Consider the following 144,179-nt stretch of genomic DNA (forward strand, 5'->3'; position numbering starts at 1 on the left):
AAAGTGCAAAGGTCCCAAGAGAAGGAATAAAACAAAGCTGAGATGTCCAAAACTGTAATTCAAAGATTTCCTATATGAAAAACTGAAAATTTTTAGAAGGTGCCTGAATCTGTTGGGTCATAATTCAAAAGATCTTCTTCAATTTCAGAGTTCTAGTGATTTCTAGATCTTCTAGGGGTCTTTGCAAATCATTGTTCACTTTCTTGCAAAGCCCAGTAGAGATATAGGAACTAAGCAACTCTCTAACATATACCCTTAGGTGGATTTAGCTACTGTTAGTTACTGTTAGCAGCCTCTGTTAGTAACTATTAGTTTAATGGTGGTTGCTATTATATTGTATAACAGCTCAAGGAGCTACAGAAGTGGCCAATAAGTGCAAAATCAAATTCCAGAGCTCTTTAGACTGAAGAGTTTGCATACACATCTCTACCTTAAAAACTTACTAATCACAAGAAAAACTTGAAAATTCCCAACCCTTCTCAAACACTGTATCATTAAAGATTCACTGAACTAGAGATAGAAAAATGTAACTTGCTGTTTAAGGTCAAGTGGAAAAAGAACATTCAGTGTTCTGGTCTTTGTTTCTAATGTTGCTATTTTCTTGTATTTAACTACTGTATGATGTAAAATACAAAAATAGGAATAGGTAAAAAAAAGCACGCCTGATACTTTCCTGGTGAATGACATGAGCACAAGAGTACTCAGTTTTACAACTTCTTTTCTCTTTTTCTTTTTTTTTTTTTTTTTTTTCATTAGCAAAAGGGAATCTTGTGAATTGACAGGTCAAAATGAAAAAGAAAATTTAAAACAGAAGTTATGAAAGATTGATCAAATCAATAATAAAAAATTAAAGAAACATATCAGATAAGTTCAACAGATGACATCACATAAGTTAAACTAATAACAAAGATCTAAAAGGGGTATTTGTGGGTTAGAAGACTACAGCATATGAATTCTTAGTGAATTCTATGCTCTCACTGTATAATATGTTGGGGATATTCTGACAGCTTTTGGATGCTTTCCAGAAGACAGGACAGAGGAACTAGAAAAATTAAATTATATTTTAAAAAAAGAAAAAAGAATAACCATAGGGAATAATAAATTAAATATAGAAGTTAGGAGCTAGTAAGTCATCGAGGTTAAACAGTATTCACCTAGGAGATCTGACAGACTTTGGACATGAAATTCTACTACAGATGATGGAATCATACAAACATAGAATGTTTGGGTTGGAAGGGACCTTTAAAGGTCACCTAGTCCAACTCCCCCTTCAATGAGTAGGGGCATCTTCAACTAAATCAGGTTGCTCAGAATCCCATCCAACCTGACCTTGAATGTTTTGTGGGATGGGGTATCTACCACCTCTCTGAACAACCTGTTCCAGTGTTTTACCACTCTCATTATAAAAAAATTTCTGCCTTATATCTGATCTGTATCTACCCTCTTTCAGTTTAAAACCATTACCTCTTGTCCTGTTGCAACAGGTACTACTAAAAAGTCTGTCCCCATCTTTCTTTTAAGCCCCCTTTAAGTATTGAAATACCACAGTAAGGTGTTCCTGGAGCATTCTCTTCTCTAGGCTAAACAATCCCAACTCTCAGCCTGTCCTCATAGGAGAAGTGTTCCATCTCTCTGATAATTTTCATGGCCCTCCTCTGACCCACTCCAACAGGTCCATATCTTTCCTGTGATGAGGACTCCAGAACTGGATGCAGTACTGTCACATCCCAGTTTCTTGGGACGATGACTCAGATTTGCCAATTCTTAGGTCAGGATTAAGGTGAAATGACACCAAGGATTCTTCAATTCAGAAAACTTAATTTTTATTTGCTCTCAACAGATATTGGCATGAATCTTTGTCAGTAAGCCTTGCAACCTCTTCAACAAGTGATAAACTTCATAACATACACCAACAAACCTTATAACATACACCGACTCGCAGCAGATCTTATAACATGCTCTGACAAGCCTTAAGTCTTGCCCTATAGGCAGGGATACAGGGATAGAGAATGAGAGATTAAAGGAGACAAAGAGAGAAAAAGTGAATGAGACAGGCACAAAGAAATATTTCACCAGTCCTGGTTGCAGCATTGTTCCAGCCAATTTAGGGGTCCAGTTCCATAGGGGTGCAGCCACTCAGGGCTTTGACTCATATCCTTTTATAATTCCTTGCTCCTCCTCCAGGCAGGCACTTGGACTCATTAGGCTAATTAGGCATCATGCACAGTTTATGTTTCTTGTATTCTCCTTGCTTTGGTGCATGCGTAGTTTGTATCTTCAGAGTCTTCTGGAAATGGGTCAGGGGCTTAGGGGACTGTTGTGGAGTTACTCCCTCCTTCCTTCAGGTATGACCATTGTCTGACCTTTTTTCTTGGTGCATGCATCCTGAAAATGGCTTTTATATCATCTCTTTATGGAGTTGCTTAAGATAGGGAAGTTCAGCCCCAGAGAACTGCGATCCCATCTCTGTGGGACCCTCTCCTCTCGCCACATCTTCCTATTACCTGTACAGCCCCCATGTTTCCATAGAAACCACTTCCTTTAGCAAAGTTCTTTATCGGATGTTTGAGACATTAACTCTGATTTCATTGAACTGCCACAAGTACTCCTGGTGGGGCCTCATAAGAGCAGAAAAGAGAGGGAGAATCACTTCCCTTCACCTACTGGCCACTCTTGATGCAGCCCAGGATACAGTTCTCTTTCTGGGCTGCAAGCGCACATTGTCAGTTCATGTCCAGCTTTTCATCCACCAGTATCCCTATGTCCTTCTCTGCAGGGCTGCTCTCAATCCCTTCATCCCCCAGCCTGTATTGATACCAGGACTTGCCCCAGCCCATGTGCAGAACATTAAACTCGGCTTTGTCAGACCTCATGAGTTTCACATTGACCTACTTCCCCAGCTTATCCAGATTACTTTGAATGGAATTCTGTTCCTTAGGCATGTCAGTTCCAACACTCAGCTTGGTGTCATTTGTAAATTTGCTGAGGGTGCACTTGATCCCACTGTCTATCTCATTGGGGAAGATATTAAACTGTACTGGTCCCAATACAGAACCCTGAGGAACACCACTCATCACTGATCTCCATCTGGACATTAGGCCATTGATAACTACCCTCTGGATGCAACCATACAACCAGTTCCCCATCCACCAAACAGTCCATCCATCAAATCCATATCTCCCCAATTTAGAGATAAGGATGTTGTGGGGAACCATGTCAAAGGCTTTACAGAAGTCCAGGTAGACAACATCTGTGGCTCTTCCCTTGTCCAATGATGTAGTCACACCATCATAGAGGACCAGTAGGTTGGTCAGTGAAGACTTGCCCTTGGTGAAGCCATGTTGGCTGTCTTGACTCTATCACTAAAAAAAACTAGTGCAAGAAGGGTGCAGTGTTTTATAGAATTTACTGGAGTTTGGTTTTCTGTCTTGTTTACATCAGTTCTGTATTCAGTTTGGAGTTTTTTCCATGATTTAATGTCTTCAGGTGCTTTAGTACAAGGACAGGATTCCCTTTGTTCACTCTAAGGAGAATGTTGATGCCTAACTCTTCTCTTTTAATTCCTTTTCATGAACCAAGCTCCTAAAAAAAAAAAAAAAATAAATGCAGGAGTCATTTGAATTCAACTATCTAAACATATCTGAGACTATTAAGTTTAAAAAAGATTAGTCACCTTCAGCTTTTCAGATACCTAATACGGAAAAAGACACAGCCATCTACAATTTGAATGGCTTTCTAGTATTGCCTGTATCCATTGGATCCAAGCATGACTACGCCTCTATTTTGCTGATATGCCTCTATCTTGTTCATACATACAGGGGGGTCTAATGTTAGAGTGAATCCTGAGATTATTCATTTATTTCTTTATCTATATCTATATAGGCAAGGCAAGGCAAGGCAAGGCAAGAAACAGTAATAAACTGTATTATACTTTTCAGAGTATATGATGCTCAGTGTGAAACATTACTTTCATGATGATCAATGGATTTTTTTAATCCTAATTCAACAGTATTTTCCCTACGTTATCCAGGAGAATGAGAAGAGCAGGAGAAACTGGCACAAAGAGCAGGAAATATTTTTTGTTTCAAAATCTGCATCTTCACATTCTGACATAAATTCTTAGGCAAATGTTTGGGGACTGTTTAATCTTATTTGGCCAATCTGTGTCCCATCGTATACAACATGCTCCATACTGGGAAACAATATTCAATGGTATTGAATCAGATTTTCCAGACAGGCAAAGAGGAAAGCAGCTCCTACTTAACCTCACCTAATAAAGTAAATGCCCACTTACTTCATGTGATAGAATACACCTTCATTGTCTTTGCTCCTTCACCAGGTTGAGCCTGAATCCACCTGTTCTATTTTATGTGTGTTTTCCTTAACCGTTTCTACCAATATATGTTTGAATAAACTTATATTACCATTACCTTGAATATTAATTGAAGGCAAACACCAGAAGTATTCTAATATAATCACGGTAGGCTGTTTTAGGGAAAAGTGCAGAACTATTTTTTTTTCTTTACATTTGCATTACGTGGTTTAAATTTATCTTGGTACAGACCTGCATCTAAATTACAGCCAACGTTGCTCACAGTCTCCACTAGTTGTGACATCCAGTGTGGCTGGCAAGTCTGAGGAGGTAACCAAACCGAGAACCATCAACAAATCCTTTGACCACATACAAACAATTCCCTTACCTGTCCGTATGACAATACCAACATTAGTAACAGAATGATGCAGGGTATCAGATTTGCCAATTATGCATAACAGTTCTGAAGAAAAAGGGGACTTGTACAACTCAGTGGTGTTTGCTTCAGTCTTGTAAATCCAATCTAGGCAGGACTCGATCTATGTTATTATTTATAGGTCACTTGAAGTTGCGATCTCTGTATAAAGATAATTGATTTTCCTATAGGGGGATTGTCTTCAATTTGGTCCATCAATGTATATTTTTTAGATGGTCTAGTCATCAGTGAACCATTAATCAGGGTTTTTATTTCTTTAGATGCAATTAACACTTTTAGGATATGGTTCTTTCTGAGTGATAAAGTATGATTCTCAAGTTTTCCTTGTGATGGTCTTGATCATGCATGCATTCTTATTTCATCGTCCCAGATTTCAGAAATTCAGGTTAGATAACAAAATCAAAAGTGCACACATACCCACAGCCACACCCAGACATAGATTTAGATACATATAATTATCCTCCAACTTCTGGTTAGTGACATCTTAACATCTATCTAACTTTGACATAATTGATAGCAACTATCAAACTTCTTTACTTAAATTTGTTATACATCTGTATTTTCCCTTATCCAATAATAATATATGATATTGAAAATGCAGGCGATCATTTCCACAAGATAAAGAAAAAATACATTAAAAATTAAATAATGTATATACAGTTTGATTTCTGTCACCTTTCATCACAACATATATGTTAAATCATGCTTGAATTTCTAATAGTAATCAGTAGCTGATTTCATAGAAACATACAAAAGAAAACAACACTGACTTTGTACACCTTATTAACATTACCATCCACTTAATTTTTAGAAATGGCACAGTACTTTCTTGTTAAACTGAACTTGAGTAAAAAAGTTTGGGATTTTACCTTTGTTTTTCCTTATATAAAATTATTACTATCAAATCAGAATAGTGATGTATTTTAAACACTTTGTACAGCAGTAGTACTTCCTTATCCCTGGAGCACCACAAGTATGACATCTGTAAGTAACTGAGTGTTTTGCTGATTAAGGATACCAATTAAACTCGGACACCAGAATGAAAAGAGTAGACGTATTTTACTGGTGATAACCAAATAATGTAACAGCGTAATACAGAAAACATGCAGTAAGAAGAAGCAGAATAGTGCACCTAAAGCAACAAACAGGAAAATACAGGGTAATGCATCAAATCATTACTACATGAGAGAACAGTGATTAAGAAAGATACATCACCACTTGCATATGTTACCATCATCCAGATCCGCAGTCGCTGGGGAGCCCCGGTTACAGCGAGGATTTGGAGAGCCTGTCCCGGCAAGTGGGAAATCCTACACGGTGCGTCCACCCATAGGTGAGGCATCCAAAGTCACTGCAAACGGGCCCAGCCTTATATATCAGAGATCGACAAGCCAGAAAATCTGACACCTTTGTTTTGAGTGGAAAAATTCTGGTTTCATTCTCCTGTTGGATTCCATCCAAAGCCTGGCCAGGGCTTGGGGTGGGAGACCAAGGGTGTTTCTAACAAGGCCAAATACGTGGGTTCGCAGCCTTGAACAAGGCTAAACAAGGGAAGTTGGATACATTCTCTCAGCATTTTGTCCTCACTACTGATTATATTCTAAGCTGCAGCTTTCACTAGTGAGCTTACATACTTTCTTAATGATTTCATTCTAAGTTAGCAGCTTTGGCTTGGGGCCTGTCGTTCAGGCTTCAGTATTTCCATGCTTTAGCACTTTTTACACCAGCATAAGTGGGTTGTTATAACTTAGTACAATACCTACTAGCACAATGGTTATCAGTTATAAAATATACAGGATTCATCTATACGTCAACTCTGGCTTGGGCCTGTTGTCCAAGCCTTAACACTTCACTGAGACAGGTGCAGTGGTAGTCCTGATTATAAAAGTAAATGGATCTAACCTCGTAACTGATTTCACAGAATTGATGGCAGTGGTGGCCACTGAATAAAAATCCTGCTGTCACAACTATTGAATTTTAAAAGATTGAGGTCACAATGCACAAACAGAAGTCACAGCATGTGACAGTTTTTTTACAAATGGTGAAACTCATTCAAGAAAGTTGCATTAGTTATGAAGAGTAGTTTTACAAATTACTGTGCTGTATTATCATAAATCTAATCCCTGGGGTGACAACCAACATGACTTTCATTTAAATAGTCCCAAGTAAAAACTGAGGCTAAGTGAGTCTGATTTAATCATACTTATCTTTGAAAAATAATAGATTAAATGTGCCTTCTTTTGCCTTGTGTTTGTACATCGGTTCATCTGAATATTTCAGAACGGAAAGAAGTCATGCAAAGGACAGTACTACAGTATTTTTGGCCCATGTTTCAAGGAATAAAAGAAATGAAAGGGTGTCACTTGCCATCAAGACCTGTACTTTTCTCCATTCATGTTCCTTACCAAAGTCAAAGGCCAAAGAGTGAAAATATATTTTTAATTGAATTTTAAAACTATACAGCCTCATAAAGTCAGTGAAGTGCATACAAATCACATTATCCAATGCTTCTAGAAGCTTTAACTCATTTTGCTTTACAGTTAAAGAAAAATGTGTGCTCATCGTAGGAGTAATAAACATGGGTAATTATACATAATTATAGAGATTAAGTTCCAATTAAGGTTCAATTTCTGTAATAGTCCTATCCAAAAGTCTTTTAAGGTTTTTGGTGGCACTAATGAAGACCAAGGTAACTCAAGGTAGTAGGATTCTTATGATTATAGGCAAAAAATTACTGTGGATCTGGGTGGTTTGAATGTATTGACGTGTTTTAACAGCATTAAGTTTTAAAGTGCATATTTCCTTTTGCTTCAGAACTTTTAATGTTTCCCTATAGCATAATCATAGATCAGAAGAATATTTTTTATCTTGTATGGAAACACTGTGCTAGCCATATTGAAAGAAGGTTTGGGTTTTTTTCTACATTTGATAGAAGAAAATTATGCATGTTTGCATCAGTCATTTGTACATTTGCCAATTCTACTATACAAAAAACAAAATTTCAAATCTTGTTCTACCTGAATTCCTTTATGTTCTTGCATATTTAGTACTTTAATGAGATTGAAATATTTTATATTTTATTTGATTAATAAGGAAAATAAGCTTAAATTACAAAAATACAGATTAATACTATTCACATTTCCATGTGATTTTCTGCAAATTGTTCCACAGTAATATGAATCTATGGAGAATATAAATACCACTCAACTCTTTGTTGTATAATTTCAGTTACATTCAACATTTTCTTAATTTTATTTGATTAAAAATAAACCTGATATAGTATTATATGAAATGCTTTAGATTAATAGTCTTGTGCAAGAATAAGTAACTGTACAACTCCAAGTGAAATCTTGTGCTAATTTTTACTTCCCGAATTCCTGAAGACAGTATCATCTCAACTACAGAAGACCCAGGCTTCAAAGGTTTCTTGGGAGATAGGCAGTGCCAGATGAAGTGATATGACTGAAAATGATGTGGGCAAAAAAATGTGCATTCAGGGCACCTGGAGACAGTAGGTTTACAGTGTATTAAAAATAAAGAACAGGGATTGACATGCATCAACATATTAAAATAAGTTCAAAAATAACCAGAAAAAAAATATACAGTATGTTTCTTGATAAGAAGAAGTTTTAATATTTATGTAAGTATGACTAACTTGTTAGACCATGCTCCTTAAGGCTGCATACCTATAAATCAAAAGGAACCTGCAGCCCTACTAAAGGAGAATTCACTCACCACCATCAAAAAAAAAGAAAAAAAAGAAAAAAAAAAAAAGAGTGGGAACCCAATACTCTTTTTTTAATCTAGCTAATTGAAACTTAAAATGTTGATATTTATCAGATATTATGGAAGAAAAAGAAGAAGGAAAAAAGGTTGTATCACAGTTTTCAGTTATATACACAATTCTTTCCATTTTGAGTTAAAATAAAACATTAATTTTCATATAAAATGGAAATTTCAGGGAAAAAATGTTCAGCACATGTCAAAATATGTTCAGGTTTACATGATTTAATGTTTTAAATTTATATCTGTGCATAACAAAGTACATAACTATGTATATTTTTTAAAATTTTTATGAATTTGTTTATATGCATATTTGTAATTTCATACATAACTTATAAGTATTTTATACATAATTATATATATTAATTGGGGCTCTTTAATTGTAAGGTTTTAATAACATAAGACATGATACTTTTCTTGTGGAATATTTAGATTGGACCATGATAAAAAATTAATTATAAAATTTTTATTTATCTGTCTTTTCTGATTTAGATTTGTCGAGCAGTGTTAGTAGAGTTTCTTACAGTTATATGACACAGATACAGTCAATATCATGCAGGGTTGTATGGCACAGATGAGATTAAAATGTTTTACACATACGGTTACAGCTATAGGAGGGTATTCTGGTTTTACATCTCCGGGTATTATTTAAATTTAGCAGTAAGATGTGACCTTCTATGTTTGAAGCTAAACCCAAAAGGAACTACAGACATGAACACTTTTGTCACTACAGAACATCAGTGCCATAAAATATGTGATAAAATAAATAAAACCATTATTGATACCAATATTCACAATGGAACATAATTAACAAGAGACATAGAATCAATATATTCACATCTGAATTTACTCATTCTAGGTCATTAAAGATCTGAACTGCAAAACTTTGAGAGTGATTTCTTTTCATACAAGCAAGTATATATAATTTATCCTTTACTAATATAATCACTAGTATAATGAAGTTTAGAAACAAAGCATATTGCTTGCTTATTTACCAGTAATATTGAGGTTGAAATAAATATTTTTTTTTCCTACCTTATTGCCTTACTATTTTCTCCTGATGTCACATCTATTTTAAAAGATCATCACCAGGAGATTACAGCTTCTCCCTAAACACTGAAAATGGATAATTTAAAAAGGGTCCCAGGTGGGATGTTGGTGCTCATCTTGAGTACAAGTCAGCCATTGTATGTTTCAGCAGATATGTCCGTGTGCAATGAATCATGAAATTTCCACTGTGGGTTTTTTTGCTGCTCCTTCTCCAGAAACAGGTCAAACTGTATAAGATACAGCAGTCAACCAGTCTAGTTACTTACAATAAGAATGATAATGGTTATGACTGATTGAAATAAATTCCTTGAATTCAAAGCAGTTATTGTTTGACCTTGTCCTTCAGGAATTATTTTTCTATCTATTGGTGTAACTCTGTTAATATTTTCATGTGTTTACATGTAAATATGTAATATATAATAACTTGAAAAATCATAAATTTACTGAATTATATTCTGAATGTTAGCCAGGTGTAATTACCATCAGATGAATTATTTTTCATTTTGGAAGTAAGTATGCGAATTACATAAGGGATAGTCATAAAGAGGAATATTAGATAAACATTGCTTTGCACCAGCAATAAAAAATAATGATGTGGTTTGAGGTTTTTCATTTAGCCAAGTTGTGTCTAGAACCAGTGTTTTAATACTGTGTGAAAATGAGTCTCTGTACTCATTCTCCCTTTTCTTGCTTAATTAAAAGATAATTGAGATACTTACTACTTTTACTTTTTCCAGTTTTAACAATCTCATTGTTTGAAATTATGGTACAAATTTAAGGATGAGAAAAAGCTTCTGACACATTACTATTGGAAAAATGAAACTAGAAACCCCCACCCCACACTATCAGTCGAACACTGTAAACAATATGTCTTGAAAGAGTGAAACATGTAGAAGACATTTATGAAACAGAGACATGCCAACTAAACTGAATATAAATTCACTGTTAAACTTGAGGTATGATACTGAATTTGCATATTTCCTTTAGCCACTAATTCATAGTGTACTGGCACAAAGAAAAAAGAAATTAATTGACGAGAAAGACCACAAATAGAGGAAAGTAGAAAAGAGTATTGAGATTACCTTAATTTATTCATAGTCGATATTACGTATTGGATAAATCTGTTAGGATTCAATGTTTTGTTAAGGGAAAACTTTACTTCTTTATAGAAGTGGCAGACATTTTTTATATATATGACAGAAATTTTTGTCACCATTATGAGCTCCTCATGACAGAACATGGTTGTGCCATAGTGACACTCAGTGATAAAACAAAGAACGTGTGAAAAGGACATCAAAAGTCTAAGTACTTTCAGCAATTTTTTCTGAAACACTATGTAATCCTATGCAGGAAATGACCTGGTCTGGTCCTATTGTTTCTGGTGTATCATCCTGCACATTTTTCAATAAAAGCTGGGGGGCATTCTGTTTCTGCTCAAAAGGTCCTAGGACTTTTTATCACCTTGGCATTCCATTGCTGCCTGTTTGCAGCTAAGAGCTCAAAAGAGTTGGTTGGTAAATTATACTCAATCATGCATGCCCTTAGGGTGCCCTTGAAGCACTTTCTTGAGTCATCATGGCTCTTTATACACTCCAGTTAAAAAGTACAGGACATTTTTTTAAAGAGTGTGTTCATCATCCATCCAAACCATCATTTCTATTAGTCACAATGATAGTCTTGAGGAATGATGAGTATAAAAAATGTTTGCACTGTGCCCTGAAATATAATCATCCAGCTATTTTAGATCAGTAACAGATTCATGATCCCCAGGCTAGAGTTCTGTGTGAGAATCCACGGGCTACTGATAGCCAGCTGTTACAGATAGCAATATATGATTTAGAACAGGCTGTGATAGTGCTAAAAGGGAACTAAAAAGCAGAGTGAAGATGAAGGAAAGTTCTGCCTCTTCAGCCTGTAATACAGAAGACTCCTGGTGAAATCAGACTGTAAAGCAGTAAAAGTGAGGCCATAATGACTACAGATATTTTTTAGAATTTGTTTATAATTTCCTGGTAAACGTATTCTGACTCAGTGACTCAGTCAACTCTGTACATCTTACCTATGCTGATTATTTCAGCTTTTTGCCCAGTCACATCACAGTAGGCTTTTTTAAATACATATGACATCTTTATAGGTTCATTACAAGCTTCTTGTAACTGAGTCAAATTACTATGTTTAGAATCAACAATGTGGAAAGTCTGTAATAAATTATTAATGTGCAGCAATGATGAGTTAACAGCTCACTTTTTGCTGTGAAGGAACACATGGTTAAGTTATGCTCTAGCTTGTGGTACAATGACTTTTAATTGTGTCCAAAGAAAACTAGCCTGCTTGTACTATTAGACACTACCAAATAGTTCCTCTACATATCATACACAGTTTTTAAAAGTAGGTATAAAATATTGTGAGTAGAGGGAGAGACAGGCTGATGAATATTGCACGAATAAATCCAGCACGGATATTGCTTCCTGCAGTATCTCTTGCAGGATAGTCTCTGAGATCTGAAAGATTCTCTAGCATATTAATCTTTCAAATTTGGCGATGTTGGAGCCAGTGCTTGGAAATGATCAGATTGCAAATTCTCATGCTCTGAAATTGATGCAAATATAATTATTGTCCTTGAATAAAAAATGTACTGAAAAGCAAGGTTAGATCTCTTTCATGTGTGATTACTAAATAAGAGTAATCTTATTGTACAGAGTATACTAGAGGTGCCATTCTGATATTCTGAGCAGAAATGTTCATTAAACTGCAGTGTTTCATTCCCACAGGTGAAATCTGGTGTTAAGAACTTTGGAGACATTCCTTTTATACATTTATCTCACAGTTATGCATTCAGTTCACTTCTGACAAACTCAAAAGCTATCTGCTTAGCATTCAGAAGGACTTGAATATCTCCAGGCCAGGTAAGATTGGACAGACAGACAGATTTGATTCATCTTTTTCTTTTTGCCACATATCCCTGCTTACTTGATATTTGTGGGTATATGGAGCAAGCTCAAGCATTGTAATGTTGATGATCTGTACAGCTTAACTGATGTCTTAATTATCTCCCTCTGTTTTGGACCAATCCAACTGGCTGTCTTGAAGAGAAATGTGTTCTAGAAAGACTAAATGTAATCAATGTGAATGCAAGCCAGTTGGTATAAAGTGGCCAGGGTTTGGTCCAAGGTAATATTTTATTCAAAAGTATAGAAGTAGGCTATATGTTCCAGTAAAGAATATTTATTCAGGGAGACTGTCACGACCTGAAGGGTTACCTGGCCTGTGGGTGTATAGGTTGTAACTGTAGGCTCTAAAGATTCTGTAATACACAAGGAGATGGAGGCTTTATCCTCTAAATTTCTCTATTTTATTACAGATTACCACAAACAGAACACAAAACACCATTAGCAAATATGTCACAAAAATCACCACATACCTATGACTAATGAAACAAATATATAAATATCTGAAGCTATTCTAAATTACTATCAGCAATCAATAATATAGCATCAATCATTATTCTAGCAACAACCAATAACAACAACAACCAAGTAGGTATATACTTTTACAAACTACTACAAACTTATCATTAGTGAAACAAATTAAACTATATAATAGCAGATATATTTATGAATGATCACTTATATGGGTATATCATATCAGCATCAAGGGAATTAGACAGATTTCAGAAGGCACTAAACCATCCCAGTGGGAAGTACAAACCAATCCCAGATGGGGACTCAACTATCCCAAAGGTGGGAGGACAAACCAAACCGACTCCAGAAATGGTCCCAGAGGGGGACCAGTAAAGTAAACAGATAGAGTCTCACTTCAAAAATCATCCATGTCACAGAGTATGAAGTCAGCCCACCAACCCCAGTGAGAGTCTAAGATTGCATAGAAAGTTTGTGCAGAGAAGTCAACCTTTTTTTAGGAAAAGGAAAAGTACATGCAGCATGATAAGATCTCAGAGAGAGACTAGTGGTAGTGCTACCTCTGATGCCCTTATGGGAGTGGACTATATTGTAGGTCATATATGTAGTACGTTTTTTTCTGGAATGTTAACTGGAAGGAAAACAGGATATCCCATGAACCCTAAAATTATATAAGATGCCTGTGCTTAAGAACTGAATCTTGCTGTAGTAACTCAGCAAAAAAGATTGGGTTATAATTTTAGATTAAGAACTTTGAGGTAATATTTATAAAGAGATGTATATATGTGAGGTAGATTTCTAAGCCTCCATTATATTCAAATGAGCTCTAGGACTTGATTTGGTTATACACTAATAGTTATCTACTGTAATTTCAAGTGCCACAGTGTAATCAGGACATATGTGAAAGGTTGATACACATGATTCTGGACTTAGAGATCTAAGGACCAAATCGTCCTAGAACAGGTGTTAGAGGCTTCACAGGGACTAATGATACTAAGCACAAATAATTAGGCAATTGAATCTTGCCTTTTATATCTATTTGAGGCTGAGATGAATAGGTCTTCAGGCTTTTTGGGCTACTCCTCGTTTAAGATCCTTCTTCTGAACCTTCCTGTATCTTATCTGATAACTATTAAAACTGTACATTTCAAAACAGTTACTAGAGTAAGATCACAGCCCAGACTTACCCCTAGCTAGATGGCTGTCTTAGTCATAAGGCCAAGTTCCTTTTGTGTTATCATCTAATGTAAGATCAATGACTTCTTTCCTTCTCCTGAGATACTATTTTTCTCCACTTTCCCTCCAGAGGGAAGTAATGACTTTTAAAAACATTTTCACAAAGCACTTTTGAATGTAGTTCTGCATTCATTGTGCTTAAAGTCAATGAATTATTTGTGAATCTCAAGTAGTTGATGGAATGGCTTGTTTGGCAATTAACTGTTGTGTACATTGAAGGATGTTTAAACTACATTTTATTCATCTGGAAAAGATAGCCAGAAAGACCAACTGGGATTTACATTGTCAAACTTTCAGTCTGGAAATATGAATTTTATAGAAATAACATCACAAGATTGGGAAAAACAGAGTGGGTGACAATTCTTCAGTGATGTAACCAGTTCATTCCGAAAAGCAGAAAATGAATAGACTTTGAAACAAAATCTAATTAGAGTTTTCATAACCCCTAGAAAACATAATATAGTAAGAGAAACTGAAAAACATAGAAACATCAAAGAAAAACATGCAAACTTCAACAGAGTGAATTTTTTATACAGAAGTGATATTATTCTTAACCTTCTACAGAGACGTGTCAATAAAAATAGAGTTTTGTCTTAAACCTAAGACAAGAAGTTCCTTTAAAAATATACAAATCAAATGGTTATTTTTAGATCAAAAAAATCCCATTTATATCATTACAGAGAAATCTAGTTAGAGTGTGTGAAATACGATAGAAGTTTTAAATAGTTGTAGTATTTTAAAAAGAAACAGAGTTGTTAGACATATAAAGCTTTCCTAACAATTGTTATTTATGTTTTACCTACAGCTCTCTATTTTGGAGTTGATTGAATACTTCTAATTTGATGTGAGTGCATTTTAATATATAAAAATTATTTTTAAAATCTACTGTGATTAATGGGGCACCATTATCTATAGGTAAGCATCTAGAAGTCTTGAAGAAAAGAATAATGAAAACTTTATAATTTCCTTCATGAGTTTTTTTTTCCTTTTAGTATTTAATGTAGGTCATCAGGGATTAAAAGTCATGCAGTACTGGCTAAATGACCAGCCAACACACTCATAAATGTCATGAGGTTTTTTCAGTGTCAGAAAACCAAATTTCCTCAGTTCCTCTGTAGTGTTCTCTGCAATGGATTACAATTATTGGTTACATTAAAAATACCATAAAATGTCCTAGGTTGAAACAAATAAGATTTTAAACTATTGCATTCCTCTACCAACTGCAGTGATACTAGGCAAATATACAAACCCAAACTATGTTTAGTTTATTTATGAGATTTGTGCCAAAGATGCTTCAGACTTCAAACCAAACCAAAACCAAACCAAACCAAACCAAACCAAACCATAACTGCTTGTGTCAGGTTTGTGTGTGGAGGGGTTTCGGCAGTGTGGGAGGGGCTACAGAGGTGGCTTCTCTAAGAAAGTCCTAGAAGCTCCCCTGGCTACAGGTCGGACACATCTCTGGCCAAGGATGAGCCAATGAGCAACAGTGACTGTGCCTCTGTGATAACGTATTTAAGAAGGGGAATCTGAGAGGAGGGGGGTTGTGAGGGAAATACCTCTGTAAACACCAAGGTCAGTAGAAGAAAGGAGGAGGAAGGGGGAGGTGCGCCAGAGCAGAGATTCCCCTGCAGCCCATAATTAGAGGGCAGGCTGTGCCCCTGCAGCACATGGAGATCCATGGTGGAGCAGATGCCCACCTGCAGCCTGTGGAGGACCCCACACCACAGAAGGTGGCTGCACTCGAAGAAGGCTGGAGCTCTGAGGGAAGCCCGCGTTGGGGCAGTCTGTTGCTGGGAGGACTGCAGTCTATGACAGGGACACATGAGCTGTTTGTGAAGAGCTGCAGCTCTGTGGGAAGGACTCATATTGGAGCAGTTCATGGAGGACTGTCTCCTATAAGAGAGACCCCATGCTGGAGCAGAGGAAGAGTGTGAGTCCTCCCCCTGAGGAGGAAGAAGCAGCAGAAACAACGGATGATGAATGGAGTGCAACCCCCATCCCCTTCCCCCTTGCATCACTGGTGGGGAGGCAGGAGAGAAATTGGGATCAAAGCTGAACCCAGGAAGAAGGCAGGGGTGGGGGAAAGGCGATTTTAAAATGTGGTTGTTTTTCTCATTGTGTTACTCTGTTTAATTGGAAAATTAATGTTGTTGGTGGTGTTCAAATTAAATTGATGTTCTTTCTCCTCCCCCATGGAGTTTGTCTTTTGCTCATGACCACAGTTGGTGAGTCATCCCTCCCTGTCCTTGTCTCGATTCCTGAGCCTTTGGCTGTATTTCTGCTCCTGATCCCTGAGGGGGAAGGAGTGAGTCAGTGGCTCTGTGGTACTCAGTTGCCCTCTAGATTCAAACCATGACTCTGCTGAATTGCATCAAACTCCATTTTGGTGTCTACTTGCCCTGAATAAAATTTCAGCAGAGCCAGACCAAATTAAACCATAATTACAAAACTGCAATGGAATGGACAGCTTCGAATCCTAATAAAAATCTATTAAATGTGAATTTCCTTATGTATAATTACATCTGTGAACTATGAATTATTGTTGAGCTAAGTGTACTACAAAAAACATCATGATTCCCATCATGTGTTACACATTCAGCCATCTAGTTCTAGGTCTTTCCATCCTTCAACATCAAGCTATCAGTTATCTGCCACTGAATATTTGCTATGAACATTGGATTCTAAATTATTATTTAATTTCTATTAAAGGAAACAGCCTGGGACAAATAATTGAAAATGCATTTTTAACTCCTAGTACGCTCTACAGACATAAAGGGTAGACTGGAAAAGACATTATTAGGAATTGACAATTTCTTATTAAGATTAAATTACAGCAAATCTGTTTGTCTCCTTTACTCTGTCTTGTTCTTCTTTGGTTTCACTTACAAAGTCCCAAATATTGATGGATCTGCCTGAGAAAAGGAGATTACAGTTACTATTCTTGTATCATGCAAATTAATGAAGTTGAAAATCTTGATGAAATGAAGATTTAGCCACATTAATTCTGTGTGTAAATGATACCACTATGACTAGGGTTATAATGAGCCCTGGCAAAGACAGTACTAAATTCCACTTTCTTTCATATTAAGTGTTATTTCAATTAAAAAAAACCCAAGTACATATAATGTACACTCAATGTAGAGAATAAAATCAATGTAGAGAATAAAATCAATCTTTTCCATCAAAAAGCAGTTCAAACATTCTGAAACTAGTCCAAATACAAATCGCTAAATCTATTAATGAAGTTAAAAAATGCACAAGCATGAATTCCTGAAAACCTTAACAACTTTTTAAAGTATATCTGGCTCTAAAGGTATTTTCTGGAGATGTATGTGTAATATGTTTTATTTTGTCATGTTACTTCTGTAAGAAGAGCAAGACACTCATGCCTATATTTGCACCTTATATTCATAAAATCACTACTTATATTAGTAATGCTATTCTGATTTACGTATGTTAAGAATCTACTCTTTGAGTTTCAAATTCCATCCTAGCTCATAATGGGCAAAAAATCAATAGTTTACGCTAAATATGGAATGTATTTTAAAGTATTTATATTATTCATCATTCACCAGCAAACAGTGCAAACAACATGAAGTGTGAAGTTGCTGATACTAAAAATGGAAAGTATAATACTAGAGATCCTTTTGGAAAGAGAAAAAAGAAAAAAAAGGGGCGGGGGGGGGAGTGAGAAAGGAAAAGAGTAACAGGAAAAAAAGAAGGAAGATAACTGAATGTATCCTCCAATCAGTTTATGCATTAACAATCATGCAGCATTAACCTAGACCTATTACCTCCAATTTCTGCACATGCTAGCATGTACTAGTCCGTAACTGGTATGGATAATCTGGCCTGTGCTTGTTCTGCTTCCCTTCACAGAACTTGAGCTCTGGTGGTTAATTTATAAACTACTTTAGATGCTGTTTTTACAAATATGAGAATTTAACCAAGTTTAAAATTTCTTCAAAGAAAATATGAGAGTTTGTAATTGTGTATGTTTATATTTTGTCATCAATAACTAAAAAGTGAAAGGAATAGATGGGATCCCAGTAAGCAACAAAAGCCCACAGTTGCATGAATGTACAGTTCTTGTTCTAGTAATCAAACATTTTCTCTACTCTGCTTTAGTAGAGCAGCTTTGTAGTTCTTCACAGATATGTGTTCCAGCTAATTTTAGACAAGTGAAATGTCAGGAAATTTAACAGAAATCATTCTTCCTCCTCCCTTCAAAAAAACCCCCACCCCACAAAACATACAAAAAGAGAACAAGAAACTTATAAGTAGCAAAGATTTCAATAGCGTGATTTGTCAACTTTTTTCAGTGCATCAGTGAATTACAAGTATCATATGATGATTTGTATTATTATCTTGCACTCTGATGCAAACTTGTCTGCAAGATCTCTTTGATCCCAGACTTCTTTATAATTATCCCTAATTCTTTTCCGATTTTCTGAAGAAGCTTTCTTCACTCAACCTTTTTCTCTTTTCTGATTTTATTTCTGTTGACATTGCATTACTGAGACTGGGAGGCTTTTCTGGGTTAATTGGTCCAGGTGGATTAATTTGGCATCTAATTACACAACTGTTTTTGATACTGCTGTGAGTTTTCAGGGTCACACGAAGTGAACTGCATTTGGATACTTTTAGAAAAAAAATCAGGAATATTTTTTCATTATTTATTTTCTTAATCTGAAGCTGAGCCTAGTCCAAATCTCTTTGAAAATAGTGGCCAAATTCTCATTGACTTGATGGGGTGTAGAATCAGGCCTGAACCACATACCTAGATATATGTTAACTGGTACATTTTAAACAGTGCATTAAAAAGCATATGCTGCCTTTGGGCTGTTTGAAATACTTGCAGACCAGTCACACTCCTTAGCCTCCCTCTTTTTAAAGCATACATAGGCAGATAATTGCTGCACCCTCAGCAAATTTGCAGACACCAAGCTGTGTGGTGTGGTCCACACGTTGGAGGGAAGGGATACCATCCAGAGGGACCCTGACAGGCTTGAGACATGGGCCCATACAAACCTCATGAAGTTCAACAAGAGAAGAGAAGGCTCTGGGGAGACCTTATAGCAGCTTTCCAGTACTTAAAGGGGACCTAGAGGAAGAATGGGGAGGGACTATTTCTCAGGAAGCGTAGTAATAGGACAAGGGGTAATGGCTTTTAATTGAAAGACAGTAGATTTAGTTTAGATATAAGGAAGAAATTCTTCATTGTGAGGATGATGAGACACTGGAACAGGTTGCTCAGAGAAGTTGTGGATGCCCCCTCCCTGGAAGGAGTCTCTTCCAACCCAAACCATTCTATGATTCTATGACTCTATATCAACACAAATACACACATAATACAAACATACACATTTTGTTTCTACAATTTCAGTGAGGTACTACTCTTCAAATACATATAAAATCACTTATTCTAACCATTATGAGAAATATTTATGGTCCTACACATGACATTTGCAGATTTTGTGAACTAATAAAGGACAGCTTTTGTCCTTAACCTATATGCATAAAGGTTAAGTATATGCATTGGCTGAATGTGTTTCATCAGTGATGGATGTCAAGCGTTTTATCTGCTAATATGTCATCCTTGATTTTGTTGCATCATTACACACAATGCAACACTCAGAAAGGTAGGAATGAAATGCACAATTCATTCTTAAATCTGTACATGATACTACAAAACAGATTTAAAATATCTAAAACACCACAACAAGAAATCAGGTCAGGATAACAAGCAGTCACAGTTTATTATTATTATTACCACTTTCCTCTCATAACCACATTATTTTGTACATACTTTTGACAGCTAGAAACTATAAGAACAAGCTATGTATTGTAATGTTGGTATAACAACATTGGTATTGTAATGCACTAATTCTCTAATTATAAAGATAATGCCTTAAACAGAGCCATACAAGTCAAAGCAGGATAAACAAATATTGTAACAGGAGAATGACAAAAACAGGAAGAGGAATTATACTAGTGCTAAGGAAGAGGGCAGAGAAAAAATGAGCATACAGAAAAGGACTAAAGGGGAAAAAAAAAGACTACTGAAACATGCTTCTGGGTTACCATTAAGCCAAATGAATTTTAGCAGCAACCATTCTAAAAAGACTAATAAAATCTAGGTGTTAGTGATATAGATTAATTTATACAAGACTCAGGGAAGATTTAGATCTTCTAAAGGAGGTGTCTAAATGCTTGGGGTTTGTTTCTTGGGTTGGGGTTTTTTCATATTTGGAAATTTCTTAATGACACAAAAGTTTTTGAAACAGAACCATTTCTGTAGATTTCATTTTTGCCTGTACATCTGCCACATAAAATAAAAAGGAGAAAAAACAACTTGTAAGCTAACATTAAAAATAGCTTTGTCTACAAATGCTAGAATTCTCAGACCTGAGAATTTTGTGAATGTTTGCAAAAAAAGACAAAGTTCTACAAAATGTAGCACAACAGTTCATGTGATACACTGACTATTTTTAGAGAAGTCTGACTCTTTTATCAAAATTGGTGCTTTGTATACTGTATAACTAGCAGTGCGTTCAACTGCAGTATGATGCTCTCCTCACTGACTTGACCATGTTTAACATATATTCTCTTCTACATCATTGGATAGAGAAATTAGAAGCATTTTTGCTCACATCAATAAAACATGCTCATTACAACATGAGAGACCACTTCCCTGTGTAGAATGTCAACTTTAGTTTGTATGTTGACAGATGTGGTTAATGTACTTAATGTATCTATAGATTTTAAAGCATCTGTAAAGATCTTAATATTATACTGAAGTAATAATTTATTGTAGGATGCTTGTCAAGTATCATGGCTTCTAAGGTGAAAACTGCAATGTCTCTGTCTATAGAGGCACTCCTCTTTGTTTTTTATTGCCTGTGTGGTGAAATTAAGTCTTTCTTTTAAGATGATTGACTTACTAAGCATCTTTAGAATAGAATAAGAATTAGGTGACTACATTAAGATGGGCAGGAGTCACCCTTAATAAAAAATGTGCAAAATGACACTGAAGAAAGTTTGATATCTATGTACAGAATATGCTTTCTAGAATAACTACATAACTATGCAAATATACACAGTTATATATGTATATATGTATAACTGTGTAAATATACATATATACCTATGTAAGTGTGTATATATATAAAACACCTATTTTGCCGTAGCTATGTAGCTCCTATAACTATCTAGAAAGCAGGTTTACAGTAAAGGAGTTGGGGTTCTGGTGGACATCAAGTTGAACTGAAACCAGCAATGGGCACTTGCCGCAAAGTATAATGCTATTCAGAGCTGCACTAGGAGGACTGTTACCAGAAGGTCAAAGGAGGTGACCTATGCCCCCTACTCAGAACTGATAAAGCCACATCTAGACTACTGTGCCCAGTTCTGTGCTCCCCAGCACAGGTATAGACTTACTGTAGCTAATCCAACACAAGGCCACTACAATGATTAAGGCGATGAGGTGTCTGACATATGAGGGGAGGCTGAGAGAGCTGGGACTGTTCAGCCTGAAGAAGAGGAGGCTCAAGGGGGATCTCATCAATGTGTGCAAATACCTGATGGGAGGGAATGAAGAAGTGACAGCTAGACTCACCTCAGTAGTATTCACTGACAGGACAAGAGGCAATGGGCACAAATTAGAAAGCATGAGCTTCCATCTGAACATAGGAAAAATCTTTTTTACTGTGAAGGTGGTCAACTGTAATAGGTGGCTCAGAGAGGTTGTGGGGTCTCCATCTGTAAAGATATTCAAAATGCAACAGGACATGGTCCTGAGAAACCTGGTCCACTTGACCCTGCTTGAACTTCCAAGGTCAAGCATTCTGTAATTCTCTGATTTTCTGATTCTGTGATTCTTTGACTGCCCCAAAAAAATTAAATTACCTGAGGCAGAAGGCAGAAGGGGAAGGGAGATATGTTTCATGCATCCTGAAAGAATGCTTTGATCACTGATGTGTTCAGATGATCTCTTGTTCTTGCTGTGTCTAAAACTGCTTAATAATAAAGGCCCTATCTCTACTAGCATATACTTTGCAGATGATGTAACAATGATTTCAAAATGCCTGACCATTGGATCTTGTCTGATTGACTGTGAGATAAATCCAACAGAATTAAAATTAAGATATACTGGGCCACGAACTTCAGGTGTCAGGGTAACTGAATATACTGAATTGATATACCAATACAGCTGCTATCCAAAATTTGGTTGCCAAAATAACCAGTAGGTTAAGTAGCAACTGTATAAGACTTTTCAGAATATTAGTTTGGATTTATATTCTTAAATTACACCTGTGGACTTTGTGGAATCACAGTTAATACAGTGATTTTTCATTTTATGCATCAAATTTCCTACATTGTCAATAATTACAGTCCATGTCTTCTAAATATTCAAGAGCTATATGAATTTTGTGCAATACGGGTCTGAGTGAGTATGAAGGTTAATATGAGTCTCTGACTCAAAGCTAGAGACATATCAAGTTGCTTTATTTATCACATTACATTTCTGATTCTTTGCAAGATTTTTTTTCAGGTTAGTAATTATTTTATTTTGTTCTTGGTGTTACTACTTCTCACTGACAAAGCACAGAAATTAATTATATCGAATTGTTTGTACTTTTATAATATATTTGCAATAAAAAGGTTGTAATAATAAAAATGGAAACAGAAATGGTATCCAGATGTAATTCACTCCATTGACCCAGGTTGGAACATTTATATATAACCCTTCCTAGCAAATGACTTCAAACTTTTCTTGAAGTTCTCCAAAGGTGAAGACTTAATGCACTACTTTGGCAAATTAACTTAATTTGAAACTTTTCTGATGGTTAATCTAAATCTTCTCTGTTATAATAATGGACATGAAAAACATACTGTCTTCCTCTCTGATGTTGTATTTTATGTATTTAAATATTTAAATCTCGCAGTCACTTGTCATTGTTCTTGTGGGGGACTTTAACCTCCCGGGTATCTGCTGGGATCACAACACAGCAGAGAGGGAACAATCCAGGAGGTTCCTGGAATGTGTGGAGGATAACTTCCTCATACAGCTGGTGAGTGAGCTGACCAGGGAAGCTGCCCTCCTGGACCCGCTTCTTGTGAACAAGGAAGAGCCTGTGGGGGAAGTAAAGGTTGGAGGCTGTCTACGGTGCAGTGATCATGAGATGATTGACTTTTTGATCCTTGGAGAAACAAAGAGAGGGGTTAGTAAAACTGCCACCTTAGACTTCTGGAGGGCTAACTTCAACCTGTTCAAGAGATTGGTTAACCAAATCCCTTGGGAGGCTGCCTTGAAGGATATGGGAGTCCAGGAAGGCTGGACATACTTCAAGAGAGAAGTCTTAAAGGCACAGGAACAGGCTGTTCCCATGTGCTGAAAAACAAGCAGGGGGGGAAGGAGACCGGCCTGGCTAAACAGGGACCTTTGGCTGGATCACAAGAACAAAAGGAGAATCTATCGCCTTTGGAAGAGGGGCCAGGCCTCTCATGAAGACTATAAAGTCGTAGTGAAGCTATGCAGGGAGAACATTAGGAGAGCCAAAGTGCAGCTAGAGCTCAACTTGGCGACAGCTGTTAAGGATAACAAAAAATGTTTCTATAAATTTGTCAACAGCAAGAGGAGGATTAGAGAAAATCTCCCTCCCCTATTGGATGCAGAGGGAAACATGGTAACTAAGGATGAGGAAAAGGCTGAGGTGCTCAATGCCTACTTTGCCTCAGTCTTTAGCAGTGGAACTGGCTGTTCCCTGGACACCCAGCCTCATGAGATGGGAGATGGGGAGGGGAAGCAGAATGAGGTCAGCACAGTTGAAGAGGAGGTGGTCAGAGACCTGCTACACCACTTGGATGCACACAAGTCTGTGGGACCGGATGGGTTATCTCTCTCAATACGAGAGAGATATCGAGGTGCTGGAGTGAGTGCAGAGGAAGGCAACGAAGCTGGTGAAGGGCCTGGAGAACAAATCCTATGAGGAGCAATTGTAGTTGTTGGGACTGTTCAGTTTGAGGAAGAGAAGGCTGAGGGGAGACCTCATCACTCTCTACAACTACCTGAAAGGACATTGTAGAGAGGTTGGTGCTGGTCTCTTCTCACAGGTGATTAGCAATAGAACAAGAGGGAATGGCTTTAAACTGCAACAGGGGAGGTTTAGACCGGACATTAGGAAAAAAATTTTCACAGAAAGAGTGGTCAGACAGTGGAATAGGCTGCCCAGGGAGGTGGTGGAGTCACCATCCCTGGATGTGTTTAAGGGTCGTTTAGATGAGATGTTGAGGGATATGGTGTAGGGGAGAACTTTGTAGAGTAGGGCTGATGGTTGGACTTGATGATCCCAAGGGTCTTTTCCAACCTGAATGAGTCATTCTGTGATTCTGTAAATCTCCAATTTTCTTGTCTTTCAACAGTATACTTTTACTTCTTTCACCTTACTTTGGAAGTCATATTTTCTGAAGATAAATCCTTTTTTGTATACTTCCTCTGTATTTTACCCAATTAATCCATGTTTTTTTCCTGAAATATGAGAACAATCTTCAGAACTTTTCCCTATTAAGGCCGTATTGAGGCTATATAACACATGAAAGTTACTTACTGTTTTAGAGACAATGGTCTTATATACAATCTTTTTTGGTATTTTAATATAAATTTGTGTTAATTGTATTTTTATATTTACCTACAATACATACATTTGTTCTAGCTACTCTTTGATTTTCCTAGACAGGCAAGTAATTAATTTTAGTCCCATTTTGAAGACTGGTATTCACTGTAAAATTAAATCACTCTTAAAATACAAAACCAGACAAAAATACTGAGGTAGAATAGGTTAGGACCCCATTTTCATAACTTTTTCAACTTTTTTTCGAAGTACTGTTGTCCTTGAACTTAGCAGAAGGATACATAACAAACTTTTTCTACCTTTTTTATTTTTTAATTCTTGAAGTGCATCACCCTAATACATCACCCATACCGAAAATATTGTACATCTTTCACTTTCCTTTAAAAGTGTGGAGGTAATAGTGTGTATCTATATTACTTAAGAAATTAAGTGTATAGAAGGTTCAAGGATAGACCAGGTGCAAACTTTCTATATCAGGACTAAATTTTGCCCTCTCTTTGACCAAGGTGTATTATAGTGACATGGTTCCAAGGAAACATTTTTATCTTTAGTACTGTTATTATTATCGTTATTAATTTCAGTGCGAAAGAGCTAGAAATACAGTAAAACATGCCTTGAAGGTCAAGAATATATATATTATGTAGACTAAACCACCTTCAAAATATTATAGAACTTGCAAACCATGTTTTCACAGGATATAGTGTGAGTACTCTGTAAAGAAGTCTGATACCAATTTCTCCTTCATTGTCCTACAGTTTTTTCCAATCTGTTTCCTGTCAACATTATCAGTGTCTTGTTTTCAAACAATATCTCTTCCTGCCAAGATCTATAGACTCATATAGAGCTGACATCTGGGTAATTCAAATTTTTTAATGATTAATCCATTATGCTTTGCTGTAGTTTCTCTTTGATGCTAAATTTGTCAGAAAACAGTGGTTTTGGTTTTAGTTTAAAATGCTTAGTCATATAATGAGACAAATTTTCCTTCTGAATTGCATTTTATGAGTATGTATATTAGAATTTCTTCCACATTTCTCATCATCACAAATGCCAAGCTTAGTATCTCTCCAGCAAACAGAATATATCAATTTCTCAATTGTATTAAAATGTAGAAAGTTTTTATGTCAAAATTCTATTACTGAAAATATTTACAAAATTTTTAACACTCATGTTATACTCTCCAATAACTAAAGTCCTATTTAGAGTTGTTAGTTGTCCTAATAATTTTAAAGCCCAAATTAATCTTCCTTTCATACTTTTAAACCTTCAAATATATCTTTTTAGAAACAACTTTAAATACTAGAGGTGTCTTTAAGGAAGTGTAATTTTAAAGTAAATTTTTCCAAAATGTGAGAAGTGGTTTCCTCAAATCTATAACAGTATACATCGATTACAGTCCTTCATCCTGCTTCAGGAATGCTATCTCTGAATTTGAAAAAATAAATGACAGGTGTTGAAGAGAGGTGAACATCTCCTCTCCTACCCCACCCCACTCCAGGCTTTAAATATCATTTATTTTACCAAACTTTCTAATTTTTTTTTTAGTTCTTTTTGCCACTTTTTTGCATCTCCACATTATAACATTGCCAAAATGCAAAACCATGTTTCAGGACTACAGGAGGTATATCACAAGATATTTGAACCGTGAACTGTTGTTTCTGTCTGTGCATGTATAGTACTGTGTAAAGAAGGTATAATTACTCTTATGAGAAGAAATATTGTTTGGGGAAATAAGCTCATATAAAGAATATTGTGAAACAATGCCAAAGGCTTAGAAGAGAAGGATGAGAAATAAATACTTCATTAATTAGCCAGGACACTGTAGGGATTGAAGACAGTTCCTATTTTATCTCCATCTGAACTAAAAATTGCTTAAAATTGCTTTAGTTCTTCACAGTTGGGGTTACGCCTTTGGAAAAGCTTAACTTTCATAAAATAACAAATTCATTGAAAAATATTCTTTATCAATCTTGCAACTGGTTTTGATTTTGCAGAAAGCATGTCAGGAGTTCAGCCCCTTTGAGATCTACCATTTTTAACTGCTGGAATCAAACTAAAGTTGACTTTGGTTTACTTCAGGGTCTTTTAGGATTCTCAGAACTACTGGTAGTTTCTTGATACAAAGTTCCTGAAGCACATTTTCAGTTTCTGTCTTCAAACTCTTGAGTCCCATGAATTTTTCCTAGCATTTCTACTATTATGTCTTCCAATTATATGTCTTGTGTTAGCCTGAGGTACATACATGAGGATTTGGTTTGAAACAGGGCCTGAAAGTGAATTAACTGTGTTTAAAATGTTTGTATTAATTAAAATGCATATGTCTTACATGGCTGATCTTATGTTTGGAAGAAAGTCTGGTGGGTTGGACTTAGAGCACATGAAGGACTATGCATTGCATGCAATATAAAGTGCCCGGTCCATGAGCCTGTGAAGTTTCCAATACTTTCGTTGATCTTAAAATCACCTTGTCTTTTTTTTTTTTTTCAACCCATTGTTTCTCAAGGCTGATAAACTGACTTAATAAGCTCAGTTATCTAAAATTATCTCTTGTTATCAGCCTATAGGACTAAATGTTAGGGATGAATAATTCTGACCTTTTCCAAGAAAAAAGGTTAATTTATTGTTCATAATTAAATGGACCATTTGTAACAATACTTTTTAGAAGTTAGTCTTCTACCTTTTGATTTTGTCCTTTTTTAAGACAAGGACATCATGGTGTTTTTCCTCAGTTTCATTTGCTCAAAATTACTCTAAAGTGATCATTGCTTCATTCCCCACTAGTCATTCTTTGTCATGATTATTTTTATACTCATTTTTCTAGCTATGTTTTTTTTAGATCTGGTTGTTCAAATAAGTTGTACACTATAGTTTGTATTCTCTGAGTGAACAAAAATACAAGTATTTCCACCAATATTACTTGCTCATGGGACCAAATTTAGTTATCTGATAATTCAGATATGTAAAACTCAATTGCTATGAACATCTATGGAAAAGCAAGACAGGAGAGGCATGAAGCTAGCCAAGGCAAATGCATTTTAAAAAGAGTCAACAAGTATTCACATTCTTTTAGTGTTATTTTCTCACTGTAGCTTTCCAAGAATCTGATGTCATACTAATCCCTCCACGGATTCCAGATAACATTGTTTAAAGTAATTTCTAACTTTGATATCCAAACCAGTTCAGTCTATTGAGCCAATAGAAATAATGTGCTAGTATGAATAAGAACAAAGCCATTTTCCCATTTTCTGTTTATGATTATTTTCAGCAAAAAGACTCAAAAAGACACAAACTCACATCTGTCAGCAAATCCTTTGTTATTTTTGGCACCATCATTCTTTTGAATATTTCTTTTGAAAGTGCCAATTTGGAAAAGAATTAGTAGATTCTTTGTCATTTAAATTTAACAGTCTTTAGAATTCTGTGGATTTTGAGATAATTTTTTTTTGTTAGTTTTGTTACCTTGTCTTCTGGGTGTGAATTAAACAGCTGGGTGGGGTTGCCTTCTTCTTTTGGTTTTTCTAACACAGACAGTGTTCAATTAAGTTTGGAACTCTGATACTAGGTATTACAATGATCTCTTATTCAATCAGCATGTAGGAAGAGCTGATGATAACATGTTTTATCATTGTTTAGTTTTTGAGAATATTTATTCTAACAGCAAAAGATAACTTCAATGAAGATTTGCACAATTTAGATTCTAGAGAAGGTTGTTTGTAACAAAAATGTGTTTCTTAAAAGGTGAATGCTGTATGTTGGGGGGAAAAAAATCTTGTAATAAAGAATCTACCAGATTTGAGATAAGGGGATAATAAGGTTTACTGTCTAAAGACTTATTTTTCTCTATTAATGGTGAAGGTATGAGCTTAGATAATTAATGTCTCACTTTTAATATGTTACTTAGTCTAGGCGAATGTTATCCTTTGTTCTGCCCTGTTCTTTATCAGCTGAATCTGCAATAATGCAGTCAGAGGGACAAAATAAATTAAACTTAAAATGGATAGCCTGGATATCACCAGCTTTCTAGTAATAACTTCTTAGAAAGGACTCCAAAATGAGGCCAGGAAACAACATACATTTGGCATTGTTAAGCTAAGAGTTGTTAAAAACTCACTGTTTAGCTAAGAGGTGTTAAAAGCTTACTGCTTTTATCCAAAAAGATAGATTAAAGGTAGCTGAGTTCCATCTGTACTCCTGTAAACACAATGTAGAAATCTACGTAATTACAGTATTATGAAAAAAAGCCAACCATAAAAGTATTATAATTTTCTACAGACAGTAAAATTTCCATAATGTTTCCTGACTTTCCTGAGTTCCCAATATCCTTAGGTTGTTGGTCATATCGCTTTGCTCATCTTTATTACTATACTAGATCACTGAATTGGGGGAGCATTCTCAATGGTTAGAGAACATTCTAAATGTTACATTATTTCATAATGTCAGATTATTTCATGTGAAACATGGTGAAACTGCTGTCAAACTGACTTTATCTTCTAGGAAATTAAGCTGCATTATCTCACACACTGCAGACTTCTTATAAAAGAAGCAAGGCAAATCTAGTGGGTAGTTGTCAGGAGATAATCACCCCCCTTGGGAATTATAGATACTCTGCTAAATCTCGTATCTTTTACAGCCTTAGGGATATGATTATATTATGACAAAAATACCCCTGTTGCATTACTTACATTTTTCAGTCAAGGACTACCTGCAATCATCTAGTTGAAATACCTCAAGAGAGAATTTTTTTATGCTATTAAATTTCAAGTTTTAAATAACCACATGAGAGAATATCCACCATTCAGCTACATAATCCTAAAACTTTGTTAAACTTTGTTACTGGAAAATATCAAAGTAAGAGGTTTCTGTACGAATATTTAATTTATGCTAATATTTTACAAAGAAATTAAATAAGGTCTATGCATGGCAATAATCGTAATCATAAAAACAACACAAACAGCACTAATAAAAACAATAACATCTAAAATAATAAATCAAAAATAGTATTAGAATAAGGAATAGCACTGTTTATTTTCTGTTTTCAAAGCCCTAAGCTTTAATTAACTAATTCCAAGATCAATACTAGCCTTGCCTCTGACTAAAACACAATGAGAGAAGAAATGAATTCTGGCATTCTGGTATCTTTTTAGTATGTAAAAAATGTCCTTCATCATAGAGTCATTTTATTTAAATTTAACCTCAAAAATACCCAGCTATGGATTTAGTTTAATATTTGATTAATATATTTACAAAAATCCTGGGATAATTTAGGGATTGCTCACTTCAGCAGCAGAAAAGAAGAGCACCACGAAGGAAAGAAAGAGGCTTTTCCCCCTCTTTGTGGAAATGAAATCCTGGGGGGGTTATTTTGCTTAATTGAAACACTATTTGAAACATAAAGAAAATGTTTCTTTGGGGCATCTCTGAAACAACACATGAAAGAAGGTCTTCAAAATGAAAGTTGCCAGTGGAGGAATAGAGATCATAATTTATTCAACAGACTATGGGGCAGACCAGCTAGCTTCAGGGCTTGAACCTACATTCTTTTTTTCCAAGAGTCAGGCTTGAACCTTGTGACTACACATTATTCTGGCCTTGTTACACAGTGGCTGTATGTCTAACTGTAATAATAGAGCCCTAGTTAAAAATGTCTAAACTAGCTTTTAACAAACTACCTTTTGTATCAGAAATACATAGTAGTGGAATGCTACAGTCAAGGCAATTTGTCTGCTTATTGAAACCTTTAAAATAAATTAGGAGTACAGGCAGAATATTAAGATTAAAAGGTTAAGCTAAACCTTGTTAGTCCAGGTATCTTATTGTAGTATTGAATTCTAATTGTTACAGACAAGCCTTTAATACCAACTAGAAGTTTACATGTATTTATATGCAGTGGAAGCAGCCCAATGGAAAGAATATTTGTTTACCCTACAGCTTTGAGATTAGAACTGTCTTTCTGAGCTGAAAGTCCAGGTTAAATTTAGGTGAGAGTAAGCTAAACATTACAGACAGTTAGACAAATTTGTCTAAAAATAAATGTATCATTATTCAAAGTGGATTTCTAAGATCCCATTATAATTATTAGAAAACCAGTGGAGAAGTAATGCTCCATTCAGTTTCCTTATGATTTACTTGAGATTTAGGTGCTTGCTTTTCAGAGGAGGTACCAAGGAGGTCAATCTGTGTCCTTCACATCATGGGAGAATATCTCACAAGCAGCTGAAAGGGACCTGCGTGCACTAATGGGCTTTAACAACCGGGGGGGCCTCTCCCCATCCTGCCCATGGCCCAGAGCATTTTAGTGCCCCAGGGCCATCAAGACCTACACTAGAGACACCACAGCAGGGCCAGTGTCCAGCTCCACACAACCTTGTCCAGCCATGGGCTTTGTCAAGCCGGGTCAACCCATGTGCCCATGTCCCAGCCTGGCCTCTGCTCATTCCCATAGCTCTGCCTGGCCATCCCAAGGATGTGTCTGACCCTGCTTCCCCTCACTAGGCCTGACCCTGATCCCCACCCATGGGCTGATGTCTTGGCTTGGCCTTGGCCTGGTCACATTCCCATATACGTGCCTGATGCCCTGGGCTGGGGAATATCTGGTCAAATGCCCCAACTCAGAGAAGGGACAGGTATAAGAAGTTGCTCAGGACCATATCCAGACAAGTTTTGAATATCTCCAAGTATGGAGACTTTACAACTACTCTGGACAATCTGTTCCAGTGTTTAACCACCCTCGCAGTGAAAGGTTTTTATTGTTTCAGTGGAATTTATGTTTTTTGAGTGTACACCAATTGCTTCTTGTCCTGTGGGCACTGCTGAGAAGGGCCTCCTTGGGTCTTTTTTAATTGTCCCCCATCAGATTTTTGCACACATTGGTAAGATCCCCTGGAGCCTTCTCTTCTCCAGTCTGAATACTCACATCTGTTTCAGTCTCTTCCCCTATATCAGATGCTCCAGTTATTTAATTATCTTAATGACACTGAAGTCTGGTCTTAAGGAAAGTGTTTATGTGGTTGTAACAGGCTTCTGAATACTTTCTGAAGTTTTAAATCCAAATTCTACTATGAAGATTACAGGTTTCTGGATTACGTCCATTTTGACTGACATGTTTAATTCAGCATTATCCAAAATTGATTAAAAAACAAGAAGTCCAAATGGTACAGCATATTTTCCCATTAAATGTTCCTACAGTATTGTAAGCAACATCCAAACTTCTTAAGGAACGTACATAGTGAATTGCCGTTAAAGCTTATAAATTGATAAGAATCTTGCCACTTCAATTTTTGTGCTTCCTCTCCATATATCTCATAAAGTGCTAGATAGTAGATTAGCGGTGTTACCTGGTGAAGGATTACGTTGAGTCTTAATAACAACAGGTAGGGAGCAGAAGAATGAAGCAGCATCAGAAGAAACAATGAGACTTTAACAGTGCAGTAATGCAACTCAAGCAATGGAATGAAAAACAATAAATCTAATGAACTGGAAACTGTACAAGACAGGTTATATAAAATTAACCTTTTCAGAAGAGTTTTATGCTAAGTTGAAATTTGGCAAGAGGTGGAATAAATGCTGATATTATCAACACTGAAGACATTTCAATAATGATTTTATTAATACAGATTGGGGAAGTGAATTGAGTTTCAAAAGACAGATACCTACTTTTAGTTATCTGAGTGTAGCATCTAAATGAATGTCAGCTAATTGTCAGAAGAAATCTAGTCAAAATTCTAGAAAGCTATTCAGATAATGAAGTATACATATCTAAATTATTATTTCAGCTTGTCCTTCTACACCTTCTGTGAAAATACTGAATGTTTAGTAACTTCCTTTAAGGAAACCTAAAGTCTAAATGAAGTCACTGAAAAAACACAGTAGCAGTGGTAGAGATAAGGCGTGTACATGAGTTAATGCAAAATAGTCATGGTAGGACATTCTACCTGAAACTTCAAAAAAGTAATTCGGTTTTGAAATTGCAAAATTTATCTACACAAATTGATTTACAGGACTACAAACTGTCTGTGGAAGGGAAGTGGATAAAAAATACAGATCTCTTATCTGTTGTACTATCTAGGACAGAGATAATTTTCTTCATAGCAGTTCATATAGTTCTGTGGTCTAAATTTTTGACCAAAACAATACTGATAAGACACTAGCGTTCTAGCTTTTCCTGAATGGTGTTTGCACAACAACAAGGACTTCTCTGTTTCTCACTCTGCTCTCTCGGTGAATAAACTGGGAGGGGGTGTGGGGACACAACTAGGCAGATAACCCCAACTAACCAAAGAAAGAGTCCATGCATATAATGTCATGCTTAGCAAAAAAGAAAAAAAAAAGGGAAAAGAATGAGTTTTAGGAGGGTTTGTCATCTTTGGTTAGGAACTGGTAAGGAATTGGTCTACCTATGGGAGGTGGTGAGTGATTGCCTTTGCATCATGTATGTTTTGTTTTCTTCTATCTTCTTCCACTTATCCTTCTCTTACTAATCTTTTTTTTTAAATAAATCTTGATCAGCAAATTTTCTTGCTTATATACTTCCTTTCCTCTTCTCCCATCCTACTGGGGGTAATGGGGAAAGTGAGCGAGCAGCTGTGTGGTGCCTAGCCGTCCATTGGGGTTAGCACAGAACAGCTGTCAACCTGGATGATATTCATCTATCACATAAAGCTTGAGTAATTGTTTCTTTCTTGAAAACTATGGGAGTGGCAAGAAATTCAACTTTACGGTTTGTAATCAGGATTCTATCATATCCATTCTCCACCAGTGTTATTCTAGTCTGTAGTTTGGCCTCCTATTGTAATTATCTGCCCTGACTTCAGCATAACACAAGCACAGAAATTCTTTGAATTAATCTGATTCTGAATTAGAGCAGATTTTCAGGAAAGTACACATTTTTAGTGATGGTTTCTCCACCACAACTTGCAAGTACAGCAGATTATTACTACCACAATTAAAATTATATTACTTTTTTCTAATCTAAATCAGTCTGTTGTCAGCTTCCAGGAACTGGACCTTATTATACCTCTGTCTGTTAGTCTGAAATGACAGTATACTTATTACAGAATGTTTTATTCCAGATCAGTGTGGGCCAAGCAGAGTTTCAGGTTTAAAAATGATAGTGCAATCAATTATCATCGCAACTTCTTTACTTTTGCATGCTATTCTCTGTTTCTGAATTTTAGAAGTATATTAGACCATTTGCCACAGTACTCATCAGACTATAGTCTCAGTCTGAATGTATTTGGCCTCATTAAACGGTATTGATTATTGGTTTAACAATTGGTCACCTTATATTAGCAAACAGTTCTATTCCTTATTTGCCACTCTTTCATAGTTCTTTTCAGTTTTGATTGTTGAAAATTTTATGCTTTCTTGCATATCACTGACACTAACACAAGAACAGAATCAGGACCAGAATGAGTCCCTGTTATGCACATGATCCCAATTTTGACACCAATAGTGAGTCGGTTTTCACTCCATTTAATATTTACCACACTCATAGTCTAGTCTCTTTATCTAAGCGTTCCAAAATACTAAATCATGTACATGCCTTACAGTATCTACTTAGACTACATCTTCACTATTATTTATATTAAATTCTCATAATATCTCATTTTAAAAGATAATAGATAAATCTATTTTCCATACACCCATCTGAGCTGTCATTCTTTCAAGTCATCCTGATTTCATATTTTAAATTATTATTATTATTAAAGTCCTCTCTAATGTTTCCCTACAGGAAACTGATTTTGTTCTGATTGTGAACAGGGAAGAATCCCAATTGCTTCCACACACTTGTTAATATCAAACTGTTTTTAGCTTTCTCATACACAAAATTTTAGATCTACAAGCAACTTCAAGATGAAAAGGAAGGTACTTTAGCTGTCATCTTCTTATGATGAGGTACTTCAATGAGAACCTTGAGGTTTGAAGATTTATTCTTAAGAAACTAAAAATAGAAGTTACTTCACAAGTCCCTTTGCAATACCATCTCTTAGGACAGTCATATCATGAGCACATCATGATACCCATGCCTACAGGTTAAATGGGAGACATGGTTTTAAAAGAGTTAGAGTAGGCACAGCACCTTTGATTTTTATCATTCTACTGAGATTTACATGATACATTTAAACTCTCACAGGACACAGGTCAGACTGCAATGAGTAGTTTTTTTGCTCCCTAGCCAGCTTTCATTAATGTATATGTACAATAGAATTTTCATAACAGAAACAACACCATCAAAACCAAGCTCAGGCTTAATTCTATTTGCAGAATTCAATGTGCTGTATTTTAAAAGAACAGTGCAATCCTTCGCAGAGAAGATCAGGACAATGGTAAAAGTGCTCATGTAGTTTTCTATTCAGAATTAGTTTGGAAAAAAAATGTAGTAACCAAGTTTCATGTGTTTTAAATTTATACTGTCTATATATCTTTACTAGTCTTACTTCAGCATTCTTTGTGTGTTGAGGAAGGCTGTTCGATCTCCAGACAAACCATAGTCCAATTTTGCAGCATTATTAATTTATAAAAGTCTGTAGCTATTAACACCACATATAATTTAATTCAGTTGCTATAGAGATCTCTACAGGGACACAAAAAATAAAGAGGCAAAATTAATCTGCTTTATAGTCTAGTTGCCTAGAGTGCACCCCCTATAGGGAGAGTGCAATAATTAAGTCTTGTTTACTGTGGGTTCCATTAAACCTTTGTTGTTACTGATTATATCATTGTCTGATTGATTTGTCAGGTGTGGAAAACAACAAAAAATTAATTGCCTTAATCTTCATGAGCAAATGACATGTGCATTGTGAGCTGCAACACAGAATTCTTCTTGAACAGCTGGAGCTTTTCTACTTGCTCTTCATTTTATTTCTCATAGTATCAGTGAACTCATTTTGAGGTAGGCAAAATTGCTTCTATCCACAGATTTGGATTTTCTATGTGATCAGTGTAGTAGAGAGAATGCAAGGATTTGTTCTTAAATTAATATAATACTTCCCTGATACAAAATAACAGCAGGAAAGAAAATATTTTTCATCATCAGGAAATGTGTTTAAGGAAAATGGTTGGACAGATTTTACACTGTATTAAATTCCAACTGGTGGTAATAAATGAATCAAGCAAGATAACAGATGAATTTCACAGTCTATTTTATTGCTTCATTAGAAGTATTTTACTTACATATTTACTGGAAGAAAGGGCATAGATTCTGTACTTCAGATATATATTTTTTTCATGCTCTAGTGTTATTTGCAGTTAGAACTTTATTGGATTTATGGATATATTATTAGATTATTTAAGGAAAAATGCATACATACTTTTAGGGGATTTGTACAAGGTATGAATATTGAAAGTATTTGTAATGCAGATTAAACAAAAAGACAATACTGTTTTCTGAAATCTAATTATAGCTGAGTTTTTAGAAAGCAACAAAGGGTAATGTTTTATTTAACCAAGTAAGTTTGATATGCTGTGTACTCTGTATTGCGTAGGTAATACATTGAGTTTTCTACTCTTCAGGAAACATAGTTATGCCTTTCCATTACATACTTGTCAGGAAAAACATTGTATGTGTGGTTGTGGGAGAATCAGTTAATCAGATTTTGCTCACCTTGACATGTTTGATCACAAACAAATTTGTATCCTATATTGTCTGCTGTTGCTGCAGCTGCTCTTTAGGGTCAAGGATATGTTCTGGATTTTCACAACAAGATCTTCAAGGTGACAAAAATCAATTCCAGCATTTATAAAGACAAAATTGCAACTGGTCACTTGGTCACAGCAAACACATCTACAAGCAGTGGCAACTAAAAAGAAAATTACATGATAAGGTGCATCTGTTAAGATACTTCAAAAGCTAGAACTGTGAATTCAAACATGAGTAGAGGTTATCCTTTTGTTACTCAGGATCTCAATTTAGTAAAACTAGTATGCTACACTAATGCTCATATAAAAACCTCTTTCATAAGTAGGGAAAGTTTAGAAATATCACTGCTTCTTCTTCAAGAATATGCTCTTTATATTTGAAGACTTATAACTTTAATACTAGATTGTTATGAAAAAATAATCTATGTTGATATTTCTTCAGAATCAAAAATAAATTACTCTCCTACATTTTCATGGACAATTTATTAGTTTATGTGCATTTTATTTTCAGGCTTGTTATATTAAAGGTTGGCTAAATACCATGACTAGATGTCATAGTTTAACTCTAGTAGGGAGCACAGCCTCACACAGCCACATGCTCACTCCCACCCAGTGGGGTGGGGGAGAGAATTGGAAGGGTAAAAGTGCAAAAAATTGTGGGTTGATATAAAGACAATTTAATAGGTACAGAAAAAGCTGCTTGTGCAGGCAAAACAAAATAAGGAACTCATTCACCACTTCCCATCAGCAGGCAGATGTTCAGTCATTTCCAGGAAAGCAGAGCTCCATTGCATGTAACAGTTATTTGGGAAGACAAATGCCATAACTCTGTATGTCCTACCTTCCTCCTTCTTGTTTGTAAATTTTATTGCTGAGCACAGTGTCATACAGTATGGAATATTCTTTTGGTCTGTTGGTGTGTCCTCTCCCAGGTTGTTGTGCACCCTCAACCTACTTGCTGTCAGGGCGGTGGGAGAGACAGAAAAGGTCTTGACAGTGTAAGCACTGTTCAGCGATAGCTAAAACATCCTTATGTGTTATCAACACTGTTTTCGGTACACTAAAAAACCAGAAAAATATTGATTTTAACATATTTTGTTAGATGTTATATCTCACCAAAATGCGCCCCCCCCCCCCCCCAATAAAGAAAAAATAAGTGCAAGATATACCTTATTTTGTACTGTATAACAGTTAGTTTAAGTAAAATGTGTTTGGCAGTGGACATTTGGCTTGGTTAATAATAAGAAAAGTAAGATTTCTGACCTGGAGGTTCCAAGTAGTAACTTCACTGGTTACTTCAGGCTCTCTTATATTGTATTTTTGTGTCCTTTTAATATAAAACCACAACACAGGTCTAATCAGGTCAGTATGAGTAACACCGATTATACTGAAACTGGACTGAAACAATAAATAGAAGTAGAAGTAGAACTAGAGTCCAGAAGAATAGAAAAAGATTATTTTTTCTCAGAATAACTAAGTTTTTCCAGGATCAGTAACTGTTAACTTTACTTCACTTTCTATAGAATATTCCAGTAAAAGATTATGTTTATGCCAGTGATAGAACTAATAGATGTGGTTTCCATTATTTTTAGGGACTAGAAAATTAATTAAAAAATTCTGTTTCATCCAATCCAAAAGATTCTGTCTTGCATTTGCCAAAACTTTCAGCTGAAAAAAAAAGATTGGATAAGGCAGTATGTTGAGTTTACAGTTCCCTTTTTTTCTGTGTTTCATGGGAGCACTAGTCCTTTCATTCAGGATATCAAGTTCTAACTAATCTGTTACTTGAAGGGATCTAAATCCATACACACAACAGGAATATCCTGTACACAAGGTTCCAGAATATCTTGTGCTTGGTATTTCCTGTTAACTATTCTACTATTTCTAAATATTAAATGATCCTTTGTAAGAAGAGCTATGGGACACAAAAATCAATACAATCTAGACTGGATTCACAGAAAGGATTCACAGCCATCTGTTGCATGTTTACTGTAAGGGAAATTGTCACTTTAAGAAGGATAGGCTACAAAATTACATTTCTGGAATATTTTTATATATATCAGATGTTGCTTGCTAGAGTATGTTCAGGTCTGACTGATAAAGCTATGCTTCTCTTCTTTCACAAGCTTTTCCTTCTTCTCCTTTATCTGCCAGAATCAGATGTGTGTTTAAATATGCTCCAAGACCCTCAAGGTTCCAGAGATCACAGCTGTCATACTTTTACTTGAGTATGGAGGAAATAAGTGTTTATCAACTGTTTATCAGTATATGTGAATTAAGCAGCTCCAGGTGAAATTCTCAGACATTGTTTGGGGACACATTTGTTTATACTCTCACACTGTTAGAATGTTCCCATGGCAGCCACTACACTCCCAGGTAACTTTGAGGCACAGCTGATAATTAAACAGAGGTCAGAGATCATGTGAACTACACAGTATGGGCAAGGATGTATCTTTAAAACTAGTAGATGGTATGTAAATTTTGTCAAGTGAATAATTTTACATCATTAAGATCCAAAACAGAACAAGTCATGGAGTATTCAGTAGGTCAGACATCAAGGTGTTTTGTGGAAATATGGAGAGACTGAGTAGAACAATACAGATTCTAAAGATCATGTGTTACTTCACAAAATTACAAGGCCAAGCAAATTCAGAGACCTATGCATATATTGTTTTATCAAACTTTTGTTTAATTTTTGGGAACAGGGAAGTTAGACTTTGATTACTGTCTAAGAGAATAAACTATATCTCAGTCTTCATAGGGCAAGCCACTTAGAGTAAGGTTTGAGTCCAGTTGAGATAGTCTAGCTGAAGCTCTTTGGTCTAATTTTTGTTATGTCTTTTTGGTTAAGGAAACAGTCATCACAGCTCCAACTTGCTCTATGATGATTTATCACTTAAGAACTTTAAACTGATTTATATCCCCATTGTTTTTCAACAAAGAGGAAAGTCCTCCTCCATGAAAGCCAGTAGTTAATTTCATATGCTTTCCTTACATATATACTTAATTTTACTGTTTTTTATGAGAAAAAAATAAGAATTTGTAAAATTCATTAATTCAAATTTATTTTTTGTACTTCAATGGAGCCATAAATCTCCCATTTAATTTCACACACATAAATACTAAATTGTCTCTTGAGCTAATCAATAATCAGTTATTGAGTAGACAGTGAGTGTGACTCGGTTCCAATACATCACTTGGAAACAATTAACAATAATGAATTTCAGGCATAATGTGTAGCATCTAGTTTTCAGTCACTGGACTAGAAACAACAAACTATATTCTATTACCTGTCCCCAAGCCTACAGGATGGCAAAGTTACAGTTGCCAGGTACACTTTTGGAAGGATGACAATTCTGCTAAGTACTTCTGGAGTACTTCTGAAGACGTTTCAGAAAATCCCTGTATAAGTACTGTACTTCTTAGTAAACAGGTTTCCAGGACTCACATGTATCTTAAAGCTCTGCATGAATGCTCAGTGTAGAACAAAACATTCTTCATATTATAAAAAGTCACTTGTTCTATACAAAAATTACTCAGTGACTCATTCAGAAAGCAAAATTAAGAAAAGACACCATGATATACTTGCCAAATATTTAGAGAAAGAGGCCAAGTCATGTGTTACAGAATTCAACACTTGTTAAGTGACAAAAAACAAATTAGTGTCTGGGGGGTGTGTGCATGAATTTTTCTAACCCTTCAGCAGCAGTGAATGCCTATCCTTCATGTTGTGAAATACTATTTTAATATCTATTCATCACACATAAAAGACAAATTGTCTTCATCGGCATTTTTTTGTTTGTTTGTCTGCTTGCTTGTTATTTTTCCTGAAAATCATATTAGATGGGATTCTTCTCACTGAAATTCACAATCAGTTTAGATGTTTGTAACTGAACTAGGCCTTGTTCTCAATTCTTTTATACTTCGGAGTTAGATGTTTCAAGGTGGGTGTGGCTTTCCCTACAAATTTTAAAACTTTGTACAATTAATTAAATTTCCTTTTGATTGCTTGATTTTTATTTTCTACAGAAAAGGGATTGCTTGGGGTTTTTTTTATGTGTGTACAAAAACATATTTGACATAAGGAATGGCAATATGTGCACAGAACACATACCATCCTGAATAATAGTAATGATGATAATAACAACAAAAATGGCTAAAAGTAAAGTCTGTCAAAGTGAAACTGGTAAAATTCAGGATAATTTAATTTTAAACTGTAACTTATTATACAAATAAATGTACATTCTTCACAGAATCACAGAATCACAGTATCACAGAACTGTCTAGGTTGGAAAAGACCTTGAAGATCATCCAGTCCAACCATTGACCTAACACTGACAGTTCCCAACTACACCATATCCCTCAGCGCTATGTCAATCCGGCTCTTAAACACCTCCAGGGATGGGGACTCCACCACTGCCCTGGGCAGCCCATTCCAATGCCCAACAACCCCTTCTGGAAAGAAATACTTCCTAATATCTAGTCTAAACCTTCCCTGGCACAACTTGAGGCCATTACCTCTTGTCCTATCATTTGCTACTTGGTTAAAGAGACTCATCCCCAGCTCTCTGCAACCTCCTTTCAGGTAGTTGTAGAGGGCGATGAGGTCTCCCCTCAGCCTCCTCTTCTCCAGACTAAACAACCCCAGTTCCCTCAGCCGCTCCTTATAGGACATGTGCTCCAGACCCTTCACCAGCTTCGTTGCCATTCTCTGGACACGCTCGAGTAATTCAATGTCCTTTTTGTAGTGAGGGGCCCAAAACTGAACACAGGAATCGAGGTGCGGCCTCACCAGTGCCAAGTACAGGGGCAGGATCTCTTCCCTGTCCCTGCTGGCCACGCTATTTCTGATGTAAGCCAGGATACCATTGGCCTTCTTGGCCACCTGGGCACACTGCTGGCTCATGTTCAGCCGGCTGTCAATCAACACCCCTAGGTCCCTCTCTGACTGGCAGCTCTGCAGCCACTCCTCCCCAAGCCTGTAGCGCTGCTGGGGGTTGTTATGGCCAAAGTGCAGCACCCGGCATTTGGCCTTATTGAAACTCCTACAGTTGGCCTTAGCCCATCGCTCCAGCCTGTCCAGGTGTCTCTGCAGAGCCTCCCTACCCTCGAGCAGATCAACACTCCCACACAACTTGGTGTCATCTGCAAACTTACTGAGGGTGCACTCAATCCCCTCGTCTAGATCATCAAGAAAGATGTTAAACAGGAGTGGCACCAAAACCGAGCCCTGGGGGACACCACTCGTGACCGGCCACCAACCGGATTTAACTCTGTTCACCACAACTCTTTGGGCCCGGCCATCCAGACAGTTTTTTACCCAGCGAAGTGTGTGCCCATCCAAGCCGCGCGTAGTCAGTTTCGCCAGGAGAATGCTGTGAGAAATGGTGTCAAAGGCCTCACTAAAGTCAAGGTAGACAACATCCACAGCCTTTCCGTCATCCAATAAGCGGGTCGCCCTGTTGTAGAAGGAGATCAGGTTTGTCAGGCAGGACCTGCCTTTCATAAACCCATGCTGACTGGACCTGATCCCCTTGTTGTCCATTATATGACTTTTAATGGCACTCGAGATGACCTGCTCCATGACCTTCCCTGGCACCGAGGTCAGACTGACAAGTCTATATTTACCTGGATCCTCCTTCCTGCCTTTCTTGTAGATGGGTGTCACATTTGCCACCCTCCAGTCCAGTGGGACCTCCCTGGTTAGCCATGACTTCAGGTAAATCATGGAAAGCGGCTTGGCGAGCACATCTGCCAACTCTTTCAGCACCCTTGGGTGTAACCCATCCGGTCCCACAGACTTGTGTGCATCCAAGTGGTGTAGCAGGTCTCTGACCACCTCCTCTTCAACTGTGCTGACCTCATTCTGCTTCCCCTCCCCATCTCCCATCTCATGAGGCTGGGTGTCCAGGGAACAGCCAGTTCCACTGCTAAAGACTGAGGCAAAGTAGGCATTGAGCACCTCAGCCTTTTCCTCATCCTTAGTTACCATGTTTCCCTCTGCATCCAATAGGGGAGGGAGATTTTCTCTAATCCTCCTCTTGCTGTTGACAAATTTATAGAAACATTTTTTGTTATCCTTAACAGCTGTCGCCAAGTTGAGCTCTAGCTGCACTTTGGCTCTCCTAATGTTCTCCCTGCATAGCTTCACTACGACTTTATAGTCTTCATGAGAGGCCTGGCCCCTCTTCCAAAGGCGATAGATTCTCCTTTTGTTCTTGTGATCCAGCCAAAGGTCCCTGTTTAGCCAGGCCGGTCTCCTTCCCCCCCTGCTTGTTTTTCAGCACATGGGAACAGCCTGTTCCTGTGCCTTTAAGACTTCTCTCTTGAAGTATGTCCAGCCTTCCTGGACTCCCATATCCTTCAAGGCAGCCTCCCAAGGGATTTGGTTAACCAGTCTCTTGAACAGGTCGAAGTTAGCCCTCCGGAAGTCTAAGGTGGCGGTTTCTTCATTAACAATAAAATGTGAAGATGTCTTTGTTTAAAAGCTGGGGTTTTTTGCATTACTTTCTGCTCTGCAATGCTTTTATTTTTGTATAATGTAAGTTCTATCCTTGAAACTTCTATTGCTTCAAAGAGAACATTAGCTGTTGGATGAACAAGCAGTATGCCTCCACTATTCTTATCAAGCCTTAAGTATTTTGTTATACTGCCACTGTCCTGATTTTGCAGTATTGTTACTGTAAAAGCCAGCAGAGGAACTCTCTAAGACTCATTTTGGAGTTTTAGAAGGCAGGCGTTCTTTATTGCAGCGCTAGATGCATGGGGGTTCATTCCACCTAACGTGCATACACTAAAACAAAAGTTCATCCTTTATATGCCTTAAAGACAGGAATATTCATACAATTTCCAAGAAGTCTCCACCTTTCTGCTTATCTATTACATTTACATAATGCTGGCATTGCAAAACTACACTACGCATGTGCAGGGGTCTTGGGTGCTCATCAGTGGTCGTTTGGGGAATTAGTCCCCTACTCCTTTCTCCCTTTTATGGTCATGAGTCTTTTGAGGACGATTTCTTCTCCTTGGATGTTTCCCAACTCTGTTGTCCAGCCAAGCTGTTCTTTCTTATCTGCCTTTTTTGATCATTTCTGCCAGGATGTATCTATTATCAAAGTTAGGATATTTTCTCTGTACATTTTAATTACTCAGGTCTTGTTAAATACAAAGTTAAACATTGTTTGATAAAAGAATTTCTTAATATTTAAGATATAATGAAACACTTCTCTTATCACTAATTGTTACTGGCCTCAACTTGCAGGCACCAACTGCTCACAGGCATCAGCTAGCAGGCATCAGCATCCTCCGGTTTTGCGCCAAGTTCACCAAAATGCATTTTTCTGAAATCTCTTACAGATTTTGAAAGCTATGATTTCAAATATGCATCCCACAATATAGCTAAACCATTGATATTGTACTTCTATTATATTTTCATGTGAGTCAACTATAGCACAACAGACTAGAGTATCAATTCTGTTTTTTCTCTCTAAAGGCACAAGACTAAATTACACATGAACTTTTTACTATTTGTTCAGACTGATTTTAAAAACATAAGGAAATATGAAAATGTTAATGAAATAAGCTGCTGGGCTCTCATAAGTGACTCAGAGCAACTTCAAAAGTTTCTATTAAAGTAAATCACTGTACTTCTCACTGTTGACATGTTATCTGTTCAGCCACTGCAACATGGTGCCCTTTTTGCTCCATGGCATGTAGTACCAGCCTGCAGAACTTTTTCTAGTAGTAACAATAGAAACCTGAACTAAAAGCTGAACTAACAAGCAACTGTGTTATCTTCTGACGATGCAGAACTGGTATACATACTCATTGTGGTAATGAGTATTTGATGGTTTAAAGCAATTAAAACTGTTATTTGCATAGTATTATTTTATAATTACTAATTAGAGATTAGTGTCTAAAAATGACCACAAACTTAAAGGGACAAAAACAATAGAAAGACATGATAAATTAATGGTATAAACAGAAATAGACAACTCTAAAAACAAATTATGAAAATTTAAACACTTTTCAGTGTATTCGGCTAAAACGAAACAAACAAATAAAATTTGCCTTACATTTCCTTTGTAAAAAAAATCATTATATTATACCAAATGCTGGAATAACAGCTCTTCTGCTGTATAATCCAAATCCATTGACAGATAAGAGAAATGAGCATTATGAATATGGAAGTCCTGCAGAAGCCTTATGCAGTATTACTGGAAAGTCAGCTTATTGAAGGTCTCTTTCTGCATAGCTCAGCTCTTACATTCATGGGGGTTCCTCTGTCTGGTTTTCTACAAGTTTGCTGTCACTTACCTGCCAATTACAGTGTCCGCCAGATGACTGTTGTGATGTTGAGTTTGAGTGTTATCAAATATATATAATATATAAATACTTAATGAGCCACTGGATCTATGCTTTATTAGGCTTGTTCTTACAAAAAAGTAAATTTAATAGCTACTTATTTTTAAAGTTTCTTGATTTATATGTAAATGTATTAATCAGCTTCCAGCCTCAACTACTTGCATTAGACACTGAAGATTAGAATGATAATTTGACTATTTAAAGACAGCCATACCATTACAGGAAACTAAAAACTATTTGTTAGGTAGAATAGGCAAAGTGATGTACACTACAGGAACCAAAACCCGTAGAGGCTGAACAGGAATATTCACATGGAGGGATTTGTTTGGTCTTTGTTAAATGACTAGTGGTGAGTTTATCCTCTCCTTCACACAAGAGTAGTTAACCCCAGAGTCTTCAAATGGAGAATCAGAATCAATCCCATTCTTCTAAAGGGAAATTGACTCTTGTGGAAATACCATTTTGTATTTTGACTACAGTGGCTACAATTATTTTCAATCTGAGTTACTTTTCCTTGCAGTTTTCAGAGGTTCAAAGGAAACCATCTAGTTATTCTGATAGAGCTTTTACTATTTCAGCAGTAAACTGAAGTTGGAGGGTAACTGTCAGGCTTCTTTTTGTTTTTATGACATGTAACTACCCATCACTCTTCCACACTATATTTTCTTGGTTAATCCTAGATTTTCCCTCAAATTTCCAGGGGGCTAGTGGATATATTAGTTAATTGCACTTAAACTCCATTTGGACTTTTTTTTTTTTTTTGCGTTTAAAATCACTTCCTTCTCTCAACTTTCTTTTATATCAGCAGCAAGCTGACAAGATCTTATTTTGATCTCAATAACCTGCATCTCTTTTTCTCAATTTTCTTTTAAGAGACTTTTTTTTTTTTTTTTAAATCTGTTCAAGAAGTGTCATGTCCTGCTCAAATGAGAGAGACAAGTGACTCAGATTTGTAAATCCTTAATGGAGTGGACAACGGTGAGACAAGTCCCAAAATCCAGACATTTACTAATAGCCCACAATGTACTAATTGGATACATGAAAATTGACTAAGTATATCATGAATTATGGCAAGCAACATAGTATGCTTTACGTTACCTAATGATAATAAGGAAAAAGGGGAAAAAAGAGAGAGAGAGAGGTAGAAATGGAGATCACCAGTCTGGATTCCTGCACTGGTCCCACTCGTGAGGGTTCAGGGATGCATCTGCCTTCTTTAACTTCACTTTTTTTTTTCACTCCTTTCTCCCCCTCAATTTATACACACTTTCCTTAGGTCTCTCCCTTAGGTTGACCTACCTATCTGTATATCACATGTATGGGAAGGGGTAAATATTTTCGTGGGATGATGTAACTAACATGATCTTGTTAATATTCACAGGATCACAGAATAACAGAATCATTCAGGTTGGAAAAGACCCTTGGGATCATCGAGTCCAACCATCAGCCCTACTCTACAAAGGTCTCCCCTACACCATATCCCCCAGCATCTCATCTAAACGACCCTTAAACACATCCAGGGATGGTGACTCCACCACCTCCCTGGGCAGCCTATTCCACTGTCTGACCACTCTTTCTGTGAAAAATTTTTTCCTAATGTCCAGTCTAAACCTCTCCTGTTGCAGTTTAAAGCCATTCCCTCTTGTTCTATCGCTAATTACCTGTGAGAAGAGACCAACACCAACTTCTCTACAATGTCCTTTCAGGTAGTTGTAGAGAGTGATGAGGTCTCCCCTCAGCCTTCTCTTCCTCAAACTGAACAGTCCCAGCTCCCTCAATCTCTCCTCATAGGATTTGTTCTCCAGGCCCTTCACCAGCTTCGTTGCCCTCCTCTACACTCACTCCAGCACCTCGATATCTCTCTCATATTGAGGTGCCCAAAACTGGACACAATACTCCAGGTGTGGCCTCACCAGTGCAGAGTACAGGGGGACTATCACCTCCCTACTTCTGCTGGTCACACTATTTCTAATACAAGCCAGGATTCATTAGCATATACAGGAGTGTCAATTTTAATATGCATTTTCTGGATAATGAAGCAAAGGTCATTCACTGGACAGATGGTCCTTGAAACTTTACAAGATGCACCAGACCAGAACCATTCAGTCTTCACAGGGCTCCCTCCTCCAGCTGCATCCAGTGCTTTCCAGGCAGCCTTATCATCTCAATACTCCACATTCTCCACCCTGTGACTATGGCTTCATTACTTGTGAATGTTTGAGACATTCCTTGTCTCAGAGGGCCTCTGCTCACCCCATCTCTTTCTCAGGCTGTTTTTCTCAGTCTTTGTTTCTCACAAGCCTGTTTCTCTCAGGGTCCATTTCAGAGAATTACAAGTCATCTCTCACAAGAAGTGATTCCTTTTAATCTTGTTGATGCTATAACCCTCATTAAATGACTCTATCATATTTGAAAAGTCACAGCAGTGAGACGAAGTCCCCAGCAAGTGGAAAAAGGGAAACATCACATCCATTTTTAAAAAGGGTACTATCAACCAGGCAGACTCATCTTATGCACAGAAATATTATGGAACAGATTGTCCTGGAAGATATATTGAAACATATGCAAGACAGGGAGGTGATTAGAGACAGCCAAAATGGCTTCACCAGGGCCAAATCATGACTGACTAATCTAGTGGTCTTCTATGATGGAGTGACTGTATCAATGGACAAGGGAAGAGCTACTGATATCATCTACCTGGACTTTTGTAGGCCCCTTGATACGGTCTTCCACAATATTCTTCCCTCTAAATTGGAAAGATATGGGTGATGGGTGGATGTCATGTCCCAATTTCTTGTGACGATGACTCAGATTCACCGATTCCCAGGTCAGCATTAAGGTGAAATGACACCAAGGATTCTTCAATTCACAAAACTCAATTTTTATTCACTCACAAGAGATAATTAACATGAAAATTTGTTGGTAACCTTTGCAAACTCTGCAACAGGCTGTGGTGGTTTGAACTTGGCTAAATGCCAGGTACCCACCAAGTCGCTCTATCACTTCCCCCTCCTTCCCCTTCTTTTTCTCACCAGGGCAAAGAGGGGAAAGAAAATAAGATAGGAAAAAAACCCAACCCTTGTGGGTAAAACAAAAGCAGTTTTAATATAATCAAAATGAAGCAAAGGTCCGCACGCGGAAGCAAAAAAAGAAAACAGATTTATTCTCTACTTCCCATTAACAGGCGATGTTGGGCCTTCTCAGGAAACAGGGGTCCAATACGCGTAGTGGTTGCCTCGGAGGACCAAGGGTGACCCCATCCCCTTCCTCCTTTTTCCCAGCTTTATACTTGAGCAGACGTCATATGGTATGGAATATCCCTTTGGTCAGTTTGGGTCAGCTGTCCTGGTTATGTCCCCTCCCAAGATCTTGCCCACCCTGTCCCACTGTGGGGGGGGAAATGTCAGAAAGAGCCTTGGTGCTGTGTAAGCACTACTCAGCAGTAGCCACAACACCAGTGTGCTATCAACACCCTTCCAGCTCCCAACATAAAGCACAGCACCATGAGGGCTGCTATAGGGGAAAACCAATTCCGGCTTAGCCAGACCCAGTACACAGGCATTAAACTTACAAGAGCTTGTGGCAGATCTTATAATACACCCTGATAAGCCTTAAACATGTCCAAACAAGCTTTGCTTTATATGCAGACATACAGAGTAAGAATGGGAGATAAAAGGGGAGGAAGAGCAAGAGAGAAAGACAAAAAAGGAAGATTTCACCAGTCCTGGTTCCATTGTTGGTCCAGTCAGCCTGGGGGTCCAGTTCTGGAGGGACACAAACACTTGGGGCTTTGACTTCTGTCCTTTTATAATTCCTTTCCCCTCCTCCAGGTGGGCACTTGGACTCGTTAGGCTAATTAGGCATCATGTGAAGTTTATGCTTCTAAAATTCTCCTTGCTTTTGGTATATGTGCAATTTGTGCTTTTGGCACATTGTCATGGTCCAGTCGGTAGACTCATGATGGTTCGTTTACTGTGATCTCGAAAGTGCAAAATTAAGGTGAGCAGCACCAAAAGGGATAGCATCAATCAAACAGTGAAACTTTATTGTATTGCCCATGAAGCAGCACGCGATAGTTAGAGATGGGTGAAAGAAAGGGGAAAAGTAAAGTTAAGTTTAGAAAGAAGAGCAAGAGAGGTTGTAGCTACTGCTGCTGATCTCAAGACATCCTAATGATCCTGGGTCCAGCCAGCACTCAGTCATCGGTCGTTGAGATCCTTGGTGGGGAATCTTTGAATTTTTGTTGTCCAGAAGTCATCTTTTATGCTTAGTGACACGCCTTTCTCTTCCTCTGCCTCAGGGATCTCCACCCTTCTCGAGCGAGGCTACCGTGCATGCACGAGGAGGACTATCTGAGGTGTGGTCGGTCTTAGAGGTGTGTAGCCTTCAACCAGGAGGTGTGTTTTGGTATTATAATGAAGCAAAGATCATCTAAAGTTCATGATTTCTTCATTGATGTTATGGCAACAGTAGTGATCTATCTTTTTGACAGTAGCTGTGTGGTCATCTCTAACGGCTCTGGTTAGGCTCAGGTACTGAAAAATAGCACAGCACTCTTTGTACCACACGGCTCAGGTACCGAAGAACAGCACTGCACTCCCTGCACCACACAGTTCAGTACTCAGGAGAATAACACAGCACTCGTTGTGCCACACAGTTCTGTATTCAGGAGCCTTTGCACCACATTCCACTCTTGGGATTGGCAACTGTTCCAAAGAGGCTGTTATCGGGTACCTTACTGTCCATGTCCCTGATGACAATGTTGAGACAATACTGATCTTCTGACCGACTCTCATACACATATGTCGTGAAAACAGCTTCTCTATTGGCTCTTCACAGAGTCATTTGTGATAGAGAGGTTGAGCCTCTGAAAAGTGTGGTCCCACTTCCGCAGGACCTCCTCCTCTTGCCACGCCTCCCTGCCATTACCTACACAGTCCCAGTGTTTCCATAGATACCGCTTCCTTTGACAAAGTTCTTTACTGGATGGTTGAGACATTAACTATGGTTTCCGTGGACTGTTAGATGGATAAGGAATTGGCTGAATAGCTGTATCCAAAAAGTTACAGTCAGTCCTCAATGTTCAAGGGGAAACCAGTAATGAGTGGTGTCCCTCAGGGGTCTGTACTGGAACCAATATTATTTAATATTTTAGAATCTTAGAATCCTAGAATCATACAATGGTTTGGGTTGGAAGGGACCTTTAAAGATTATCTAGTTCCCCTTCCCTGCAATGAGCAGGGACATGTTTCACTAGATAAGGTTGCTCAAAGACCCATCCAACCTGAACTTGAACACTTCCATTGATGGGGAATTCTATGATTCTATGATTAACTAAACACAACTTTTTGTCCAACACCCTGAAGGTTAATTAGCCAGTGTGAAATATATGTGTTAAATCACTCAGAAGTGAACATTAAATCATTGACAACAATATTTGCAGTATTTCTTATTTTAAGTATTGTAATAAAATTATGTATACTAGTATGATAAACACAGGTATTTTAATTGATTTCTGTACTTTTTTTGGTCTTGATTTATGCTTTTTTTTTTTTTTTTTTAAATTTTATTATGTCCATAGATCGTCATTAATATATTCTGCTCTGAGGAAATATTTTGGGTCATATTCAGATATAAGTAATAGAGACAGAAGTGTCAGGGGCAGGCTGAGATGTGAAATCATTGAAGAAATCAATATCATATTCAGATCTAGAGCCTCATCTGAATTTTTGAAAAATCAGAGTAGTTATTAAACTGATAAAGACACCCAAGAGTATGCGAAGTTTTTGAAAGCTGGACTTCCTTATGAACACAAAGGAGAGGAAAAAGGAAAAGACTCCCCTGATAAAACATAATCAATCACAGTGGCAGAAGAGACAGGAGAGAGAGAAGACCTGAAGTTGTAAGGAAAAGATTTGAAGAAAGATTAACTATCCAAATAATGCATGAGTTTAAAGAAGAGTTAGATTAGTGAAGAAAAGTTTGTTAGAAAAACTTATTAGCCATGATCAATTGAGAGAGGAGAAAACAAATGAAATGGGTATTAAGATGGAGTTGGAGAAAAGAAAGTAATTTCAGGTAATAAATAAAAGGCACATATAAGTGAACAAGATTACAAGGTCTGATAAGACATATCTATAAAAAACATCTACAGCTTACTGTTTGCTACTTAGCTTCTTAATAGGTTTAGAATGACAAAGACAAGACAAATGATAGATATGTTTGTGCAGCAAATGATTTTGGAATAAGTTTACTTCCAAAAAAGAAAACTATAGAGTGCTGTTAAAATTTTATAGTTAAGATATTAATTTCTAAACAGCTGAATAGTAAGCAAGAAGAAATAAATATTAATATTCATACTAAAGCAAACATTTTTTGTAATATGAATAATGATACATAGAAAAACCGCCTCAAACTAACAAACAGTGGTAAAATAGAAACAGCAGATGTTAAACAAAAATTCTACCAAAGACAACATGGTCTTTGTCTAGGCAGTTACTCATTTTCAGAATAAAAAATAGTGCCACTAGAATTTATGTTAAATATTAAATGTTAAGTTCTCTAAAAGCACCTGTACTCAGAAATTACTATTGCTGTTATTTAAAAAAAAAAAAAAAAAATCAACATCAGCAAACATGTCAGATAATCTTTTTCTCATCAAGTGGTCAGTCCCAGTTTAGAAGTACGTTTTGCGAGCCATGATCCTACTGGGATTACAGATGAACAAATTATAAACCAAACTCTCTTAGTCAATTTGAAATTCCATGTCTCTGATTACTTTTGTTGTCCTTCCCTTCACATACTCCACATACCTCTTGGATGTGGATGCACGGAATTTCAAATGAAATCTCATCTTTATATGCTGGCACTAATATTTCTCTAGCCCTACCAAAATAGACCATTTAATGTAATCCTAAACTTATATTTCCCTCTGGTGGTTTCCCTTATGTTTCTCTCATGGTTTATCATCATCTGTGATTGCTTGACACACCCAGAAGAGAAATTGTAACTTCAGTAACATTGTGGGTGTGATTCACCTAACATAAGATGTTCACATTTGAGAGAATAATTCAAGTTTCCTAGTAAGATCTACTTAATATTGTCAATAGGGCCCAAAGCATGATTCATCTCATTCTCAACTGACATGAATTTGTCCCTGAAAATGTCTATTTCTTGAATACAGAAAGAGTCTAAACTACAATGCAGACTGCTGTAGCTATCTACATTGCAGATGTCTGGAATAAGATGAGTTGAATCTCACCTTCTGGCACAATATATTCTGTTGTTTAATTAGGTGGTTTGGCACTTCTAAGTATTACACCTTTCATTTGGTGGAATTTTGTCTTAGTCTTATTCCAAAACAAGAGAAATAGAAGTTTCCAATATTCCCTTTTTATTGTCAGTCATTTTTCTGCAGCACATCACAGTTGGAACTGGCCAAATTATTTGATCTTTCTTTCCAATACGCATATGAACGTAGCAGATATAAAATTAATTAAAACAAATTTAAAAAATATGACTTAATCTACTCTATTTCGATTCTGTCGAGTTGAGATCCAGGAAGTGCCAAAGCCTAACTTTTCTAATGAATCTTTAACACCTTATACAAATTAATAGCACATCCTTTGTGTTAGTTCTTAGCCAAGATCAATTGTAAATTCTGTGCAAAAAGATAACCAACTGTGCAGTACTGGATGTTTTGAACAGGACTGTGAATGTCAACAATGGCTGTTTTGAATATGTCTTTTCAATTCAAATAGAAAATGAATGAAACATCACTTGTAGCTCAAGAAAATGTTAACATCTTTGATCTTTCATTTTATAGAACAAGCAATTGCATTTTCCACCATAAACAGTGATAACACAAACTTTTACCTAAAACAAGTTAACAATGTGGATTTCTTAAATTATTAACTTTGAGGTACCTTATTAGTGTAGGTATTTACACATTTAGCATATATGATATGTCTTCAGGTGTAATGTGTTGATTATATTCTATACCCTTGGTATAAATTGATCCACAACAGATTTGTGTAACAAAATGATTTAACAGATCAGATAATTATTCTGTATCATTTTTTTTTGTATGCATGATTTTATTAATGCAAATAGATATATTTTTTTTCATAAAGAAATTATCAGTGGTCATACAGAATTAGACCTTAACAGCAGATATGTTCTCCCATATGACATCAAATCTCTGTTCTATCCATATTAACAAGTCAGATTCTGAGAACAGGAGAAAGCTGGTTTGCCTTAGGTCTTTTCTGTATCTTTTGTATCTTTCTGTTATTTTAGGGAGCACTACCTTCTTCCTAGAAAATGGTCTAAAAATATTCCATGGCATTCTCTGCAATGGCATCCTAGTCTTCGTATATGAATTGCATCTATTGAGAAATATGTCCAATTGTCTGTAATTTCAAAGTAGACCCTGATGTGTAATGCATGATTTAGTTCATCAGGAAAACACTGGATACCTATAATGAAATCACTGCAATATGACTATGTCTTTTTACAGTGATAAGTCATTAAACTGGGAGAGAGGGGCACAGTAGAAAGAGACTAGTCTGTTGAGTCAGTTCTTTTGGAACATTGATAAAAGACTCAGATAGGTATCGAATGACCACTGCTTTTTTAATCAGTCAATTTATTACATTACACTCCATATATCAGTTTTTGCACTGAAACATATTTCTTGGATGCTGACAATATTAACAGTAGATTTGTGAACTCTTGAAAAGTATAGGAAACTAAAATATATGATGTAGATGTTGACATTATAATATTGGGACCTCAAAAGTAATCGGCGCTTCATCACAAGAACCCTCCCACTGTGACAGGGTTGTAGCAAGTATCAAATGGCTCCTTTCTGGTTGTTGTTTTTTTTTTTTTTTCCCTAGTTATAGTCGATTCTTTTTTTCCTTTTTTGTACAGCTGCCAACATTTTAATTATGATATGTATTTTTCAACTTAAATACTTAAATATGTAAAGCCCATACTCTATTAATAAAGGACTTAATGATGTAGTTTAATCTCGGTAGGCAGCACAGCCCCACACAGCTACTTACTTACTCCCCGACAGTGGAGTGGGGGAGAGAATTGGAAAGGTAAAAGTGCAAAAACTCGTGGGTTGATATAAAGATAGTTTAATAGGTACAGGAAAAGCTGTACATGCAAGCAAAGCAAAATAAGGAATTCATTCACCACGCCCCATCAGCAGGCAGATGTTTAGCCATCTCCAGGAAAGCAGGGCTCCATCATGTGTAATGGATACTTGGAAAGACAAATGCCATTCCTTCCTTTCTCCTTCTTGCCTGTAACATTTATCGCTGAGCATGATGTGATACAGTATGGAACATCCCTTTAGAGTCCCAGCTGCATCCCTTCCCAACTTCTTGTGTGCTCCCATCTACCCCCTGATTCTAACACAAAGACACTCCACTACGTCTTCACTACACTTGTACTCAAAGCAATCATAACGGTCCCTAACATACAGCGCCACCACACCACCTCTCCTTCCTTGTCTATCCCTCCAAAAGAGGGATTCAACAATAACTAAAACATGGGTCTGTTATCAACACTACTTTCAGCACATATCCAAAACATAACACTATCCAAGACATTATGAAGCAATTTGACTCCATCCCAGCCAAAAAACAGTAGACTTAAGCATAAAAAAGGAACTTGCAAGTCAAGTCATTTAAGAATGGAATACTAAATCGTGGATTATATAGCTTCCTGTATATACCAGATGCTTTGAAAAGGTTCCAAAATAGTCAATAACTGGAATCAGTAAATTCATCTAGCTTACAGAATCACATTACCAAGTGATCACAGAGGTCATTGTGCACTTCTTGGCATGACACTACAGAAAACATCCTTTTACTAGAAAAAGGAAAATTATGATGTAGTGGCTATTACAGAAAAATGGTGGGGTGTCTCCCATGACTGGAGTGTGCCAGTTGATGGCTACAAGCTCTTTAGGAGGGATAGACAAGGAAGGAGAGGTGGTGGGGTGGCACTGTATGTTAGGGACTGTTATGATTGCTTTGAGTACAAGTATAGTGAAGACAGGGTGGAGTGTCTTTGTGTTAGAATCAGGGGGAAGGCCAACAGTGCAGATGTTGTAGTAGGAGTCTACTATAGGCCACCCACCCAGGACAGATGTAGATGAAATATTCTATAGGCATTTAGGAGAAATCTCACAATCGCTTGCCCTTGTTGTTGTGGGAGACTCTAACTTCCCAGACATCTGCTGGAAATACAACACAGCAGAGCGGGACCAGTCCCAGAGATTCCTGGAATGTGTTGGAGACAACTTCCTGACGCAGCTGGTGAGTGAACCAACCAGAGAAGGTGCCCTGCTGGATCCCCTCTTTGTGAACAGAGAAGGACTGGTGGATGATGTGGTCGTTGGAGGACGACTAGGGCACAGTGATCATGAAATAAAAGAGTTCTCTATTCTTAGGGAGGCCAGGAGAGGGGACATCAGAACTGCCATCCTGGACTTCCAAAGGGCTGACTTTGTCTTGCTTGGGCACCTGCCTGACAAGATCCCTTGGGAGACGGTCCTGAAGGGTAATGGGGTCCAGGAAGGCTGGACACTGTTTAAGAAGGAAGTCTTAGTGGCTCAGGAGCAGGCAGTACCCAGGTGCTGTAAGAGAAGCCGGCAACAGAGAACACCACCCTGGCTAAACAGGGAGCTTTGGCTACAACTCAGGGAGAAAAGGAGTTTACCGCTTTTGGAAGAAGGGGCTAGTGACTCACTGTGATTACAAAGATGCTATGAGGCTATGCAGGGTGGAAATCAGGAGGTCTAAAGCCCAGCTGGAAATTAATCTGGCTTCAGCAATCAAGGACAACAAGAAATGTTTCTATAAGTATGTGAGCAGCAAAAGAAAGACCAGAGAGATCCTCCATCACCTGCTAGATGCAGGAGGAAAAATGGTAACAAGTGATGAGGAAAAGGCTGAGGAGCTTAATGTCTTCTTTGCCTCAGTCTTTAATAGCAAGACTAGCTGTATTGAGGGAATCCAGCCTCCTCAGCCAGAAGACAGAGACTGGGAGAATGACCCCCCCGCATTCCAGGAGGAGATAGTCAGTGACCTACTGCATCACATAGACATACAAAAGTCTATGGGACCAAATGGGATACACACGAGGGTGCTGAAGGAACTGGCTGGGGTGATCACCAAGCCGATTTCCATCATTTACCAGCAGTCCTGGCTGACTGGGGAGGTCCCAACAGATTGGAAATTGGCCAATGTGAGGCCCATATAGAAGAAGGGTTAGGAGGATGATCTGGGAAATTACAGGCCTGTCAGCTTGACGTCAGTGCCCAGGAAGCTGATGGAGCAGCTCATCCTGAGTACCATCATACAACACATGCGGGACAACCAGATGATCAGGCCCAGTCAACATGGGTTTATGAAAGGCAGGTCCTGCTTGACAAACCTGATCTCCTTCTACAACAGGGCGACCTGTTTATTCGATGAGGGAAAGCTGTGGATGTTGTTTACCTTGAATTTAGCAAGGCATTTGTCACCGTTTCCCACAGCATTCTCCTGGCAAAACTGGCTGGTCATGGCTTGGATGGGTGCACGCTTTGCTGGGTAAAAAACTGGCTGGATGGTTGAGTCCAAAGAGTTTTGGTGAATGGAGTTAAATCCGGTTGGCAACCAGTCACGAGTGGTGTCCCCCAGGGCTCGGTTTTGGGGCCACTCCTGTTTAACATCTTTCTTGATGATCTAGACGAGGGGATTGAGTGCACCCTCAGTAAGTTTGCAGATGACACCAAGTTGTGTGGGAGTGTTGATCTGCTCGAGGGTAGGGAGGCTCTGCAGAGAGATCTGGACAGGCTGGAGCGATGGGCTAAGGCCAACTGTAGGAGTTTCAATAAGGCCAAATGCCGGGTGCTGCACTTCAGCCACAACAACCCCCAGCAGCGCTACAGGCTTGGGGAGGAGTGGCTGGAGAGCTGCCAGTCAGAGAGGGACCTGGGGGTGTTGATTGACAGCCGGCTGAACATGAGCCAGCAGTGTGCCCAGGTGGCCAAGAAGGCCAATGGTATCCTGGCTTGCATCAGAAATAGCATGGCCAGTAGGGACAAAGAAGGGATCTTACCCCTGTACTCGGCACTGGTGAGGCCGCACCTCGATTCCTGTGTTCAGTTTTGGGCCCCTCACTACAAAAAGGACATTGAATCACTTGAGCGTGTCCAGAGAAGGGCATCAAAGCTGGTGAAGGGTCTGGAGCACATGTCCTATAAGGAGCAGCTGAGGGAACTGGGGTTGTTTAGTCTGGAGAAGAGGAGGCTGAGGGGAGACCTCATCGCCCTCTACAACTACCTGAAAGGAGGTTGCAGAGAGATGGGGATGAGTCTCTTTAACCAAGTAGCAAGTGATAGGACAAGAGGTAATGGCCTCAAGTTGTGCCAGGGAAGGTTTAGACTAGATATTAGAAAGTATTTCTTTACAGAACTGGTTGTTAGGCATTGGAATGGGCTGCCCAGGGCAGTGGTGGAGTCCCCATCCCTGGAGGTGTTTAAGAGTCGGGTTGACATAGCGCTGAGGGATATGGTGTAGTTGGGAACTGTCAATGTGAGGTTAGTGGTTGGACTAGATGTTTTTCAAGGTCTTTTCCAACCTAGATGATTCTGTGATTTGGTGAAAGTCCGTCAAGTCTATCTTGTGCAGTACTCACCCTTTATCTTCTTAGGAATTGTGAGATTCATGTAACATTAAGACATAGTTACTATCTTTTGAACATTTGTTTTTTCAGTTCAGTGTTTGAAATAATCTGAAATCATAAAACTTTCTATGCTCTGGGATGTCTCATGAAGGTTGGTGGAGGTGCTTCAGTATCAGAAGCTGACTGGGTTTGTGGTAACTTTGAAAGACTGCACAGAGTGAAATGAATCAAACCTCCTGCTGTTTTATTCATGATACTTAATGGAGGAGGTTTCAAAACTTTACTCATTCTGAGCAAGAGTTCTGAACAGTAGTTATAATATATATTTGCCATCAGCTTTTCCCTTGGTATATTTTAAACAGAAATAATGAGTCCTGCTCTTCATAAGATATATTAGGTCTCTGGATCTGTGTGTGTAAATACTTTCCTTTAATCTTGAGTTCCACTCTTAAAACACTGTTACAAAGAGGAGTCCAGACAACTTTCTCTATTTAGGTGTTGAACATTTCTTACAGGCTATCTTTAGGAGCATTCTTCACAGAATCACAGAATCATCAAGGTTGGAAAATACCTTGAAGATCATCTAGTCCAGCCATTAACCTAACACTGACAGATCCCAACTACTCCATATCCCTAAACGCTATGTCAAGCCAACTCTAAACACCTCCAGGGATGGGGACTCCACCACTGCCCTGGGCAGCCCATTCCAATGTACAACAACCCATTCTGTAAAGAATACTTCCTAATATCCAGTCTTCTTGTTGCCAGTTGTCCACAGTTGTGACTAAAACTTAAAGTTTTCTCCACAGACACATTGTCATTTAACTGTGAACTTTATCTCCAGACAGACAAGACATTTAAAAAGTAGTTGGTTTGCTCCCAATAGGTAAATGGTTACATCCTATTTTGGATTTATTCTTTAGGTTTTTATGTGACTTCAATGAAAATCAAGGAGGAAGTTCAAGGTCAGGTAACTTAGTCCTAAAACTCTTTTTCTCACTCTTTCACCATCTAAATTGAGTTGGATTGAGAGATAAATAATTTTCACAGCTAACTAGGAGATATTTTATTCTCTATGTGTTTACCAGACCTACAATGTCTCAAAAATAAAAAAGCTTGTTCTATATTCCTAGGTAAGACTTGCTTATTTTGCAACAGTGTCACACTGTTGGCACTTATTTTGTGTGTGATATGTGATTACTCTTAGAACTCCCTTCTGCTATACTGATGCCTACTCAGATAATTCCCCATGTTATCATCTGTCCTCCTTCAGAAATACAGCATTTTGCTTTTGTCACAGTTGAATTTCATCTTTCTGATTTCAAATCTTCACTAATTTGTCAAGACCATTTTGAAGTCTGAACTTCTTTGTCAAACTGCACCTCCTTTCTGTGGGATGTCATCTACAAATTTTAGTAGTTACACTCTGTTTTCTATCATAACATTAATGACAATCTGACATTAAGAGAGATGCTTTTTGAGTTTAAGATTCTTCACAGTTACACATCAAATCATTGATAACTATTATTGGAGAATCATTTCCAGCCACATTAAATGGCTGTAACAACTAGACTTTAGTTTCTTTATGAGATGTTTTGTGGGATAATCATTCTGCTGTAGTTTTGATATGTCATATCTACTCCTACAGTCCACAGAAAAAACAAAACAAAACAAAACAAAACAAATCTCCATCCCCTCACCAAACTTCACAGACAAATATACTTGATTTCCCAGTGTCGTGGTTTGAACTTGGCTGGTAGCTAAACACCATCCTCCAGGAGACTGTAGGAACACAAGGAAAACACCCACCGACCGATACCCTGCCTGCTCCTGGCCAGTGATCCCAACAGAAGGAAGATCCTGCCATCATCAACCAGAAGTGAGAGAGAACTTGCTTCCTTTATATACTGAGCATATTGTCACATGATGTGGAATACTCCAGTGACCAATCCGGGCCTGGTACTCCAGCTGTGCTCCCTCCCAGCTCAAGAAAATTAACTCTATCCCAGCCAAAACCAGGACACCCAGCCCTCTGTGACACCAGCTATTCTCTCCAGTCTTAGAGATACTGGAGTGATTCTAAATAAATTCTTTTAAGTCCTTTGACATACTTTGGTAAGTTATTTCATCAGGCCCTGAGAAACAGCACACAGATGTCATACCAAGACCTCCTTTAATCTGATTTTGATGTACGCATCTTTTTTCTCCCTGAATGTCAGCTTGAATCCCTATCTACTTCCTAAACTTGATCAAGTTATGTACGTCACAGATTACCTTTTCATATACACCTAATTTAAGAATGCAATGCAACACCGTTGTAACTTTTCCAATTTGAAGTAGATCTGTTTTCTTGTGTATTAAGCACTTATACACTCTCTTCTTCTTGCCTTTTCTGTCTCTTGCTACTTAAAACTATTGGTTTTTTTCCCTGATTTTTCCTGTATGCATTATTGGTGTGAAGCTAGGGGAAAATAGAGCTAAACTAAAAATACCCCTCTCACTTAATCTTACTTTGTGTCCTGAGTTAGAAAGTAAAACAAAATTGTTGCTATGTCATTAAGGAAATGTCCCTTGGGGTAAAAAGTTAGCTTTGCTTGCTAAGGAGTAGTATGACAGAATGTAAATGATGGAACAAATTTTATGCTTCTCTAAGCTTAAAGAAATCAAGGGAGTTTCACCAAGAGTGTTTTTTTACAATCAGGTTAATTTTCCTTAATATTTAACTAATTAATTCTTGCTAGTTAATTAGAAAGTATGTATAGTATGTTGAAGATGAGTACCACTACAGATATTCACAGCTCAAGCAATCATTTGGTGGATTTTGGATATTTTATTGTCCTTTATTCTGTTAAATACACACAAACCACACTACCACTGAATGCCTTTCCATGTATTTTTTACAGGGTAATTATCTGGAACACTGGAACATCATAATTCTGATTTTTAGAGGCCTGACTTGGCTAAACTAATTATATTTGTTTAGTAGTTTCAAATAAATTGTTATATAAATCTCTTTTCTACATTATGAGAAACAAGTGTGTTGTAGATTTTATATGGAAATTTTGTAATATTTTGTGTGTGGTTTTTTGTGGTAATTTGATGTATTTTTTAAATATTCATCATGCACTATAAATTTAAGCAAGTTTTAAGTTGTGAAGTAAATTCTGAGTAAAAAAATATAGTTTGCTTAGTATATTGCAAAATTATTTTATTTTATTCTGTTGAAATGGACTAATCTTTTATAAAAACACTAGGAAAATGTATCTGAGAAGAAATAAACAAATTTTATAATTATTGTAGGGCATTCTCTAAGTCCTAGTACAGAAACTTAATAAGGATTCATCTGAAGATCAAACATAAACAAGATGTTCATGGCACGACAGATGAACTCTCCCTCTGAAGCACTTAGAATATAACTGTGGTTAATCCGCAATAACAATGTGCAATGCTTAATAAGGACAGAATGTCAGTAAGTATCTCTTACTTGGATATTCTCAACTGAGATTGACTGAGTGAATCTGAGCGTGTAATTAAATTTATTCAGGCAAAGAAACCAGGAATTTCTATATCAATGTACAGTGGTTGAAAGTCAGCAGGAGAGCACCATTGGTTAAGGTCATTCTTTAGTGCACAAAAATGACCACAGTTCCAACTCTGAAAAACAAGTCCTATTAAAAATGCAGGAACATTTCATTTCCACATGATTTTTAAAGGAATATAGATCAAAAAAAGGAAAACAAAGGTACTGAACCATGAGGGGAGAAACCAAAGGAAACTCAACTATAAAAATATAAGAACTGATTTCTCTGTCAGGAACTAAAGTCAGAGAAGGTAATCCATTGTCAAGAGAGGTGTTGAGAGGAAAATATGCCCCACCATTATTAGGTTAGAAAAAGCACAAAGAAGATAACAGTAGGAAGTACTGCAAAGATTTACTTTCTACAACAATTTCAAGATATTTAGTTTCAACATCTAAAATTTCTGCTAGAACTGCAACTTTTGTTTGCAATTGATTATGTTTAAAAGTCTTTCTTTGTACTGCTCAAATAATCACTATTGTTCAAGTTATTGAAGAAATTTCCAGTCTTTAACTTTTAAAGCATAATTTGTTGTTCTCTGTCAGGTTTCCTGAGAAAGGTCAAGCAGGAATTAGGGCTTCTCCCCCCAAAAAGGTGGCAGGATCAATAGCCCAACTGAGGTGCAATTACACCCATGCACGCAGCATGGGCAACAAACAGAAGGAGCTGAAAGCCATTGTGCAGCAGGAAAATTATGACATAGTTGACCTCACAGAAACATGGTGAGATGACTCACACAACTGGAGTGCTGAAATGGATGGCTATAAACTCTTCAGAAGGGATAGGCAAGGAAGGAGAGGCGGTGGGGTAGCCCTGTATGTCAGGGACTGTTTTGATTGTCTAGAGCTTGATGGTGGTGATGATAGGGTTGTGTTTATGGGTAAGAATCGGGGGGAAGGCCAACAAGACAGATATCAAGTTGGGAGTCTGTTATAGACCACCTAATCAGGATGAAAAGGCAGAAGAAATACTCTATAAGCAGCTGTGAGAAGTCTCACAATCACTAGCCCTTGTTCTCATGGGGGACTTCAACTTACCAGATGTCTGCTGGAAATACAATACAGAGGAGAGGAAACAGTCTAGGAGGTTCCTGGAGTGTGTGGAAAATAACTTCCTGACACAGATAATGAAGGAGCCAACTAGGGAAGGAGTCCTACTGGACCTGTTTGCAAACAGAGAAGGACTTGTGGGTGATGTGATGGTTGGAGGCCTTCTTGGCATCTTGGGCATAGCGATCATGAAATGATAGAGTTTTTGATTCTTGGAGAAGTAAGGGGTGAAGTCAACAGAACTGCCACCTTGGATTTCTGCAGGGCAGACTTTGGCCTGTTTAGGAGCCTGGTTGACAGAGTCCCTTGGGAGTCAGTCCTGAAGGGCAAAGGAATCCAGGAAGGCTGGACATTCTTCAAGAAGGAAATCTTAAAGGCACAGGAGCAGGCCATTCCTATGTGTCTAAAGACAAGTTGGTGGGGAAGACATACCTGGCTGAACAGAGAGTTTTGACTGGAACTCAGAAAAAAAAAAAGCAGAGTTTATGACCTTTGGAAGTAAGGGACAGGCAGCTCAGGAGAATTACAAGGATGTTGTGAGGTTATGCAGTGAGAAAATTAAAAGTGCCAAAGCCCAACTAGGACTTAATCTGGCTACTGCCATAAAACACAATAAAAAGTGTTTCCATATATACATCAACAACAAAAGGAGGGCTAAGGAGAATCTCCATCCTTTATTGGATGTGGAGGGAAACATAGTAACAAAGCATAAGGAAAAGGCTGAGGTACTTAATGTCTTCTTTGCTTCAGCCTTTCATAGTAAGACCAGTTGTTCTCTGGGTACCCAGCCCCTTGAGCTGGAAGACACAGATGGGGAGCAGAATGAAGCCCCCATAATCCAAGAGGAAATGGTTAGTGACCTTACACCACTTAGACACATACGTCTATGAGGATGGATGGGATGCACTCAAGGGTACTGAGGGAGCTGGTGAAAGTGATCACCAAGCCACTTTCAATCATTTATCAGCAGTCCTGGCTAACTGGGGAGGTCCCAGTTTACTGGAAATTAACAAATGTGATGCCCATCTACAAGAAGGGCCGGAAGGAGAATCCGGGGAACTACAGGCCTGTCAGCCTGACCTCAGTGCTGGGGAATGTTATGGAGCAGGTCATCACATGGCATGTATAGGACAACCAGGTGATCAGGCTCAGTCAGCACCAGCATATGAAAAGCAGGTCCTGGCTTCACTAGCTTGATCCTCTTCTATGACAAGGTGATCTGCTTAGTGGATGAGGGAAAGGCTGTGGATGTTGTCTACCTAGATTTTAGTAAAGCCCTTGACACCTTTTCCCACAGCTTTCTCCTGGCGAAACTGGCTGCTCATAGCTTGGATAGGTGTACTCTCTGATGGGTAAAAAACTGTCTGGATGTCCAGGCCCAAAGACTGATGGTGAATGGAGTTCCAGTTGGTGACTGGTCACAAGTGGTGTTCTCCAGGGCTCAGTATGGGGCCAGTTCTGTTTAATAGCTTTATCAATGATGTGGACAGGGGCATTGAGTGCACCCTCAGTACATTTGCAGACAACACCAAGTTGGACAGGAGTGTTGATCTGCTTGAGGATAGAAAGGTTCTATAGAGGAATCTGGACAGGCTGGATTGATTGACCGAGGCCAACTGTATGAGACTCAACAAGGTTAAGTTCTGGGTCCTGCACTTGTGTCAGAACAACTCTATGTAAAGCTACAGTCTTGGGGAAGAGTGGCTGGAAAGTGACCTGACAGAAAAGGACCTGGGAGTGCTGGTCAACAGCCAGCTGAACATGAGCCGACAGTGCGTACAGGTGGCCAAGGATGCCAATAGCATCCTGGCTTTTATTAGAAATAGTGTGGCCAGCAGGACTAGAGAAGTGATTGTCCCCCTGTACTTGGCACTAGTGAGGCCACACCTTGAATGCTGTGTTCAGTTTTGGGCCCCTCCCTACAAGAAAGACATGTAGGTGCTAGAGCGTGTCCAAAGATCGGTGAAGCTGGTGAAGGGTTTAGAGCAGAAGTCTCATGAGGAGCAGCTGAGGGAACTCGGGTTGTTTAGCCTGGAGAAAAGGAGGCTGAGAGGAGACCTTGTCACTCTCTACAACTACCTGAAGGGAGGTTGTAGCAAGGTGGGTGTTTGTCTCTTCTCCCACATAACAAGCAATAAGGCAAGAGGAAATGATCTCAAGTTGCACCAGGGGAGGTTTAGATTGGATATTAGGAAAAATTTCTTCACTGAAAGGATTGTGAAACATTGTAACAGGCTGCCCAGGGAAGTGCTTGAGTCACCATCCCTGGAGGTATTTAAAAGGCGTGTAGATGTGGTGCTTAGGGACACGGTTTAGTGGTGGGCTTGGCAGTGTTGGGTTAATGGTTGAACTTGATGTTCTTAAAGGTCTTTTCTAACCTAAATGATACTATGATTCTGTGATTCTGTGTCTGAGTCAATTTCCTCAGTATTTGTGACCTTGTTTATTTGTATTTAATTAACAATGTTTTAGATTTTATACTAAAATATCTAAGTAAAAAACCATTGAGAAATTTCATAAATGCATCTCAATGGACTTCATACTCACATTGGTTGAGATTCTTAAAAGCCTCTGCTGGAAAAAAAAAAAAACCACATGAATTAGATATATACATGAAAAATAAACACATAAAATTCCTTCAGTGACCTAGGCTGTTGTGACTGTTTTGCTCAAAGTTGCATGAAACTAAATTTTCTGTTCCTTGGCATCTTTAAAAATCAGTAACAACCTGCCTATACCTAGATTAGGAACTTATTTTTCACAAGACTCTTTGATCATTTTGTTTAAGGAGTGTAGAACAAAAAGAGTTAAAAAATGCACACTTGTTTTCCTTAATTTAGATAGATCTCATTACTTATGGTCATGTGCTATTTAAAAATACATAATCTAGAAAGAAATATCACTAATACCTTTAAAAGCAAAGGAGACATTTTTTTAAAAAAACCAAAACCAACAAGTAAAACCAATTTTGATCAAAACCCTATTTAAAAAAAAAAAAAAAGATTTATAAAAAAGCCTGAGTTTGATCCCTTCAGAAAATATTACAGATATAAATGTAAACAATTTTAGATGTTGATATCTGTGTACTCTAGAGCAAAATAGAGAAATATTATTTAATAAAATAATTAAGAGTTGATAGATATTACAGCTATAGTATCTTTTCTATTGTTTGAAAATAGTTGTGTAAATATAGCATAACTGTAATAATTTTATTCTGGATACACTTATCTGTCATGTACAGTTTATCCAATGTCTCTTGGCATTTCTTTTATTCATCATAATTTGCAGTCTTTCCTGTGTATCTATGGGTGAATCTTCAAATCTAGAAATCCTGATCTCATACAAGCAGCACACTTTAAACTTAATCAAGTTCAGTCTACAGAGTTAGTTTAGATTGTTCTGGTGTAATCGGGAATCACTATTTCACTCTAAGTATTTGCAATGTTATTAACATAAATAACATAATGAAGTTAATGAATGCTATGAAAGAAAGAACAGACTGAATTAAAATAATTGAGTCATTTTCTAATACATTTTTCTTCATTTATTAATTATAGCTATCTTTATTTTACTCAAAATTCCTTTCATCTCAGCAAATTCAAACTGATCATCAGTAGGAAATAAGTATAACTTTCTTTACTTTAGCTCAGTGCTTACCAGCACTCACCACTCACAAAAGGCTGATAGCTATGGCATGTAAGGAACTCATGAGAAGATAAACTGCCAATTGAGATGTAACAGAGAGAAAGTAAAAATTAATCAAATAGGTGACCTATCAGCCAAAAACACCCCACAACATGGCAATAGCTATTAACTACACAGTAATGTTCTATGAGTTTTTAAGTGAAAGTGAAGAAAGAGCATCCTTCCCTTTGCATAGTTTAGCAACAGATCCAATTTGGACAAATTTTTTGTAATCCACTGCACTATTTTGTAACATTTTCCTGAGAAAAAAAAATTCTACATTTCTCTTCTTGATATACAAAAACAATTTTATGAAGTTTTCTATGAGAAATACAAGGAGTTCTATTTCTGACATATTAAAATATGGATAAATTTATGTAGAAATTTAAGGTATATGTAGAAATTCCTGCAAAAATAGGATTTTATTACTACATTGTATTGTATTTTTTCCTTAAAAATTATAATTATTCTAATTCTTGTACAACACTTTAGAAAAATCTGCTATTCAGTCTTTCTAATGATAATTTCTCATTAAAATAACATCCTTTTCTTACTCCACTGCATGTGTTCACTTTATATAGATCAAATACATGGAATGTAGACTGTCATCCTTAGTGATATGAAAATTCTTTGGAGTTTAACAGATTTTTTTATATGAGGAAGATATGCTGAGTCTTTCCATTTCTACATTCTCTGCTTAAATGATTTGTATAATTCAAATTTATACTGAAATAGCCAAGAAAAGAATAAAAACTTATAGGAAATATTTTCCTATTTATGGAAAAAGTAGAATAACATAGTTTGAAGTTCTCACTACCAACTTCTTGACCCTTTAAACCAGCTAATATAAAAAGCTTTATACTGACTACAACAGTTAGATTATGTTGCTAAATTTTCATAAAACCAAATGTCTTTATGAACTGCCAATAACCTTTACTGAGTTCACAGTATCCTCAATCACCTCTATTTTACACTGATGTGTATACTGCATTTTTTCCGACATATGTCTGTTTATTGCAAGCAGACACATAGGAGAAAGCTAAGCATTTACATCTTTTTCTATGCAGAAAACATCTTAAAAATTACATCTCATAAATATAAATATTCAAAATAGTACTAATAAAGCCATGTCAATTTGGCTCATTTAAGTTGGTCACTGTTAAGTATTTGGGTATTCCCTGAATATTATGAATAATTTTTAGTAGTTATCTTCATTTAGTAACTGATATCATGAAACTCATGACTGTTAAACTCATAAGATAATATGCTTTTTGTTACCAAAGTTTTTAAGGAAATGTAACAACAGGAGACATAACATAGGGTTATAATTTATTTCCTTTTTGCACATAAAGAAGTATGCATAGCTTTTTTCTACTTAGAAAATGAGTTATATTTTCTGTTTCAACAATATTTACTCCCAGAGTTCAACATAAAATATCTGATAATTTTCATGCAAATGTGTTGATTGTTTAAGACAGATAACTACATTTTCATTTGTGGTGGGATTCTTTCCAAACTTTAGATAGCTTCAGTAAGGAGATCTATAGTTAAGACTTAAAGTCTAGATATACCCCTTTCTCTCTCCTGATTCCAATGTTTACATTTTCAGCTAGAAGAAGCTTATTTCTGCTTCCTATAAAAATAGTTTCATTGTAGGTTTTCAGAGATAAGTGAGAAGAGTACATCAATCTTTTGCCTCAGTTTACATCACTAATAAAACAAGTGAGACATTATGTTCACATATCTTTGAATTATTCATATCTTTTGTCTAATGTTACTGATTATGTTGGCTAGTGAAAAGGTTAAAGCAATAGTAAGGTTACTGCCCAAATAGTCCATGTGACATTTTAAGCAACAAATTATCTAAAATCTGCAAAGCTATTTAACAGAAATAGTTTTATTCTCTGAAGTGAAATGTTCTAGGGGGAGGGATACCCACTGGATTGAGTGTTTCTGTCTTTTTAAAGCTCAATGACTGAACACTATCTAGACATCAGTTTTGAAACACCTGTTAGGGAGTATTTGTAATTCATTACAATGCAATTAGGAAGTATTTCTTTACAGAACAGGTTGTTGGGTGTTGGAATCGGCTGCCCAGGGAAGTGGTGGAGTCCCCATCCCTGGAGGTGTTTAAGAGTCGGGTCGACACAGCGCTTAGGGATATGGTGTAGTTGGGAACTGTCAGTGCTAGGTTAACGGTTGGACTAGATGATATTCAAGGTCTTTTCCAACCTTGATGATTCTGTGATTTTGTGAACTATGACAGTGTTACTGATTGTCACTGATTTGTTATTAATTTGAGTTGATGATTTTTGGAGATTTTGATAAAGAATGATTAGGACTAATCAATTAAATGGAATCTCACAAAAATATCATTTTTTATAGAAGGTAGTGGTGTAATGTTTTAAGTAGTCATAGAGATGTTGTGTTTAGTTTAAAGCAACCATACAACCAGTTACGCTGCTGGACCAGGTACCATTGTTAGACTGTTTGGTAAGGATGATTTATAGCCCTGTAGACTAGGTGTTTTAAAAGCTGTACTGTGAAAGGGCCTCGAAGCATGATAAAATTGCAATGAGAGCCAAAGTCCTTGAATCAAGGACATTGGGGGGTCTTTCTTTTGAGTCAGTAGTCTGTGGTGGTCACAAAAGCAACCCCCCGACTCATTTCAGGACTCAAGTGCACATGACCGGAAAGAGGTGGGAATATGAAAATGAGTTATGGGAGTTAACATGTTTATGTATGAGAACTTGATTAATATGTATTACTGTTTCCAAAATAATCAGCATGTTACATGACTCAGGTGTGCGTTGTTGGTGAGATGACTCCCCTGCGCACCCGGACGTTAATAAACGAGTGTCTGCTTATCTACATCAAATTGGTGTCGATAAGTTCTTTTATTCCATTTTGGTGACAACAGGAAACACAGACTAAGAGAAGTAATTAGTTCCATCTAGACATATTGGGGAGATTCAAAGGATCAAATGTCAGAGATAGATATCTGAGACTTCTTTAGAAGAGAAATATTTTAAAATATTAAATATCCTAATTGCCTATTTCTCACCATAATAAAGAGATTTTTTTATTATTATTTTGGTTTACTATACACTTATTTCTAAATTTAGTGGGCATACAAAAGTGTGTTGGGTTTGTGTGTGGTGGGGTTTTGATAGCAGGGGAGGGGCTACAGAGGTGGCTTCTGTGAGAAGCTCCTAGAAGCTCCCCTGGCTCCAAGTCAAGACAATTAGCGACAGTAGCTGCGCCTCTGTGATACATATTTAAGAAGGTCAATCTGAGAGGAAGAGAAGGAGGAGGAGTGAGGGAAATACCAATGCAAACACCGAGGTCAGTGGGAGAAAGGAGGAGGAAGGGAGGGAGCTGCACCGGAGCAGAGACTCCCCTGCAGCCCCTGGTGAGAGGGCAGGCTGTCCCCCTGCAGCCCATGGAGGTCCATGGTGGAGCAGATGCCCACCTGCAGCCCGTGGAGGACCCCACACCAGAGCAGGTGGCTGCACCCGAAGAAGGCTGGGACTCTGAAGGAAGCCAGTGCTGGAGCAGTCTGTCACTAGGAGGACTGTAGCCTGTAGACGGGACCCACGCTCAAGTATTTCGTGAAGAGCTGCAGCTGATGGGAAGGACCCACGTTAGAGCAGTTCATGAAGGGTTACAGCTCTGTGGGAAGGACTCTCATCAGACAAGTTTGTGCAGGACTGTCTCCCGTGAGAGGGACCCCATGCTGGAGGAGGGGAAGAGTGTGAGGAGTCCTCCCCATGAGGAGGAAGGAGTGGCAGGAACAACGGATGATGAACTGACTGCAACCCCCATTCCTTACCCCCTTGCACTGCTAGGGGGGTGGAGGTAGAGAAACCAGGAGCAAAGCTGAGCCTGAGAAAAGGGAGGGGTGGGGAAAGGTGTTTTTAAGATGTGGTTGTCTTTCTCTCTCTCCTACTCTGTTTGATTGGAAACTTAATGTTGTTGGTGGTGTTCAAACTAAATTGATGTTCTTTCTCTTCCCCCATGCAGTCTGTCTTTTGCCCATGACCATAGTTGGTGAGTCATCCTTCCCTGTCCTTCTCTCAACCCGGAGCCTTTTGTTTTATCTTCTCCTCCCCATCCTTGAAGGGGAAGGAGTGAGAGAGGAGCTGTGTTGTGCTTAGTTGCCCTCTGGTTTTAAACCATGACAAAAAGTTAATTTATGGACAATTAACACCACTGTGATGGTTCTGTGCTTAAATAACAAAAAAACTTAATCACTATGTAACTCCCTTAATATCCTGGTAAGAAAAATAATACCAGTTCTGGTCATTCCTGTCTGGCACAGCCTAATCTGTTCATTATATGTAAAAGAGAGTATGCAAAGAAATATCATCTACATAACAGTTTTCCATGGATTGGGTGGATGTTCCTCTGCAGATCATGTGCTTTGTACAAGAGTAGGAAGTAGAAAGAAGAGGGAAAATATGGGATTTTAATGGCAAACAAGAGAAACCCAAGAGTTCTCACAGTACAGGACAGCTTCTTTGCTGCTTCCACACTGGAAATGCTTATTAAAGAGAAAAATAAAGTTATAGTAGTAAAATAGAAGATAGCTGAAACCTAATGTTTTTATAATAATATTTCACATTTTATTCACATTATCACGTACCATGTCCAATGCATAGACACAAATCATAGATCTCCTGGGATTTTGTTCATTGTGCTTGTGCTATTAATTTCTGCTTAGAGTAATTGTTGTACAATGAAAGCTGACGAGAAGGAAAAAAAGAAACAGCAACCATAAATGTAGGAAATTTACTTGTTTAGTCCCTCTTGACTACATAACCAAGGGACAGCAGGATTTTGCCATTCTCATTACTTCTTTGCATTTAATACATCGATTTATAATTAGAAGAAAATTCCCAGGGAAAGATGAGAGACCTATTCTGTATATTTAATAAGGTTTAGTAATTCTATGCACACATGACAGAAGAAGCAACAGTGTCATCAATAGCAGTGACACATAGGTCAGTAATATACAGGACAAGAAAAAAGAAACAACAGCAAATTAATAAGAACAGATTCTGGATGTTAAGGAACCTGGCCTAGGAAGAGATCTACTAAATTTTACTAATTCCTTTCAATATTGCATTTTACTTGGAGGAGTAAGCAGCCATTGAAAAGTTTTGCAAAGCCAGGCTTCCATAAGAAAACCAGCTTTATCATCACTGGAATAAGTTTAGAGACAAAGTAGAAGTTATAAAAGTTAAATAAACCTGTCAACAATCTCTGATAAGATAATGGAGTAAAAGGTGGAGTTTTTTGATTAAGGGGAGTTTCTGAAAAAGTGTGTAAGAAGGAAGAGGTTAGTTTATAAATTCTCAGCTTTATTGGCTTAAAAAAAATGTGGTTTGCTTTTTGACTGCTACAAAACCAAAACATTTTTCATTGTGCAGAAACAGCAGCTACTTTTTCTGACATATATCATCCTTCCCTCTGATAAAACACTGAGTAGATAAAATCTTTGTTTCTATGACTAACTTTTCTCCTAATTTTCTAATGTTTTCTCCATCAGTCCTTACTTACGGAGGTTGAATTTTGAACTCTATTATAGGCTTCCTTTGGATAAGAAATTTACTCCAAGTTGTTTTACATAGCTGTCTCATGATAAAATGATTTCTCGAGATGTTTATTTCTGTCCATATAGTAGAAGATTACAGTGAATGGCTCAGTTATATAAGTATATATACATATATACATATGCATATAAGTATGGATGTAAATATATTTATATTATACCACATCTAATCTTAGGTGATCAGAACACCATTTTAGGAGATTAATTTCCTAATTAATATAATTCTGGAAAATTTGTTTTTCTTATATGGAGCTAAATATTTTCTTTTGTAAAATTCTTAATGTGAAATAGTCAATTATTTTATTGACTCAGTTGAATACATTCTTGTTAGTAAGTCAAAGTTTTTACATTTTTCTTCAAATCACAGGATAACAAAATACATGATGAAACACAAGTTTTGAAAGTGTAAGATACATATTATCATCGATATTTTATGCAAAGTGTGAAGTTTTATATCATTAAAATATCAACTACAGGAAATTATGTTCTAAAAATATTCTGAGTTTCTCTGGCATTTAGTTCATTTTAAAATTAACAATGAGGGAGACAGCATAAGTGATACATAGAAAATAAAAGATAATTATGAAACAACTTGAAATGCTTTAATTAGTCCAATTATTTTATCTTTTCCTAATTTTTTTAAACTCAAAATCAAAATAAGAACAAGTGTTTACTAATCTGATGAGGAGTCTTAGGCTGTTAGGAAAAGTGAGAATCATTGAAACTGGAAATATATTTAATATCTGGTGTACTCCCCTGACTGATGTATCTTAGCAGCATACGGTGCTCTTTTTGCTATTAATGTTGTTTCACAGAATCACAGCATGGTTGAAGTTGGAAGGGACCTCTGGAAGTCATCTGGTCCAACACCTCTACTCAAAAAGGGCTACCTAGATCTGGTTGCCCAGGACCATGTCCAGATGACTTTTGAACAGCTCTGAGGTGGGAGACTCCACAACCTCTCTGGGCAACCTGTGTCAGGCTCCATCACCCTCAGTAAAAACGTGTTTTCTGATGTTCAGATGAAATCTTCTGTTTTACTTTGTACCCATTGCCTCTTGTCCTGTCACTGTACACTATTGAAAAGATCCTGTCTCTGTCTTTTTTATACTCTCCCTTCAGGTATTTCTACTCATTGATAAGATCCCCCATGAGTCTTTTCTCTAGGATAAGCACTCCCAACTTTTTCAGCCTTTCTTCATAGGAGAGATGCTTCAGTCCCTCCATCATCTGCATAGTTCTTCATTGGAAATCCTACCTTGTACTGGGGAGTACGCCCCACTAGACATAGACATCCTGTTGTTGCTGTTGTTGTTTAGAACTAGCTAGTAGGGCACAATGATATACAGTGGGTTTTTTTATATCTGCCTTCAAAAGACTGTGGGTTTTGAGTCCTTTAAGGAATAGCTATAAATCATCCATTTCATGTGATCAAAAAAAAAAAAACATATAGTTCATGGTGTGTCAGTCAGCATTTTCAATAGAAATGAGAAAATGTTAATGACATTACAAAAGGCATTCAAATATTGCATAGGATTTTGATCAACCGCATTAAAGAAAGAGGAATTCAAACTGAAACAAGGCTTAGATGATTATCATGGAAATGGAGAAATTATACTGAAGCTGATCAGCAGATTTTGGGTCTTCTCAATTCTCAGTATGACTTATACCTTACTAAAGACAGAGGAGTGCATGATTTCAGGTACTATTGTGATTTCAGGTACTATTTTAATTTCATGTTATATCAGTTTTGTACCTCTTATTTAAAACTGACCGTCATAGAAAGATGCAAAGACCTCTTATATCAACAATGCTTGATATTCATATATTATGAAAATGTTAGTTTTTTAGAGGTCAAGTTAGCATATTCAAATAAATAGAAATGGATCTTGAAAAGTAATAGTTATTTTACATGGGGAAATTTCAAAAGATGTTATAAAAAAAATGAGAAATGTTTTTATTTAAACAAAAATATGTTTTCCATTTTCAGTTAACATGTTACTTTAGTTACAGAAGTTTCATCAAATAAAAATTTTGAGATTTGAAATGAGTAGCAATTTCTCTGCCATAAGTATCTACAACAAGCAAAAATGAAGTCTGTTACAGACCAATAAAATCAAGGAACTGGCTTTTCAATAGAAGATAAAGCTGGAGCACAGCATCAATTGATTCAAAAAGTGGAAAATTCAACATCTTTTTTAGAAGGGAAGAGGTGCAGCAAAGGATGCTAAGACTGGTGTTTGTGCTTGCCTGTAGATATAGACAGCAGGAGAGTTCTCTCTGCTGAGGTGATGAATAATTAAAACATTCTTAGAATCTAGCATATAAAGTGACAGGATGCTACCAGACTAGCAGTTGGAGGTAAACAAAAATGGCATCCTGTTGGCTATTAATGCAGAGGTATGAGTAATGTTGGGTCTTAAAACAGTACAAGAGAGCTGAGAGCACCTAAATAGAGGCTTTTGTTTTCTGACAGTTATAAGAGAAAAAGATATACAGGCAGAGTGACGTTATGGTAGTTAGCAAGTTGTTTCCTTCTCATCATCCAGTGATTCAGAATAACTGATGCTACCTTGAGACAGAGAGATATAATAGGTTATACCTTGCTGTTTCTTTTACCTTTTTTTTTATTATAATCTTATCATTTGAGATTTTTCCCAGTGATAATTAAAAGGATGATAGAAAATATGATAAAAAGATGATAGAAGATAATATTTTCTACCTCTATATCCCTTTTAATGCATGAGGCACTTTGAATCCTAGTTAAACTATATATATATATTTATATATTTTTCAGTTAACACATAGGAAGTTGTAACTATTAAGCAGAATCAATAGGCAAACATCAGCTGAGTGAATATAGTTGGCTTAATCCTCTGATGAACCAGCACCATAATGTCCTGCTGAGCTCTAAAGTATAAAACTGACAGTGTTCAGCTAACATCACATGAAACACATGGGAGGAAGACATTGAACTATCATTTAACATTGTCAGTTAACAAATTAGAGAAGTATAAAATTATATTAAACAGGATATTGGAGCATATAACGAGATATGTAAGTGCTTCCAAGAAACCTTAAAAATTCAGTGCTATTAAAACTGAGTGTGTCTTGTGTGAGTATTCTGGAAAACTCCTTTTTCTCAGTTCTCTGGCTTAAAAGTGGTCAGATCATGATTAAACAGATGGACTTTAAAGCTAAGAGAGATTAGGACAATCATTTAGCCCGTACTCATTCCATTATTCTTGTATTACTGGAAGAATGGTAGTTCCCTGACCTTTATATAGGTTTCAAGGATTTTCACACCATGAAGGTGCAATTTTACAAATATGAGTGTTGTCTAACAACTTCCAGGTGAAAACATAAATCTGTACTGTTTATGAGTAAGAAGACAAAGAGAGCCCCAGTAACATGAGAATGAATACCAATAAGGAAATGTGAACTCCGGAGAAACAATTCCTATCAAATTCATTTGAGTCTGACTCATTGAAACTGCCTCATTAACATCCCTCCAGTATTATGCTTTATTTCTTATTCTTTCCTAATATAAAATAAGAAGATATTCTGCCTTTTCAATGCAATGGAAAATGACATTTCTGAGAGCTTTGCCACAGAAATTGTAACAAATAAAATTAAAAAAATGCGATTATTTCCACAACGCAAAATTATGAGATACGTGTTATTTCACTCCTTGTTTTAGTCTCCAAAACTTTACAATTTCTGTCTCATTTTGTTTATATTATTTCTTATTAAAGAATGTCTGAAACTGAGTGGAAGAGTGGGATTCGTCTCACTTTGGCCATTTGTAAGTCTAAGCTAATTAACTACAGATTGAGTCAGTTGTGCATACATAGGCATCTAAGTGTCACTAAGATACCCTGGAGAATCCCACTCATTCCCCAGTTGCCTATTCAGAAATACCTGTGTTTTGTAACTCATAGTCTTATGAAGATATCACAGTTGAGCCAAATCTGTTTATGCAACCCATATTTCCTTTGCTTCCACATGAAACTGATGTAGGAAAGGGCCTCAAAAGCCTTCTTGAAGTTGAGATAGGCCTTCTGCTGTCTCTTTCTCCTTGTAGCCCATCATTTAACAGTAGAAATCACTCAGTTTGGTCAAGCAAGATTGGCCTCGGTAAATTTTATTACCTACCTGTCTATCATGCATTTGGGAATGGATTCTGAAAGGATATGCTTCATGATCTTTCTAAGGACTGAAATGAGACTGAATGGCTTTTAAGTTCTTTGGTCCTCCTTCTTTAAAATAGATACAGCATGATTAATTTTCTGAGTTGTTGGCGACAACTCCTGAATGGTGTAATTTTTCATAAATGAATGACAGCAGTAGTCCAGTTTCATCAGTCAGTTCTTTCAACACCCTCAGGGGAATTAAATGATCAAACACTCATAAAATTAAAATGTTTAGAGATGATGTACAGCCCTTTTAAATTCTACCTCTTCTGTCTGTTCATTTCCTGTATGCTTCCTGTCTATATTTCAGTTCACCAAAACATTTCTTGCATAATCAAATAGGCTTTCTGCCAAAATTTCCAGACTTCTCAAGTCCATCCTCTTTATCAGGTGATCAAAACCAGTCTTCTGACCCCAGAATCCTCTGATCTTCATCTAGAGATAAAGAAAATATGTTTCTGGCTTCATGATGGAGTTCTACACAGACAGGGAGCTGTTTTACACATAATGTAACTCCTCTTCTTAGCCTTCTTTAACAGTCTACACTCATTTATGTGTTCCTGTTGTGCTATCACACTAAGTCTCTGTGATTCCCATCATTGCATAACCTTGCCTCAGTAAAAGAATTTAAAATTCTTCCTGTTTATTTTGCTGAGTACTTTGTGTTAATGTACAGACACTTGATAAAAGCTTATGAATGTCTTCTCTTCTGAGGGAGAATCTGAGTCTCCCTTTTTCCATGAGAACCTCCTCTCCTGTGGCTCTTCCTTAATTACTTCTGGACCTAGGTCCCCATGACCCTATAAATTCATGTTAAAGTTGTTCTTACTAGATTAATAAGATTGCTATTCCTTGTCATTATGAGGTGTATTTTAATTTCTTGCCAGTAGTCTTCTTTCTTCATCAAATTATACACCATCATTAAATAGGCCAAACTGTGTTCATTGACACCAGATATGCAGCCAGGTCTTGGTTTACTGCATATGAATGTTCTTGTCAGGTTGACATAGCACTTAGAGATATAATGTAGTTAAGAACTGTCAATGTTAGGTTAAGGGTTGGACTAGGTGATCTTCAAGGTCTTTTCCAACCTAGATGATTCTGTGATTCTCCCTTGACTGATAATACTGTAGAAAAAAACCCAAACAATCAGTCCCTTGAGTGTTCTTCCTTGGTTTCAAGAGCCCTGAACCTATTTTCTCATTAGTTACAAGTGGAGAGTGGACCTTTCTCTTGCTCTCAAAAGTAACAGTTTTCCAGTTACTATGCACATGAAACCTTTCGTTATCTTCTGGTTTATGTGTCACCTTAGCCATACCTTCCTTCCCACTATTATAGGGCTCAGGGCATTGCCTCTGTTAACTCTTTTTGGAGATGCTGTTTATCTTCTGTTCTCATCTTGGACGCAACAAAGCTTGCTCACTTCTTTTTACTTCTTTTCCATCTGGAACTGCAGCATCTGTATCAGAGTACACATCATAGATAGGACATCACCATTGCTGTTCCTGGCCCCACCCCAGGGAGGAACACCAGGCACACTCTGTATCTGAAGACATGATCAAAGACACTCAGACTCAGGACTTTATCTTCATTTTTTTCTACTCTTTTTCTCATGTATTGAAATGATATACACTGAGTCAAGAAAATCAAAAAACTCTCTTTTGACTTGACAAGACCCTGAAAATTATATTAAAATTATATTAAATTCTTTTGAAAACTCTTACCAGACACTTTGAAATCTCTCCTAGTAACCTGCATGTTAAAATTAAAACTAAAATGAGTTTATTGACTTTAGTTCTTTAAGTAACAAGAAAAACAATCTATTTTAATTGTATACATGGTATTTTATTTTTATTTCATATAATCAAATTGCTATTACTCTACTGTCTGAAAGAAATGTGAACCAAAATTATTCAGAAATCAAAACATTTACATATACTTTGAATAGCATCTGCTAGAATCACAAATACCACTTCAAAAGCCTTTTGCAATTTTGAGAAGCAGAGAATGTCAGTTTTATCTAAAAAATATAGATTTTGTAATGCATTGGAAAAACAATAATTTGATCACTGAAGCATGTAAAGTTGCCAGCATTTCCCAACAGTTCTTTATTAATAAAGAAAAGTCTTTGCAGCTCTAAGAAGACTCCTTTCTTTGTGAAAGATCCATGTAATGCACACAAAAAGATCCCACTGTAACTAGACATGTTTCTCCAATATGTGCACTCTCAGCTGTAAACCTAAAAACTATACATCCTTTTCAGAAATAAAAAATACTCATTTGGGAATAATTGCAATGCAGTATACTTATTTGGAGAAAAGTGAAAGAATAGCCTAGACAGTTTTAAGGAAGGATGATGGCAAAATGAGGGGAAAAACTGGAAAAATATGATGACTGTCATCTTGTATGAAAATACAAATGCTTTTTTTATTTCCCTCTTCTCCTCCAGTTAAGTGTGATTCAGGAGCCAATATGTGACTCTAAATCATGGCATTAGTGTCATTTCATCATTCAATTAATTCTCAGTGTAGTTCACAACCATCTTATAAATGAAAAATTACTGATTGGGTATGGGAGAAACCATTTGCTGGGTATGAGGGAATACATGCAGCAATTAGAATATCTTAAATACTTTCTGTTCAATGAGAGACAAACATCTAGCTACCACTGCAGATAGGTTATTCTCCCTCTTTCTCAACTTTCTTCTTGTTTTTATTCTTTCCTTCTATCTCTTCTTTTAGTTGCAAGCTTTTTGTTTGTTTTCATATTTGCAATGTACAAATTTATCAAACTTTATAAAGGTTTCATTCAAAATATTCTGACAGATATTTGAACATCGGCCATGGGCTAAGGCATGTTTTCCTCAAACCCTGTCTGTTTTCTCTGCTTGTAAAGATTTTAAATCTTCTCCACCTTAATTCTTCTCAATAATTGACAATAAAATAATGTACCTCAACATGTGACATCCTTTTGCTTTATTTATTTTATTTAACTTTTTTTTTATATTGGTGGTATTTGCCCTCTTTCTTGAAAAGTAGACCTGGTTTGAGTTTCAGTTCCTACTTACTTATTCAGGTTTCCACTGGATTCCCATTAAAACTTACCACAAAGAAATAATGTCAATTGGCAATGCTGAAGCTAGATGTACAAAATTCTCAAAATGGCATACAGTTTCTTTGTACTAAACAGAAATGTATGCTAACTAGCTAGCTGTAATGGCAAAGGTAGGAACAGATATACTGTCTGATAGATTTCCATGATCAGCATGATTTTGAGTATATTAAGTCAAGAGTCAGATTAATTCTAATTTACAACTTGAGGTGATTTGCATTTAATGTTGAGAAGGAAAGACCTGAGCTCTTAACTTTGAATGTGAAGTTAAATCTTCATCTAAATGTCTTATTCTGGGTATAGAGTTGGAAGCCTAGGATCTAAGACCACTTTTTGAATTCCTCTTGGGATGATAGGCATCCCCCCCCAAAAAATTAGTTAATTTTTAAATGCCTGATAATTAAGCATTTTCACTTTTAGTCTTTTGTGACTTGCATAAAATTTCAATTGTTCTAACACAGCCAAAACCCAAATTTGTTCCTGGATTTTAGCCTAAGGTTTTATCTTCACAAGTCTAATTTAAACATTTTAATTAATATTTTAATTGTTTGCAGTTTGGTTATCTGCACAGGAACATGGAGAGAACATATCTCATTTATAAGTTATAGTGCATTACAGAAACCAATCCTTCAGATACTGAAGGACTGAATTTAATTCAGTATTAGAGAAATTAATATTTCAGCTGTGGTGAGATTCTAATAAAATCACTGTTGCAAGGATAATCTCCATTGTAACAGGAGTTTCCCCAATTTTTGAGTGCATATATGTATAGATATATATATAAATGTCCATGCACACATACAGTGAAATAATAAATATGCTTTCATTAGCTATCCAGACAAATAACCATTTAGTTGTTCCTCTATTTTTCTTCAAATTATTGTACCTCATACTGACATTACTTTTTTTTTTAAGCAATCAAAATGCAAAGATGCTGTCTCACCAAAAATATGTAACAAGGATGAAACAAGAATCAAGATCTCTCTTTCCTTCAATTTGATTATGGGGCCTGATCAGCACAATCAGAAAATAGATATTTATTTGTAACCATTTAATATGGACAGTCTTTGCTAACCAATCACAGACTTATATAAGAATTAGGAACAATAAGAAAGTGTATTATATCTATGAAAATAATCACTGACTGGTTCTTTTAAAAATAATTGTATTGTAAGTATTTGAAACTCCTTATTCTGAATAGCTATAATAACACCTTCTCTTCTAAGTTCTTCTACTGAAAATTTCCAAGCTGTTTGTTAGCAAAAAAAAGATACCAGCTTTGTTTTTCAGTCTCTCAAGCTCAAAAAGAAAAATTATGAAGCCCTAAAGAGAATGAGAAAAACATTGCACAGAGAAAATAAAACTGTAAAATCATGAAAAAAAACCAACAATCTAACCCCCATGGAAAATCCTTTCTCTTCATTCCTTCTCTTTGTCCAAATCTCTTTCCTCTGTTAAATCATTTAGACATGAATATTTTCATTACATTGTTAGCACTTCTAATGAGAAAGGATACATGCAGTAATTCTGATAAGAGTAAGTGCTCAGCTTCTTAGATGGAAGGAGTTGAAGTAAGAGAGAGAATAAAGAATGGAAATAGACAAAACACAAAGGATGTGAGGAGAAAAGAGGAAAGGAAAAGTTTACCAAAGGCATAATCATTTAACTTTAATCATGTCAGGCTGGGTCAGATCCTGTGCCTGATAATTGGTGAAAAAAAAAAGTTTAATTGACATAATTCTGAAGGAGTAGAGCCATAAATGTTAAAGTCAGAAAGGATTTACATAGTATACCACATAGCAAGCCCACAAATTCTGTGGGGTGAGAGCATTCCTTGAGAAACAAGCCACACAGAAGAATGAGGAAAGATAATATGGTAGATTGACCTTGGATGGCTGTGAGGTGTCCACCAAGACTCTCTATCACTCCTCCTCCTCAGCATGATGAGGGAAAGAAGGGAAAAAATTGTGGGTCAGTGTAAAGGCAGTTTAATGAAGAAAAACAAAGGCCATGTGGAAGTAAAACAAAGCAAAAAGATTTATTCTCTACTTCCCATCAACAGGCAATGTCCAGATGCTTCCTGGGAAGTAGTAGAGCCTCAGTACATGTAGCAGTTGCTTTGGAAGAGAATCACCTTAATAGTGAATGTTGCCCCTCCTCCTCCTTTCTCTTTTCTTTTATTGCTGAGCACAATGTAATATGTAGTGGTGGACTTGGTAGTGTCAGGTTTATGGCTGGAGTCAGTGATCTTAAGGGTCTTTTGCAACCCTTCTATGATTCTATGATATGGAATATCCCTTTGGTCAGTTTAGGTCAGCTTTCCCACCTACGTCCCCTCCCAGCCTCTTGCCTATTCCCAGCCTACTTGTTTTGGTGGATGGCAAGGAGGAGGTGGATTGGAGAAACAGCCTTGTTGCTGTGCAGGCACTGCTCATCAATAGCCAGAACAATGGTGTGTTATCAACATTGTTCTAGATACAAATAAAAAGCACAGCACTATAAGGGCTGATATGGGGAAAGTTAACTTCATCACAGGCAGACCCAATACAGATAGTTCAATATTTTCAGCAGGCTAGATGCATTCTGGATAATATAAAAACAAATTCCTTAATTTGGCCACAACAGCTTCTTAAGGAATAGTATCTTCACTGTTTTAAATTGTGCCATCTCTGTGCTACACATTTGCTCCTCACATCTGCTCGTCACATGTTCTCCCATCCTAAGCATATTTCTTATGGAATGTCTGAGAAGGTATCTTATAAGCAGAATGGATCTTTGTACAGCAAGGAATGGGGTGATTATTTAATTCCAACCATTTCTTCTCCGAAAAGATGTGATCAAGGCAGGATAAGAAGTCAAGCTCTTTAAAGGCTCAATTTTAAACATTTTTTATAACTTTGGTTTTAATTCTGGATCAGATAAAAACAAACTTAAAAAAATGAATACATTTTATTTTACAAAAAACAAGCTTGTGGTGTTTTTTCCAATATGAAAGTGATCCTATGGACCTTCATCCACGCCGTGATACTGATGCCATTAACACTTTTTTTCAGCAAATAATTTATAACAACTGTGAAACTAAAAAGTATGCCAATTTTATTCAACAGCTTCTTGCATCCGTATCTGCTGGTTCTTATTAGACCCTTGGTCACATGAGTCCAAGCCTTGCTAGACACAGAACTTTAAAATATTTAGCTCTATAGACATCCCAGGGTTGTTGGCTCCAAAATCATCTTTTTAGTGGCCATAGAGTCTGAGGTAATCTGCTGAGATATATCTGGAAAATCTGGACAGTCCAGTTATGAACTTCCAAGTTCAGGTGATGTGGTGGTGCAATTCTTACACACACACACACACACACACACATGCCTCTCTTTGTTGGGCTGCTTGGTGCTATGTGCGATTCCACCCACATCCCCTGAGCTATACACCAGTCTGTGGAGATAAGGACTGATAACGTTAACGAACCTGGCTCCTGCCCTCCAGATTGCTGGGAAACGGTTATAACAGCCCCTCATCTCCTAAGGGCCTGGCACACCTGTGCCTGGGATGTGGTCAAATGGGAACAATAACAGAGTTGCACATTCATGAAGTTCTTGTGCAACTGCTGGAAGGCACCAGATGGTATCTGAAAAAAGTCAATTATCTTGGACCCTATAAACTGCAACCACCAGGGAGACCCTTTGAGCTCTCCTGGATCGCAGCGGGCCTGTGATCAGAACCTCCCCTGAGCTGGGACGCCTCTCAGGTACCAAACCCTTAAGGTGTCGTCTGCTCCAGACAGAAGGCCAGGGTGAAGTCCACCTGCTCAAGTCTCAATTATTGCCCGTTGAGGAATGCTAAGGCATTGTGAGTATTTGCTCTAAACTCAAGAGGGAAATTTTCTTTGAGCTAGCTTCTCTTTCACCCATCCTTTCTCTGTTTATTGGTGTGTGTGTGTGGGGGTGGGTATGTACCCTTGTTTCTGTGTGTGTATGTCCATTCTGTGTTCATTCTACTGAATCCAAATACCTTTGTTTCTGTGTGTTTGTCCGTTTTGTGTATGCGCATGTATATATAAAGGTACCATTAAGTAAGTTAGTGTGAATCTTGTCATTTTAGAATCTGTGAATAAGTCGCTTTTCTTTCTTTCGGTATTTCTGAATTATTTTGTAATAATAAATTGCTGTTAGTTATTAATAAACTTAGATTTCTTACTAAATCATTACCGTGTCAATACTTTCATCCGCAACAGGTGAGAAATGTTATTCCTAAAGTCTAAGCCAGGTCAGCATTAGTTCATGGAAGACTTCATGGAGAATCTTCACAGGATTTGGTGAAAATTTTTGGGGAAAAAAAATAACTCTAGTTTCAACAAATGGCTATAAATTTGTGTAGGAAATTTATGAGTTGTTTCAATATAGATACAATTCCTGGTCTTAAAAGTTTTAGCACAGAATCCAGTATATCTCTTGGTGGAAGGTTCTACTGGTTGATTGTTTTCACTGTCGTGGGTGGATTTTTACAGCATTATTTATTTTGTGTATTATTTGACTGTGTACTTCAAAGTACAGAACTTGTAAATTCTGTCTGTGAATTAGCTAATGAGTGTTCCTCTGTTCATAAAATCTTCTTCAGTGTTTATTTTCTATTAATATTTTGGCCTTATTGGTTACCAACTTTGAGGTATGAGAGGGAAAGTATTCAAGGCATCACATTCCAAGCAACTTCAAATTTAAGTTTTACATATGGCAGTCCAGAGAAATAAGAAATGGTCTAGATAAATCTTTTAATGCTAATCTGGAGAAGTGACTTCTCTTTTGAAATAATTTTTGAAAAAAGGTATCTGGGAATGTGGAAACAAGAAAAACAATTAATATTGTTAAACCAGGACTATTTTACAGCTAAATAAGTAGGGGAGAGAGATGTTCAAAAAAGGAAGCTATAGACATTAACAAAGAATTATTTGTTTCAATTTTTGAATACTTCCCTGTGGACAGATCTTGAAAGACTGTAATTATGAGAATGGATTTAATTTTGAAAAGTATGAACTGTCTTACTATTCTTACCAGTTGTGATTCCTGACTCATATTACCATCAATAATGCATTTCAGTATTTCATTTACATTATCAAAACATCTTTATCTGTTACAGATGTGTTCTTGTAAGAGAAGTATCTTCGAAGTTTGTATTCTTGAAATAAGTCAGTGTCAGGCACAATGTACCCTGTTCTTTGAGGAGACATGTCTTCATTGTCTAATGGTCCTAACTTTGCAAACTGTCATTTGCAGTAGATTTACAACTTACAGCTAAAGACTTCTGTTAGATGTTTTCTACAATGTAAACAGAAATTCTTACAGACAGTTAGAAAATCTCCTATTTATTCTCTGAACTTTATCTTTGCAGGAAAAGAATACCAGAAGTTAAAGCCAGATAAGGTATGATTTCTGCTAAATCTGTGTAAGTGCATGTTACAGTCTAGACTTGCCTTAATGTGATAGAAATCGGCAACTGCTGGAACAATCACCTGAACAGTAATTTAATTGACTTAATCAATTCCAGAAGGAAATATAAAAGTGTTACTTATAGAACTTAAGTTTATATCAACTTACATTATAAAAATGAATTATACTTTTTTACAAATAACTGTATCCCATGGATAATGAAGTCCCCACCTTGTATGTTTTACCTTTTTTGTTCTTACAATAATCCAGAAAATAAAGACCAAATCAAGTCAATGTAAGTCTTCTTAATCAAGAACAACTTTCTTTCTGGATTGTGTCATTCCTGTGTTTTGTATATTATTCTCACTGGTAAATTAATAAACTTAATTTAAATAAAAATCACCAAAATACTTTTGTGGATGTATTTTAAAAAATATTTTCCCCTGAAAAATCTAAAGCTGAAACATTTTTATAGGCAACTCTACCTCTGCCTTATGCTCTTCTTAGAAGTGCTGCTTTTAAAAATGTTGAGGTCATGAAACCTCAGCATATTTTCAAGCTTGTTATTATAAATCTATGTTTTGTATTAAATTGGGAGGGGAGGGGAAGTTAAAACACTTAACTCCTATAGAGAACAGACAATTTACAAGACATCTTGATTTAAAAACATATAACTCTCTTCCAAAGTGAAAGTGAAAGTTTACAGACTTCTCTCTAAGTGATCTTAGCACTTGTTCACCTTATCATTTAAGGGAAATTTTAAATTTAAATTGTACATGTACTGAACTGAATCATTCTGGAAATACTGTACATGACAAGAAGTAACTTGACTGTGGTCATTTATGAGTTTTTTACCAATAGAAAAAAATAAAAAAGAAGAATAGCTGTGAAAAAAAAAATGTAGTTTCCAGATATTATCAGATACGTAAAACATTTCTGTTTCTTTATTCAATAGATCTATCATGATACTTGAGAATATTTCAGAAAAAAATTTTTGAATTGCAGCTCAGACTTTGTGTAGTTAGTAAACCTGAGCATTCTAAGGTCATCTCTGAAACATTAACTGTACTACACTTAAATTTCCATTGACAAAACTTGTTATTATGAATAAAGAATATGGGTATGTGAGCATTACAGGCATAATTTCCTTACTTTCTGTTTGATTTATACACATGCACAGGGATAACTTAATTCACAGGAGATGTACTTGTAATTTATTTCCAACTATTGAACTAAAACTGGCTAGTAATTTCTCTGACTTTTGATGTGATGCGGTTGCTAAGGCATAAATGACATTGAACGATACTGAAGAGTTGTCATTTTGGTGTTTATCTTTAGCTCAGAACACTTAGATATTTATTTGCTTTACAAGGCCAGATTGCTTTTCCTTTTACACATATGCAGGAACAGATCAGATATTAAATGAAAACTAAATGAGCAATAGTAATTGTTGACTTCTTTTACTTAAATTGGATAGTTACTGTGCTGCAATCAAAAAAGAGGACTAAAAATATTGTGGTGTTATGAGGTACTTTAAAAACTTAATGTTCATCTTATCCTTGCCACTCTATGTAATCAACATATTTCAATCTGTGCAGAATTCAATTTGCTTTTCTCTCTGGTTTAGAAACAAAGGACTGCAAATTGCATACTTTCTGATTGTATTCATTATATTGAAATAAAATGAGTAATACTACTTGTATTCCATGAACTATGAAACATAAAAGTTTCTATGATTCTTGCTCAGCCAAAACTCACTTACTTATGAGAGGCTTTGTGAACATTCAGAAAGATGTCTTAAAAAGGAGTAGATAATACATATCTGGATAAAGAATTCAGTGATTCAAAGACATCCAGAATAAAAATGTCTGAATATTTTTTGATTGAACTCCTAACCCTGAACTGAATCCAGGCTTGATACTAAGTGAAAAACCTGGCCAGGGAAACTTGGCTGAAGTCAATAAGAAATATTCTTACATATTACTCAAGGTGTTGTACTTAACAGGGACCATAATTAGAGAATTATAGAACCATAAAATTGTAGAATCATAGAGTTTCATATAGCATCATAGAGTTTCATCATAGAATCATGAAATTATTTGGGTTGGAAGGAAATTCTAAAGTTCATCTAGTCTATCTCCTCTGACATGGTCAGGGAAATATTGCAATAGATCAGGTTGCTCAAAGCTCCACCCAGCCAGACTTTGAACACTTCCAATGATGGGGCATTCACAACTTCTCTGAGCAATCTGGTCCTATGTCTCACCACACTCATTGTAAAAAACTTTCTTCCTTATGTCCAATATAAATTTATTCTTTTTCAGTTTAAAACCTCCATCTCTTGTCCTGTCACTACAGGCCTTATTGAAAAGTCTTTCTCCATCTTTCTTAAAAGCCCCCTTTAAATACTGAATGGTGTCATGGTTCAAACCCAGCTGGTAACAAAGCACCACACAGCCACTTACTCACTCCCTCTCCCTGGTTGAACAGGAGAAAGAATCAAAAGGGTAAAAGAGAGAAAACTCATGGGTTCAGATAAAGACAGTTTAATAGATAAAGCAAAAACCATACACACAAGCAAAGCAAAATAAGGCATTCGTTCACTACTTCCCATACCCAGGTTAGTGTTCAGCCATCTCCAGGAAAGCAGAGTTCCATCATGCATAACGGTTACTTGAGAAGACAAACGCCATCACTCCAAACATCCCCCTCTTCCTTCTTCTTCCCCCAGCTTTCATTGCTGAACATGACAGCATATGCGTCACGGCCCGCTCAGATGAGGGAGACAAGTGACTCAGATTTGCAAATCCCCAATGGAGCAGACAATGGTGAGACAAGTCTCAAAGTCCAAACATTAATTAACTACCCACAATATACTAATTGAACACATGATAATTGGCTAAGTATACAATGAGTTGTGGCAAGCAACACGGTATGCTTTGCATTTCTTGATGGTAGTGAAGGAAAAAGGGGGAAAAGGAAAGGAGGGAGATAGAGAGAATAGAGGAATAGAGATCACCAGTCTGGGTTTCTGCATTGATCCTGCCAGTGAGAGTTCAAGAAGACATCCATCTTCTTCACTTCACTGCACTCTCCAGGCCCTCCCCACCTCTTTCCTCCCACTCGATTTATACACACTTTCCTTGGGTCTGTTCCCTAGGTCGACCCACATACTTACGTATCCCATGTACGGGGAGGGGTGAGGTGTTTCAGAGGATGATGTAATTAGCATGATCATGTTAGTCTTCATTAATATATTGAGGGGTGTTAACTTTAATATGCATTTTGTGGATAATGAAGTAAAGGTCATTCACCAGACAGATGGCCCTTGAAATCTGACCAGGTGCACCAGAGCAGAGCTGTCCTGTCTCCACAGGGCTCCCTCCTCCAGCTGCATCCTGTGTTATTCAGGCAGCCTTAACAGCTTCAACCTCCGCACTATCCACCCTGTGACTATAGTTTTGTCTTGAGAGTGTTTGAGGCATTCCTTAGCTCGGAGGGCATCAACTTTTATCTCTTTCTCAGGCTATTTTTCTCAGTCCACATTTCTCACAGGCCTGTTTTTTTGTCTCTCACAATATGGCATTGGATATCCCTTTGGTCAGTTGGAGTCAGCTATCCTCGCTGTGTCCCCTCCCAGCTTTTTCTGCACCCCCAGTCTACTCTCAGGTAAGGCAGGGTGAGAAAGAAAAGGCTTTGACTCTGTATTAGCACTGCTCAACAATAACTAAAATATCCTTGTGTTATCAACACTGTTTTCACAAATCGAAAACATAGCCCCATAGAAGTTACTATGAAGAAAATTAACTCTATCCCCACCATAACCAGCACAAAAGGCAGCAATAAGGTCTCCCTAGAGTATTCTCTTCTCCAGGTTGAACAACCAAAACTCCCTCAGTATTTCTTCATAGGAGAAGTGTTCCAGCACTCTGATCATTTTTATGACCCTCTAAGATGTTCATATCTTTCTTGTACTGGGGACCTCAGAGCTGGATGCAATATTCCAGGTGCAGTCTCACAACAGTGGAAGAGAGGGGAAGAATCACTTCCCTCTATCTGCTCCCTCATTTTTTATGTATCCAAGGATACAGTTGGCTTTCTGGGCTGCAAGCACACATTGCTAACTCATGTCCATCAGTACCCCCAAATCCTTCTCTGCAGGGCTAATCTCAATCCATTCATCCCCCAGCCTGTATTGATACTGGGGATTGCCCTGACCCATGTGCAGGACCTTGCACTTGGCCTTGTTGAATTTAATGAGGTTAACATGGGCCTAATCCTCAAGCCTGTCAAGGTCCTTCTCGATGGCATCCCTTCCCTCTAGCGAATCAACTTCTCCACTCAGCTTAATGTCAATGGCAAAGCTGCTGAGGGTACACTGAATCCCAGTATATATACCATTAAGAAAGATATTAAACAGGACTGTTCCTAATACGGACCCCTGAAGGATACCACTCTTTACAGTTCTTCATTTGGACACTGAGCTGTTGACTGTAACTCTTTGGGTGGAGCCATCCAGCTAATTTCTTATCCCTCCAACAGTCCATTTATCAATCCCATACCTCTCCAATTTAGTAACAAGTATGTTGTGTGGGACCATGTCAAAGGCCTTACAGAATTCAAGATACATGACATCACTTGTTCTTCCCTTACCCACTGACATAGTCACTCCATTTTAGAAGGCCACTAGAGTAGTCAGGTATGTTTTGCCCTTGAGGAAGCCATGTTGGCTGTGTCTAATCCACCTAAAAATTACCTGTCACCTACAAAAAGTAGTTTTAAGAAAGCAGAAGTTCATTATGAATCTTGAAACAGAAAATAGATAACTAACATGTTATACTTCTGAAATCTTAAAGCAGCTGTCTACTTGGAAACATACCAGAGGGGAAGTAAAACCAGCAGGTTTGTAAAACTAGCAGGGTTTAGATCTACTCAGTATAGCCATACTTAAACTTTTATGCATACTATTAATATAGAGCCTCTGGAGACATTACTAGGAAAAGCTAACTCTTATCAAAAATCTATCTAATCCAAGCATTCAATGAATTGTGACCAAATAACATATTTCTGGCCAGGGAAAGCATAAGAACAGGCGTAGTACACAGTGACAGATAAAAATATTCTCTGAGATTTAGTGAACTTCAGTGGCCCATGTGACTCAGGAACTTTCTTAACTGGTGTTGGCATATTTATATTTAAAAGTTCTCTAAGATATTTTTTTCCCCTAAGTTTGTTCAAATTCTTACTGAACTCGTTTACACTTTTAACATCCACAGTATAATTTGGTGTTTCATAGCTTAACTATACATCCATTGGTGATTGTTTTAAATCTTTTATTACTGACTTGCTTCTTTTGGCCTCCAGTCCTTCTAATGGAAACTTGTTTCACGTGTTTCTCACTGTTTATAGGCTTTCATAAAGTCATTCCTCAATTATCTCTTTCCAGTTGAAGAGTCATAATCTATTTAACTGAAAGGCAGAAGACATCAGCTGTCGAGAAGTGAAAGGAGAGCTGCTCTGAACATCTTTTGGCTATTTTTGAGAGTGTTTCTTCACGATGGGGGCTGAGGAAGCTAGAAAATAACATCTTGATTAAAAAGGTGAATTCAGTAATCATATTAAAAATATACCTTTTTCACCTGGAGATGCAACAGAAGAGAATGACAAATTACAACAAACCAGTATATTTGCTGAAGGAGTTATGAGCACAAGAAAAACTCTGAAAAGAGATAAAATTCTAGGAATCTGGTGGTGACCTGCAGTATATGAATAGGCAGAAAAGTAGATATATTTGACTGAATCACTTACATGATACAGTTCATCTCATTATAAATTCCTTTTAGCCTCCAGCAAAGTTAAACCTAAGTGAATTAGTCAGTTACAGTGACTAATCAGTGTGGTGGTTTAGGCTCTGCCAGGACTCGAGACCACGCTGCCGCTGCCCCTCCCCCACCCTTGTACTGGACAGGGCAGGGAGTAAAATACAAACCCCGGTGTTGAGATAAGGAGAGTTCTAATACAACAGTGTAACAACAACAAACTGAACAACGACAATAACAATAACAGTAATAACAATGAACAGAACAAGAGATATACCGTATGGATACAGCAGTGAGGGGACGGACCGAACAAAGGCCATCTCTGGTCTTCCCACACTTGGGCGTCCGGACCTGATGTCAGCATGGTATCGAATAACCCGGCTAGAGCTCCCTCCCCACTGCTGGGGAAACTTAACCCTATCCTAGCTGAACCAGGACAATCAGATATAGAGACTAATTCAAATACAGTACTAATTCACATGTAGATGCTTTCATTGTAAGAGGCTCTAATTTAAGACATTTAAATTTAGGTGTCTGCATGGAAGTGCCTATATCAGGAACAGGCTTGATTCGTTTCCTAAACATATGGTATCTAGCACTATTTGAGATTTTCTAGAATATCTGCATGGACATGACGGTTATGACAGATCTACAGGAAACCCATGCTCCTCTAAAAAAGCAACTGGAAACCATACAGATTTAAGCAACTGAATAAAACTTTTGATATTCAAATCCCTATAAAAGTCAGTAGAGATCTACAGCTCATACATATCTATTTTTCAGCAGTCGAATCAAGATCCAGGTTTAACCCAGCAGGCAACAAAGCCCCACACAGCTGTTCACTCAATCCCCCCCATAGTGGATGAGTGAGAGAATTGGAAGAGTAAAAATGAGAAAACTCATGGGTTGAGAGATAAAGACAGTTTAACAGGTAAAGCAAAAGCGACACATGCAAGCAAAATAAAACACAGAATTTATACACCACTTCCATCGTCAAGCAGGCATTCAGCCATCTTCAGGAAAGCAGGGCTTCACTGTGCGCAACAGTTACTTAGGAAGACAAACACCATAACTCTGAACATCCCCCCCTTCCTTTTTGCCCCAGTTTTATATGTTGAGCATGACATCATAGGGTATGGGATATCCCTTTGGTCAGTTGGGGTCAGCTGTCCCTGCTGTGTTCCCTTCCAACTTCTTGTGCACTCCTAGTCTACTCACTGGTGAGGTGGTGTGAGAAGCAGAAAAGGCCTTGACTGTGTAAGTACTGCTCAGCTATAACTAAAACATCCCTATGTTATCAACATTGTTTTTAGCACAAACCCAAAACTGCTCCATACAAGGTTCTATGAAGAAAATTAACTCTATCCCAGACAAAACCACCATATCCAGACAACTAATACTAGTTGAGTTTAATTTAATGCAGAGAAATGTTCCAAGGGCCCTGCACCAAGAAACAAGAAACATAAAAGACCTGCATCAACCACTGTTAAGATTCCCAGGATTACAGGTGTACCAGAAATCTTCAAAGCTTTAGACTAGGTTTCTCAATGAGCTAAATTTCTCAGATCTTCCACTATAGCAAAAGAATAGACAAAATTCAGGAATTCAGAAGGTTTAAAAAGACCCTTTTTGCAGTTCATCAGTTGTTTATGTTTTAACTTAAAATGCTAAAACTGTCACTGGAAACCCTTATTCTAAATTTTCCTAACTTTCTCCCTTCCCTTGTGTTATTTTTTGTATTTTGTTTGTAACAATACACTTTGGTCACTGATTAAGCTTGAATTGTTTTAGTATCATTCAGAAGTGTGGGTGAACAGAAGTTCTGAAAATCATGGATATGTTTTCTATGGTTCACATAACAGAATCTTATAATCACAGACTGCCTAAGTTTGGAAGGGACCTCTGGAAATCTAGTTCAATCTGCTGCTCAGAACAGAATCAGAGTAGGTTGTCCATGACCATGTCCAGTCAGATTTTAAATATCTACAGAGATGGAGACTCCACAATTTCTCTGGAAAACCTGTTCCAGTGTTTGACCACCCACATCATGAAACGAAAACCAACCATATTTTCTTGTGCTGTGTTGGGTGTAGGTGGCAAGGTTTTGGTCCTTAAAGGACTACAGGGGTGACGTCTGTGAGAAGAGGCTGGGCATGTCCCATGCTTGACACAGCTGGTTCCAGATGGCTCCAATGAACCCATGGCAAGTCACAGCTGAGCCAGCCCCTCAGCCAAGATTGTGACACCCTGGGGAAATGCATTCAAGAAAAGGCAAAATGCCAGATGGGCAGTGAGAACTGAGGAAAAAAAAAATGTAAGAAACATTCTTGTGAACACCAGGGGCAGAGAAGAAGGAGGGGGAGGACATTCTTCAGGCACTGGAGCATAAGTTGCCCTGCAGATTTTAGAGAGGACCACACCGAAGCAGATATCCATACTTCAGCCTATGGAGGACCCCACAGCATAGCAGGTGGATATTTCCTGAAGGTATTGCAACCCACAGAGAGCTCACACTGGAGCGGGTTTTCCATGCTGGGTAGAGGAGTTGGAAGTGAAGGATTAAATTTGAACCTGGGAGAAAGGTGCTGGGAAGGGGTTATTTTTATTTTGTCTTTGTTTCTCACTATCCAAACCTATCTTAACTACCTAAAAGTTAAATCAATTTTCCCCAGGCAAAGTCTGTTTTGTCTTTGATGATAATTGGTAAGTGATGTCCCTGTCTTCATCATCACCCACAAGATTTTTTTCATCTCATTTACTCCTGTCCTTTTGAAGATGAGGAATGGGAGTGGTTGAGTGGGCACCTGGTAGCTGGCCAAGGTCAAACCACCACATGTGTTTAAATGAAATCTCTTGTTTTTCAGTTTGTGCCCATTGCTTTTTTCACTGAGCACCACTGACAAGAGCCTGCCTCTGATCAGGTATGATTATATACCTGAGCACTCTCTTCCTCAGGCTGAACAGTCCCAGCTCACTCATATGTGAGATTCTCCAGTCCCTTGATCATGGCCCTTCACAGGACTCTCTCCAATGTGTCCATCTCTTGTATGGGGGAGCCCAGAGCTGGACTTGAGTTTACTGTGAATCATATTCCTCCCTCTGCCTTCCCTCCACCTCCTTAATACAGTAAGGTCACACAGAAAATAGGCAAGAACAGAATGTAATAAGATATGACAGGCTGTGGTAATAAGACATGAGATTTGCCAGACTAGCGTCCTGACCATCAGCTTGTTTGTACACGACCAGCCCCTTATCTCCTTTCTTCTTCACTTCCCCACTTGTTATGCCCCAATCGACTTTGATCTCTCATTTACCCACCTTCTGCGCCTCTCCTAAACATTCTATAGTAGGTTTTCCACATGTCAATCACCCCTTAAAACATCCCATTATACATTTTACACAATCTCACAAGTTCTCTCAAATATCTCATAAGAAGTCTGCTCCCGCTCATGAGATCCATGATAATGTGGTCTGCCCTTTTCTTACCAGTTACAAAGGAATTCCTTCAGTGGCTCATCAGTCAGTGGCCTGAGACTTGTGGCCCTTGTTATTGTCCCTATCACCTCCTGTTCATTAGACTTTGTGTATTTAGGTGTTTATTACTTTTATTACCTTCTAATTATTTGTTATTTTTAACAACCTTTAATTAGATTTCCTCACAAATCGGGTATGTTTTACATTCCAGGTATCCACATATTCTTTACATTCCACATATTCCTACATACACAGTCAGTTCAAGGGAAATAAAGCACCGTCTTGAGTTAGGTGTTGAAGTTCTCAATATATTAGATGGTCTAATAAAGACAGAAGGGCAGCCAGCATATCAGGCACCCTTGGTTTGTGTAAATACTGAAAACACTTTTCAGATTAATTTCACATTTCATACTCTCAAATGCAATAATTTTTGAGTGACTTTTAGCTTTGGTGGTAGGTTTTGTTTGTTTATGATTATTTTTTTCCCTTAAAATATATCCCTGTAGATCAGCTTAATAGAGGACCAAAGGACATATCCATCAGACACATCCCACCCTCTCCCTGACATATGGAAGAAAAGATTAAAAATACCTTATCTCAAACAGTATTTGTGTCTTCCTCATTCTTTTATTGCCATGTTCAAAAATATAAATTTGTTTCCATGCTTATCCTCCTGTGACATCTCAAAATACAATAGGAAAAAGAAATAGAAGGTAATCAGGACTGACAGGATGATCTCTTTTCGTACAAAGTCATATCTGTATTGATTATTTGCTAGCAGGAATCTGTCCCCACTGACATAATTGCTGTTTTGCAGCTTGTTTTATCAATGAGGGGAAAAATATAAAAAAAATATTATAAAGGAACTACAGATAGTTGTGGAAAAGTAAAATTAAACAAAAATTATTATAATAAGATTTAGTTGAACTATAACTGAACAGACATGAGCTCTGGGTCATTGACACTTTAAGTCATGACTTAAAGTGTCAATGACCAATAACTACTGACTGCAAATAATAAAAAAAAAAAGGTCTCCTGTTTCTTAAGTGTGATGATCAGGCTTTTTGAACTGATGATAACCTTAACTCTATGATGAAGTTTACAGTTCAATGATAATCCATGACAGGTGACACATCTTGTCTAAGACAAAATTTTTTCCTATGCTCACTACTTTTTTGCTTCTACCCATACCGTTTTCTAATTTCTTTTTTATTTTTTCTCCCATTTGGCAAGATATGAATAACATCCACTTTTCTTTTAGGCAGTACATAAATATGCCCACAATGTGTTAAAGTTTATAAACTCTATTTATTTCTATCTCTATTATCTGTAGTATAAGCATAAGTCTTAGCACAATAGTTTCTAAGGGTGGAAGAAATTATTTATGTGAAAATATAAAATTGTGATACAATCCGAGTTTTAAAATATATATAACATTTTTCTTTTTAATTTATGACAGGGGAAACAGTGATGAAAGTAAAGTACAAGTTCAAAAATATGCTTTCAATATGTTTCTCTTCCAAATGTATAAATAAAAATAAAGAAAGTGCCAAAGACTGTCAGACAAAAAAAAAAAAAAAAAAAAGAAATACATTGTTTAGGGAAATTGATTGAACTGATATCAAGTTTTTAGAGAAAAATTATTTTTAAAAGTTTACTATTTCTTTATGATTTAAAAAAGATGTTATTATGACATCTGTTAAAGCATATAATTCTGCCAGCAGTGACTTGTATAATTCCTGTTATTGCTAATAGTAGTTATGCACATAAATCTCTTCTGATCTGAAGGGCAAAAAGATCTATAGTTTTTGAAAATGCGTATTACTTAACCACTAGACGATAGCATGTCATAACAGTCCATTGAGTAAATTCTCATTTAAGTATTTCATGGTGGTGAATTTTTAAATTATCAAGCAGAAACCCTCTTCTTAGTTTATAGTTTTGATTTCCTTTTCTCTTCTGAACCACTACAATCATTACTAATCTGGTTCAGGTACATGACCATATAGTTGTCAAGCTAAAAATTTGAATGTAATTTTTTCTAAAGTAAACATAAGCTTGTACAGACTGTGGGCAGCATTATTATCTCTCTGTTTAGTGAAATTCACCAAAGTAAAAATATGCTAGGCACAAGACTAATATCTTTTAATCATATATACCTGGCAGAAAACTTTATATAACACAGAAGTGCACTGTGAAACATCTAGAGTATTTCTTCAAAGTTTTTCCTTTGGTGTCTGATTTTTCATCTCAATGGGGTGAAAAAAGAGGAGTAAGATTTTATGCTAAGAAAATTAAATTTCTGAGTATGATTTTGTTTTCTTTCTTTTTTCATTTTACTAACCAATATGTGGGTCAAGTGTATTTTTTATTTCAAGTAACATCTTTCTAGACCTGTCAGAAAGCTTAAAGAAACTAATATCTAACATCAAGATTCAGTTATTCTTTCTTCCTAATTCCCTTCTGTATTGGGTTTGTGCAGCAAGGTTTTGGTACTGGCGGAGCTGCTGGGGTGTCTTCTGTGAGAAGCTGCTAGAAGCTTCTCCTATATCTGATAGACCTAATGCCAGAGAGGTCCAAGATGGACCTGCCTCTGGCCAAGGTCAAGCCAAGCAGCAACAATGGTAGTGCTTCTGTGATAATGTATTTAAGAAGGGGAAAAAACTGCTGCATGAGAGCAGCTGGAAGAGAAGAGTGAGAATATGTGAGAGAAACAACTCTAAAACACCAAGGTCAGTGAAGAAGGAGGAGGAGAAGGTGCTCCAGGTGCTAGAGCAGAGATTCCCCTGCAACCCTTAGCGAAGACCATGATGAGGCAGGCTGTCTCTCTGTAACCCATGGAGGTCTACGGTGGAGCAGATATCCACCTGCAGCCCATGGAGGAACCCATGCCAAAACAGGAATTTCCATTTCTTAATCTTTTTACGTTAACATGTTCCTGATGCATGCTAAGAGACTTGAAAAGCTTCTTCCCTATTGTCCTTCAGGAAATAATTGCATGAAAACAACATTCAGAGGCAAAACCCGATTCATCTTTTTGTCTTGGTGCAAACTGACATAATCTAAATGCAGAGCACAAATTTAAGAATACATTATCTGATAATATTTTGATCCCAATTTCTATATCTATTTCTCTATTACAAAAACATCCTATATGGAGCAAACATAATAGGGGTCTATAATCCTTTCTTCATAGAATCATAGAATAGTTTGGGTTGGAAGGGATGTTTAAAGGTCATTTAGTCCAACCCCCCTGCAATGAGCAGGGACATCTTCAACTAGATCAGGTTGCTCAAAGCCCCATCCAACCTGGCCTTGAATATTTCCAGGGATGGGGCATCCACCACCTCTCTGGTCAACCTGTTCCAGTTGTTTCACCACCCTCATCGTAAAAAATTTCTTCCTTGTATCTAGTCTAAATCTACCCTCTTCTAGTTTAAAACCATTACTCCTTGTCCTATCATAACAGGCCCTGCTAAAAGGTTTGTCCTCATCTCTCTTACAAACCCCCTTTAAGTACTGAAAGGCTGCAACAAGGTCTCCCTGGAGCCTTCTCTTCTCCAGGCTGAACAACAGATCCTGCTCCAACAGATCCGTGTCTCTTCTGTGTTAGGGGTTCCAGAGCTGGACACAGTACTCCAGGTGGGGTCTCACCAGAGCAGAGTAGAGGGGCAGAATCATCTCCCTCGACCTGCTGGCCACACTTCTTTTGATGCAGCCCAGGATACGGTTGGCTTTCTGGGCTGCAAGCGCACATTGCCAGCTCACGCACAGCTTTTCATCCACCAGTATCCCCAAGTCCTTCTCTGCAGGGCTGCCCACAATCCTTTCTTCCCCCACCTGTATTGATACTGGGGGGTTTCCCAGTTTCAATGAGTGATATTCATGAGTGATATCTTTTCTGATCTCTTCCAGTTAGTAGCAGAGAAGACTTACAAAGAGATCATCTAAAGAATTTCTGAATTAGGATTGTTCTCCCATAGAAAAAGGCCATAAGTTTGGCCGTCTGAATATATAAGTCCTGTTTCTAAGTTTGGTATTTCCAGGTGTTTCAAAGATTTCAAGAACCCATTAGAACTTAAAGAAATATATAAGCTGTTCAAAGCTCAGGACCTTGAGTCGCAGCTCTCCTGAGACTGAGTTGATCCACCTGAAGACAGACTGTAATAATTGACATATTAGAAGCTATCACATCTCCTTTCTCTTATCCACAGAGCATGGAATATCCACCCCTAGCTAAAGGGGAAAAGGGGACAGTTTAGTGGTAGAAAGTATAGTGGTGCCATCACAGATACATTCAGAATTAACAGCCATTTCTCAAAGGCAGATAACAAAACACAACCAATGAAACCTTAGATCAAATGCAAAGAAACAATTCTCTTTAATGATAGTAAGATAATACTTAGTTATGTGGCAGTACAGTGTAGGATATCAGAGCAATGAGTACTGCACACCTGGTTCTGAAGCAGTGGCTACTGTGCAACTAGTTGTTTCTGTGATAGTGTTATACATGCTTTAAAAGACAGCTACATCATGCTATTAGTTAAGGTAACTTCATTAGGCTTTTTACACAACTATCACAGCAAGTATTTGTTGGTCAGTCTAGCTCTGTGTTCTCTAGTATTACCTTGTTCCTGTACTTTCAAGGCTCCTACTATCTTGCATTCCTGGGGACACAAGCTACAGTCTTGTGACTTGTTCGCTTATACATTCTTATTCTAAAGTAATTAGTAGTTCAGTATTTCTATTGCAAATCTATGTGACCTAATAGTAAAAATGTTCTAACTTTTGCATTTATTCACCTCTTAGGAAAGATCTGAGAGCAAAAATGAAGACATTGAAGATAATTTTTATGGAGCTGCTATGCCTGACAAAACACTGTTTACATCAAGTAAGACAAAGTTTCATTAAATTAATTTACTGAAAGTCTTTAACAATGACAGAACTTACAGTCATTCACTCCAAACAATCCTCCATTCTGTCTTCATGAGATAGCCTTCACACATGTATATGTTAAACTCTAAGCCACATTGTTCTTCCATTAAAAAAAAACAACACCAAAACAAACCCCCAAAACCCCCAAACTTTTGAAAGCCTTAGCCCAATCTTTCCTGACAACTCTTTCTTTAGTTCTATTTGTTATACAAGCAGCAATATAAAATGTGATTTGCCATTTGTACCACGTTGTCGATCAACACTTCAGAGACATCATTTTGGCTACTTATGCCTTAACAGATATCTTCAGAAGACAGGTATGGATGTTAAATGTTCTAAGTTGTTCCTTTATATAATTTGATTTGTTTTGATTCTTTATTGTGGTTAGCTCTGTTTCACTTTCTTCTTGCTCTAGGCATTTCTCTATTCTTTACAGTTATATTAATAACAATAGCCTAAACAGAAGAACTTCACCAAATCAGGGAGACTCATCCTGATCTGAATGAAGGTGGTTCCTGCAACCATCTGGCCATGAACTCATATGATCTCAAACAAGTGATGTCTAAATCATGACACTGTGTTTGAAACTTGCTTTTTTTATTTTTTCCATACCCTGTTCAAGTAAATCTACCAGTAATTTGCCCATTAACAGAAAAATATTGGCATTGCTATGACACACCAACATTTAGTAGCACAGAATCTGTGAAATTGCATTATGTTTGAAAAAGGAGACTGTATAATGAACTTTTCATCATGAATCAGTTGGTGGAAGACAGACATTTGTACTACAAAAACACCATCACCACCAGCTTTAATTGTCACAGCTACTGGCAGTTCTAGTAGAAAGGCTAACAACTGAAATAATATAGGATTCCAGCTATTTGATACAAGGGTTTCAGAAGACAAAATTGAAGCATATTGGAACAATTGTGTGAAAAATAATCTTATATCTTCTCTCTCAGCTGAATTTATTTCTTTACTTCAAACCACTGACTTTTAATAAGCAGGATTTAAACTCATTTCTATATTTGTAGTGCCTGACCAAAGATATCTTATCAAGTATTCAGTACTACAATAGAGAATAGTATTACATTATTTTTAATTTAAATTCTAATGTAAAAAAACATATTTCATCAATAGGAATTGAAAGCAGGTTGTCATAGTGCTATCTTTGCATTTGTTTGATCAAAAATGGTGTTTTTCATAGGGTTAAAAGAACACTAGTGAATTTTGGAATGTTGTCAAAATCTGATACACTTTTATGTGTTTTCAATGTTCACATCTGCATTCTGATCCACGTGGAGAACTGCAGATTCTTTTCAAACGCATATTTGCAATTATAGAACACTGCTATGGAAGCCCAGACACCGTGAAGTCTTTCTTGATGTACAATATTCACTAAGACTGAAAGCATTTGAAATGTCTCTGTTAATGAATAAACACTGGGTCTGAAGTTTGAAAGTATGCTTCCTGCAAAACATGATGTACACACAAATAATCACAAGATGTAGCTATGAAAACAATCCACTTTCATACCAATCAAGAGGGGAAAAGGCTCAGTATATATGACCCTTCATCGAAAACAAAATGTTAGCTTTATTCAGTATTTGTCAGACTTACCAGGGATATACCAGTTTCAATCAATGAAGGATAAAATCTATAAAAAACACCTCTTGTGTTATTAAGAACATACCTAGAATGGAGATTTACAATCCAGTATCAAAAAATACCAAATTCCATTTTAGGACAGAGCTATATACAGTTCTGATGGGGATGGGGATCTATCCTAGTTAGTAATAAAACATATGGAGGTTTTAGGCTAGAAAACAGTATACATGTCGTTGCTTTTATAACGGTTATATTATGGCTATAATCACTCAAAACTTATTAGTTATGAAGACAAGTTTCAAAAATTATATTAACCTATCTGTGATGTACATGCTGGCTTCAGCTATCTAGCACCCATTTCCACTTTTCATTTAAAGAGGGAAATAGACACTTACATTGTAACTTCAACTTGTCCTTTCTGTTTAGTCCCTTATATATTTGATCTTCAAACATCCTTTTCAGCAATAGTTCTTTATTTCAGAATTCATGAAAAATGAAGTTTGCACTATAAAGTGACATTCATTGTGGTCACAAACACATGTCTGTGTAGAGAGACAATAACATATCCAACATATCTCTAACAATAACATATTTAACATGTTGTTAACATATCTAACACTGTAGATGTAATAATAGGAGAATTCTATTCTATAGGCACACATCACGTGCCAGATATCAAAGTCAAGAGAGGGCTTTCTTACCAAAACAGAGAGAGAGAGATCGATCTACTTGATTTAAATCTTCATATGTCTTGGACAGTTATTATGACAGTATTAATACACCTTTTCCATCTATATTTGTAGATAAGCACCAATGATCACAGTGAATGATAAGCAGATTATAAAGACCTGAAGAGAAGGAAAACAGTGAAATATTTATACTTGTGTTATACAAGAAATACACACATTAGGAGTTATTTAACATTCTGTAGGATATTACTTGACAATGAGGTCTATGAATAATTTTTATTCCATTTCCTTTTCACTTTCCTCTGTTAACACAGGGCAAAGACATTTCCAGGGCTGAAGAAAAGTTGAAACTTTAGAATATGTCACCATATAATAACATCTCTCTTCAATGTCTCAGAACAGAGCATCTGTACTGGTTGGTCCAATTCCTACCGTTTCTGCATTCTCTCACATACGAGAACTCTTTTTTTTGATAACAGTGTAAGAAAGAAATTTGTATTTCCTTGAATAAGCTAATCATACTTGAGAACTTTCCTTCCCTTTCCAGTTCTTCCATTTCTACAGAAAGTTACTAGACTCCGTTCTTTACAATGTTGTAACATATTTCATATTTCTTAAGTTAAACACACATTTAGAAAACATTTTTCACCCTTTATTTACAAGCTATATAATTGAATGGAAAATATTTAATCATGTTTTTGTGTAACAGACTTTTTTCAAAGGATTTCAGGCCATCTTATTCATGTAGAGCTCTAAAATATGTTATTTTTAATGCAAAATTAATGAGATATACAATTTACACTGGCTCCAGTATGCTGTTGGGATAAATAGAAACAACTACTGTACATTATCCTTTTCACTAGTAGCTACATAAGTACTGTGATACCAAGAGCATTCTATCTGTGTTTCTAGGCTTGAAAATTGAATAGAAATAGCTTTGGCAACAAAAGCTTGCTTAAAACTGTGAAGACATTATTTCCATAAGGCTTGCTGCTTCATTACTTTGGAACATAGTACATAATTCTGACTTCACAGGATTATTATCTGTACAGATGGTTAATGTTTTAATGTTGAGGGAAACCAACTTTCCTGCTCTAACTCCTTCCAGATCAGTCAAATTTGAGTATCTAGACAGAGTTATGTCTGGCAAACTTCACTGTCCTTTTTACTTTTGGAGATTTTTCAAGAGGCTATTTGACAGATCAAGAGCAATGCATGGCTTAAGAAGGTGGTTGGCTGAAAGTTGAACTTCATGGGACCGGGAATTCTGAAAATGCATGCAAGAGATCTCTAAAAAAGAAATGTTTCCATGTGCTACTTTGTTCAGGTTGACATGAATAGTAAAGCCCGTTTCTCTGTATGTTCAAACATTTAGAATAGAAACAGTTTCTATTTGTGTATGTAAAGACAGCAGTGTCCCAAGCAAGATTTATTGTGACAAATTTATCTTCAAAGCAAGAAATCTAAACCATTCTTGATATTTTCTTACTTTTTTTTTTTTTTTTTTTTTTGCAATTAAGATTCATGAGCATCTTTGACACTCTCACAGGGAAGGGAAATGGAACATGATTTACTTTAAACCTCATTCAAAATATTTCTTTGTCAGAAATAAAAGGGTTACTGTTGGAATACATGATAATGTCAAATTATTTCTACAGTTATATACATTTTCTCTAAAACAACAAAAAAAATATATTTCTCCACTGTGTACAGATAGTTTACATTTAGACCACTCACAAATACAGTAAGATGCTTACTTTAACTTTTATTACTGGTATGAACTCTATAAAACCAGTTATTGGTGAATTTCACCTGCCTTTTTAAGTCATTTTACCTACCTGGAAATTTCATGCTGCAAAGCAGACTTACACAAGGATTCATCCTACTAACTTTAAGCACACATTTAAGAAGGCCCTTCACCATTTGTACTATTTGTAAAAACAAATATGAATTAGATGCAGATTACCTAATACACATGGCCATCTGAGGAAGCCCAGGATGGCTATCTTAAATGAGGTGTTGTGAATAGATGTTCGGAATAATACCGGATGAGTCTGAGTCATATCTTGCAGTAACAGCTGGACTTGATAAATTTCACTGACATCAGAGATGCTGCATAGGACTATAGAGTATTTATTTCTGCAGGTACAACCAAGGCCTGAATATATGTCCTTCGGCATTCCTATCTCCACGTAGATGAATGCCTTTAATACTGCAAAGAATTGGACAAACCATGGATGGAAAGATGAAGCCAAGGGCACATCAGAAAGTAATAAGTGCTAAGGGTGGCAGACTGCAATCATATGAGAACAGAAATTACTTTCAAAGGGAGATGTCAGAATATTAATCATAAATAACAAATGACATTGGTAAGTTATTTGAAATGATGGAGACTTATCACAAGAGTAAATTAAGCAAATGAAAGATTATTTGTAAAATCAGGACTTCACAGACAGTCTATCTAATATTAACTTATGTTCTTACAACAATGGAAACCAAAATGTTAGTGGGATTATTGGGGGAAAAAGAATTAAATTATTTTTCAGTGAGCTACAGCTGTTCACTCATCAATGTGCATCGTTACATAAATAAGGTGGCACTGAAAACAGCTTTTAAACAGTTAAGCACTAAAAAGTATTTTATAGATTTGCAGTAGTCCTCATCAAATAAGACACTGTATTTTCAATCTCACTCTTCTAATCTAGTTTAAAGAAGTTGTACTATTAGGCTGATGACCTAATACTTTCTTTCTATAAAAAAAAAATTTAATGAGATAAACAAATGATGTGTGTTGCATTGTATAACTGAAGCATTGAAAAATCAGTAATAAATGTTCACATGTAATACATATTTTGAAAAATGAGCTTGAACAAGTCTTTAATAAAGTCATTATTTCTCTTATCATAAATCACTAAGGCTTATTTTTGCCCAGTAGATATAAGGCAGTCAAGGACAACTGTTTTAAATTTGTCCTTGCTTGTAATTTACTGCACAAGAAGTTTCTCATAATTTTTCCTTGACTAATACAGAACAGTACTACTCTATGTGTTATTTTAATGTGCAAAATATTTAGTAAGATGAATAAAATTTCCACTCTATAAAGCACTTGCAAAATACTGGCAATCACACTGTCATATATTAGTAGAGATGGGTCTGAACTACCAGTACAGGGAAGAACAACCAAATCTTTAAGATTCTTGGAAATACTTTATAAAAACTGTATAGTTTATCTACCTACCTGAGCCAATGAGCAAACTTTCACTGTACTGCAGGAGTTTCATATTGTTAGGGGAGCCATCCATGCCTTCTCTAGTGATTTTTATTGAAACATTTGTGTCAACAGATGCTGTCTGAGACACTAAATCTTCTTCAGCCTGTTCTGGATCTTAGACATTAAGTATCTTGGTCTTTACCTTCTTCCACAAAAAAAGGAGAAATAAAAAAGTAGATGTTTCCTATTGTTCTGTAGTTCTACTCTGGAGAATAATTTAGCACTCTGAATCCAAGAGGAACAAATTCAGCACTTACTTTTTATACCTATGTTTTGCCATAAATATATGGCATCTATGTTCAGCACACAAGTATATACATAAAAACACATTCATTATCACAGGTCTACAGCAAATATAACTTTTGTGTCTCTTAATCATAATATATTTTTTTTGCCAGTTTATAATTTAAAATGATCCTATTTCTAAACTCTAGGGATAAATAGTTTAAACTTCTTAATGAATAATATTGTAATAAGTCAAATTCACAATGCAAAAGTAGCTGCCTGCAATTATGAGGACTTAAACTACACTTTGGAGCTTTTTTGAGCATCTTTTTAACAGTTTAATAGCATGTTTTTGGTGTTGAAGCAAGTCCAGAGGAATGCCACGAAGATAATCAGAGGGCTGGAGCACCTCCCCTAGGAGGACAGGCTGAGAGAATTGAGGTTGTTCAACCTGGAGAAGAGAAGGCTCTGGGGAGACCTTATAATGGCCTTCCAGTACTTAAAGGAGGCCCACAGAAAAGGTGAGGAGGGATTCTTTATCAGGGAGTGTATTGAGAGGACGAGGAGTAACAGTTTTAAACTGAAAGAGGGTTGATTTAGATCAGATATAAGAAAGAAGTTCACTATGAGGGTGGTGAGGCACTGGAACAGGTTGTCTCTCCCAAACTTGTAACTCCCCGAAACAGTGCCTGAGAGAAACAGGCCTGCGAGAAAAGACAGCCTGACAGAGATAACAGATGGGGGGGGAGAAGAGGCCCTCCGAGACAAGGAATGTCTCAAACACTCGCACGTAATGAAGCTATAGTCACAGGGTGGGTAGTGTAGGGTTTGGAGCTGATAAGGCTGCCTGGACAGCACAGGATGTAATTGGAAGATGAAGCCCTGTGAAGGCAGGACGGTTCTGCTTTGGTGCATCTTATAAAGTTTCAAGGGCCATCTGTCCAGTGAATGACCTTTACTTCATTATCCACAAAATGCATATTACAGTTGACACCCCTGAATATGATAATAAAGATTAACAAGATCACACTAATTACATCATCCCATGAAACACCTTACCCCTCCTCATACATAGGATATATAGATAGTGGGTCGACCTTGAGGAGGGATCTAAGGAAAGTGTCTATAAACTGGGGGGGATGAGGAGTGAAAGGGAGGACAGAAAAAGAAGACATGAAGAAGAAAAGAAGATTAATGCATCCCTGAAGAATGCAGGAACCAGGACCGGTGGTCTCTGTTTCTCTATTCTCACTCTCTATGTCCCTCCTTTTCTTTTTCCCCTTTTCCCTCACTACCATTAAGCAATGCAAGGCATAGTATATTGTTTGCCATAAGTTGTTATATACTTAGCCAGTTATCGTGTATCTAACTAGTACATTGTGGGAAGTTAATAAATTTCTGGACTTTGAGACTTGTCTCACTGTTGTCCACTCTGCTGGGGATTTATGAATCTAAGTCACTTGTCTCCTTTGAGTCTGAGTGGGACATGACAGCCCCCTCCCTGAAAGTGTTCAAGGCCAGGTTGGATGGGGTTTTGAGCAACCGGACCTAGTGAAAGGTGTCCCTACCTATTGCAGGAGGGGTGGAACCAGATGATATTTAAGGTCCCTTCTGACTCACACCCTTCTATGACTCTACTATTTTTTACAAGATTTGAAAAGCATTTCAAAAAAGTCTATAGGATTGAAACACTTAACCATTACTATAACCCTTATGTGTCATTACCACAGGTTTTCAAAATATATGCATGAATACTTCACAGTTTTCTTAATACTTCTCATAATTGTATTTCTGAAAAGTGAGAATCTAAAAATAATCCATGCATTTTTTTAAGGGGGTAAACAAATCTATATTAATAAAAAAGTTAATCTAAAATTTCTCAGATGATGTAAACAAGAGTTTTGGTGAGGTTATTTTGTTCCTCCATTCTTTTTTTTCCCTTTGTCATTCCTTCTCCCCCTAACCCCTCCCACCTCATATTAAGGAATGCTAGAGGGTTTCTTCCTGTTTTAAGATGCAATAAGCACTTTATATATATATAGTCCATATCAGCAAGAATTAATAATTCCCCTGCACCCCAATTTCACCTTCTATTGAAGTTTGACTTGTTACAGGGTCTCCATTTAAAACTGAGGTAGTTGAAATGAGTTTAGTATTCTATTTTTTTTCCTAACTGAAACCTGATGGGTTTTTTTTCCATCTTCCTCATATAACTATTTCACATTAATCTTTATCTCCGACTTCAGTATTCAGAAGAATAACTACCTTCAATTTTTGCATTTTAGTAGTTCTCCTTACTTCTTATGGGAATAGAATTCCTGTTTGAACAACTTCTGTTTCTGCTTCTTTCAAAACACTGCATGGTTTCCAGAGGACTTGCTATATTTTCTTACTAGATGCTTTTACTTCCATTTCAGTTTTAGATTAAGCCTTCAGTTTCTGTATCTTTCTCCTGAGGCTATGTTATGTTTTCTGGTGATCATTAATGAGAAGTTTGAATAACAGCATGGATGTGTCATTACATTTTAATTTTTAAAAAATGTGTTAGATTAACATTTAGTAGGAATACACCTTGTAAGATACCTGTATTTGTATTAATGCTTATTAGTGTTAATAAGTCATTTATTGTCACAGTAACTAGCAGGTTCTAGAAACTTCAATAGCTACTATATTTTTTCCTAATCCCATTGAGGCACAGATTTAACAGTGACATCATCATTATAACTAGCCTTCTCTATTAATTTACCAACTTTTTCATGAAGTAGATGTTTATACATGAGAAAGCAGGTTTCGTTTTTATCTTTTTGCTATTGTCCTTTTTCCAAAGGTCTGTGTGATTTCCACCCTTCCACCCCCCTCCCCAACACTGGCTTTACTTTGAAAATCCCATTGAAAATAATTTTTATCCATATACTTTGACCATCTCTGCTGGAGGATCTTAAACCAAGATTAAACACACTTTTTTTTTTTTTTTTTTTAATTAAAAAAACTTCCACACTTTCTTGGTAGAACTGTCACTAAAGTACTGGACATCACCACTATGTCCTGTTTCCAGTATAGGAAGCAAATATTGAAAAGACATAAAAACATTACATCATGTAAGAAAAAAAAATAGACATACATTAAAAAGTTAACAGTATTCATTTAGAAACTTGTGTTCACACATTTTAATTATTAGTGAAAGATTTCAGAGCACTTTGCAGGAGTTCGAATCTACTAAACAAAACCCAGATCTTTATAGAAATTAGCCTACAGGCATGAATGGTTAGAGTGAATGAACATAGAAGACAGTGTCACTTGATGTCATGGTAAGAATGAGTTGCAAAACAGATAAATTATTACTAGTTACTAGAAGGAAGAGAGGGAAAGTGCTTTCTGCCAAAAACAGTGAAGCATATTGCTTCGCTCTATTTTACTCATCCAATAACAAAAAGGGAGCAAACCAAATTTGCACAGAGGAAAAAATTGCATATTATTTATTCATGAAACAAGATTGTGCAGAAACAAAAAAAATATGTATAGTTTATATAAAGATAAGACATATATATAATTACATATAGTTTATATCCATATAATTTTTACATAAATAATATAAATATAAAGCTATCTCTCTATCTATAATTTACTTATATAAACTAAAGTTTGTCCCAGATGGTCACATGCATCTCTCATAACATTTCTGACTTTGGGGTTTGATTATGATCTCTGCATGATCTCCTCAGATTTTGTTTGCATCAGTAAAAGCTGAAAATCCCTAGTGTTTATATGAAGGTATTTTTCCTCTTAAGTAATAGACTGTTACTATGACAGGACTTTCTGATGGGAAACTTTTTTTTCCCCAACTAAATAGAAGAATACTGGTTTGTTGTGGATGTTTTCATGTCTGTTGTTTTTTGGGGTTTTTTTGTTGATTGGTTTGTTTTAATTTCTCATTCTTCAAATCAAAAATAGGAAAAAAGATGTCCCTAGCGTGACTTTTTCGTTCATCTATAGACCAAAACTAAATCTGGTCATAGGCAAATATTCTGTCTTCAGATAAATCCCAACATTTAAATTCTAGGGTTCTTCCCCCACTCAGTAATAGGTAAAGAGACTTATTGAAATGAAAGAAAATACAAGAATAAAGGAATCTCCTTCCAGAGCCTAGTGAGGCATGGATTTCCCTGCAAGTGCCAGTCATAAGTCTTTGGTTACATTGAGAGTACGTCTATGTTTTATTTGACAGCTCCAATGCAGAATGCAGAAATAGTCTCTTCATCTCCTTTCCAGAGGACTGGCCCAATAGCTAGCTACAATGTGACACTCTCTTACTAATTTTTTCATCAGCCTCTAAGTCTTTCCGTCTCAGTAATACAGTAGAAGGCCTTCAGACTTTTGACATAAAACAAGAAGCTTGCAGCTCTTTGCCTATGGACAAGAACCAATGCCTTCTCATGCAAATCCCCTGCAATATATACACTCACACCCCGCAATAAGCAATAGCCTATCTTCTCCACAGGCTACTTCATAATGAATTCCATCAGGCATAGAGCTGGAACTTAATCTTATCTGAGCTCAGATGCTGGGCTTGACTTGTAGGAAATTTCAAGCTGTTTATAGCACTGGACAGGAAGTCACCCCCCACCACCCCCCCCCCTCAAAACAAACAAACAAAAGTTTTCAAGAAGAAAATAGGTGTGCAAAACAAGAAAAGTAATATCAACAAATATCCCTACAAAGGGAGTAGGGGGTGCATCCTTGGGTGACGTTCGTTAGACTAATCACAAAGGCCACAGCTTGTCCTTGAGGTTTTCTGTGTTGATGAATGTTTGAGGCATTTCTTCCTTCAGTTCCTTACAATTTGAAACCACAAAAGTATACTTTATTTCATCAAAATACATAAGAACAGTGTGACAAGCATCTAAAATCCTCATCAGTGTGGACAAACAAGGAACAAGAGAGCCAAACCCAGAATGTTCCACCCTTTAGGTAAGAACATTCAGTGTATCGCATAGGAAACTGTACAGTAGTGCTTATGGATCAGAAAGCTAATCCCATTCCTAAACCGCATTTCATTTTAAATCAGTCATTCATTAATTCATTACATTTAGAAGGTCCTTTAATAGAGAACAGTAGGGAGGCAGATCCTTTGTTTTTAAGAGACACAATAAAGACTTTGGAGTCCCAGCTACTTCAGCTTCATAATACAATAGGAACATCCTGTCTCTTGCATCTACTTCTCATTTATAAGAAGTTGCAAAAATCTATACATATGCATATATATAATATTTATATAAAAATTTATATATATATACAAACATTCTGAACCTTCTTAATGCTACCTCTAATGCTACAGAAAACAAGGACAGTACAGCCTGTAACTCTTAACTGAAGTGTTTACACAGAGATAGCCTTTCTAAAGATAAGAACCATAAGACATTCCAAGAGAAGCTTTATAACATAAGAGATTTGTCTGATGAAGGACTACTTCTCATCATACAGCTGCCACAAACAACAAAACACTAATCATCCTCTACAAGATTTTAACTAAATAACTATATTAAATGAAGGTATAATACCCTACTACAGATATTGATTTACAATTAACAGAGGGAAGAAGAAAATACCCTTTGTTTGCAGCTGCTCCTCCTACAAGTTGTACTGAAGATTCAAAATTAAAATAACTGTACAGCCAAACAGTTATCATAATAAACTAATAAACCTAGATTCTATATACTTTACATTCAAACATTAAAATACAGTTTAAGTAATAAAAGTATATTATCACCTTTGTCTGCTGAAAACATTCCTATAAAATATATGTTGAATAAAAAAAAGCAAGAAACCTAAAGATGAAAGAAAATACATAAAGTACACCCCCGTTAATTTATCAAAATCTTCTTATAGTACAACATCTCCTGAGCTGCATTGTTTTCCTATCCATCTAGGCACTAAGCTTTCAAAAAACCAAGAGAAACAGTTGTCACCTGCAAGACAGGAAAACCTAAAGACTATCTATATCTTTAAACATCAACATATTTACACCATGCCTACAAATTTCACAAATATTTCTATTAATTCTCATTTTTATTCCTACCGCTTTAACACTCTTGGCTGAAGTGAATCTGAGACTTCTGCTACAGGACATTAGTAGAGCAGAATACTCCTAAGGCCTCTCCTTCTGCCAACTGGTGATTACTGCACCTGTGACTCCTTAAGTTCATCACAGCTGGGCTGGATCTGGTGTAATAGAAAAAATTGTCAGGAAGTAGCTAACAATCTTAGTGTGACTCTACTTCTGTCTTGTAGATGGAATTAGAAACAGAATTTTCTCTTCTGTCTTGGGGGTAGGAGTGTCTACAGTTGTGATCCTAGCAAGAAATAAAGAACTAAAATAAAATTTCTTTTCTTTTAGAAGACATAAATTTTCTTTCATTTGTAAGTAGGCATCTGGTATGTTATTTAACTTGATTAAGCCATTAATCAGAGCTGACTTAGGGCTTTGCAGCTAAGTAGACAAAACTGAATTTTTCTATCCTGAGTATGAGGTGTTAGGTTCAGTCTGCTACTGTAACTAAAGGAGAAAAAGATGGAGTATACTTGAGTCAGGGGACAGGAATGCAAGTTGTGTCTGGAAGAATGAATTTTGTTGTTTCTGTTGGGATTTTGAGGTTAGTTATTACTGCTGTTGTTAGAAGATTGGTTTGCTTACTACAGCACAAACTGCTGTTCCACATACCAGAGCTGTTCCTTCAGTAGCACTCATACCAGTTGTTAGCTTAGTTTCCCAGCTGCTCTAAGCAACTACTTTGCATGTTGTCTTTGCTGCAAATTAAGCTGACTTTTTTATTATTATTCTACTGATAGAAAAAGTGAATGAATTGTTCACTGCCTGATATAACTTGTGAACTATGAGACTGTGACCACATCTTCCCTTAGTATTTGGTTTTCTAGATTCTTTGATGTGGTTACCACATCTGCCTATTCATGAATTTGTAAATTCAGAAGGTATTGCCTTAGTGAACTTGAGCAATATTAGAACAGTTGCCAGTGTTCCTTCTTAATGTGGGCAAAAGTGCAGTTTTGGGATAAATGGGCAGATATGCGCTAACATAGTTCTAAGTCCCTGAAAAAGTGAACTGTGACAAGCTAAAATTAGTGATAAATATCTCAATTTCTACATAATAGTTTTACAGTTAAAGCAGTCATTCAGGAAGGGAGAACACTGGGAAGCCTTTTAATCCAAGATGAAGCAGTTTCATAAATGCTGTACCCTTAGTGAGGGTCAAAACCACTAGCCTGTAGAGAAGTTGGACAGTGCTCCATTATAATCTATGGGAGTTGAGTAGCAATCAAGGTTTTCTGTTTGATGAAGCCCTTGGCTGCATCTTGTCACAAGGTCTCAACTTTGGGGGTAGATTCTTCTTTCTGGTTCTGGGCCAGCAAGAATTGGGATTTAGGTTTTCTTTTTGTTTTATTTTTCTCCATGTGAAAGGGACGTGATGGGAAGGTAGTCTAGTGATGTTTTAATGTAAAATGTTTTTACATCTCAGAATTAGTGCTAAAAATCTATGCACAATTTGTGATCGCTAGAGTTGGCCCACTGCTTTGATCATTTAATATCAATAATAGTCAGGAAACACTCCAGATATGTAGACAATATGGATTGAGTTTGCTTCTAAGTGAAGTTTAGATTGCCCAGATACTTCTTTTCCTTGATACTATTCAAATAATTTTAATTTATTGTAATGATATCATCAGTGAGGAACTAAGGAAAGTAAATGGAAGCACTCATCATTTCCACTGGTTTTCTGTAGTCTTAGAAACATGTTATCTAAGGAAATTGAATTGCCCCAGTAGTTTTCCATTACTTAAACATATTGCTCGTTTTGGTTGGGTTTTTTTATTCTAGGTGTGCTGCATTGTCCTCAAAGTTCCATACCTAAAATTCTGGTGAGACAGTACACAATTTAAGCAGACTGAACTCCTCTATCTTTTAACTAAGTTAGAGTTGCCTTTTTAGCATCCAAATCATACTTTAGTCTGCTATTAATCTTGAAATCAGTTAGAAACAATCTCCAGATCCTTTTATACTTATCCATAGTCTCCACTGTGTGTGTGCATGCACACATACTTGATTTCTACTTCTCATGTGGCATGCCAGCTGAAGGCTGCAGCCACTCCCCAGTCAGGCTGGCTGATTGAAGGAATACTTCCAGCTTCCATCCACCAGCTGACTCCAGAAAAGAATAAGAAAAGGGAATGTGTGCAGTGAGGGGAAGTATTTATTCTAATGCACTTTAACACTTACAAGCACAAACAAATGGATTAACCAGTCATGTAAGAGGTGTTGCCTCTTAGAATATGCCAAATTTACTCTACAGATACAACAAGTAAGCAAACACATAGTTAAATAAGATTTTATCAGATACAGGTTCTCATGTTGTTTCTCAGATCTTTGTGCTGTTCCTTGATGTTATTAGATCAGGACCTTCTTTCTGTCAGGCTATTCTTTCCCCCACTACACCCATCAGTCACTCTTTATAGGCTTTCAAGTGTTATGTGAACTGAATTTCTTCCATCCAGTCACAGTCTTTATTACATTTGGCGCAGACGGCTGACCTTTGCTTTGCATTCCCTTCAACATGCCTTCAAACTGCCTCAATCTAGTTTATGAGTTAGGTTAAATGCCAGTAGTATCGTTTTCTGTTACAAGGTCATCTTTTCTCATTTTCTTCCTAGTTTATCTGGCTGGGTAGTTTTGGGGTCTACAATCCTCTCTGAATAACAATGCCTACCATAGTTTATGTAAAATTCATTTATAACTTATGATATGTGTCAACAATTTTTTTTGTACTGAATTTCTCCTCCTTGATTTCAGATTAGTTTTCCAACTTACACAGCTTATTTAAAATATTCTTTATTCTTGTTAATGTCTTTAATCTTTTGACTTCCACCTTGGAACTTGACAAAATTTTATAATTGTACAGATCATCCAGTTTTTTGGTGACAGTATGGATCAGAAATTAAATGACTCCTTTAAGATTTTGTTTAAAGTACCATTTCAGTTTAATGGGGAATTGCAAGCAATGACACTTTGAAAGTTGGTGGAGTTTTTGATTTTGGGTTCGTTTTTTAATCATCAGCTGTGATTTTGCCTTAGGCATTTACTCTGAATATATTTTCCTAGATTTTATGGAAGAATCATGAAATAAATATTTTAAAGTTAAATCAAGATATGCTACATGAACACTGACTCTTTTTTTCACAGGACAAATTGTATTGACAACTTCATGCCATATCCATTTTGTACGAACTCTTGAATGCTTTACTTACACAAAAATCTAAATGAAACCATAATTTCCATCCTAGTTCTGTTTTGACCTAGATCAAAATGGCTCCCTTTATTCTATATAAGCTCCTATTCAGTATAAAAGTAAAATACAGAATGTAAGAAGAAAATTTATTTCTTAATTAGGAAATTCCCTTATAGTCTTTGTTACTCAGAGTCTCAGAAAATTTTTTAAAAAGCAAACAAAAAAAAGAGCAAGGAGACCCTCAGCAAAGATCTAAACCTGTCATTGCAGCTGTTTCTTTCATAGCTGATTTAATGATGTAAGGAACATAAGGAGTTTAAATTACTTGAAAGCAAAAATTAATCTTAAAAAAAGGAATCAAGCTCCCTAACTGCAAATGAAGTCACTGTGATGAAAGAACAAAGGAGGGTTTATATGATCCTTATAGATAATGTTTTTTATTTCTCACTACATTTTGTCACTGTTGAACTAGCCATTGCTTGATGGGGCAACACCTTCATTATGCTGTGTCATCATATCACTGACTCCTCAGTAACTTCAAATTTATTGAGATAGCAGTCAGAAGTTGTTAATTTTTTTTCCCTCTTACCCTGATAATCAATTATTCTGAGTTTTCTCATTTGAAATACTTGAGGAAAATGTAGCTAAAGTATTTTTCTACTTTTAGTGATGTACTAGCTGAAAGAAAATCAAAAGAGAGAAAAATATAAGTAGAAGTAATTAATAAAATAATTACTTTTATAATTTGATATAAAGTTAATTAAAACAAATACTGTATTAATCAATCTTTATATTAAACTATAATTTGTCCAGGCAAACCTGAGGGGAGATTAGAAAGGTAAGAGAGGCATCCATCAGGCAACACATAAACAAAGTTGAGCATGCTTCAGGCTGGTTGCTAAATTATTCCCATCTGTATGTTTTCCTGTTATTCTGAGTGACTAATAAAGTAAACTCTTCCTAAGTAAACAATCAAAATAATTACAAAATAAACAGAAAATTGAAAATCAAATCGTAAAACAGTAGTTATTTTATGCTTCTGTAAATCACAAATACTGAAGAAAGTTTTTTTCCTTAACACTGCATTTATATTCTTCAAAAATGTTTCACAGATTAGTATGTTAGTGCTGAATAGTTTGACTTTTAATACTATCTTTAGCACAAAAAACGATGACAGGAGTTTTATCAAAATAAAACGTCTTACTCTTGAAATCACTGTCCTGGGGTTCAGCATTTTTATTGATGGATACATCTGTCTTGCTATGTTACGGTGAAGTAGCCCTTTCCTATGTAGTGAACTTCTAAGTGGATTTTGTTTTGGAAAGCAATTTAACGTTTGCTGATAACGTTGATTGGTGCTTTGTCAGTGTTAGCTTTTAAGCTTCTGTTCTGGTCTGCTTAATTTTTTGAAATAACTTATTTGATTAAGTGATGCTTTCCCACCAACAGTTCAGCTGGCTTTCTGCTGATAGCTGGATTTTCTCTCTTCAGTGCTATTTTGCACTCACTGAATCACTTTATCATTAGAATTAAAAAGTGCAGGTTAGATTCAGACCTCTCTTTTCCTTCCCCACTCTGCTGTTCCTTTTCTAGATATGTCCTAACAAACTGGGGCGGAGTGTACCCTCTGCAAGTTTGCAGATGATACAAAACTGGGAGGAATGACTAATATGCCAGAGGGTTGTGCTGCCACCTGTAAGGATCTCAACAGGCTGGAGAAATAGGCAGACAGGAACCTCATGAAGTTCCAGAAAGGTAAGTGCAAAGTTCCGCACCTGGGAAGGAATGACCCCTGGCACCAGTATATGCTGAGGGACACCCAGCTGGAAAGCAGCTTGACAGAAAAGGCCTGGCATCCTGGTGGACACCAAGTTGAACACGAAGCAGTAGTGTGACCATGAAGCAAAGAGATCTAATGGCATACTCAGCTGCATTAGGCAAAGTATTGCCACCAGGTTGAAGGAGGTGATCCTTCCCCTCTGCTGAGCACTGGTGAGGCCACATCTGGAGTACTGTGTCTAGTTCTGAGCTCCTCAGTACAAAAGACACATGGACATCCTGGAGGGACTCCAACGAAAGACCATGAAGAGAATGATGGGACTGGAGCCTCTGAAAGACTCAGAGAGTTTGAACTGTTTAGCATAGAGAAGAGAAGGCTCGGGAGGGTTTTTTATTAATGTCTATGAATACCTGAAGGGATGGTGCAAAGAGGACGGAGACAAGTTCTTCAGGAGATTTCATCTGCACATCAGAAAATATTTTTCTACTGTGAGCATGACCAAGAACTGGAACAGGTTGCCCAGAGAGGTTGTGGAGTCTCTTTCCTTGGAAATATTCAAAAGCTGATCCAGGGCAACTAGCTCTAGTGTCCCTGCTTGAGCAGATCGGTTGGACCAGATGGCCTCCAGAGGTCTCTTCCAATCTCAGCCATTCTGTGATTGAGTAGACGTAGCAGTTGCAATAGCAAACCTATATTTCTAGATAAAGGTACCTTTGATGGCCTGGTTTGTTATCTTGCTTATCCCAACATATTTTTTTCATTTAATAGTAAAGTCATCCACTCTAGTAATCCTGCCCCTCACCTCCTTCCCACAATACCAGGAATTCTGGCTTGGGGGTGTGGGGGGAATCATTTATTAGTCATCACAGAAGATAGAGAAACAATTTCCTTCTATGTCTTTCAAATTGATAGTTATTTGTTAGAAATTCTTAAAATCTCTTTTTTGTTTACTAACTTCTCTAGAAGATATGTGCTTTTGCACAGTCTTTTGTCAGAACACTACAAGCCAAAATCTCTGATCTATTGCTGTCTCAATGAGATGATGAAATGATAAGATATCATTTTGATAAAGACAGCTTAAGTACATCTCATACAACAAGATTTAATAATTTATCCTTGAAATTGGTCGAATTCTATTTACTTTGTATTTATCTTGTAATTAGTAATTTAAGTAATCTTATTGGATTCAAATGACTAACTGAACAGGAGATGGTTCAGCAATTTGAAGATTTCAAAATATAATATTATGGCAGCAGAGGTAATATTTAGTTTGAAATATTTCTATTCTTAAATACTGCTTAGAGGTGAAGGTTGGATATTAGGAATGAACTTTTAATATATGAAAGTAGCTTATTATCAACTGTATGTAACTTGATGTCACTGATGTATTCAAAGGTATATCAATATAATTCCCTGAAACAGGGAATGTACATCTGCTCTGAAACATAGTCCAGCAAATATCTTAGAAATTTTACAAGAAATGTGCACTTCTCTCAGCAAGACAATAATCTGTCAGCTAAAGAGAAAACCAAATTCTGCACAGATAGGAATATATCCACAGAGAAAATAGTTAACAGTTACTTGGCAATAAAATGCATTTATTGAAGGTTGTTATGATGGAAGGTAGGCCCAACATTTCAGAAATAATAATCACAAATGAGCACATAGGGCTGCTACAAATATCAACTTTTCAACCACTGACCCTTTCAAATGTAATGGCTTGAAATTTTAGTCATTAGAACATCTAACATTTCATGATTATGTACCATGAAAAAATGTCAAAGAATATTGATCACAGCTTTGAACCTGCCAAAACATAAATGTAGAAACTTGGTCTTTCAGGCATGTGATTTGTCTGAAAAAGAGTACCCAATCCTGTTCTATTGACTTTAAAAAGTGTGTAGTTGGTGTCTGAACAGCCCGTGACTAGTAAGAGAAAATGTCTGGAAATTATGTTAGATAATTTTTTTTTCTGATTCATAAAAGTATGTCATAACCTGCTCTGATTATCTGGGTTGAACAGTTTGGAATGAATAATTTCAGTTTAGCATGAGAGGCTAGCACAACAATTTCTGAGTGAACTGTAGTGGAAGTGTGGTAAGTTTGTTTTACTCTGTTCAACAGTCCCCCTGAAATTACCATGTCAACGGTGAACCATTCCTCAAGATCTTCAAGAGAGATCCAATGTTCTATGCTGGTCAGGTTACGTCCCTCTTAAAAGCTTTGTCTCCTTAGGCTCTCAGCACAATTAGATAAATATATATACAACCAATATGTGATTCAGCCCACAAGCTGTAATGTTCCTAAAAGCAGTTATGGACTTGGTAGTTAAAATCAGTTGATTTGAAGTTAGGTCCCGTCTGTAATGCTTTTGAGCTGTTGAGCTATTTGCTATTCATGGCAAGTATGAAATTACACAAGCTTCTGAGCAGAGGTTGTGCTTTTTTCCTCTCTTACTCTTTCTGAAAATCATGTATCTTTCCTTTGGTTTCCTCTCCTCACCTGTTTCAAAACAGTTTTAGGATTATTTCCTAATCACTTGAGAAAATTATGATGCATTTTTTTCATTAATTTACTAAAAAATAGTTCTTTACTTGCAGATGAGTTTTGTGTGTTTTATTCAGTAATAAGAACAGTATTTACCAGTAATACTAACACTATATACTATAAGGTATACAGTTGTATACAATAACTCGTAATATGGGTTTGGTCAAGCAACAGTGCACATATACTGAATCGTATTCATGTAGACTCTATTCTGCTGAAGATGTCATAGAATCACTTCTGTGTCAGAAAAAAAAATCTTATTAATCAGGCTCATAATTTTATTTCTATGCAATATTCATAGCATTCTTTTGGATCACTGAAACAAGTTTCAATAATATCTCAGATCAAATGCAACTCACTAGTACCATGCTATGGAACACCTGTAGTGTCTATGATGTCAAAGCTTACTCATTTGTCAGAGTGAGCATGTCATGCTAATTTCTATTTGGAAAGATACATGGTTCTTTTTCTCCTGTTGGGAAGATTTTCCATATCTTTCTTTCCAATAAACTATTCGTAGAAAATAAATTAGAATTATTAGGAAAAATTGGTGAAATTGGTAATTAAATAATTAATAATTATAGTAATTGATAATTTTACTTTTATTGAAACTTGGTATAAAAATACATGTAAAATGTTCAATTTTTTATAGACTTAATATTATTGATGAGTATAGTACAGCCTAAAAAAAAATGTAACACGAACTTTTCAAACTATCACCAAGTTTAACTGGGATCATAAATAAACAAGGTTTTTCTGATTTTTCCTCTGAATTATAGTAGACTATAGATGATGATTGAAAAGCAGTATACAGTCTGCAGTTCACTAATTAAGATAAGATTTTTCTTTTTATTTTTTTTACTTCTACTTTTTTTCAGAACCATTATATCACCTGGAATGTTTTAACTTTATTTTTACTTCTTCTGCTGAGCCAGAGTGGTAATTTTAATAAGTTACAGATTAATGGTTTTCTTTTTTCCCTCAGAGGACATTTGCCAAGAGCTTATACTAATACAGGTCAAACTCTGAACTAAAATAACTTAATAGTATCCTTTTAAGTGAGGATGGTAGTCTTCCTTTTGTTTTGCTAATGACATTACTGAAAGGTAGGAAAATCTGCAGAGATTAAGAATATTATTCTTATTCACATTTCACTGTAAAATCAGGTATTCTCTTTAAACAGAAATCTTAGTGCCAATCTGCTCTATTTCAATGCTTGGGGGAAAAACTGTATCTGTCAAATAAGTTTCCTAACACAGCTTAAGTCAAATGTCAGGATAAAGTTTGTACTTGTTCTCTTTATGGATGCATCTTTATGTGTTTAATACTCAGAGGAGATTTACAAATAAATAGTTAAAAGAAAATTATATCTATTTTGCTCATCCAGCAGTCTGAAACTCAGAAAGTGCTTGTCAGTGTGAATAAAATGTATTTGAAAATAAAATTTTACTTTATAATTAGGATATCTGAGTCTCTTGCTTGTGGCAGCCATCTTGCTGACAAGATACTGGTAGAATGATGCCCTGTGTCACATTTTATTGAAAAAAAAGTTGTTTTTAATATTGCTCTGGCATAGTAGTAGAAGCTAGTTTTGAATTTCCTTCTCTGCATAGCTAACTATGGAGAAGAGTATAGGTTTATGTGCACAGAACAAAGGGACACATTTTAATTGACAGCTAAATCATATATATGAATAGCTTATACTAAGATATGAGGACCAGTTAGAAAAGATCAATTTTTGTAAATAATGTCATTATGACCCCCGTACATGGGAAAACTGAAGTCAAATCTTGGTGTAACTATGGGTTTCCCAAGTGTCGTGCTGTATTTTGTTGTAGAGGGCAGGTTTACCTACTATATTTTTAAAAGATGCCTACAATTGCTGACCTTCCTAACACAACACAGACCCCAAACAAACGAAGTCTAATTCTCAGCAGGGTTTATTAATTCGGACCTGGCTCCATATTATTGGTTTGGTAGGTTTTAGCTGGGTTTGAAGATTAGGCAGTGCAAGCTCACATGTGTTCTGAAAATACTATATTATCATACTTTGTCCAGGTAAACTTCGATCCTTCTTATTATTAAAAATGTATACTGATGTATAGTGGTTAGGATGTGTCCTCTTATAAAAACTCTGCTGAATTTTTTTCTAGAGATGAGTGTGTGTCAGGTAGCTTAGAACTCTGACTATCTAGGTCTTTACCATAAAAACCTTAAAATTAACATTAGCACTATAAATCAGTGCTTATTTCTTCTACTTTGAAATGTTGTAGATTTCAGTAGTTATGTCTTGCTTAGGCTGATATTTCATAAAATATTCTTAGGATAGATGGCACAGAAGACAATGTGGGTCCTGCAATGAGAAGTCCAAAGAACTTTTTTAAAGTTTTGTACAAAGCTACTATCATTTGTATAAATACCCATGACTATAAATACTATGGTTCAATACACCTCAACATTCTTAGACTTTTATTTAGAAAATTCATCATAGAAGAAAAGGTGTTCAGAACTGTCTGTTGCTATGCCATTGCTGAGGAATTGCAGTATATTAAGTTTCCATACCCTACACTTTTTTTTCTAGAGATTGTATATTTCACTAGCTATCCATTCCACCCTCTTTTGTCAAGAGCCTTTTTTTCCCCCCTAATACAAACATTTTCACCTAATTGTTAGCATCATGAATAAGTTCAGTGTAAGATGATGAGGAGGATTTATTATCTGAACAACTTTACTGGCATCACCCTGACTCACTTCTGTTTATGAGCAAGAATATCAGTTACTTTATTATACCACTGCAATATAAACGTTGAGAAATCTCTAACTGGTACATGTCTGTACTAGCAAATCAAATGTTAATGAGAATATTTTTGGGTGTGGGTGCCAGATAATATGTTTCTATATAACAAAAAGTTTCTATATAATTAAAACTTTCTATTAATATTTCTGTAAATACATTAACAATAAAAGGATGACTAAGGAGATTCTCCATCCTTTATTGGATGTGGAGGGAAACATAGTGACAAAGGCTGAGAAGAAAGCTGAGGTACTTGATGCCATCTTTCCCTCAGCCTTCAATAATAAGACCAGTTGTTCTCAGGGTACCCAGCCCCCTGAGCTGAAAGATAGGGATGGGGAGCAGAATGAAGGCCCCATAATTCAAGGAGAAATTGTTAGCAGCCTGCTACACTACTTAGACACACACATATCTATGGGACCAGATGGGATCCAACCAAGGGTACAGAGGGAGCTGGTGAAAGTGCTCACCAAGGCACTTTCAATCATTTATCAGCAGTCCTGGCTAACTGGGGAGGTCCCAGTTGACTGGAGATTAACATATGTGACACCTGTCTACAAGACGGGCTGGAAGGAGAATCTGGGGAACAGTCTGACCTTGGTGTCAGAGAAGGTTATTGAGTGCCATCACATGGCACATACAGGACAACCAGGTGATAAGACGCGGTCAGCATGGGCTTATGAAAGGCAAGTCCTGCTTGACTAACCCGATCTCCTTCTATGACAAGGACCCACTTAGTGGATGAGGAGAAGTCTGTGGATGTTGTCCACCTAGACATTAGTATAACCTTTGACACCATTTCCACAGTATTCTCCTGGAGAAACTGGCTGCTCATGGCTTGGACGGGTGAACTCTTCACTGGGTAAAAAACTGTCTGGATGGCTGAGCCCAAAGACTTCTGGTAAATGGAGCTCACTCCAGTTGGTGGTTGTTCCACAGGGTTCAGTATTGGGTCCAGTCCTGTTTAATAGCTTTATCAATGATTTGGACAAGGGGATTGAGTGCACGCTCAGTAAGTTTGCAGACAACACCAAGTTGGACAGGAGTGTTGATCTGCTTGAGGATAGAAAGGTTCTATAAAAGAATCTAGACAGGCTGGATTGATTGACTGAGGCCAATTGTATGAGACTCAACAAGGTTAAGTGCTGGGTCCTGTATTTGGGTCACAACAACCCCATGAAACTCTACAGGCTTGGGGAAGAGTGGCTGGAAAACTGCCTGGCAGAAAAGGATCTGGGGATGTTGGTCAACAGCCGGCTGCATATGAGCCGGCAGTATGCTCAGGTGCCCCAAAAGGCCAATAGCATCCTGGCTTGTGTCAGAAATAGTGTGGCCAGCAGGACTATAGAAGTGATTGTCCCCCTGTACTTGGCACTGGTGAGGATGCGTCTCGAATACTGTGTTCAGTTTTGGGCCTCTCACTACAAGAAACACATTGAGGTGCTGGAGCATGTTCAAATATCAGTGAAGCTGGTGAATGGTCTAGAGCACAAGTTTTATGAGGAACTGGAGTTGTTTAACATGGAAAAAAAGGAGGCTCAGGGAAGACCTTTTTGCTCTCTACAACTACCTGAAAAGAGGTTGTAGCAAGGTGGGTGTTGGTCTCTTCTCCCACATAACAAGCAATAGGACAAGAGGAAACGGTCTCAAGTTGAGCCAGGGGGTGTTTGGATGGGTATTAGGAGAAATTTCTTCACTAAAAGGGTTGTGAAGCATTGGAACAGGCTGTCCAAGGAAGTGGCTGAGTCACCATCCCTGTAGGTATTTAAAAGATGTGTAGATGTGTCGATTAGGAACATGGTTTAGTGGTGGATCTGGCAGTGTTAAGTTTACAGTTGAGTCGATGATTTTAAAGGTCTTTTCCAATATAAACAATTCTATGATTTTATGATTCACTCCTTTTTAACCATAAACCTACAAGTCATATGTGCCTAATTTCAGAGGATGCTTCTCAGATGTGAGTTTCAAGCAGATAAACCCAAATATTTCCACAGTCTAGAGGAAGTGTCTAAGTTTCTGGAAAGCTGTCCTCCACTCTTACCTGTCCTTTGAGCAGAGCAAGTATGACCTCCCACCCAGTGCCCAGGCCTGGTGAATACTATTCTTGAAAACCCTTACACAGTCCAAGCATTTTGGCTGGTATTATGATTTACTCTAAGCTTCAAACTGCCTGAAAAGTATACATTGCTTTGTTCAGCCTTATAAGACCAAATTTGATCTTGTACATCTAACCGCAATCTTCAATTCAGTGAAACATTTGTACGGTCCTAAGCATGTATTGTGATTTTGAACCTACAGTCTTTAGTGAGAAATATACCGTTAATTTCAGTTGGACCATTTTCAGATTTATAATACACCCTTCAAAATTCCTGGCTCTAGTTCATTTGCAGTAGACATACTAATGAAATGATATTGATAATGATATAGTAGTAGATAAATATGAAAAATTGCTTTCAGTTACTTTATTTTCTTCAATATTACATGTAGCCATATGGACCATCAGTAACATGATGTTTCTCTTTTTCTTTAATACCTTAAAACAAAGAAGCTGTAAGTATGTATGCTTTTATGATATTTGGATCTCATCCTGCAACCAGAGGGTGTAGAAAAATGTATACCTTCTGCTGAAGGCTTAGAACATGACCTTGTTGTGTTGAGTTTGTGTGTATGGCAGGGAATTTTGGTAGCGGGGGAGGGGGCTATGGAGGTGGCCCCTGTGAGAAGTTTCTCAAAGTTCTCCCCACTCCAAGTCAGACCCACTTCTGGCCAAGGCTGAACCAATTAACAATGGTGGCTGCACATCTGTGGTAACATATTTAAGAGGGGAATCTGGAAGGAGGAGTTAGAGTTGTAAGGAGGAGTTCTGAGGGAAATACCTATTCAAACACCGAGATCAGTGGAAGAAAGCGGGGGGGGGGGGGGGGGAAGGTGCACTGGAGTAGAGGCTCCCCTGCAGCCCCTGGTGAGAGGGCAGGCTGTGCCCCTGCAGCCCATGGAGGTCACCAGTGGAGCAGATGCCCACCTGCAACCTGTGGAGAACACCACATCAGAGCAGGTGGCTGTGCCCAAAGAAGGCCAGGACTCTGGGAAGTCCCTGCTGTTGTAGGTCGGTGCTGGGAGGACTGCAATGGATGGGAGGGACCCACGCTAAAGCAGTTCCTGAAGACCTGTAGCCCATGAGAAGGACTCACGTCAGAGAAAGTCCATGGAGGATGGTCTCCTGTGAGAGGGACCCCATGCTGGAGCAGGGGAAGAGTGTGAGGAGTCCTCCTCCTGAGAAGGAAGGAGTGATGGGACTGACTGTAACCCCATCCCCTGACCCTCTGTGCTGCTGAGGGAAAGAGGGGGTAGAGAAATTGGGAGCAAAGCTGAGCCTGGGAAGAAGGGAGGGGTGCAGGGAAGGTGTTTTTAAGATGTAGTAATGCTTCTCACTGTCTTACTCTTGTCTGTTAAGTGTGTTGTTGTTAATGTTTACATTAAATTGATGTTCTTTTTTCTTTCCCTGATGAGTCTGTCTTTTGCCCCTGATCGTGATAGGTGAGTCCCTCCCCGTCCTTACGTCGATTGCCAAGCCTTTTGCTTTACTTTCCCAGTGCTGTGGAGGAAGAAGGGAGTGAGCAGCAGCATGGTGTTCAGCTGCCCTCTAGGCTTAAACCACAACACCTGTGGACAACAGTCATCATAATTTCAGCTATCCAGAAGGCAGATGGCCACAGCATAGTCATTTATATTTGGTCAAAGGAATCCCACCCAGATTTCCAAAATTATATGTGCATTTGAAGCTTAGGACACTGTAGTACCAAGAAAAGACAGATTCATATTGTGTATTCTATCTCACATTCTTTGCCTCTTAAACAATATTAAATTTTTTTGACAGTTTTAATTAGTGTGTAGATAATTCCTGTTCTTTAAAATAAGCAGGGTCTAAATAATTAGAGATATATAAATAATTCAGGTAGAAAAAACATTGGTGACCTCCTAGAGACCATAATCCATCAACAATTGGGAACATTAACATCAGGCATTCCAGCCATTTTTCTAATAAGAGTGTTAAATATGCAGCCAGGTCCAAAAGATGAAAGTAGAGATCTGACCTCCATTCAGCAACATAAATAATTAATCCATCTGTCTATCTGTCTACCTATCATCAATCTATTCAACTCAATGCTACAGCTTGTTCTGTAAGTTTTGTACAAAGACAGAACTTGACTCAGGGAATTAAAGAAGTCTGTAACTAGAACTGTGAAGCTTGAAAAAATCTTCCCTGATTGCACTTGATCTTTTCAGGAGAGTCATAAATTATTTTTACTCTGTACTTGTGCTGATTTCCACTCTTATCTTTAGTTAGCAGAGCTGAAAATGTAGTTTGCTACCTTGAGTATTAGTCTGCTCTAGTGTTAGATACAAATGTTTTGTTTTGCTTCCATTGTCTCAATGTTAGAAATAACATTCAGCAAGAATAGCACATTCTGTGTAAGGTGCCACACACATTCACAGACAAGATTTTAAAAAATTCTAATTTATTGGCATATTTCAATAGGGTAATGTTCATATGAGGAATCAAATATGTTGAACAGGATGGCTGGTTACTATCTGGATAATGATGGGACCTTGTTGGAAAGACCCTTTTAACAGTGTCTTCACCTGAATCAGCTGAGACTTTCCAAACTGTTCTAATGAATTCTTATAATCCAAATGGCTGGTGGTCCCATGTGACCACCTCAGAAAATGCATGATCCTTCTATGTGTATTATCTTAAACTGTGTCAAAATATCTCTTGTCTGTCTTCACTATATACAAAAGACTGCTATGTGACCAAACCTGCATAAGCAGGAACAGTTTACACTATTTTATATTATTATGTATCTTTTGGTCAACTGTACAGGGATTGTCTCTGAAACAGCCAGATTCCAAACCCAAGAGAACCAATACAATTAGGTGCAAAAATAGCACCTAACAACTGGCCTATACACAGCCTGGGGGACGGGCTGGGACTGTCCAAACCTTCCACTTTCTGCACCAGTTAATCACGGAATCATCTCCATCTTCTTTGTAGGCAATCTTTAAATACTGGATCATGGTGATAAGGTATCCTCTAAGCCTTCTCTTCTCAAGGCTGTATGAACCCAATTCTCTCAGTCTTTCTTCATATGGCAGGCTTCCTAGTCCCTTGATCATCTTTGTAGCCCTCCTCTGGACCCTCTCCAGTCTGCCTACATCTTTTTTTTTATAGCAGGGACCAAAACTGAACACTGTATTCCAGGTGTGGCCTGACAAGCACTGAATAGACTGAGGTAATGACTTTATCTCTGCTGGTGATGCCTTTGTTGATGCAACCCAGCATCCCATTTTCTTCCTTTGCCTCTGCATCACACTGTTCACTCACATTGATCTTGTTGGTCCCAGGTCCCTTTCCACAGAGCTGCTCCCCAGCCGAGTAGATCCCAGCCTGTGCTGCACTCCTGGATTGTTTTCCCAGGTGTAAAACCTTACCCTTGTCCTTGTTGAACTTCATAAGGTTCTTGTTGAAATTCATAAGGTTCTTGTTGGCCCACTCTTCCAGCCTATCCAGGTCTTCCTGCAGAATGGGTCTTCCTTCCACAGTGTCCACTTCCCCACTTGGACTGGTACCACCAGCAAACTTCATCTGGGTACACTTGATCCCATCATCTGAATCACTTATGAAGATATTAAACAGCTTTGGGCCCAATATCAATCCATGGGGGACTCCACTTGTGACAGTGGAGTTGCCAATTTGAAAAGATGCTATTCACCACCATCCTCTGGGTGCAACCTGTCAGTCAGCTCCCCACCCGCCACACAGACCACTTGTCTAGACTGTAATGCATTGGTTTCTCTAGGATGAGAAACCGTATAAAAGCCTTGGAAAAATCCAGGTAGCCAATGTTCACCACTTGCCCCACATCAACCCAGCCAGTTACTTCGTTGCAGATGGCGATCAGGTTTGTTAAGCACAATTTGACCTTGGTGAATCTGTGATGGCTTTTCCCAAACATGTGCTTCATTTGACTTGTAATAGCTTCCAGGAGGATTTGTTCCATAACTTTCTCAGGGATTGAGGTAAAACTGATGGGCCTATAATTTCCTGGATTCTCTGTTAAGCCCTTCTTGTAGGTGGGGGTGACATTCTTCCAGTCATCTGTGATGTCCCCTAATCTCCACAATTTCTCAAAGATTACGGAGAGCAGCCTCACAATGACGTCAGCCAGCTCTCTTAACACCCTTGGGTGGATGACGTCAGGGCCCATTGATTTGTGAGGGTCAAGCTCCTGTTACAGTTCGCATATCGACTCTTCCTTCACTGACAGTGGGTCTGTGTCTGTATCAACCTGGATTTTTGTTCCCAAGGCCTGGGTTCCAACAATGCTGATAAAGACAGAGGTGAAAAAAAGTGTTGAGAACCTCTGTCTTTTCAGTGTTGTTGGTGACTAATTAGCCTCTCCTCTTTAACAGCTGGCCAGTATTTTCTTTCTGTTTCTGCTTGTTGTTTACATACCTGAAGAATCCTTTCTTTAGCTGTTGACATCTCCGGTCAATTTCAATTTGAGCTGAGCTTTTGCTTTCCTAACTGCATCTCTTCACACCCTGGCAATGCCATTGTAGTTATCAACGGGTGCTCATCTGCTTTTCTGTTGCTCCTACAATTTTCTTTTGGTTTTGAGCAGACTCAGAGCTCACAGTTAAGCCAGGAGCGTCAGTTGCTCCACCTACTTCCCTTACCTTTAAAGGGGACAAAGAGTTTCTGTGCTTCCAGGAGAGCATTCTTGAAAAAATCCCAACACTCACTGACTCCTTTATCCTCCGTGGAAACTTCCCACGGAATCCCTCCCAACTGAGCTCTGAGCAAGCTGAAGTTTTGTCTTCTAAAATCTAAAAGCTTAGTCTTATCTTTAACCTTCAGTGTGCTCAGGAAGATCCAAAACTCCACAATATTGTGATCCCTGAAGCTAAGGCTATCACTGAGATATTAGAAAGCAGCTTTTCTTGGTTTGTGAGTAACAAGTCCAGCAATGCCTCATTCCTATTTGGCACATCTAACATTTGTATGAGGAAGCAGTCCTCTATGCATTCCAGGAACTTGATGGATGACGTGTGAGCTGCTGTATTGTTCTTCCAACAAATGTCTGGGTAGTTGAAGTCACCCATAAGAACCAATTTCTATTGATCCATATTAAGGAGGAGGGTTCTCTCTCGCTTCCACTCTGTGACCGCAGGATCTTCCTTCACAAAATCACAGAATCATAGAATCATCTAGGTTGGAAAGGACCTTCAAGATCATCTAGTCCAACCGTTAACCTAGCATTGACAGTTTCCAACTACACCATATCCCTAAGCACTATGTCGACCCGACTCTTAAACACCTCCAGGGATGGAGACTCCACCACTGCCCTGGGCAGCCCATTCCAACGCCTAACAACCCGTTCTGTAAAGAAATACTTCCTAATATCTAGTCTAAACCTTCCCTGGCACAACTTGAGGCCATTACCTCTTGTCCTATCACTTGTTACTTGGTTAAAGAGACTCATCCCCAGCTCTCTGCAACCTCCTTTCAGGTAGCTGTAGAGGGCAATGAGGTCTCCCCACAGCCTCCTCTTCTCCAGACTAAACAACCCCAGTTCCCTCAGCCACTCCTCGTACGACATGTGCTTCAGACCCTTCACCAGCTTCGTTGTCCTTCTCTGGACACGCTCAAGTGATTCAATGTCCTTTTTGTAGTGAGGGGCCCAAAACTGAACACAGTAATCGAGGTGCAGCCTCACAAGTGCCGAGTACAGGGGCAAGATCCCTTCCCTGTCCCTGCTGGCCACGCTATTTCTGATGCAAGCCAGGATGCCGTTGGCCTTCTTGGCCACCTGGGCACACTGCTGGCTCATGTTCAGCCGGCTGTCAATCAACACCCCGAGGTCCCTCTCTGACTGGCAGCTCTCCAGCCACTCCTCCCCAAGCCTGTAGCGCTGCTGGGGGTTGTTGTGGCCAAAGTGCGACACCCAGTTTTTGGCCTTATTGAACCTCATACAGTTGGCCTTAGCCCATCTCTCCAGCCTGTCCAGATCTCTCTGCAGAGCCTCCCTATCCTCGAGCAGATCAACACTCCCACCCAACTTGGTGTCATCTGCAAACTTACTGAGGGTGCACTCCATCCCCTTGTCTAGATCATCAATAAAGATGTTAAACAGGAGTGGCCCCAAAATCGAGCCCTGGGGAACACCACTCGTGACCGACCGCCAACTGTATTTAACTCTGTTCACCACAACTCTTTCGGCCCGGCCATCGAGACAATTTTTTACCCAGCAAAGCGTGTGATCGTCCAAGCCTCGAGCAGCCAGTTTTGCTAGGAGAATGCTGTGGGAAATGGTGTCAAAGGCCTTACTAAAGTCAAGGTAGACAACATCCACAGCCTTTCCCTCATTCAATAAGCATGTCGCCCTGTCGTAGAAGGAGATCAGGTTTGTCAAGCAGGACCTGCCTTTCATAAACCCATGCTGACTGGGCCTGATCGTCTGGTTGTCCCACATGTGTTGTGTGATGGTACTCTGGATGAGCTGCTCCATCAGCTTCCCGGGCACTGACGTCAAGCTGACAGGCCTATAATTTCCTGGATCATCCCTCTGACCCTTCTTATAGATGGGCGTCACATTGGCCAGTTTCCAATCTGTTGGGACTTCCCCGGTCAGCCAGGACTGCTGGTAAATGATGGAAAGAGGCTTGGTGAACACCCCAGCCAGCTCCTTCAGCACCGTCGGGTGTATTCCATCAGGTCCCATAGACTTGTGTGTTTCTATGTGATGCAGTAGGTCACTGACTGTCTCCTGGATTGCAGGGGGGTCGTTCTCCATTTCCTTCTGTCTATCAGGATCGCTGCCAGGCATGGGCTGGGTATCAGTTGGTGGGTGGTGAGCAATTACATTGTGCATTACCCATTTGTACTTCCTATTATTGTTTTGTTACCATCACTAAATTGTTGTTGTTTTTTTTTTTATGTCAACCTATGAGTTTTTCCTTTTTGTTACTCTCCTATTGTTCCGGGCATGGGAAAAGGTGAGCAACTGGCTGCCTTATGATTGGCTGCTGGCAGAGTTCAAACCACTTCAATGTCTTAGTACTAATATATATTCTTAGAGGGCTTCTCAGTTAAGGTCCCATTCAGACTGCAGATTGCATTAGTACTTCTACTCCCATTATTATGTCTAACTTCTTCTAAATGTAAATAACTAAAGGAAAAAAAAAAGGCAGCCAGCTTTATATCATTTGTATTAATTATATTCTGTATTCCATTTGTTTTATGTGTAATTAAATACATTTTGGAAAAGATTCATTTTTATCGTTCCTACACATGTTTTTTCATTATAATTGTTTCTGTTGCAGAACTAATTAAATATAATTCTGAAGTTCTCTCTTTTAAATGTAATTACCTTTTAATGAAATGTATACATATTTCCCACTAATACTGGTTAACATTTAGCTATTTTTTCTATTTTTCTCTCTTCCACTTACTGCTACAATTACACAATGCACTTATATAATGCAATTAACATGGGAATATTGACAGACGTAAACGTGCAGTCTACTTTATACTGATTGGATAATCACAGCGTATCTAGATGCTAGATTTCAAGCAACAGGTCTTTTTACTCTGACATTTTGATGTTTGGCTTAGCACACTTCATCCTTATTTGCCTGGGTATTTACATGCCCTGCACTTCTCAGTGAAAACTGGAAATATTAATTCACTAATCAGACCAAAGAAGTACTTTCCTTAAAAAAGGAAGAATCTAGAAGGGTCTTCTAAGGCATCTGACTTCCTTACTGACCTGATCCCCTTCACTTCAAACAAGCTTTTAAATTTGCCATCACCAAAGCTGGATAGCTGAATATCATAAGACGGATGTTATGGATACCTCCTTAAAATGTTTCAGATTGCAAACCTCAACCAATAGTACTCTGAAACAAACTCTCTTAAAAATACAGACCGATGGGGCTTGACATTGGAAGAGAATATAACACATCAGTTTCCTGAGTTCCAGAACTTTCCTTCTGATCACTCTTGTGAGCACTGTTTTTAACAGTTAGTCTGTCAGGCCTACAAATGAGAACTAATTCTAGCTGTAATTCATTACAAAAAGTTTGATGGTATGATCTTTCTACAACTGCTTCTCTAAACCCTAAAGATCTAAGAAGTCAGGGGTGCCAGAACCCACAATAGGGAAAAGAAAAAAAAAGTAATAGAGATAATTCAAGAGGATAGACAAGTATTAGGGAATGAGGGCAATTAACTGGACAATGATGGTGTAAGCCACATGTTCTTGGCTTCTATATCATATCTATATCATCTCATTAATCCACTGGATATTTTATATAGCTGACAGGTAAAATTAGGATAGATGTAGTTAGGGACCAGCTCAACTTCCACCCAAAGCCACTTACGAATAATTTACCAAATCTACATGTGTGGAAAGAAGATATATTTATGTCTGGCAGCATAGCAGGCCACTAAATCATGCTGAAATTGCTCTTGTATATTTGTTTCTCAATAAATAATCTGATCATAGTTGTGTGCAATTGTTTCTACCAATTTGGTATTACATCACTTGTCTTGTGGGAAATTAATTCAAATTTGCTCCAGCTCACTGGTTTAATAATTGTGCTTCTATTATCTTCTGAGAAATAAATGGGGAAAAATATGTGAGTGAAACATCAATCCAATGTAACAGCATTTTATGTTCATTTTACAGTCCCTTTGTGTAGATACAAATAGAAAAGTATAGAAGAGATTTCTGAAGTTCCTTCTAAGAAATGAAAAGGAGTGTTCTCAAATCTGGTTGCCTCTCCCGAAATCATGTCACCTCCATATCTGTATAAAAAGTAATTGACTTTTGCCAATGCTTTGTATAGGCATGTGAGCTCCTTTTCTGTTTGGATGTTTAATTTTTTATCACCAATAGCACATGGATGTTGGATTGATGTATTGACATAGTTCACCACACAGTATGCACAAATACTATTCCTTATGGAGGAAGGTTGTGCAATTGGGTTGAAGAGTAAGTGACAGTTCACACATGCAAAAGCTATGAGGTGAATTGCCAATCTTAAAATTATGTATGATTGATTACTGTGCATAGGTGTTTCATTATTAATGTGAAAGATGTGCATGAACAGTCTTTGTCATCTACAGATCACAATTTGACTTTATACATTCAATCAACAAGACTCCATAATTTATGTAGTAATGTTGTGTTACTGGAGTTGGCTCATGCACCTTCTTTTCAAAGATCTTGTCTGAAAAGGAGAAGTTTGAGTGTTTTTGGTAACTAGCCAGATTTATCTGTCAAATAATGGTTTCTGAACAGAGATTTCTCAGTGCAGGTTATGCTGTGTTTGAAAGGATGTGGAAAGCGTGAACGACCTCATTTAATAATAAGATAATAATTATTTCATTAATCTATTCAGATAATGGCACAGATTCATAACTGGTTTTATATGTATGGCTGGAAAGAATGCTGGTTTTGAAAAGTAGTGCAATGGCAAAAAGAAACAGCATTTCTTCACACTCAGAGGTACTTGTATAACATAAAGCAAAATCTTAGAGTGGGCTGCATAGTTCCCTACTAGAAAAAAAACTGGTATTTCTAAATTGGCTGAATACAACAGAGGAAGAAAAATCTCAGTCTTCTACAGCTGTGATATAGCATTATATTAATACTTTATGTCTCAGACTGTCAGACTCTTTAAAATTTAATAATCAGAAATGTAGATGAGCAGTTGAAGGCTATTATTCCTGGACAGCAATACTGAACAACCAGTAGAATATGTTCTAAAGTTACCAGAGATTATTTTCTGTCTGCTTATGAAAGAAGTATTTGTTATTTCCCAGTCTGTACTGAAACCAGTTCAAATCATTAAATCACAATCAGAAAAATCTCTAACTTCCTTTTACTTTACTAGGAGCTGCAGTGTACACTTAACCAAAAGAGAAATAGTCCCCAACATCTGATGAACAGTATTTTGTGCAAAGTTTCTTCCTCTTCAAAAGCTCCCCAAGGGAAAAAGATATTGGTAGTTTACTTTTATTGAAGCAGATCTCACTTGGAAGTAAACATGTGTGAGGAGAGTGACAGAAGATAGATAAGGCAAATTTTTTCTTTGTGCCTCCCATTTTTAAATACAAAGAAAACATAAATGATACAACTTCTCATGCTATGCCTTTCTAATTCTTGCAGCTGGATGCATTTAAGGCATATTTTAGTCATTCAGAGAGCTTGCTCTAAACAGTAGAAGGTTCTTCACCTGTATTCACAGAATCACAGAATCATCTAGGTTGGAAAAGACCTTGAAGATCACCTAGTTCAACCCTTAACCAAACATTGACAGTTCTCAACTACACCATATCTTTAAGTGCTATGTATTGGGCTGTGCCACATCATGCAGACTGACGTGCTGGGACATCTGTCATGAACACACCCTTTGTGAAGAAATCCAGGTGAGAAGGTAAGAGAGATCTGGAGAAAGGCAACTGCGATGTGCATGAAGATCCTGTTGCCATGGTCAGTGTTGATACAATGTTGCTGTTTAATCCCAGCTCACTCACTTTTCCTCAAAATTTATTTCAACAGTCTTGGAATCTTTCCTGTTTCAGTGCTCACCATGCCCTGCTGAATATAACCATGCAGGATAAAAACACGTAAAGCAACCTTCATCATTCTCATGCTTTAACACCTGGTACAAAGAAGACATCACTGCTACTGAAAGCAATGCCATTTTAAAGTCCAAAAACTTCAACCAGCATAGAACTTGCATCTCCATTACTCATCAAAGTAGCCTGAGATCCTATTCTCCTTGGCATCTCCCCTCAGGCAGCTTTCCTTTTCATGCTCCCACTAGGATCCAGGATCAGCAAAGTACAAGATGCCTCACATCCTTCACACTGATTCAGCCCTAGCAAATACTAGTCTTCTGTTTTAACCTTACTTTGACAGCTGCAGAGTGAGTCAACAGCATCGTACTTCACCAGTAATCCCAATGAATGACCATCTTCCTAAGGGTCAGCAAATTCAATAGTTCACTTCCAAAGCAACATCCACCACAACTCCAACAGAAGCTTTTCAGATTTCAGACCCAAACTAGCTTTTTGATTTCAAGTTGTAAATCCTTTCAGGACAGAGGCTATGTAAAGACTTCTATGCATCAGAAACTTTTCCTGTAATTTAGAGGCTAATCCTGACACCTGAACCTAGGAACTAGCAGTTTGCTAGATGCTGCTGATCCTTACATTGCTGCCTGGTCTGGAAGGCCCCCCACTTGAGTTCCCTGCTGTCACTTTCCCTCTAAGACCAGTCTGTCATAACAAGGAATGCCTATTGTGTTTCCCAAAATGCCACAGAGAGAGGAAAAAAGTGAATTATTTTATTATTATAATATTTATGTAAGTATTGTTTCAATAGCTTTGAATACAACATATAATTTTCCTACAGGGACTGAATTCACCTGGGAAGGATCTAACATATGTGTTATATGTTTAATTTCTCTACACATACAGAGTTTTTTCACCAGAATCACTCCCATATTTGAAAAAAAGGAAAAAAGGTAGGGCTTTACAGACAGCTGTTTTCACTCTTGGCCTTAAAGAAAAATAATAACTTATATATTGTTTATTAGATATCTGACCAAGATTATGTTAAAGGGAAGAAAATCGTTGTAGTTGTGAACACAAATAGCATTTTAATTTTTATTACGTAGAAGAGCTATATTTACACTGCATGTTAGCTCAAAGCCAAATTCTATTTTTTGTTCATTAAGTTTGAATGTCAAGACTTCTCATTCAGACCTGAAAAACTTTTACTACCTCTAGGATCAGTGTAGCGTTTTAAGTTTTACTCAAAGTTTACATGTAATATATGTGTAACAGTAATGCAAAGAGTAGTTTATTTCAAGTACTTCTGTTTCTCAGTGATAATAATTTTATTTTCAATTTTCTCATATTCCTACAAACACTTACACGTTTCCTTGTGGACAACTATTCTCAACTTCATCAATACTTATCTCCCATTTCACAACCTGTCAAATGGCTAGCTAGCCAGGCAGAACCACCCTCCATGTGTAGTCTCTATAGACTGAAAATTAGCTGACTGATTTGTGAAAAGGCTGCCAGCACTAACAGGAGTCATCAGTGATCCCTGAAGAAAATGATATAATGTAATGCCGGTAACCTCTACTTCAGATGAGTTCAGTAAATTTTGCCTGTTTCCATACACCCCACTACTGGCTACACAATCACTTATCTTTTTAATCTAGTTATTGATGAGGGGAAAAAGTTAATAACTGATCTGCACCTTTAAGACTCTGAGCCCTTTTGCCCACCTACCTGCAGAGAACTGATAAAAACAGCAGGTCCTTGAAGATAAGGAGGATACAACCTGCCTAGAGACAATGGGACTATGCAGAGACAGGTTCTGACCACCCAAAACACACAGCTCAGCAGAATCTGGCAAAAGGTTAGAAGTTTACCAGTGAGGAAGACTTTGAGTCTTCATCAAATGACCACCAGAGAACACCCAACGACCACCACCACATTTCACAGAGCATGCGTGGTTGGGGCGGGAACTATGTAAATGATTTCTGGGAAACCATTTGAATACTCTGGCCTTTTCTCTGATAACTCATGCATATGTATGTATACTGCCTATATAGCCCGAGGGTTTTTTAACGCTTGTGTGTGTGTGTGCCTTAGGAGGAGAGATCCCACACACACCCGGTGATGTAGTAAAGGAATACCTGCTTAATAACTCCAGTTATTGAGTTTTCACTACGTCATTATGAAAACAGTACTCAAGTGTTTGAGCCACATATTTCGAAGCCATCAGACAGGATTTCTTTCACCTAACTTTAGACATTTATGATGTAGACTTCTACATATGAAATAGTTATCCTAAGCTTCCTTTATACTGGAGAGAGTTAATCACTGAGAGATATGATTCAACTGACCTATGTTAGACATCTGTTTTAGGATAAATCTATGGCTGCTCAGATTAATCTTATCTAATGTGACTTTGTCATAGAACAGTAAGATTATTAGAGACTTAGGAATAAATGTAAATATTCCTAACGGTTTTTCTGCAAGCTTCCTTTGATGAAATACAGGAAATTAGAACTTTTAATGTCTTTTCTGACAGAATATGTTAATACCAGAAAAATGCACAGATCAAACAGTCTGGGTTAATCAGTGTTCTCCATGCAGTGTAGGATCCAGTGACTTATTAAATATTTTTAATTTCTGCTCGACTTAATTCTAATAATATATATAAAAATATTATTAAAAAAAATTATTTTCTGGATTTTTTTAAAGGACAGATTCAATACAGATAAGAAGAAACATTTAGTTATATTTAACCTTCCATATGACGGGTTCGATGAGATGATCTGATCTCTTAATCAAGGATTTTATGATTCTGATGAGTTAATGTTTATGTTTCTTAAATATTCATGTTGACAATCTATAGAACTGAAGGATTTCTTCCACTGATATCTTAAAATGGTAATTCTGATGCTCCAAAGAAATGTCTGTAAGTATATTAATATGGCAGCAATATTTCTTTGCTACTCCACACTAAATCTAAGGTTTATTTTTAGTAAACAAAATAATATTGTATATCAACTCAATTTTAAAAAATGGAAACAAAATATTAAATTGGTATTCAGCTACACAATAACTCAATTTGTCTAAGATCAAGTAACAATAGAAATATGTTATGATACAACACATGCACTTTATCCAACCTTTGCTTTTAACAGTAGTTGCCATAAGTTCTAAAATATTTTTCCTGTGTTTCCTGTTTCAGCTTTATACACAGCAGTCAGAAATACCTGTTACATGTGAAAAATTATGACCTGCTACAAATACTGTAAAAAGCTACACGATGCTGTATTTTGCTGTGGTGGAGAGATGAACATAGGTGAGTGAACACTATCAATCACTTAGGGCTCACATGTACAGAGTTTTATGTAAATGTCCTACCTACTCTAGTCAATCCATTTTAAGAGTTAAGCCATCAAATATACTGTTTATCCTGAAGGCATTAATGTCTAAAGACAATAGTTTTCTCCAATACTACTAGTCTAATGGTCTTTTCTTGTGTCAGTCTGTATGTGGCTGGTCCTGGATGGTTTTATGAAGTGACCACTTCAGCCTTTTCTACAGTCCTTGCCATAAGTGTCCTAGCTCTCTCATTGTTCAATAATCTTTGAAATAACTGAATGCAAGATCTCACCAATTTTCCCAATCCAATATCGGGGTGGGTTCTTAAACGATCCCAAGAGCGAGATTAAGACACAAACAAGGTCAGATGCCATAAAATCTTGTGAACTTTATTTTCTATAACAACTGATAACAGCGATAGGACAGAGAGAAAAGGAAAGAGAAAGTCAGAATCCCTAAGCCAGAAAAACGGTAGAGATGCAGCTAATTACTGCCACCACCAGGGATCCAACGATGTTCCGTAGACTCGGCCTCAGTGCAGGTGGTGGTGCTCCAAGCTCCGCTGAGGTCCCAGCTCCAAGTAACAGGTGTCGAAGAAGGGTGCACACATGGTGGCCGCAAGAGAGAAGTATGCATTCCTTTAGTCCCCACGATTCCTCCGAAGAGTCCGCCCATTTCCACGGAGCTCATTGTAATATGTGCCACCCAGTGGTCCTCCATACGCACATGCCCAGGTGTTCATAGTGGTCTGGCAGGGGGGGTCGACCTGCAGTGCCTTCAGCCTTTGCACGTCTTCCTCGCCCCGCACCCAGCTCGTGCGCAGGTACAGCTTGGCAGGCACTGCCAAGGCTGTTGTTGTTCTCACTTTGAGCGGATGTCGTGGTTTTGTCGGGGACTCTGTAGCGTACTCCTTTAGAACAACAGGATGCTGGGGGTGGGAAGTGGTGGTCCCGGAGGAGCAATGTTGAGACAGACAATGTCTAACACAGTTCCTTACACCAATATAAAAAGAAGACTGCAGGCATCACTATTACTGTTCTGTCTCCAGCTGGGACAGGGAGAGACAATTAACCTACATGTAAAACTCAAAAATAGATATCAAGGATGTGATTCTCAGTTAGAGATGGAAATCCAACTGTAATATAGAGTAAGATGACTGGGAAAACATAGTTCAACATATATTTTTCTCCAACATATTTGCTGTTAGGCTAATTTTTGGTGCTTGTTACCCAGAATGTTAGATTTTTTACATCCGCTGTTGAATATTAACTATTCTGACTACATAAGGAAGCCAGGCATTCTGCTCAGGACTTAAAATCTTATTAGGTACCTAGATGTGTATAAATCACATGTCACAAGTTGTTGAATATTTTTAATCCTTTAGTAGAAATTGTCTTGCTTAATTTACCTCTTCAAGATTCTTCTGGCTTTGTTCAGCATTGTGTGGAAAGCATAAGGCAAGATCTTGTAGGGGAAGGAAAAGTCTCTGCATTATATTACTAATAATTGCATATATAAGAGAAGAGAGTTGTGTTTGTGCAGGAAGTCTTAATAGTGGAATTTTCTAATAACTTGTGTATTTGACTTTGTAAATGTAACAAACCATTAAGCCTTCACCTCCATCCTTTCTTTTTAGTTTTACACACATAAATGCAACTTATGTTGTTATTATTTGAAATTTATAAACCCAGATTTGTAGGTAATGAAATTTTGTTGAAAACAAATCTTTCTCTTGACCAGTATTCACTTCAGTGAAAAAATGTTTAAAAAGAACTTTCACAAATAGTTCTTAGTGACATTTTAAGAGTAAAATGAATTGATGAATGTTAAATGAAAAGTTCTAAAGATATGAAGACCCCCAGTCCTTTCTTGACAGACTCACTAAGTGTAAGTAATGCACTATTTAGTACAGGCTCAAAATCTTTTCTGAAATTTTCACTTTTATCATATACTCTCTATGTGGTTTTATACTCAGAAGGTAATTATGGCCAAAAGGGGGAACACACCTTATGTAGGAAGCCAACAGTTTACTATTGGTTTACTTTAATTCTGAGGTCTAAGATACAATAAGCATTTACTAATAATCCAGATGTAAAGCTACTACCACTAAGAGTCCATATTATCTTTTTAATACAAACTTTGTTAATAACACAGTTAAAATTATTATAAAAAAACTTCCTAGTATCTACTACGTTTTCCATGGTGTTATTCTCACCCTTCCTCTGCACCAGACAAAGCAGGGAGAGGACAGACAGGAGGACTGTATGATCAAACAATCAACAGTCAAGCTCAAGCGAAGAGCTGGAGAGTGTTGTGTTGCTGTCCGGGTTTCCTCTTCCTGTTTTCTGGGAAGAGACTGGTAACTTTCTCTTCCTTACTCTAGAACCCACCTGGGACTATTTTTCTACGTTTTCTAACACACTTCATTGAACTGTTAGTCCTTGCTACATCTAAATTCGTTGTGTATGGTGAGCTTTGGATATGTTAGACAACTGTTTCTTGTTCTCTTTGCCCTTAATCTAGTTTTTTTCCAGATATCAAGTCTACATTTCTTTAGAAAGGAATAACTGACCATTGGTGACCTGTTTATAGCCTTGGGGATAGCAACGTGTTACAACCGTCTATTTAAAAATTATAGTTATACTATGCAGTTATACAAACCTTAGCAAATATATAGGAAATTAGGCAATAACCACCTGTTTGATATGTTATTTTTGTTGTTGTTGTTGTTACAGATAAATAAGCCAAAGATGCAGAAAAACTAAGACAAGTTCAGACAAAGGTTGAAAAATCTCTTCTTCAGAGTTTTGCCAAGTTAATACAGTAAGTGTAGCTTGTTACTAGCATTGGTGTTTGTATATGCATTAGTCTACAGAATACACTCTGAAAGTTTATTTTATGGGTTTGTTGTTGTTTGTTTTCTTGTTTGTTTGTTTCTAATATGGAAAATGTCTCTTGGAATATTGGTGAAAAGAAGAATAATGGAGAGTCTTTACAGAAAGATAACATTGACCACCACTTGACCATGGTGAGATTCAAAGGAAATTGGAATTCACTGGTTATAAAAGTTTATAACCAGGACAACACTTTAAAATAAATCCTAAAAATAATTTGCAATATGGGATAGAAATACCAGGAAAAAAAATAGCCACTTAAATATGGAAAAAGATAACAAATAGATTTTGAGATGTATTCAGCAGGGTTACCTACCTCATCTCTTCTTCATTATTTACCACCTGGCCTGTTCTTCTGAATCACAGATACACACAGTTTATAAACTACTATTGATTTAGTCAGTTATAAACTGTGTAACATCCCAAAATCTGCATGGTTTACATAGACACTGCACACTCAGTATTTTGGCAGTATAACTTCTGTAGGGGCTTTACTGTCAGTTGGCCAGTAGAGGGTCAAATGTATTTGCCTGAAAGCAGTTAACCCTGAAGGGGTTTTGTCTGAGGTACATGATTTTCTTTATGTAAGAAAGAAAATCACAGCTAAACAACCTGAAAGGTCAAAAGGAACTTAGAGAAATATAATTTTCAGTTCTCATTTCATGGCAGAGAAGAAAATGTAGCTTTATAACATTAATCTCCCACTGCTTCTTCCCTCACTGCAGACTACAGCTATCAAATTCTGGGATAAAAGGGTTAAAGGATTTTAATTTTTTCTTAAAGTGTCAGCATGTTCCATATTTCTTCCTCCCACAGAAGAGAACAGTAGTTCTGTAGACTGAGTCAAATTTTATTTGAACATTCAGCAAAGTAAATGATTACTTTGGATAACATTTTATAGTGATAAGATGTCAGCTAATAGAATTGATTAGAACTGAGTCAGCAAATAGTTTTGCTTTTTCCTTTACAGGACTTGAGTACATAGAAATGGCTATAAAATGTTAAGAATGGACAGCAAAAATGTGTCTATTTTTGTCAATGTGTAAAAATCCAAGTCAGGAAGAAGTCCATCTTACCTTACAGGGTGAGGTGTTATAATTGCTTATAATGAGATAAAAAGGTTGTTTAAAAAATAACTTTTGTCTCATAAATAGCAAAATTTTCAAAATTTGTGTGGCTAATCTCAAACTAACACTGCTTTCTTCCTCCCCAAATGAAAAGTGCAAAATATTTGTGCATCTCTATGCATTTGCAGAGATTGCACTTGTGTTTGTGAGATAGTTGTAAAGTCTGATATTTTTCTTACTAAGATCCAGTCTTTTGAATTTAAGATTTAATATCAACTTCTGTAGTGCCTCATCCTTTTCTATAAGCACACTAGAAACCATTACAACTGAAATAAAAATTTGAATTCTCAGGAAGCATAAACTGTTCAGGAAACAGGAACTTTGTTTTGTTTATAGCAGAATAAATCATTGTTCTCTAAGGTCCTGATCTTGACTAGAACCCTTCATACTGGGCTATCCACAAAAGTTTGCAAAGACATAGTCATTGTCATGCAAGTCTGCTTTAGGGACTACACTGCAACAAGGACTGAAATCTGAAATGCAGCAGTGGAAGTACACACAAGGATGGTATTCTCTTAGGATGCCAAAAACCCACAGAAAGCTAAATAATACTATCAATAACACCATGAAGAAAATTTAAGGAGGATTAAAATAGGTAAAGATCCATTTTAAATTACAGTAATACATAACACACAGATCTTTTACTGCCATTTCTTCATCAGCTTTGTCACTCACCCCTTCACATGAATGCTCGATGCATTTTTAGGAATGTGAAAGTATGGGAACATTCTTTCCCAGAAACTGAGTAAAACACTCATCAGTAAAAAGAAAGGCTGGAATAAATTACAGTTGTATTAGTTCATCTTTGACAAAAATGTACTGAGAGAATAGTTATCAGTAGTTCATTCCCCAGCTGTAGTAAAGCACCACCAGTGCTTGCCAGGCTACTGGTGGATCCAGTCCAATTCCTTAACAACATGGAACAGAGGACCATGCTTTCATTTTAGAGCGATTCAGGTGAGGCAGTCTTAAGCTCTTCAGGGTACAAAGACTGGATTCAGAGAAGTCCTGAGCAGTTGGAGCAAGGGTCTGAAATGAGAATGACAAGATTCAGTGGAAGCAAGGGAAAAGTGCTGCAGTCAGCAAGACCCACACAACTCAAGGAACCGGCACACTTGAATGGAAAAAAACGTCTGAGGGCCATAGTGAACAACAGACATACTTATCAATGATAACAAACTCTTTCCAGAAATAAAGCAATTTGAGAAGTTGGCTGAGAAAACTCTTAGGACCTTAATGTCCCTGCTCAGCCCCAGAGCATCTCTCCCACCCTTGCCCACAACCCAGGACCCCATGTCAGCCCCCCCGGGCTATCACCCCCTTCCCCAGCGATGCTGCAGCAGGGCCGGTCTCCAGCTCCCCACAGCCCTGTCCTGACCGGCCATGGGTCCCACCAAGCTGAGCCCACCTGTGGGTCCATGTCACCAGGGAGATGCCCAATGCCCAGGACTGGCCCTGGCTGCCCTGCTCCTGGCTGGAGGTGGGAAAAATATTCTGGTTCAGACAAAATTTTTCACCTAACTATTCCATCAAAATAGGTAAGTTCTTTTGCATTTTGTAAAGTAAGAAAAATACAGTTCGTATAGATGTATGTCTTGTTTGTCATTAGCTATTATTTTAAATTCAGTCCATTTTGCAATAAAAAATACCAACTGAAACTTATGACCTATTTTCAGATCCTTTTTAATCAGTATTTCAGCAAGGAGCAATATCAGATAACATATTAACAGTAAAGTTTATTTTAAAAAACACATTAAGCAATATTTAGTATAAATTCTCCAATTTTAAAGCTAATTTGTGATATGTGTAGTATAAATTGGTTTTGAATGGAATTCTGTAATTCATTATTTATATATGCTAGGAATTATGTTGTCAATTTTTTGCTAAGCATAATGTTTTTTTACTAGTTGAATGGTGCCCAAAATAGAGCCTTCACATGAGTTATTTTTGCTTTCAATAACTTTTAAGTTCTTATATTAGTGACTGGATTTATGGCTCCAAAATTCCTTACAAGACACTCTTTTTCACTACCAGTATCTCAGTATTTATTTATTTTTCTCAAAATGCGTATTAAATTGTAATGCATTTTTAAGTATTTTTTAACTATTTTTGCTTGGATTTTCTTTCTCTCCTGTTGCACATCTTTTTGAGATTTCCAATGTTTTTTCAATAATATCTTTTGTTCCATTCTATTTATTTCCAAAGATATATCCACTGCAGTTCTTAATCTATTATTTGATATCTTCTACTGTTTTTATGTAACCCCTTTGTATTTGTAACGACTTTCTCCCCACATAATTAGTTTTGCAGTGAAACAAGAAAGGAAAATAAAGGTTGTCTTCTGATCACGGATGTTTTTATCTCTACTGAACAGAAAGAAAGTAGTATTAAAATTTATTGTGAATAAATGAAATATTCCATTCCAAATTATGGTATTTCCAGACTAAATAGGCTGATTTTAGATTAGCTGGAACAAAGACTCTGTATGTAGTTTTGTCACCGAAATCAGGAATAAAACTCCTTAACACTGGGTTTTGCATTTGAGAGCAGGCATTACTTTATTCGGCCAGGGACATGAGGGAATCATTCTACCTAACATGTCCACCACCGTATGTTGCCTCAGCCAAACCTTATATCACTCTGTTAAATTTCCCAGAACTAGTTATCTTATCTACATAGGTTTCCATGGGGTCTTTGGTGGTCGTTAGCAGTTGTTAATGGTGTTTTAGAAGAGGAACTTTTCTTGAGCTTTGTTTGAACCTTTGAATTCTTCTTCCTTATATGGTATGGCCTTTGTCTTTAGTTTTGTTTGTTACAGTCCTTGATTACTCATCTAGTTCTGACCAGTTTTCTTAAGTATCTTCCAAGATATGGTTGTTTTGCTGAAATGGTGTAAACCATCCTTGCTGATTAAATTAGTAACTACCTTTCAACAATTCCCCCCTTTGAGATGTCCAAGAATTTTTTTGGGGTCTCATTCTACATTTATTCATAATAGTGCATGGTGCTCATTATGCTCTTAAGACACTCCTATAAACAAACAATTCAACACAAATTCTGATTTGTTGTTCTAATTCCTGTTCTATAGCTACTGGTGGTTTTGACTGTCAGATCAAAAACTATTTCCCTGCTGTCACACAAAGAAAGGATGATGTTTTCAAACGTAAAAGTGGCTGTCTGCAAATGTTACTGCTATATCCTAAAGTGTTTCTTATTTGGATTTTTCACAGCTCTCAAAAGTATCTTTTCCCAGATTAGCTATTTTGGCAGAACCCACCTAATGATGACATGATCTATGCCAACAGAAAACAAACAAACAAACAAAAGACGTTAAACCAGGAAGAATGCTCTCTTTTTTTTTGTAATTTTTGGATACAGATATTCTAGTAAACATGCCTGGGGATGCTCCTGGGCAGAGGCTAGTTGGCACAGAACAGTCTACATCTAAGGTAATAAACTTTCTCTGCCTCCACTCTATGATGACTTTATATAAAGCCCTGTTGGAGATAGACT

This window comes from Strix aluco, chromosome 2 (assembly GCF_031877795.1).
Source record: "Strix aluco isolate bStrAlu1 chromosome 2, bStrAlu1.hap1, whole genome shotgun sequence".
NCBI lineage: Eukaryota > Metazoa > Chordata > Aves > Strigiformes > Strigidae > Strix > Strix aluco.